The sequence below is a fragment of the Teleopsis dalmanni genome, chromosome X, assembly GCF_002237135.1.
Source record: "Teleopsis dalmanni isolate 2A chromosome X, ASM223713v2, whole genome shotgun sequence".
Taxonomy (NCBI): domain Eukaryota; kingdom Metazoa; phylum Arthropoda; class Insecta; order Diptera; family Diopsidae; genus Teleopsis; species Teleopsis dalmanni.
Window position 1 is genome coordinate 73751447 of NC_051848.1, and position 144179 is coordinate 73895625.

The 144179-nt window shown below is 29.0% G+C and overlaps 6 protein-coding genes across 9 annotated transcripts; 3 read left to right on the top strand and 3 right to left on the bottom strand.

The window, feature by feature from the left end:
* The first annotated feature begins 19556 nt into the window (after positions 1-19556).
* Positions 19557-44448, top strand: LOC119687178 (pregnancy zone protein). Its single transcript, XM_038101411.1, has 13 exons — positions 19557-19639; positions 19710-19805; positions 36366-36780; positions 36845-37098; positions 39182-39925; positions 40793-41057; positions 41118-41614; positions 41727-41905; positions 41967-42505; positions 42577-42939; positions 43004-43546; positions 43616-43906; positions 44070-44448. The coding sequence occupies exons 2-13, from the start codon at positions 19741-19743 to the stop codon at positions 44313-44315; spliced, it is 4401 nt and encodes a 1466-aa protein (XP_037957339.1). The 5' UTR covers positions 19557-19639; positions 19710-19740; the 3' UTR covers positions 44316-44448.
* A 14859-nt stretch (positions 44449-59307) lies between these two features.
* Positions 59308-60368, bottom strand: LOC119687004. The gene is made up of 4 exons (XM_038101143.1): positions 59949-60368; positions 59731-59885; positions 59468-59620; positions 59308-59401 (listed from the first exon to the last, which is right to left on the bottom strand). Exons 1-3 carry the CDS (start codon positions 60310-60312, stop codon positions 59483-59485), a joined length of 657 nt encoding a protein of 218 aa, XP_037957071.1. The 5' UTR covers positions 60313-60368; the 3' UTR covers positions 59308-59401; positions 59468-59482.
* Positions 60369-74082: 13714 nt separating this feature from the next.
* Positions 74083-75469, top strand: LOC119689443. Of its 4 annotated transcripts, XM_038104276.1 has the most exons (5): positions 74083-74582; positions 74637-74761; positions 74812-74924; positions 75093-75282; positions 75341-75469. In XM_038104276.1, the coding sequence occupies exons 1-2, from the start codon at positions 74176-74178 to the stop codon at positions 74647-74649; spliced, it is 420 nt and encodes a 139-aa protein (XP_037960204.1). In that variant the 5' UTR covers positions 74083-74175; the 3' UTR covers positions 74650-74761; positions 74812-74924; positions 75093-75282; positions 75341-75469. The 4 variants fall into 4 exon arrangements, with proteins under 4 accessions (XP_037960204.1, XP_037960203.1, XP_037960201.1 ...); XM_038104275.1 differs by having other exon boundaries at positions 74637-74924; positions 75123-75282; positions 75341-75468; XM_038104273.1 differs by having other exon boundaries at positions 74637-74924; positions 75341-75467.
* A 2700-nt stretch (positions 75470-78169) lies between these two features.
* LOC119661918 (deleted in azoospermia-like-A) lies at positions 78170-81005 on the bottom strand. Its single transcript, XM_038071432.1, has 2 exons — positions 80948-81005; positions 78170-79045 (listed from the first exon to the last, which is right to left on the bottom strand). The coding sequence occupies exon 2, from the start codon at positions 78991-78993 to the stop codon at positions 78229-78231; it is 765 nt and encodes a 254-aa protein (XP_037927360.1). The 5' UTR covers positions 78994-79045; positions 80948-81005; the 3' UTR covers positions 78170-78228.
* Positions 81006-110821: 29816 nt separating this feature from the next.
* Positions 110822-112605, top strand: LOC119688552. Its single transcript, XM_038103225.1, has 2 exons — positions 110822-110875; positions 111176-112605. The coding sequence occupies exons 1-2, from the start codon at positions 110822-110824 to the stop codon at positions 112364-112366; spliced, it is 1245 nt and encodes a 414-aa protein (XP_037959153.1). The 3' UTR covers positions 112367-112605.
* A 5294-nt stretch (positions 112606-117899) lies between these two features.
* LOC119661818 lies at positions 117900-118804 on the bottom strand. The gene is made up of 2 exons (XM_038071316.1): positions 118568-118804; positions 117900-118504 (listed from the first exon to the last, which is right to left on the bottom strand). The coding sequence occupies exons 1-2, from the start codon at positions 118772-118774 to the stop codon at positions 117941-117943; spliced, it is 771 nt and encodes a 256-aa protein (XP_037927244.1). The 5' UTR covers positions 118775-118804; the 3' UTR covers positions 117900-117940.
* Positions 118805-144179: the final 25375 nt, after the last annotated feature.

Below are 144179 nucleotides of genomic sequence, written 5' to 3' on the forward strand. Positions count from 1 at the left end.
ATTTGTCATAATAGATACTTCAGCATTCATACGAAACAATATAGTTTTATTTAAATTAAGCAATTTAAATTCTTAATAGATGTCTTTCTAAATATAAAATAACAATGTATATAAAAAATAACAATAAAATAATAATAACATCAAAGACAAATAAGACACAAGCTGTGTACCGTGAATAAGTATTCGATAGAGCAGATTTTGATATTCCATCAATATATTAGAATTCCAATTCCAGATTTAGGAATAATCAAAGTTTTGGCAATGGCTCAAGTTCATCGATTAATCAAGATAGTCGAAGAATGCCTTGTGTATAAGACGAACAGTTTACTGTCAGCTAATTTCTCTCAACTGTTTGAGTAATATTTGTTAGAAAAAATACTCAGATTAATACATAAAGAACACCATTTCAATAAATATACTATCAGAGTTAAAGAACTCCAAGAAAATATAGTAAGGCCTATTAGATTCGATTAGATTTTGAAAGGAGTGGGAGCTAAGTTACCACGTCACTGCATCATTTGAGGATTATTGTGAAAAACCCACTTTAGTTACATAGCAGCGTAGCAGCTAAAAGTACCATTATGTCCTTTAGAGAGATGTTGCCTAACTCCATAATAAGTGGATAGACAATTCATAAGTACCGAACTCTAAATTTGGCACAACTATCACAGTAACACAGAATGTGTTGTACTATTTTCTCTTCTTCGTGACAAAGTTCGTAGCTATCGCCTCTTGTAATACCTACGTTCGATACATGTTTGTTGATTCCGCAATGCCTAGTGAGAAACCCTGTGACAAGTCGGATGTCATTAGTAACTACCTAGTTCGGGCTTTTGATCGATTCGGCATTAATTCCTAAGCTTGTGTACAGACAATTACATTATTCCAATCAGTTTGAGCTGCTTTTTCCAGCTATTTATTAAGTTGCTTCGAAAAGGACCACAGAATGGTTTTTATTATTATTATGTTGAGGAAAGTTGAGTTAGTGCACCTGAGCACTTTTACTCTATATTAACTGCGAGGTTTCTTCAAAACCCCTCTTTGTGCCTTGACTGGATTATTATTTATCTCATCATCAGTCTAAGTAATAATTGATCTCAGATCTGCATACCTCCCCGAGGAGCCTGTAACTATTCTGAGATATAATATAATGTGAAGTCGTCCCTTTTCTGGCTAGTTCATTAGCTTTCTCGTTTCCCGTAAATTCACTGTGTCCTGTAATTCATATTAACTGAACCCTGTTCGGTATAACTCGATATAGAGTTACATATTCCAATCGGGTGGTGTAAGTTAGGTGAAGTGGAGAGAGGAACGGAACCTCCTCAATTAGCTAAAGAAACTGTTTTGATTCCACAATTTCTCGTAATAATAAGTTAAAATATGATTAAATTTATACTAGGCAGTAGCATTTATAAAAGCAAGAGTCTGGCCAATGCTAGTGCTTAAAATATCATGCACAAATATTTGCAAATGTTTTTGTGAATAAGAAATCTCACTCAATTTAAACTAGATAAGGTTAGGTCATGCCGGCGATCCAAAGAATTCACTTAGACCTATGGGCCTATTGTGTTATAAAAATTTTGAAATCAATTTAAACCTTTGGCAAAACTGCAAATAGTTTTAAGTTGGAAGTCTTAGAGTTGACCAAGATCCTTGCCTCCTAAAAAAGGAGACGTCTAGAATAGTCAATTGGCATTACTCGTCTGTTGGTAGTAACAAAGTAGATGTACTCATCATACTCTCCATAACTGACACAGAAATAATTAAAAGGAAGATTCTAGCAGGGTTTCCTAATCGGTTGTGAATCCCTAACAAACATACCGTATGACTTGTATATTTACGGGCCATTTCAATATGAGTTAAGTTTTTTTTTAAGACAACGCGGCCAACTTGTATACAAATGTCTTCATATCGTTGTTCTGATATATATTGGATATGAATGTTTTCGTAAAATCTCTTAATGAGGTTTCATAATTTCTTACTATCTGGTAATGACTCAATGTAAACTTCTATTTAAAACTTAGACAAAATAAGATATCAAACTATAACTTTTCTTCTTCATTCCATTGCGTTCCCAGGTGAACATTAGGTCATATATAATTAGGCGAAACAATGACTGGTACTGTTATCCTATTTTCTTAAAAGCGATCTGTAATCTGTCTTTCTTAGCACTTATAATACTAATCTTGTAAAAGTTCTGCTCTTAATAGGCTGCTGCAGCGGAAATAAAAGTTACTAACTAAATCGAGTTTACGTCTGAGATCATTCAACAAAGTTTAAGTGTTTTTTTAATTTTAAATGATTGAAGCTTTAATAAGAAAACTCTTATCTAAACACACTCATTTAATTTTCATTCTGCACTGCTCACTTACGTACTTACTGAGTTAGTGTTCATAAATGAAATGATATAAATGAAAAGTAGGAAATTTTGTTAAAGCACGCCTGGAAATATTGCTCTTGGCACTCCGAGACGAAACAAACGTTTCCATCTAATTTTACTCACATTTCGTGCGAATAATAGCAGAGCACTTGCATTCGACGTATTGAATTCATCCTAATCCACTGCTTTCGTCTCTGAAAGCAGCACGGCAACAAAGCAATTTTGTGATTTTAAATACGAGTTCTAAGGCATGCACACTTTCTTTTGAGTTTCATTGCAATGGAAGACCCAATATTAGGAGTGTTTCTTCCTTCATTACAGTTAAGCAAAGCACTTACATGCACACTCGTCCACACTCCTGTTCGGATCCTGTGAGCAAGTGTGTTTTGGTCCTTTTGCTTTTGGTCGTTTGCTAGTTTAATGTTACAAGTGGCAATATTGTTTGTGGCAAAACTTAAGCTCCTCAAGGCGAAAAGCCAACATTATTTTCGTACTATGCCATTTAGTACAAATTATAAAGTCAACAAATTGCCTGAACCCGAGCTGCAGTCGAGCAGTTTGGGGCGCACCACAACAATTCATTTGGCACTAACCCGGAATGTGTTGCCATAAATACGAGTATGCAAGACTAATTAAACTGATTTTTATGACAAGATAATTTGTCTGAATATTTCTACTGAAAATGGATTCACATTCTTGTTTATGAGATTATCTGCACATTAAGTCTGCATTTTGCTGGAATTTTCATTTTTACTTGGATAAATGGAAGCATACTTTCATCCGAAGGTTTTTATCATTTTTGAGTTTATAAGAAAATTTATTTCTTATGTTATGTTACAAAGGATATGCTAGTTATGGAGTAAATACCATTTTCTTATACAATAACTTAATATTAAAGTGCTTATCTTAATTTTATGTACAAAAATACATCAATAATATATATTGAAACATAAATTTTAAGTAACAAATATGAAGCCAGTTCGGCTTGCGGCAATGAGAAGAGAATTTGACAGCAGACAAAATATGGAAGAAAAATTAATTTTGACTATACAATAGTTTACAATGCAAAAAATTTAAAGTTTCTAGCACTTCTAGAGCCTAAGATAAGACCCTTTGCAAATTAGTCATCTAAAAACATTAGTCATTTAAGACATCCTAAGTAAAAATCTTATACATTTTAAACCGAGATATATAATAGGTATTTTTATTTTAAAAAAGCAGCACATGAAATGAAATTTCAAGGAAATCGAAGATGATGAAATCAATTTTTGTTAAAACTTATTCCGGATGGCACATACCTATGCGCGGGATCTAAATCTAGAAACTCAATACTCAAATGAAGAACTTTGCATATAGTAATAATAATAATAATAATAAGCCTGGGCATAGGCTGTCTATAAGTCACTTTCATTTTTCCCACCGCACCGCTAAGTCCTGTTGCTTATTCTTCTTCATCTTTGGTATTATTTAACGTTCTGCCTAAGGTTTCCATGCAGATTTTATTAATATCCGTTTTTATTTTGTTCCAGCACTGTTGAGCGTTTAGGTTGTCGATAGGAGTGCTAAGCTTTTCAGAGTTGGAACGTGAAAAATTTTGTTTTATATTTGGTGCTTTTAATTTAGAGACTATAATAAATTATAAAAAGACTATAATAAATTATAATTATAAAAAAATTAAAATATTAATCAAATAGGATGCGATTATAATATTAGATATAAGACATTTTTTTTACTTTGGATGCAATCTCCTAAAAGTATGCAACATTTTTGAACAATTCATTACAATTTTGTAGTCTCGAGTTGGTTTTGCCTGCTGTTTAGGGAATAACACGATTTCTTTGGGTTTCCAAGGATATATATCTTGTAATAAAATTAAGCTGATGACTTCTGTGATTTCGTTAATAATAATAATTGAACGATTTTAATATTGCAATTGTAGATTTAGTCGAATTCTGGTGCTTTTCGTTTAATAAGGTTTTTAATGACGAGCCTTACTTCTTCCGCATTTGTTGTGTGCATATTTCATCCATACTCCCCACGAACGAACTTGATAACGCTGCTAAAAAATTTAAGAAAAACATTTTTCTATATTATTTGTGTAGAAATAAATATTCCCTTAATATGAGTTATTTAGATTGAATAGAAAATTAAGGGGAAATGTTTATTACTTTTAAATTCCATTTTGAAACTAGATAAGCAGATCTCCATAAGATCTGGGATTATGTTATTAGGATAATGTAGGAGAATTGATTTTTAATACCCATTCATTTAAATTAAGGTGAGTTAATAGACATTTCGTTCTATCCGAAAGGTCCGACAAACGTGTCCGACTAACTGTAAAAAAAATATTTCCCTAAAACTAGTTTATTCTGGAAACTAAAAATGAGAGAAAATGCTTGAAGTGGAAGAATATCTGCTGTCCTATCATTGCAATCAACAAACTTATATTTTAAAAGAAATATTTTATATTTTTGTTTTTTAAAATAATAAAACTTATGTTTTTGGGTTGATTCAATTCAACTGTTATTTAAATACATATATCAAATAATTCATCATTATTTGAGAAAATGAAAAAATGAGTTATTTGACCCTTGTACTTAATTAAATATAGATGCTCAATTATATCTTTGCGATTGAATGAATAAATAACATAGCTTTATATATTGAAACCACAGCTACAGATATTCCTTGTTTACACCTATCATTTAAATTGCTGTCAATTGAACTGACATATAAAAATACTAGAAATACAATATCATAAATAAATTGAGATAAAATCTCACCAGCCACATATATACGGGTCAAGGCAGAGAAACTGCTGGCACTTCCTAAAGGATAAACTTCAATACAACAAAACACGTGTAATTTTTTCGACACCTGTCATGTGCGGTAAGTTGAAAAGAGGATGTTTTGCGGTATACGAGCATTTAGAGAAATATTTTGTTTTGAAATATCTTGATATTTTGGTATAAATATTAATTTCCGGTTGAGCGTTTCACGCGCCAGGAGCAGCAAATCGTAACTTCAACACTCAATGTACATTTAAGAATTTGTTTAGCATTTCTCGTCTTGCTACGGAAACCCTACACGGAAGACAACAAAAAACACAAATTCTGCTTTTAGTGCAGACTCTTTTCGGAGTTCAAAACAATAAATCTTAAAATTCCGAAATCTCACCAACCCAAATGATGCTGTCAACAAGTGTAATGAAGATGTCTTGCAACGCCTTCGCATCTGTGGCGTTTGTGGTCTCGCCTCTCCTGGCAGTTAAATTGTGTTGAATGCGTTCAAATTACAGCGTTTGTTGCTTTTCAGTTGCCATTGTTTTGCTTTAGCTGTGCTGCCACCCGCAATTATTTTGTGTCAAAGCACAAGCATTAGGCGCGACTCAGAAGAGATTGTTGAAGTAGAACTAATTTAATATTGAATTAAATTAATAACTTTTTATTGACTTCGAGACAATTTTTATTCAAATAAAATTTTATACTTTCATTTTCAATTCAATTAAAATGTAATGCTGAAAAGTGTTGCCAGACCAAAACCACTTAATGATATACATTGGATACAGAAATTTAACAATAACTCATAAAACTACTTAAATTGATTAATACTTTTAACGATTTTCATGCTAAAGTTCGAAGGGAAGAATTAAATTATTTATCTTAAAAAAGTCGATAACAAAATTATGTACATATTATAAATCAAGGCATAACAATCAATAAAATATATAATGGACCTATACAATTCTGTCAAGCTTCATGTCTGATTTCATTTGGTAATAGACGATCAATAATTGCTACATTATAGTCTATAAATAATTTTCATACCATAATTAAAGTTAAAAAATTAATATCATCGTATCATCTAAAGTTATGTAAAATAGATCTATTCTGTATTTTAATCTTCAACAATATTAGCATCAAATACACTATGAATCCTAGTTTTGAAAAAATTAAAAATATTAACAATGACTGCACTAAATTAAATAATGCTTAGACTTTCAGAATGGTGTGCGCCAAACAAACCATTGTCCCTTCCATGATCTTTAATTAAGCAAAATATCACTAAGTAAGAACGCATCAAAGTATCCAATCTAGCGTGAAGATCACCTACCCTCACTCATTTTTACCCAGCGGAAAATCTATCGATCACAAGGAATACAAATTTGATTCTTCATCAGCTAAAGCTAACGATCTATTAAATCAAGTTGGTAGAGTTGGAGTTTAGAGCCTCTCTGTTCATCCCACTTTACCCAGTGGAATATCGTACAATCACAAACAATACAAATTTCATTATTCATTACTTAAAGACGATAATTTATTTTTTTACCCCTATACCAATCTCTTTACCCACGGTAAAATCGTCCAATCAAAGCTATACGACCAAAATTAGCATGCTCTTTTAGTTATAGATGATTATTCTACTACATCATTGAGCCCAATCATATTGAGATAGCAGCGCACTCCAAAGTAGTCATACAAAAGAAGGGCTGATGTTGAAAAATATAGAGATACCAGAGCGTTGTTGGTGCTTGAGATATTACTGCATTACTAAGATATAAAGATGTTATAATCAATATAAAACTATAGTAGAAATCAATTGAAAAGTAATAAAAATAATAATAAGTTCAGACAAAGAAGTTATCAATATCATTTACTATATAGATATTATCACTAGTATGTTTACATTACCTAAAAATATGTTAAAATAATGAAGTGTTAATTAAAAAATAAAATAAAAATTATACCTGATTAATAGAAAATAGAACTCTTTGAATTATTTATCACAGATATGTTGCTTTCCTTACATTACTGAAAAATCACGCTTTCCTTTCCAATAAAATTTAATATTATTCACACATTAAATCTCATTCCTTATTGCTTCTTTTATAAATAAATTTTTATGATTTCGCAGCCCATTCTATAATACGATTAGCCATTATTGTTAAAATTACTTTAACATAATTAAATACTGGTCAGGCAAATAACCAAAGCAGTGGGTAATAGAGCATCAGAAAGCATTCTCCAAATAAATCGACTATATTCATAAGACAACAATTTTATTTAATCTCCCCAAATTGTCCGACTATCTTCTTTTAAAAAGTACTCTTGTTTAGTTTCATCCGTACGTAATCACTTAGTATATTAGGACTTTAATCGAAATTTCACTCCCCTTAACTATCCACTCTATGATCATTTTAACATAAAACGACATCATCTATCTTTATGCTCCTTTACTAGTACCTGTTAATTTTTAGGGATTGATTTATTTATTTGTATTATCCAATATAGTCAATGATATTAATAGTAATGAATCCATTGAAATTGTGCACGTTTTGACCAAAACCATGGTTATAGAGGTCACATATGAAAAGGAAGAATATATTCAAGATATGATAACAGAAACTAAAATAAACTCTGGAGAAAAAACACTAAAATAAATATGATCTGTGATATAGTTAGATGTGATTTCTTTTCTGCTAACTGATGCCACCACTTTTAAAATTATATTATTCTTACTTTAGGATTCATGGGAAATGACACGATTTTTCGGGGTTTCGAATTTTTTTCGGAAGCCATTAGCCTTACTACAAATAAGTTTAATTATAATCATTTTTACGTTGAAAGTAACAGTTCATAAAATTTTCGGAGAAAACTGATTGTGGATTTTGTTTAGAATTTTAAAATGAAGATTTTTAAAAAAATCTAGTGTTTCTTTAATGCTACATCACACTACAAGCCATTCATTCCCGAACTATGGTTCAGCAAACCATTTGAACGTACTATTTGCCGGGACAGTTATTAGACAAGCTTTTATGATTTTAGGAATACAGTATTTATAAAAAAACTTTTTTAACTTTGCTTTATATAAATTAAGCTATGTTCATGATATCGGGTTTTAATATTGAAAATTTTTATATGAAAACTACTATTGTCAATCGTTGTATGTGTAATTAATATAAAAATTACATATACTAGTAAATATATATTTTAGGTATATATTTTGTGAAAGTAGTTAAAAAGTGTGACTATATTATTATTTATTACTATTGAGTTTATTGTGCCCCTTTCTGGGCTCCAAGCACATCTCCTTGGATCTACTTAGAAATCTAAGTAGATCTTTAAGCCCTGTTGCGTCTATAAAAAGTAATATAAAACCCACTTCACAGAGTTTAATAGCCTCTTTCGCAAGGGTTCACATTCCTAAGAGTTTATTACGTATAAACATTAGCGCAAGACATTCTACCAGCACATATGTGACTGATGCCTTATTCTCTTTACAGAATCTATAACTTGCATCCGTATATATATATCCAGTCTCGTAAGGGGGTATTTTAGTTTACAGTGACCTGTTTGAATTTCTGTGATGATTCTAAGTTTTCTTTCGATAGATTCATACAATTCTGATGTATCATATAGTTATAGGTACCAGTAACAATTGCATTAATTTTGGTATATTATCCTTGCTATCCTTTGTCTTCTGTTTCTCCTTTATTTTTATGAAAGAAAGGAGGGTACTGTGTCCTAATCTGCAGAAAAGTTCTGGCTCCAGATTTAACTTATCAAAGTGTGAATACACTATATAATAAGTCTGACAATCCAATTACAATGATTTGATGTTTTTGCTTTTTGATTTGAAATCTGAGTTTAAAATTTTTGAGATCTAAAATTACAAACATAAATCTCACGCATGACCAGTATTAAATACGATACGCAGATGTGAAGTACTGCTCTATTTAGTGTACTTCTATGCCATATATACCTATATCATAGTGTTTGACTGCGATTTATGCACTTAAATAAATACTAATAACAATGAGATAATCAAATATCTGTTATAGCGTGTGTCTATATAAATAGCATAAGGCCTGCATGATTTTATTTCGTAGTATATTTTGTCGATTGTTTTGATGTGTAATGGCAAGCGACGACAAAAAAGTTTGACAAACAAATCTCATGTGTAATACGTGCTTAAAGCGCAGTGTAGACTATCATTTTTAAATGTCATTGAAAAGAGAAAATTCTTGATTGACACTCAAAAATGATAGTCTGTACGTTTGAATGACAAGCAGCCAATATATGAATGATAATCTGTCACCCAAAAACTTGCATTCGTCAATCAAGAGCATATTTTTGCGTTATTACACATATTATACTTACAGTGTGCGCAAACACTCTTGTTCTTCAAAAATGTTGCTTGAATGACAACTCTTCAATGCGAGCATGTTCAAGTTCGGTAGCTAGAATAAATTTTAACAAGAGAGAGTGCAACTTAATTGACATTCAAAAATGATAGTCTGCACCGCGCTTAAGTGGATCCCTTTTGGATCGCTGGTATAACCTAACCTAAAATAAAGTCTGTTATCAAATCGATTAGTTTGTAATTTTGTTGTCACTTTTATCTACTCGTAGTTAAAAGAAAGCAAATAATATTTCCTCGTCAACAAATTCATTTTTAAAACCTTTTTAAGCTTAATTGTATCCACTTATTTGTTAACATAATTGTTGTGCTAAGTAAAATTCTTGTAATGCAATGAAAATAGCAAATAAGATTTTGTTTTGAAATACTCACATTTACTACCAAGCAACTGATTTCATTCCCCCACATTTATTTGCTCAACAACGGAACAGACTTTGTATGAGACTCGTCCTGCGACGAGGACGCGAAGCTCCTCATTTATTTGTGATTTGTTGTAGTTCTCCTTTATGTCACCAATAACGACGTGCAGATTTGCACACATATTTTCATTTTGCGGTTAATTATTTATATCGCAGTTATTGTTGCCACTCTGTTCCTTCTTCCTCTTTCATAATATTAATTTATATATGTACATATATTTATTCATTTTTATTTTTATATATATGAACATTTTTACGTATATTAAGTACGTGTGGTGTGGTTGTATTTCTTGAGCGTTTTGTCGCATATTTCATATTAGTGAAATGTCATAATTTCTGAAACTGGGCTGACATTTAAGCGAACTGTGACTGTCAGCTGAAATTATGCCATAAATGCGTACATAAATAAACACAATAATTGTTAACATATTTTTCTATATGAAGTTAAGTGAATGTAAATACCAATAAAGCAGAAAAAGCGGTGGCGGATGCGGATGTGGAGGAAATTAAGTGCATGATGGACCATGACGTAAACGGAACGCAACATTCAATTTGGGCGTGTTGAACAGAGAAATACATAAATAAATAATTATATAAATCAACAAGCAAAAATATATCAGTGAGTGGAAAAATTAGCACTCCAAGTCACATACACAAGGATTAATTAATCTTAAATTGTGCATAAACACTGTTCTAGATTATTTTGACTTAAATTGATTTCAACTGAAGTGAAATTCAAGAGTTGGTACCGAAGAATAACACTATTGATAGGATGATGTCATATATTGAAAATAGTATACAAAATTCTTATCTAAAAATGGGAATGAGACTATAAAGTCGGGAAGGACAATGTGAATGTCCCTTTGTTATTTAATACGTGTATTAATACAACGCGTCAATTAACGCTCCATTGGAATTTCATTAGAAATTTCCACCGGTACCAATGAAGAAATGTGTGGAAGACATAACTTCCACATTGGTACGATTCGAGGCCTATCTTAACCTTCACTGATCTTTGGGTCTCCATACCCAGTAGCGAATACGCAACTCCACGCCGAATGAAAAACAAACCTGATCATTCTTCCCGCGTAAGTTTGGGTATTAACCTCAGCCGAGCTGCATATGACTTAAGTGACAACTATTTATTATTGGCAAGCTGTAAAAATTAGAGATGTGTACTTCTCTTGACAATATCGATAGAAACATAAACCGGTACTTGTAGGAGCACATCTCGAGAATCTCCAAACGTTGTCAAGTATCTTCCACTTATTATTGGCAAACTAAAATGATTAAAGATAAGTACTTCTCCTAACGATCTTTAGAGGAACATAATCCGGTGACTTTAAGGATACATCTGATGAAGCAGCAATTCCACTATTCCTATATCCAGGAACCCAGATAAGAGTAATGCCAGCTAAATGGCTTAGCTCGCCAATATCATAAGGTAACCTAAGTATGTCTAAAATTAACGGCAAAATTCCTGATTCTTCCCGCTGCAATTCGCGAATATTGATACATCGTAGTTAACTTTCTGCCTTTCCATTCATTTTTTGACTGAAATGTTGGCTGAAAATTGTATTCCAAACATTAGTATGAAGTCAGATAATCCGTTATTATCCTATACAGATAGTTTGGACCTGTGTCTTGAGTGTTGTGTTACTTAAGTAACTATTTAAGTAAGTAACTATTTTGTAGTTTAAAAAAAAACGTAGGATATTTTTTAATAGTAGAATCATTAAATCAATTTAAACATATTATCTTCAACTGCATAGCAACGTTAGTACACAAAGGGTTTAATCAAATATATTAACACCACATAAGCACTGTGTTCAGTTATAAGAACATTCACAAAGATCTTAAGACACCTTTATTGAAATGAAAATTTATATAAATTAAACCAAAAGACATGAAAACATATATGCCTATGTTAACTTTTTAGCCAGAAGAATTGCTTTTGTGACTTCACAACCACTTCATAAAAATCGGAACCTTGCAAGCCAGCCAAAGAATAAATCTTAAAATGAAAATTTGTTTTAATAAATTATATATTATATATTAGAACAACAGACATGCATAGAGATTTAAGGATCGACTCAGTGAAAAAAATATATCAAGGACAGAGCCCTAAAATTATTCACAAAAGTTGACACGTTGCCTAACCCCGCCCTAACAAACCTCAAGTCCACCTCAGGACGCACAGGAAGATATGCTGATCTATGGTCCGTCATCAGTTAAAAGGTAAGTAAGTAATAATAGTTCTAGTATAGTTAAAACTTAGTGTGGGGCAGGGATAAACCCCCCAGCCACAAAAGAGTAAAAGTTCGCACTCACTTAAATCACAACCACAACAACAACAACATAGTATATAATGTTTTTGTTAAATTTACAAAATAAACCAAGTAACTTTGTATCAAATTTCCTAAATACTTCCAAAATTAAATGAAAATTATTTTATACAATTTTTCATGTTTTCTGAAAATCAGTTTATTTTTTAATACAGACTTTTTAGAAATTGAAAATTTCATACCAGTAAAAACATAATTTTGAAAAATTAATAATTATTACGCAGAAATGCGTATAGAGATAATAGACGATGAATCCTTAGGCGAGGAGATTGAGCGGGTCTTCAGAGGTGATCCCGACACACCCAGAATAGAATATGATTTTGGCAATGATATCATATACATCGTTGGTTCCATATCTAATGAAAGTCGAATTGAATATGAAGAATATAGTGGATATAGTGAAAGTAATGGCAGCTATGAAGAAGATCAAGAAACACATTATATTGGCGCGCATATAAGCTTGAAAGGTATCCTTATCAGCAAAGTAGTGCAATTAGTCTGGAGAGTAAAGCATATTTTGAGGGTACTGAAAAAACGATCGTTACGTATCATTACAGGAATCGCGTTGAAATTCAAAGGTTTTTTTACTAATAGTACAACTTGTCAGAATTCGTCTAACGTGGCAGTACATCCATCTGGTGATAGCGATATTTCAAATCATTGACTAAATTTGTTTGTGGAAAACATTAGTATAACCTAATGGTTTTAATAGAATAATATATTTATTTAAAGTATAATAATAAAACTATTATAAGGTTCCTAAACAAAAGATCAGGTTAAAAAAAATGTATACCTACTAAAGAAAAATAAATATGAATATTATTCATTTTGGATAATGATATCTGGAAATATATTTTTTACTGTGAGTCATAATAAATGTGAAATGTACTTTGTTGAATTACGAAGATCGTGAAGGTCATCTAAAAGTTTTATTTATATATGACGTGAAGGATCATAGATCTATTAATCATAGATAGACATAATACTGAAACTATGCAGCAGTTAAGTATTATAAATTATGTAGTCTTCGGAAAGATGAGAAACCGCAACTGCTAAGAACAGATTAGTATCTAATACTGCAAAGGCTCTCTCTCACACATTTCTTTAAGTAATCTAATTTTTGAGCGGTTCTGATTTTGCATCCAATGAGTTTGATCTATTTTCGAAAAAAAAAAGGTCATATTACATGGAGAACGCTTTTTGCCGGTAGAGGACGATATTGATGTGTTCAAACTGTTTATTTTGAGGTATCTTAACCGGAATAGAAAAAGATTCATTGACAAATGCTGCGAAAGCTTGCAAAAATGTGTGGATGGTAAGATAAAATAAGTGTTGAAAATAAAAATAAATTGCAAATTTTTAGGAAAAATTCTTTTATTTCCTTATAGAATTTTTTCTTTAATATCTTCGAAAATATTATTAATAATTAATTAATCAAAGCAAAAAGAAAATGCACATTATGTTTGCTACACTAAATACACTTTGCTGCAATTTGGAGAAAAGAATTTTGTGTTAAACCAGGGCTTTCCAAATCAGAAGCGATCGCGGACCAATACAAATTTTCATAAAGATTGGAGGGCCGCAGAAACAAATACATACGTTCATAGTTGATATTATAAATACAATAGAACATTATACGGTTATAAAATTAAATATAGTTTTATTAATTTATTAATTAAAATTAATTTATTGTATATTATAAAATAAAATAGTGTGGTTTTATCAGTACACCAAAAAAAATTCGCGTAGGTACATGAAAAACATATCACGGGCCGCACAGACAATAATTGTGGGCCGTACTTTGGACAGCTCTGTATTAAACAATTGATATAGTTTAAAACAATCATATTACTCATCTTACATCTAAGGGGATTTTATATAGACAGACATATAACAATGAGTCACAGCAACTTCATGATCTTTTTGGTCATGACCCAACGGCGCTGTATACAGAGAGTCATATCACTATTGTCTATTTCCTACCTTTACTCTTTCTCTTCTTTTTAATTTGCATTGAAAAGAAGAACAATTTCGTATATAACGTGAAAGATGCCTTTTTCTCTCTGAACCTAAAAGTATTGATAACTTCAATTAGGATATCTCAAAAAAATTCATTCTATATAAGTAGCAGTTCTGATATTTTTATTATGCCATAAATTTATTTACTCTAATGCGTACTTATAATATATAATTTATTATATATTGCTTTTCTCAACTAAAATTGGGTTCATAGAAAGAATATCTGAACTTTAGGGACATTAAGCAATCCATATTATTATTAATCTATAACACATATTCTTTTCCCTCCATGATTTCACATGTTGTTATAAACAAGTAAAGTAAATGAGAATTATATTTTGTTATGCACGTTTGTTTTAAAACCATGAATCTGTTAAGTCCTTAATGTTGAAATAAGAACCACAACCTTATTGGTGAAATCTCTCAGGTGCTTTTAATATTTTCCTTTTTTTTTTGGGTTTAATTTCCCTTACTTAATATACTGTCATTATTTTTAAAGTAATTTTATCTCGAATTAATGAGTACCTTTGTTTTTGAACAACGACGTATGACTGCATGATGGATTCATTTGATGATGCCATAAGTGCTTTCAATTATAGAGGAAAAGTTTAATAAGCAATCAGTGAAATTTTTGAAGGAGCTAATAAGTAATGCAGCGTACGGCACCGGAAACTGCAGATACAAACAGAATTAATTTAAAATTATTACAATCAATACACAAAATAAATAATTGCAGAAAGCATAAAAGAGAAAATGACAAATGCAACAAAAATTACAAAAGCAACAACGCAAAAATTCTTATTTTACGTGCATTACAGCTTACAGCTTGTTAACTCACGCACATACATGCACTAGCATGCTCAAACATGCACAGATATGCAGAGACATGCACATGCATGTCTACAGCAGCGCATAGAGCCGAACTGCAGCAAAGGGCACAGCATAAACGGATTTATGCATTTCAATATGGCTGCCGATATCATTGCTTCAGATTTCGCTGCCATTAACGGATGCGGATGTGCTTATTTTACAATTTTGAAGGCACAACAGCACAAGACAAATAAATGTAGAAAAATTCGCTTTCATTTTGGGTTATTCGTTTTGCTTAATTTTCAACTTTTGCTGATTTTATTGGCAGTTTTTTTCTCAACTTAAATAATTTTTTTCATACTCCATATCCTTGTTTATATTTTTTATTTTAAACGTAAAAATGTTGCGACACAACGCAATTTGTTGGAAAGATAATTGTAAATTATGCTGCTGGCACATGTGAGCCTACCATCCAACCAGTCATCCAACCAACCATCCTTGCGCATTGCAATCCTTGCTCGACGGCACGACTGCATGGTGAGGAAGCCGGAATATTTGTATTGGCGCACATTTGCGGGCAAAAGGTTTAATGTCGAGCCGCGCCGAATGTCGATGCCGGGTGCATATGTGGAAGTATGAAAGGAATTAAGTGAACTTACTGAGTCAGTCAGTGGGTGAATGGAAGTCCTCACATTTTAGCTAAAATGGATTTCGCAGTGAATGTGTTGATGTCTGTTCCACTTATGCACTTGGCGTTTAACATTTGTCGGAAGTTGCTAATTTCACAGCAGCACTAATGAAAAATTCATGCGGTTGCAGATAAAAGTAATTAAAAGTAGTAAATGCTGCCATTTGCCAAAACTTGCCTTACATTTTATCTATTTTATATTGTACAACAAACAGCAGAAGCAAAACAAGTTCATTTCGTGCACTTTGTTGTAATTTAGGCAAATTAGATTTAATATTAATTATTTTAAGTGTATCCTTCTCTTCATCCTTATCCTTCTCCTCCACCTCATCCCTCTCCTTCTTGCTTTTATCATATAACTTTTTTTGGTTTGCCTTATAATGAAAGTTATTTTTTAATTAAACTTCAAATTTCATTCTCAAATATGAGATTCTCAAATATGAGAATAAATCTTTTTATTCTATGTCTGCAAAAGTAAGATACTGCTCACTTGGCTCGGGCCAAGTTATAAGCAAATATAATTAATATACTTTTAATGGTACGAAGAAAAATGAATTACTCATTAATATTAAAGACGCTCTTTTATAAAGATATGAAATGACTCATATGTGATCTCTTAAACTGAAGAAAAATTATTTAAATATATTCACATAAACGGCCTTTATTTTTTATATGTTTAAAATCGCATCTTCCTTACTAGGAATCTAGATTCGTATTCAAATCTTTAAATTATGCATACGGCAATAAAGAGGCGGAAAAAAAAATCAAAAATAAAAATATATAAAAGATATTTAAGAGAATTATGGATATACTCTCATATTCAACTGGTATTAGAGCGTTTTCTTATAATCTGGATCAGGAAGCCGGTGTTGCGCCGTTGAAGTGCGATGCTGGTATAACCTCGTTTTTCACTTTTAGCAGTATGTAGCTATAACATTAGTAACTTTTGGGTTTTCAAAAATGTACATTTTTAAAATGCCATGAAGCACCGGTTACTTGTCATTCAGTACTCTCTGTACTTTCTCAATATTAGAAAAGCGTGCCGTGCTCTATACTTTAATGCCATAAAATTAGATGGATTTTATAGTTGAATTTTCTACTAAAACCTTATTGTTCAAGCTTAATTTCAAATTCCTGTTAATAAGCCAGTGTAGTTGCTGGGACTTCAATTTTCTTTAAACTTTTTTCTGCTCAATAAGGTTAATTCATGTCAGCCTACTGTGAAGATGACAGTAGTCTCTATCCCATCACCATTCCTGCAAACCTTGTTCAAACCATACGCACCAACCCTCCCACTTACTCTCCAAAACCTCATTCTATACTTCGATGAGCGGGATTCGGTTGCGCCCATCGTGCAGCTCTACAAACTTGGCGCTCGTAACTGCTGTCACAGAGTATACCTTTAGTCAAGTCAAAGCAGTCGCGCTTTAACTCCACCGCATCCATCAGCTCTAAATCCCATACTTTCTAGCTTAGATAAACCTACCACTCCTGATTACTAGAATGACGTTACAATATTACTGTAGAAATCTTTTCTATTCATTCCTTAGTGACGGTTTTAGTAGGTTCAAGTCTCACATTGCGGCTTTTAATACTTTCCACATATCGCACAGAAAAACAAAAAAAATAGATGAATCCCAAGATATCAGCTTCAGCTGCTCTGATCAATTGTGGTTGGCAGTATTAATTTGGTATTTATTTACCATCATTCGACGTGAAGCTGCGTATTCATCACCGGATGCTGTGATTCAAAAATCAGCAGAAGTTTTAGATGGACCTAGCTCGTTACGAAGAAGGAAGTTATATCCTTGATACTTAACTTTATTGGAACTGACGAAATTCTTCGGAATTTCAACGGGACATTAATTGACGCAATATATTAACACGTGTGTTTTTGAACACAATGGTACGTATTGAGCCAACAAAACAGGTAATCACGTAAAAAATTCTAGTCAGTGTTATGATGTCAAGTAATTATTAATCCAGCTAGTTCTCTTGATCTGTCAAATTTTATTGCTCAACCCAATTTTTTTAGTAGTATTAGTAGACGTTTATATTTTTCATAAATACATATATACATATATCGAATCAAACCACACTTATTTTGTGAAGTCATATAAAACTACTGTTAATTTCAATTTAATCTTGCTACTCTGCCAAAATATCTATTAATCTCAAGTGTTATATATTTTTTTCGATTGGTAAAAAGTTACCCTAAATTTACCAATTAAAAACTACATAACATACAATAGTATAGCTCACCGGCTTCTGTCTATGTATTGAAAGCACCTGGTTACCCTAGTATAGCTCACCGGTTTCTGTCTAACAATTGAAAGCAGGGAAATACGTGCTGTTCCAGTACCGTTCACAATATTTTGTCTATCCGAATACATTTTGTTTTTGTTCGATTTTGTTTGTTGTTTGAGTTTTTTTTATCAAAGGAAATAAATAAACTAAAATGAAATTAAATTTTTTTTTTAACAAAAAAATCTATATGTCTGTATAAATCTGTGATTATCTATCAATGTGATTTTTTATTTTAATACCTAAAATTTAGCAAAATATTAATTCTTGTATTTTGCATATTGGAATAATTGTTATATTATTAATTTAAAATATATTAATAAAATTTAAAAAAAAAAAATAAATTAAAATAAAAAATAAAAACAATGCGTATGCATTTCAATTTATGATTTTAATGACTCTCGAATATTAAAGCTCACGCTTTCGCAATCCGCATTTAATACTTTTAATTTAATTAAATATACATTTTCAGCTGTTCTATGTACGTGCAGATGTGTGTGGTGTTCATTAAAAGTTTTAAATAAAAATAATAAATGATTAAAATATAGAAAAAAAAGTAAATCATTTACTGCATTGCATAAAAAATATTTTTAATATTAAATTTAATTTTTTTATAAGTGATTTGTTCTGTTCTTAATTTTTTTTTTTATTATTATTTTATTTCATAATTTTTTATAGCTTTTTTTTTGGTTTTTATATTTTGTTGTTTTTTGGTGTTATTCATTTATTACACTTTCCGAACATTTCAACCGAACTAATAAATAATTGACGTGATAACCTCAGATTTGGTTGCCTTTGACTAAATTATAATTAATTCATGAAAAAAACAACAACTCAACAAAAAAACCAAAAAACACAACAACACAACAGCACACATTGCAACAACAAACCAAAAACATATTAACAGAAAGCAATAGCAAAGCAAAAGCAAAAACAACAATAAATTTGGTAGCTGTTAAGAGATAAGCTTTTTTCATCTGAAATTAAGCTCTTTTCATATGTTTCAGGTTTTAAATGCGGTTTTGAGCAATGTTTTAATGATGATTCAAGCGTATGTGTGCGTATGCGTGTGCGTTGTGTGTTTGTGTATAACAAATCACTTCGTGCACTCTTCGTTCTGTGTGGAGTCTCTAAACTAATGATGGCCAGCAACAATATCCCAAGCTTTTGTGTATATATATTTGGTTGTAAGCATATATTGCGATCATTTGTTCATTAGTTTGTTTGTTTGTTTGTTTACAATAATAATAATAATAACTTAATATTGTTTATATTTATTTTTAATTGATTTTATTGTTGTTTCTGTTTTATTAGTGCTGCCGCTGCCGCTGTTGTTGTTGTGTTGTTGTGTTGTTGTGTCGCCGTATGTTTGTTTTTATTCATATTTTTTAGTTAAACTGTAAGGCGGCATAAGCACATATTTAGATTTTGGTCGTTGCTGCATTTAGTCGTGGCTCAGCTTTGACCGGCTAAGGTACGAATGTTTTTTTTAAGTGAGGCTTAACGGATTTATCACTTCTAATTGTTGTTATTATTAATTCAAGCGGGAGAAGTTAAAAGGTACGAAGTGCGAATATGCGATATTGGGCACTTCTAGCTATTTGCGTTTTGCAAATAACCCTGTTGGTGCAAGGTGAAGAGTAAGTAACTTGTTTTATATATATCTTTTATCACATACTGTATATTCTTATTTATTGAAAAAAAAATTATGTTTATTTTAGTTTATTAAATTTAGGAACGTTTTTTTTTTTGTTTAGTAATGACTAACTATCTATACTTTTCAATATAATCAATATACAATGATATTAAAAATTATATATAAAAAAAAAACAAAAAATCAGAACAAAAAATATCTCAACTAAAAAATTTAGGTTTTAGTTCGGCAGTCCAAGCATATTTGTTTCAGGTTGACTCTTCGTTAATTTTTACTAGTTGTGACCATTTAATTAACTAGTTAACTTTAGTAACGCGTAGAGTTATATTTTGTGTAATCAATATAAAACCAGTGATCGCTCGAAAGCGTCAACACTGGCTCAGGTTTATTTAAAAGCTTTCTTTTCATTTTAATGCTCCAAAAAAGCGAACAAAACTTCAAAACTTGAACCAAAATTTTGGTTAATTAAGTTTTGGGGAGAGTACAGTGGTTCATTACTTTAAAAGTCGATATATCAACCATCTAGCTATATTGACATTTAGCGAATTGTAAGAATTAGTCATAATTACGAACTTTACAAAAATCTATTATTAAATTTTGATTCTCTAGAAATCATAATCTGTTCTAAAACCACAAAATATATTTTTAGAATTTCCAAAAAGCTACGAATTTTCCAGTTATATATTATTTATAAAGATTTTTTTTTGTATGACTTGAGGTGATTCCCTATTTTTTTTAAATTATTTCTCTTACTAACAAAATAAGCGAAAGTTTCAGGGTGTGTCACATTTCACATTATTACTAAAGTAGGTCTAGGTCTGGAAATAAAAATTTTATTAACCTCTCAAAAGTGAATTTTAATCACCTTCGTCCATCGAATTGATGAGTTGTTTTTTCGAATATTTAAAAAAAAAAATATAATAATAAACAAGTTACGAAATTTGCTGAATTAATAATAAATTTTGCAATAATATGTCTCCTGTTGCTTATCGGTGTTTTTTTTTTTTTTTGCATTATATAAATAAAAACTTCTTATATAATATGAAATTTATTTAAATTTCAAAAATTTTACATAATTTCCTAACATTCTAACAAATGTTTAAGAATATGGGATGACAAAATGTTGATATGAACAAATGTTATATTAGTACATACTTTTTGGTATATATTATCACTACGTATATTATCAACAAGTACATTATTAATATACATCAAGTCATGTACCAAAAAAAGTTTTTAAATTCATAAATTAAATTATTGTGTTAAAAATGTTTAAATGATTAAAAATGTAGAATATGCAATTTAAGAAAAAAACATAACAAAAAAATCAATGTTAGATATAAGTCAAGCCTCTAGATTTACACAAACATCTATGTTATGAATATAGGAACAAGTCTCACTGAAAACGTTTTAAAAAAAATTTTTTTTGACTTTGTCTCATATATAGAACTTAAAGTCTATAACGATAATGTCTACTGCAAAGTCTACATAGAGCCTTAACTCTATATGGTATTCAATTGGTCTATGCTGGGTTTGCGATCAGTCAGAATAACTCAAATGTTTTACAGAATAATTAATAAAATTTTTGCACCTGTACTAAAAATTAAATTTAAAAAAAAAAATCAATTTCATAGATTCTGGAAATTATAAATTACAGCAGATATTTTGTACTGGCCCCAGAAGACACAGTCTCCTAATTTTATGCATATGATAATTTTGTATGCCTGAATTCACATCAAGTTGCTATCTTTGCTTTCATTTGATTAAATATTAAAAAAACGTATGAATGAAATGAAATTGTAATCAAGATGAAAAAGTATGAAAATCGTAGAATATATACATATATGTATAAAAAAGATTAAAAGATAAAAAAGGTGTTTAATTTTTTCTTCAAGAACAGTGCTTTTCGAGTATTACAATGGTGCAGCCCTTTAATGATACTCAAATTCGAATATTTCAAATGGTCTACAATGTTCAACCTACTCGAATAGCAACCCTGCTTTATGTTTCATTTCGTCAGTACATGCAATAACCAATGTTCGAACAATTCGATGTTCAATGTTCGAGCAATTTCGAGAGACAAGCCTAATCATAGCCTTCAATAATTCGAATAATATTTAATGTTTATCTCTGATTCTATTTCTAAACATACAAATTTTTAGTTGCAGTGAAAATGCGAAAATAATACGTATTTGAATTCGAACATAAAAACATTGCCTAATTCTAACCAGTGTAAACACCTTGATGCATTATCTAAAAGACATGTTTCATCAAATATATAGTTTATAAGAGAAGATGTACATTTCTGCCAGCTCTTTCAACCTTCTTGTTTTTTAAAACGTAACCACCTCACTATTTAGAAACTTGCTTAAGGGCTTGGGCTGAACTAATACAAAGGGTATGTTAGTTGTATTTTGGGTATACCATATTTAATCGAAAATGCTTTGAGCTAGTTTTATAAATCTACTCCTTATCTATTCTTTTGTAGTTTTCCTATTTTTGTCTTCAATTTACTTTTAGATTGTCCTCGATATGTATGTCTTTAATAAAGCATAATTAGAAAGTTCTAGAATTGTGTTGCTCTATATCGAAAATTCTTAGAGTTTTGAAATAATGAGTTTCTTTTTTATTGCATTGAACTTAAAAATTCTTGAATTTCTTTGATTTATCGTGTTCTTCTATTGTTAGAAACAATAGCTGCTAATTTTGACCATAAAGCATATTTAATGGTTAGGTTAGATAAATTCAGCTGTGACTGTAAGCCACGTAAATAACGGATCGTCGCCAATTGAATCTCTATATTGATTATGTAGAACACATTTTTGGAAACTTAAGGAGTGCTTTAAGTTCAATTTTTGAGACAGAGCTATTAAGATTAAAGATTTTGAAATCGTTTTTTCAAACCAAACCTATTATATACGTATGGTGTCAACAATGTGTGGACTAGTCAAATATATTCTAACAAAAAATATTCTAAGAATAAAGATTTTGAAATCATTTTTGTAAACCAAGCCTCGATGGGATTTGACTAGATGTGGATTAGTTAAATATATATTAACCCATGAAATCCTAACCCGAGTAGTAGGAAATTTTTTACTTAATATTCAAACGGAAGTTTAGAAATATACAACAACACTTCCAAATAATTGTTGATAATAGAAATACCAACATTGTAAAGTTGTCAAAGATTTGAAATATCTTAAGTAATTCAGGTTTGTTGAATAAATCAAGGTATATAATGTAATAAAGACACACATTTTTTTTAACTATATATAACCAAAGATACAATTTAACAAAAAGTGATAGCATGAGATTGTTAATATCTTGTGTTTACCGCTCAGCTTTTATTAATGGTCTTAATAGTCAGAACTGTTCAGTGAAAAAAACATTTATTGTTCATCTCAGTACGTTCAAAGATTTAATGATATTTCTGAATTCTGAATTTTTTTAATTAGCAAAACAATTACCTATCAAGTTGCTAGTCGCTAATCTTCACAAATTATTCAAAATGTATAATGTATATATATTTCAATGTACGGTCAGACAGAAAAATCTGTCGGTGTTATTATTAGTTGTGTTCTGTTAATGGCTCTTATCTTCAACTGTTGATAAAAGTTATAAAAAAATGTAAAAACAATTTTATTTATTTATTTTGTACCTGTTTATTTCTGGTTCTATTTCTAATCGAATGAGATATATTCATAATAATAATTTTTATGTTCATCATATAATTGAGTATCTTCTTAACAAAAATAGGAATTTACTAAAATTTTGTCATCTTTATATTTGTTTAAAATTAATAAAATTTGTACAGTAAAAAGTTTATTAAATTAGATGATTAACACATAATAAAAATAATATTTCAAAACAATTAGTTTTCGAATTTACTTGTATATATAGTATTTAAATTGAATATTATAGAAATGTAATTTTATAAATATAATATATAAATAAATATTTTATACATTAAATTAAATGTTCACCACAGTTATGTTATTATATTTCCTGTTATTTAACAGCTGCTGTTAATGTCATGTTAATTTAATGTTAAATTTGAACATTAACTGTTCAAATTTATACAAATATGGCATGCTAAGAGACATCAAAATTGATCCCATAAAAAAATACATAAAGAATAGAGCCCGGAAATTATTTACGAAAACGGACAGACTTACCAACACGGTAAACGGACAGACTTATCAAATCTGAAAATGGTTACAGGCTCCTCGGGGAGGTATGCAGATCTGAGGTTAATTATTGCTTAGTCTGATGAAGTGACATACAATAATCTAGTCAAGGTATAAAAAGGGGTTTTGAAAATACCTCGAGTTAAGAAAGAGTAAAAGTGCTTAAGTGCACTGGCTCAAAACAGCTTCAACATAATAATAGCTAACGATTGATTAATAGCGGAATTAGTTGCACAGTAAGAAATCAGCTGTCCCGACGTAACCTATGAAAGACAATGCATTCAATTATTCGTACAGAAGAAAATGTAAAGGGAAACATAGGCAAATTTTATATCAGCTGATATAAAAATTAAACAATCTCTCTTGGCATTCGTTTGGGTGTGTGAAGTATTTGGTGTTCGAATTAAACTTGTGTTGTTTGTGTTTTTATGCTAGAAGATTTCTGGTTTTGTGTGTGTTATTTATTAGTTTTTTCGTTACATTCTCTACTTGCATTATATTAACGATAACTAATTCAGCCTTTGTTCTTGATAATTGAACTATTCAGTGAATCCGTATAATCGTATATACAACGAATTACTTGAATAAATCAAAATATGTAAAATATATGCTCATTTTCGCATATCAGAATGTTTGAAAACTTCAAATTGTATATTAGAATATTCCTGACGAAAATAAAAAAGTAATTAATTTACTTATAATTTTTTAAAAGTATTAATTAAATTAAATGAATTATGTCAGTGAAAGGAATGCATAATTTAAGCCTCTTTCACATCTTAGCAAAGAGTTTATTTGCCCTAAATAAATACATTCTATATAAAATTTTTTTTTATTTAGCTGTCTCTTGCATATGTAAGTCATATTTTAAAGTTTTATCTATTTACCTTTACTAGATTGCTTTAAGCAGTTTCTAGTTACTAGATTGTTTAGTAGAACAATGTCTTATATTCATTTATCACTAAAGAATGTTCAATCCGATATAAGTATTACTTATATACTTTAGTTCCAGATTTTATATGTTATTCGCTTCAATAAAACACAAATGACGATAACGGACTCATCTGCAAACATTTGCAGGATACGAACAGATGTTATCTGTTATATTTCACCTACTTCACCTGTACAGAAAAAATCCAAAGATGTCAATTTAAAATAGTGGTAATTAACAGTGGACTCGCAAAATTAAGATTAAATGAAATCCAGTCAAATTTCCATTAAAAAAGTAAACCTTTTTGTTGCCAAAGCAAAGGTGTTCCAAATGTGAATTTTCAAATATATATTAATATATATTGAAGGTATTGACTCTGTATTGCAAACTCATCGCAAGGTGTTATTTAGTTAAATAAATTATTTTAATTATTCAGAAAAATTTCATTATATTACAAAAACACTAAGAAAGTTTTGATTTTTCGATGTCTGTCCGTCCAAATAAACATATCAATTACTTTTGCATTTAAATTGAACTAATAGTCATGCAATAACAAGCTTCAATTATTTTTTCATTACAGACCTTATAAAAATATTAATTCTACAACTATTTAAAAAAAACTAAAGAGGTTTACCTTTGACTCTAATATATATACATATATGCTTAGAGACTTTTAAAACCCCTGCTTTAAGTTAAATGACAATTGGATCATGCGGCTTCTTGTGATGAAGCCGTCGAGGTATGACGAGGCCTGTGATATTTAGGAAGACTTAATAATAAAAATAAAAATATTTTTGATAAAAAAATTATTTTTTCAAAGTAACATCTTCTTCTTATTCCAATTAAATTTATTTATAGATGCAACTGTGCACTATGAAACTAATATAATTTTGTTTTGATTTAGTAAAAATATTGAAGCTACAAAAAGAAAAGAAAATTTTGATCGGAATGAAGGTTAAGACCTTACATAATGTAATGTTATGCAAAGAACTATTTGATACAAAATATATACAATATGTATAGCCAGCAAAGGATAGTCTGATTATTTAAATAATAAAATTGCTATGGATAAAAAGACTTGTACTGTTCCATATCTTCTGTACATTTTATATATATTGTATTTTCTTATTAACACAATAGAAAAAAATTGGATCTTGTTTTATAGAAATGATACCCCTTTTTGAACTAATTTTGGTGCTGACAACAATTTTCAAGTGGCAACCGTGGCTATAACACTCCCAGCTAATAGAGCAAGCTTAATTTTAAAGCATTGTTTATAAGAATGAAAAAATATTTTTTTATATATTGTATTTTTATTAACAATTATAAATTATATTAAACTTATTGTTTGTACTTCTAAGAATAAATATTTTCAAATCTGGATATAATTTTCAGTGGAAACATATATAGTGTATTTTATTTATCAATACACAAATTAAGTTTTATATAAAATTCTGCATTATGATTCATTATTATTTGCATTCGGTATAAACTTATACACATGTTTTATTATAAACAAAATGAGAATTATAACAAAAAATTTCTATTCAATTAAGAATAAAGATTTTAATTATTCAAATATGTAAGAACTTAACCATCTGTAGTATGACTATGCGACCTATATACGATAGTGGTTAATATTACATATACGAGGCCGCCTAGTATTAAGTACTTTCCTATACAAAACCATTTCAATAACTAATAATAAATTTATCGACTAAAGACACCATTCAATCCTAAATTAAATAATCATGAAAATATGGTTGAATATAGTTGGGAATAGAGATTTTAGTCTATAGATAGTATTTTTAGGAAAGTGAAGTTGTAGAAGTGTGTGGTAGCTATAAGTTCTTTAAAGCATATTTAACCATCTATGAAAATAAATCCTGGTGTTGTCGGTTCTGCTCGACATAGTATTGACGATTAGAGTTTTATTTTTCAATTTTTAAACTAGTGTCGTTCAATCATGACCACGATCATCACCAAGCAATATATCTTTGAAACTATATCGGTAAATAATACGTTTTTTTTTAGGTGTTCGTCACTCTAAATGTTACGATATTTTTTATAATCAAATCTAGAGAAAGTAAGCGTCATGGCTTAGCAATCTGAAAACATTTTTTAAGAATATTTATCTTAGATATTTATAGTAGTTAGAGCACTAAAAACTCATTTTTGGACCTATCAATTATGGCAGAGCAATAAAGAATCAATTCCATAGATAACATTAGTTCCACAACCCTTTTGCATGCAATTCCGGATTTATGCACTGCGATTGCACTGGCGCTATAAAATTAGGACACTTTTATGATATACAACTTCATATTATTTTATATATCTACCCTCATTTATTCTGCAACAAATGTCTTATAATCCAGTGACCGTAGCGATCAGAGATAAGAATTTGTGGTTAAATTTCTTTATTTTCATAGTATCTTTTCGTTGATCCAATGGTCCTTTTACATTTAGATACTTGCGAATTTTTATTGCCCCATATAAGATCATTTTTGTCGTATTCATCAAGCAAAAATTTCCTTTTCACTAAAGTTGGTGTGATTAGACAAAGCAACACCATTCTTTTAACAAGTTTTCAACATTGTAATATGTTCAGTGGTTGTTAAACGATTCATATTATAATATGAACTACAATTCTGTTTGTCTCATTACAATAGCGTTTAAAATCAAGACAATGAAATAGATAACCCTTTGTAACGTTGTGAAAGAAGTGAAAATATTCAATTTTATTTTTGATAAAGAAATTATTTTTTCAAATATCATCTTCTTCTTATTTGACCTTACAAGGTCAAGGTTCACCTTGTTTAAAGAAGATTGCGAAACGTTTGTTTTTTCCGATGCTAGGCTGCTGACGTTGCGATCAACCCCCAATCTGGAGGATCAGATCCCCTAGGTGGTAAAATTGGTGTTTGGTAGCCAGAGAGTTTCCCCTCTGCTAAGTGTTTTCAGATTATATCGATTAAATTCATTAATTATCATATAAAAGTAGTAGTTTTTATGAAATCAAATAAAATTCTTACCAATTTCACAATAATTAAAAAAAACAATGATATAGTTTCGAGTTTTTATCTGAGTATTTGATCTGTGAATAGTTGCGACGAATACAGTAACGAAGTGAATTGTTGGAATTAGTAACTTACATTCTTAGTTTCATTTAAAATTTTTATTATTTTATCGTTTATTTTTTATATAAACACGGAAATAAATATATGTGCTCAAGTATATGTTTGTATGTAATTTAATATAAAATATTCATTAAATATTCATTTACATTTGATATTTTCATTTAATAGCTACTGTAGGGAAAGACCTATAATTTATTCTGAATTAAAATTTTTCTCATTCTACTATTAATTCACAAAATTATATTGAAATTTTTTGTATAAAAAATATTTTAACTATATATTTTTTTAATTAAAAATTTGATTGGTTAATATTATTTATTAAGATTTCGTAAAAAATAATTATAATCAAAACTAACTTCATATACAATCTTACAATCGATGGTGATATTATCCAGTGAAAAATATTTAAAAAATATTTCATTGTTATTATTATAAGTGATATATAACAACTTCTCGATTTTGTTGTTCTCGATTTTCATTCACATTTTATTTCACACTAATAATAATTCCAACAGTATGTCTGCATATATGATTGCTTGAGTCCTTGATACATATCACAAGCATTACCATATGACCCAAATTTTACAATCATATTACGAACATCATTATAGGTCCATTATATGAAACTTTAATGTATTAAAGATATACCTGACTTTTATAGTAAATGTCAATATTTTTTACTTACTGGATATGCATAGGCATAGGGCCTATGCTCTACTGAGAAATGAGGATGACAGAAATTTTTCAAACGATACTGAATTAATAATTCAATTTAATTGTGAATTTGACAAGAATTAACCGCTATGACTTTTTAAAAATGGATAGTACTAGATAATACTAGATGAATAGTAAAAGAGATAACCCTGTATTAATAAATATGTTTTACACTCAAGCCACAGTGACAATATGACTAATTGCAGAATTGATTTTTGAAAATTATTTAGTATGTTTTATTTATAAGTGATTTATTGAATATCAATAATCGTTTTCTACATTTACTAAATTTTTTAAGTAATCGAAAACCAGATGAGATCAGCTATGAAGGTTACTGCTCGTACTTAATTCTATTATTTTATACTCATTTACATAGTTTTTGGCGCTTGTGCACAGCAAACCGGCTTAAACCAATTATAATTTCAATTAAAAGGAAATTTTTTTTTACTTAGCACTTAGTTTATTTTGCTATAAGTTAAAATAAATAATTAAATTTAAAAATGATTTCTACAAAAATGTAAATATTTGTTTACAATCGCCAATTAAATTTGTTCTAAGCCGCAATGAGTAACTCGAACCTTAATTAACTCATCGAAAAGTCTTAAATTATATATAGAATGAATAAAGTGATTATAATTACATTCAAAATGAAGTAATATTAGTTTGCATATAATAGTTTATTATAATAAAAATGCAATAATTCTTAAAATTTTTTTTTTAATAATACAAAGTATTTAATTTACATCTGAATAGCATTTTTATTCGTAGCGAATCTACATTTGTTGTGTGAGTTATCGACATCATTGACATAATTATCATCACAGTTTTAATGAGTCTGGAGTATATTTAGCATAACTGGATCCAATCAGAGAGATTGTGAGCATGCTTTATACAATGTTCAGTTTCTAGTAGATAATTAAGCTATTTGAAATCACTTTAATTAATTGAGAATAGTGTTACGTTTAAAATATGATTTAAGTAAGATTTAGGGTCCTGAACTAATCTTTTGCAACTCCATAATGCTCCTTAACTCTAATAAATCAAAAAATTTGCACAGTTTTAAATCTTTAATCAACCCAGTTCTTATATACAGATGTTAGCCAAAATAATGGCTATTAAAATTGTGGTGTGGTCACCTGGATCTATAATAATACTCGTATCAATTTAGTCCATAAGCAGCTATTTAATAAAGAATACAACAAAAATAAAAAAAAAACAGTTTTAAGCATATGAGAGAGTGTTTTGCTACTGACAGATTGATCCATCGATCATACGAGTATAATAGATATAAAAAAGGTAATAAAAAAACTTGATATCATAGCAGATGGCATATAAAAAACTGCACTTAAAGAATGTGGCTAAACAAATTCTCACCGATTAATGGGTGTGATACAGGTAAGAGGAATTAAAAATGGATTAGTGATATTATAGGCGAACTTTACGAAATAGTTGTACATGATTAGAAAGCCATTACATTTAATCAAGAATAATGGAACACACTGATTAAGGACTATAAAGCTAGAGATGAAAAAAAAAAATACTGTACACCTTCTCATTGCTTGTTTAGAATTAAACCAAAATAGAGAATTGTAAAAACAATCCTAAGATATAGACTATTCAATAAATTATTAATGTTGGCAATTATGCGTAAACCACATCTTCAATATGAATAGTATTTTCTTGAAGGCCTTAAACGCAGCTTATTGAGTGTAACACAAAGTCTTTATGTTCAAGATTCATTCATGAGTATTATTATTCAAAAATTTATTGAAAACCCAATAATTAAACTTTTATTGGATAAAATTTTAAGTTAATTACATTTTTGAAAGTGGTTTGAAAACCACTATATTACCAGTATATAGACCTATATATCTATAAGTTTCAATAAATATATTTATGTCAAGTATTTTCTTATGCTTTTATCTATGTACTCTAAAAACTGTAACCTGTCACTTGGTTATATATAATTTGTTTATTAATTAATTTACTTATTTATTAGAAATATTTATTTATGTATGCTCAAATGTGATAATATGACTAGAAACATGTTTTGAGAAAAAACAAAAAAAATAAATTATTTCTATAGTAGGAAAAAATTTCATGTTCATTTCAGATACAAATCGCTGAATGAGAATTATTAAGTATCTATGCTCTTCATAGTAAACCATTAAATGTGCCTAGATCTAAATATTAGTGTGAGAATTAAAATTTTTATACCTGATTCTTTTGATAAGAAAATCTAAATTATTTATTTGTATGTGTGTTGGAAAATTTGTTTTTTTTTCATATTTAAAAAAAAATGCTTGGAAAAACCTTATTAAATATAAATTAATATATGGCTAAATTAAATTAATTAAAATTTGTAAAACATATTTCTTAATAGTATTATTTCGCTAAAATTAATTGATTTCAATTCGTGTTTAAAAGTAAAGGTTTCCTGATCTTATCTTAATGTATATCTAAATGTATATTCAAAATCTGTATACATATATATATCTATATACATGTATAAATAAAATTTACAAAGAATCGAAGATAGTTATGGAACATTTGCATAATAATACATAAGTTGTAGTTTAAAAATATTTAGTGAGATCTCACGTACATCATTTCAGTAGGAAAAAATTTAAAAAAAATAACTTTTGTTGATTTATAAATTAACAAATCATAAATAGAGCGTTCAAAAAGTATCGCGTTCAATATGAAAAAAATCACTTTTAAATTATAGTTATTAATATTTCAACACAACTCTATTTACTAAGGGGTAAATTGAGTTAAAGTCTTCAAAAAAACGTATTCACAGCTTATATCACCTATTTATTTCACCAGAATTTTTGTTCTTCGACTCAAATTTTCAGCTTTAGAAACAAATACAGTAAGGGAAAAATAACACTGTGGGGACTGACGAAGTATAACCGCCCAGCCTTAGTGAAAAGAATATCTTTTTTCCAAAAAATTTACATAAAACAGTCCAATTCAAAAATATATTGTTTTAATCATAAAAAAAATAGTTGCTAAAACCACAGTTACAACATGTGGTACTTTAGTACCAAAATTGATCCTTTCTTTCCGTCTGGTATTATGGTACTCGCTTTTAGGAAATGGTACTGTTTAAAACGCAAACTCTGTTTTATATATTATTATATTATCCAATTAAATTTATTTATAGATTCAACTGTGCACTATGAAACTAATATAATTTTATGTTTTGATTTAGAAAAAATATTGAAGCTACAAAAAGAAAATAAAATTTTAATCGGAATGGAGCTTAAGACCTTACATAATGTAATGTTATGCAAAGAACTATTTGATACAAAATATATACAAAAGAACTAATAAAAACAATTTTATTATTGAGATACAAATCTCATGTATTCAGGGAACTGACTATAAATGAATAAATAAAGATTTTAAGCCTGGATATCCCTCTCAAAATTCCCATTCCTTTCTGTTAAAAAAAATAAAGTTTCCAAATATTTCTTAAAACGGTCTTTTGTTTGGTGTAATAGATAATAAATAGGTAAAGATTTTAAGCTAAGATATCCCTCTCCAAGTTCCAATTCTTTTCTGTCAAAAAGTTTTCAAATATTTCTTAAAACGTTTTTTTGTATGGTATGCTGAGGTTGGTAGTGTAGAAAAACGTCATTATTTGTTTATGTGTTATTTTATAGAGAAAGTATCTGTCACAGAAATTTTATAATGTATTATAATCATAGAATATATTATATGATTCCTCAGCGGGAAACTGTTTTTAGAGGCTTAATAAAGAAATGAGAGTGACAACCCATTATTTTGTTCAACTGTTAGCATACCGTCGGCTAGTTTTTAGAAATTTGATTGCTTTGACTAATCTATATATAGTTTGGAGTAGGAATTTCACCATAATATAGCTCACTTAAGCATAAATATTGGCTAATTGTGTTACCACTGAGTCTACTAAGTAAGTATCTTATGTGTCCAGAAATGGGATTGATTCCCTGTTATTTTGATTATTATTATTACTATTCATCAACTAATTTATAGGAATTTGATTCGCTTATCTAGTAAATCTATGCATCTGCAAACTAATCTATATATAGTTTGGAGTAGGAATTTCACCATATCTTTACCCCCTTAAGCATATATAGTGGCTCATTGCGTTACCACTGAGTTTACTAAGTAAGTATCTCATTTGTGCAGAAACAGGATTGACATCCTGTTATTTTGTTTATTTATTAGCATTTATCAAATTGTTTGTAGGGAATTTGATTAGCTTATCTAATAAATTGATTCTTCTGCAAGCTAATCTATAAATAATTTAGAGTAGGAATTTCACAGTACTATAACCCACTTAAGCATATTGGCTCATTGTGTTACCGCTGAGTCTACTAAGTAAGTATCTCATGTATGCAGAAATAGGATTGATATCCTCTTATTTTATTATTTATTAGTATTCATCAACTATTTTGTAGGGGATGTATTCGATTTTCAAGTACATACATGCGTCTGCTATATATGTTGGGTTGGTATGGAGCCTTATACATCACAACTCACTTGAGCATTTATATTAACCCGCTGGCTGCAAATATTGAACAAAGACACTTTTTTTTAATCAAATTTAAATTAAAATGAAATTTGGTAGTAAATTTAAAATATTTAATTACTAAATAGACACGAATAAAAATACACTTTAAGCAATAAGCGATTGTTGTTTGTTAAATAAAAAATTTACATATATTTCAAATAAATCAAGTTAATTAATATTGCAATAACAAAAAAACAAAAACAAAAAAAAAATTAAATAAAATTCAATAAATAATAAATGGTATCAGAAATTTATTTGCAAATAAAAAACAAAACCAAATATAATATATGAACAATACTTTTTATATATGTTTTGGGCATTTTGCATTTAGTTTGGCGAAATAATATTAAGCAATTTTATTTGACATAACTTTATTAAAACTATAAATTAAAATTATTGTTTTAATAGGTTTTTTCGCAAAACCGGTAATTATTATTTTTATTATTTTTTAATTATCATACAATTGATTTTTATAACTCCATTAAGAGTGTTTTGAATAATTCATGAAGTGCATTTAAAACTAAATATACATTTGCTCTATTAAGCGGAATTAATTGGTTTGTGGGGGAATCTCGACTGATTTGGAACTGGCTAATTAAGCAAACAATCCACGTCGCACTCACGGTGTGTGCATAGCAAATATTTGGCGGTTTTTACCGTGGGTATTCGCCCCACACACAAACTTAAACAATATCTACTTCACACCGCAAAATGAAAAAAAAAAATAAAAAAAAAAACCAACAACAAATTATATAAATTATATAAATTTATGCTTATTTTTTACTCTTACTCAGCTCAACACCTTGGGATTCCCATGCTCATATCTTGATCATTATTCACGTCAATATAATTTAGCACAACGCGGTAATAAGTGCCTCGAACATACCCTTTCGTATCGGTTCAGTTAATGACTTTAATTATACTGAAAATATTTTTATATCCACAAAACTCAATAATAAATGCAATTAATATAACAATTGTAAATGTTATTTTTATCATTCGTTTTTTGTTGAATGCAATATTTTTATTTTTATCAGAAAATCGCAGAAAATTGAGTTAAATTGTCGATTTAATCGAATTAAGTGGAGGAATTAAGCTATTAGTCCGTCTCTCCTAAATACGAAATGGATATCTTCCTAGCATCAATTGCTGTAAATAGTGATATCTACTATATCTCTTAACGCAAAAATAGAAAACTATTATCGAAATAATCATATCTTTGAGTTGATAAATGACTGAAGTCACGACTCTATACTTTACCGGTAGACTCTGTTATTGAAAATTCATGAAAACTGCTCATTGTTATTTTTCCCATCGATGGTTAGGCTGTTCAGTACCCGTTTTAACTGTGAGATGAGTATGGTGGGGCAACCATTTGCGGGAGTCAGTTTATGCCCCCTCTAACTGACTCTTTTTAGACTCTTTTTAATGATTCAATCGAATTAATTGAAGGAATTAAACCATTAACCTGTCTCTCCTAAATACAAAATGGATATCTTCCTAGCATCAATTGCTGTAAATAGTGATATCTACTATATCTCTTAACACAAAAATAGAAAACTATTATCGAAATATTCATAACCTTAAGTTGATAAATGACTGAAGTCACGACTCTATACTTTACCGGTAGAATCTGTTATTCAAAATTCATGAAAACTTGTTTCAAATTAATGGAACATCTTTATAATTATCTCTAATATTTATGCAAAAATATTTAATTTATTTTTTTCTCTTAATTACTATTTGAGTTAATTACTTTAATTGTGTAAAATTCACTAATTGCGTTGTTGGGATGATTTCTACACTCATAGAACAACCATTGTAAAATCAATAATAATATCTCATTTTGCATCAACTAAATAGACACATCACGCCTATAACGTTTAGTATTAATCACTAGTGTAAGTGCTCAAAACTCCAAAGAGTTATATCTTATAGGAAAAAATATTTAAACATTTTTTGCAACATTTGGATAATTTTTTTAATTTAGTAACTCAAAAAAAAATTTTAAACAAATCCGAGGGTATATTATGTTAACCTGGGCTGGGCTTTAAAATATAAAATCATGTGAATAACTTACCAGAATTGAATGGAACTCTTATTACAGTGAATCATCTAAATGGTCACAGACCAACAGTTGTAGTGATTACTATAATCATTCCTAGCAACCTTCAGGCACATTATCGGAAAAAACGCTGGGAACAGAGATCGACAAACAACTCAACTGCAGATTTGACAACAACGATGGAACATCGATTTAAGAGGACGACGAACAGCAAAGCTAGTTCCGAATGTTTAAGTTATGGGCAGAAAGGAATTGCAGCGAGATTGACTATCGAAAATATCTATACAGAATGCAAAATATAGAGCAGCCCAACTGCAGATCAATCGAGGACAATGGTTACCATACTTTCTTCAACTGCGAAAGATGGTATGGAGAAAGATCACTACTTGCAGAATATGTAAGTCACTTCACAGTCGAGCATATCATTGAAAAAAATGACAGAATGAGCAGAAAATTGGAATAAAAACACATAATTCATCGGAAATGTGCGAAAAGAAAAAAAGAAAGACCTGGACGCAAACTAAACTAAAGACTTTCCAATTCAATTCTACTATAAGCTTACGACATGGATAGCAAACATATAAGGGATCCTTCCTGAAGTAATGCGAAAGCGGTCCCGAGAAAAGAAATCCCGAAGAAGAAAAGGGATATTTTAGTTCATATACTACACAGTAGAAGTCGTACACACCATTCCGGCAAAAAAAAATGATCATAGACCCTATTTATTAAAAATAGACATTAATCTTGAATAACTGTTCTCAACAATATTTTATATTTTCATTTTTTGGTTTCAATACAAAACCAGAACTTTAGATTTTTTTTCAAATCCAAAAAAATATTAATAAATAAACTAATAAAACCTTATGAAATCTAAAAGAAAACATTAACTGCTCATATTTTTTTTATTAATAATTGAAATATTTTTTTCTTTTTGCATTTTTACATTAGAAACGAAAGTAAATACACAGTAATTGGACCTGGTACGTTACACTCTAATCGTCACTACAATGTCGCAGTCAGTGGATACAAAGTAGGGTCGCCACTTAAAATTAAGGTTGGCATCACTGGACCTTCATACAATGAAACAAAAGAAGTTGATTTAGCTCAAGATGGAACGAAAGAAATTTCATTCGATGTTCCAAAGTTAGAGAGCGGCAAATACAATTTAACAGCTGAGGGTCTTTCAGGCATAATTTTCAAAAATACCACTCTACTCAATCAGGAGACCTTTAAGAATTACGTAAAAATACAAACTGATAAAGGTGTCTATAAACCAGGTGATACAGTAAATTTCCGCGTGATTTTCTTAGATGAAAATCTTAAACCCGGGCTACCATCAAAAGATGTTATTATATGGTTTGAGGTAAATTATACCAAATAATTAAATACCATTTAAAAAAAAATTTATTTAATATTTTTACATATAGGATAGTAAACGGAATCGCATAAAGGAAATTAAGGACTTGGAGGTTGTTAAAGGTGTCTACACGGGGAAATTTGAAATATCCGAATATGCAGTACTAGGCTATTGGCGTATTGTGGTACATAATGCTGATACCTATGATCAACAGGCTTCCTTCAAAATCGATAAGTACACTCTGCCCAAATACAAGGTCGATGTTACTGCAACAGAAAGCGTTTCGGTACTAGATGGCGATATGCAAGTCGTTGTTAGAGCAAAGTAAGTGCTTGTCACTAAAATATGTAACGTACAAGATTAACTGTTAATAATATATAACATATATGTTGAGGTAGTCATACATTTTTATGGCCATGTACATTATTTACAATCAGTTTATTTTATTTCATTTCATTTTTTATTTAGTTTTAAAAATACACTTATATATCTATGTTATTTTTTTGTTACTTAATTTTGTTTCATTTAATTTTAAATTCGTTCAAATCTTATTTTATTATTTTACTTTTAGTCTTTGCTTATTTAAACATATTTTATTTTATACATATTTAATATACAAATACATGTTTTTTCAAATATTTTATTTATAAGTATTTTATTTTGAGTTATTTAACTCTTACTTTATTTTATTTCGTATTAAAGTAATATAAATCTCTCGTTTTAATTTATTTTATTATTTTACTTCTGTTGAAACTTTATTCTATTATCACAAAAATTTTTTAATAATTTGCTTTTATATTTTGTTTCATTTAATTTTATACTTTTAACTTTTTTTGTGTCACTTCATTTGACATGCAATTTTAGGTTTTTATAATTTTTTTACTTTCCTCGAGTTATAGAGGAAAATAATAGATTTTATTTAATTTTGATTTTAGTTTATTTTAATTTTTTTAAATTTTATGTTTTATTCTATTCTGTTAAAAATATTCTCTTTTTTGAATTTATTCTCACGTTTCTAAACTTATAAAGAGTAGTATTTTATAAATGCATATATTATTATATATATTTATGCATATATGTGTATATATATATATATACATATATATATGTATAATAATATATAGTATATATATTATTATAATAATATATGTATGTATAAAGTACTACTCTTTATAAGTTTAGAAACGTATATATATGTATATATTACATATACATAAGAATAGAATATCAGAATCAGAATATATTATATATATATATTTATATATATATATATATATAAAATAAATAAAACTAAATAAATAAATAAATAAAACTATATAAATTTAGTAATACTCTTTATAAGTGTAAAAATATAAGAATAAATGCAAAAAAAATAGTTTTAACAAAATAAAATAAAAAATTTTAAAAAATTTAAATAATTTAGAAAAATATGTATGTAATATAATATATATATGTCAAACATTGACACTTGTCAAAATTGACTGCTGTAAAGGTTTTGGTATTCTGTGACATAAATAAAAAGCTCTTTCCCTTGTTAGTTATCAATACTACAAATGCTGTTGACAACTGTAAAAATATGCTCTTTTTAAGCATTTTTTATTTTTTGCATGCATGACAAATATTCTTAACTAAAATATACGCTCTTTACAAGCATATTTTTTATTGTTATTTAAATGCATGAAAAATGCATTTGACAACTTAAAATATATGCTCTTTACAAGCATTTTTTACGAACAGTTGCGAACAGTTACGAACAATTACGAACAGTTTTCTATACAAAACACTTTACACCATAGGGTGGTGAGAAGCACCAGGTACTTGAGATTTGAAATTTGTCAGGATGTGTCCAGAATACCAGAAAGCTTTCTGCTATATAAAAATCAAGAATTTTATTAAAGAATTTGACAAATGTGTCAAGTGCATAGAATAGGTCCAATAATATGCATATAGTATATTTATATAAATATATACGTATTAATGTACTTGTATGTATATGATTAAAATATACATGGGTATATATATAATTTATACCATTTTGATTTTTGATCATATATTACTTCTTCATTTTATTTTATTTGATTTAATTTAATTTTGTTAATTTACTTATTTTTTTTTTTTAATTTTTATATATATAATTTTTATATTCTTGTCTTTCATGTTTTTGTTAGTTGCGTTTTACTTTAGTTCCTTTTCTGTAATCAAATATTTTTTCTTATTGTTTCTTTATTAATATTTTATTCGATGTTAAAACTTTCGCTAATCTTATAAAATGATTAATATTTTATTAATTATTAATATACTTTTATTTTTTATTATTTATATTTATTTTTTTCTGTTAATAGAAAAAATGGTTTTATTTTTATTTTCTTATATTGCAATTAAAAAAAAAAGAAATTTCTATTAACAGCTACACTTACGGCAAACCCGTCGATGCCAAGGTTACCCTCGTCTGTGAATTGGATAATAATGTTTATGGTTCAGAGAAAGAAGTGGTTCCCGCACCAAAACTCATCAAAACAACTGATATGGTTAAAGGCAAAGCAAAATTCGATTTTAATGTGAAAGAGTATGGGGCCTATATGCCACAAAAATTGTCCTCATATTATTTTAAAATTTTCGCAACTGTTGAAGAGAACTTTACTGGTGTGAAAATTAATGGCACTGCTAACTCTTTCCTATATCCTTACCGATATTTCATGAATTGTGTTAATTACCCAAATTGTTCCACATTCTATCCTGATAAAGAAACTGAAATAATATTTCGATTGTCTTATGTTGACAATTCACCTTTGAAGGATACCAAATCTGAAGTGAAACTTACATATACAGAAAATGTGGAAAAAACCTATTGGAATGAAGATAAGGACAAACCAATTGAGCCAAATCCTGTTAATAATGAAAAGTCTTTCACATTTACAAGTCGTCTTAATGATACAAGCTTTGTTAATTTTGTTGTGGTATTACCATCATTAGCTGAGTATAATGGTTATTCTCATCACTTCAAAATGGAAATTGAATATGCGGGAGAAAAACGAAATGTTTTCACAGCTTATCAATACAGAGAGCCTAAAGAATTTACACCTACAGTACCGAATGAAGAACCTAAAGACTATTTTAGACTGCGTACTATATATGATGAGAAAAAATATAGGTAATTTATTTATTTAATATATATATAACATATATATATATACTTTTTATGTAATTATTATTATTAGTATAACACTATTTTTATATAGAAAAAATATATATAATATATAATATATAATATATAATATATATATATATATATATATATAGAATTCAAAAAACGTTTGCAATTTTTCAATATTTTTAGTTTCATAAAAAATTAATTTAACAAAAATATTGTATATATATTTTTGCTATATAAAAATAGTGTAATACTAATAATAATAATTACATAAAAAGTATGGTATATATATATGAAAAAGATAAAAATAATAATATAAAAACAAAAGATGCACAAAAAGATGGGGGGTAACTAAATTAAAAAAACAACCAAGGGAAATATAATAATGATAATAGTACTAATAATAGTAATAGTAATAATAATTATATTACTAATATATTTTATAATATATTATCTAAGCAAAAGATACACAAAGAAAAAGATGGGGTGTAGCTAAATTAAAAAACAACCAACAGAAATATGATAATGATGATAATAATTAAAGTAATAGTAATAAAAATAATAAGTATATTATATATATGCTAAATAACGTTTCTGAATTGAATTTATAATATTAAATAAATAACTATAATTTAATTTATTACGAAAAATTTTTTCGAACTCTAAATAATAATAAAATGTATTCGTATATATACGTATATGTTTTATAGATGAAATAAGCTTTCCATCTTCCCATATCTGTGATCTTATCGAACAACTTCACAACTGCACAACTAATGAAGTACATTACTTCTTTTGTTTAATCTAATCTATTAATCTATTCAAGTTTTTCAATGTAGTTATTTTGTAATAAACTCATTTAAATAGTTACGAGATCGGCGACAAAGCAACTGTAACTGTGAACTCAAGTGAACCTTTGTCATATATTGTCTACAACCTCATTGGACGTGGAAACATTTTGCACAGTGAACGCATAGAGTTACCCAATAAACCGAAAGAGTACAATATAACCTTCCCGACAACATTTTCTATGGCTCCCTGGGTTAAAATTTATGTCTACTATGTAGATGAGCATGGCAATTATCATCATGAGGAGACATCTTTTCGTACAGCAGTAAAACTACAAAATGAAGTATTTTTTCTGAATGCAAAATAAATAATGTTTAGTAATATATGTTCTTCAATATTTTAGATAACAATTACGGCAGTTGAACAAACAAAACCTGGTGATGATGTCGCTTTAAAGATAAAAACACCAGCAAATTCTTTTGTTGGTTTGTTAGCCATAGATCAGAGTGTTACTCTACTTGGTTCCAATAATGATATTACTGCAAGCGATTTCCAATGGCGTTTGAGTAATTACAATACTCACACACCTTGGCAAGGCGGTTATTCATACTATCCGGGACAATCTTCTGGTGTTGTGACATTAACGAATGCACATTACGAATACAATTGGACAGAACCAGATTATACCATTTCAACATTTAGAAGTGATATGGTGCAGCATGATATACCTATGTCTTTCTCTCATTCAACAAAAACATCAATGCGAAAAGGACCACCTGGACCATTAGCAGCTGCATCACCTGTTTTTATTGCTGGATTTGGAGCCCCTGAAAGTGGTGGAGGCAATATTCAAGTACGAAGTGACTTTTCTGAAACCTGGATATTCGACAATATTAATAGGTACGTATATGCTATAAGTACAAGAAAAATTAATTTTTTTTTTATAATATAAAACAAAAAAATAAGCATTTATAATCATAAAATACTCAATAATATTTTTTTCTTTCTCTAGTACTGATTCTGATGAATTCACGTACACAAAAAAAATACCCCACACTATTACTAAGTGGCTACTCTCAGGCTTTGCACTTAATGATGAGAAGGGACTCGCCGTTACCAAAGACCAAACAAAAATAACAACATTCCAGCCATTCTTCGTAGCGATAAGATTACCCTACTCAGTTAAACGAGGTTCGTAAAGATAACTGTTACACTTAAAAAAAAAACTAGATTTTAATTGTTTTGATTTTAGGTGAAGTGATTAATGTGCCAGCGTTAGTGTTTAATTATTTGGAAAAAGATCTCGATGTTACCATAACACTTGATAATGTTGATGACGAATTCGAATTTACTGAAGTTTCCAATGAAGTCATAAATGATAAGAAACGTACAGCTACAGTACGTGTAGATGGCAACTCTGCAGCCGGCGCTTCGTTTATGATACGCCCCAAAATAGTTGGTAACATATTGCTTAAATTTACTGCCATCTCACCCATTGCTGGAGATGCTGTGCATAAGTCTTTGAAAGTGGTGCCTGAAGGTATCACAGAATACAAGAATCGCGCATACCTTGTGGACTTGAAAAATGGAGATGAATTTAAGGAAACTTTAGAGCTAGATCTGCCAAAAGAAATTGTGCCATTATCGCAGCATACAGAATTTGCAGTTGTTGGTGATTTATTGGGTCCAGTCATGAATAATCTAGAGAATTTGGTACGCTTGCCACAAGGTTGTGGTGAACAAACAACATCAAAAATGGTACCTAACATATTAGTCTATCGTTACTTAAAGGTGCGTATGGAAAGTGATTTAATTAGTATTTTTTCACTAAGTAAAATATTTTTATAAATATTACTCCACAGAGCATAAACAAACTTACACCTGCTTTATCATACAAAATCCTTAATGGCTTGCAAAGTGGTTATCAGAATATACTCAAGTTCCAACATTCTGATGGCTCATTTAGTTCATTTGGCCCAAGGGAAAACAGCCAACATCCAGTCAACGGTTCAACTTGGCTCACTGCTTATGTGCTTCGATCGTTAAATAAAACAACGGACCTTATCAATGTTGATGAAAAACTATTTGAGAATGGATTTAAATATTTAGCGAGCAAACAAGCGGAAAATGGTACATTCCTTGAAGCCGGTGAACTTTTCTTCAATCATCAAAAACGACATGTATCACTGACTGCCAATGTATTGTTGGCTTTCTTCGCCAATGAAGTAAGTAAATGAAGTGATGAACTAATTTCTATATTCTTAAAATTTTATATACATTTTATTACAGAAAGCATCAGCCCAGTACAAGGCTGCTATTGACAAGGGACTAAAATATTTATTGGATAATTTTGATGCAGCCGAAGATTTACGTTCAAAAGTAATAATTGTGTATACCTTATTAATGGCTAAGCACCCAATGTCTAAGGAACATACAGCGAAACTAAAGGATAAAGCCAAAACAGAAGAAGGATTTACTCATTGGTCAGACGATAAAACTTCATTTGACCCAGTTTATTTATGGCGTTGGTCATTCAGCAGTGATGTGGAAAACACTGCATATATGCTCCTGAACTTATTGCAATCCGAAAACGAAACTAGCGAGAGCCTTCTACCAATACTTAGATGGCTTGTAGCGCAACGTAACAGCTATGGTGGCTTCTATTCTACCCAGGACACTGTTGTCGGTCTACAAGCCATGATAGAGTTTGCAATCAAATACAATTATTCACCTGCAGAGGCTGATGTCAGCATAAAAGCCAAAGGTGATAAGGAAAAACTGGAGTCCCTTAAAATAAACGAAGGCAACTCTGTACTCATGCAAATTGTTGAAGTAAGTTAAAGTGAATTGAAGTGCAAACTAAAAATTATAAATAATCTTTATTCTTGCTGTATTCTACAGTTGCCACCCAAAACCAATGCCATCGACTTTAAATTGAATGGCAAAGGTACCGCACTGGTGCAAGTCTCTTATCAATATAATATATTGGAGAAAGACAAGAAGCCAAGCTTTGTTATAAAAACCAATAAGCACCCGAATGCACCACCTTCCAAATTAGAAATGCAGGTGTGCGTTGAATACACTGGTGAAGGAGATGCTTCGAATATGGCTATATTGGAAGTTGAACTACCTTCTGGCTATATAGCTGAAAAGGAAACCTTTGAAGAGATTAATAAAGTGAAGAGAGTTCGTGTAAGTAGTATTTGATATATATATTAAAGAGAGGAGTTTCTCTTAAGAAATGTTTAGAATAAAGTATACTTAGAATATTGTTTATTGTCATCATTAAAGCTCTTATTCGCATATTTGTATGAAGTAGCTTTTAATTGAAACTATTTTCATCTTACCATTTCAGCAAATTGAAACCAAAAAGGACGATACAGTTATTGTGGTTTACTTCGAGAGTTTGCACAAATCCGAAGAGCAATGTGTGCCAGTTGAAGCTGTAAAAGCCTTCCCAGTTGCTTTACAGAAACCAGCGACTATTGTCTTATACGATTACTACGATACCAGCAAGAAAGCTACGGACTACTATGAGTCAAAGTCTAAATTATGCGATATTTGTGAAGATGATGAAAAATGCAAAGAAGCTTGTAAATAAGCAATATTAGATATTAAATTGGTTCCGCCCTGCTAGAAGGATATATTCGATATAAGATATAGTTTAATCAAGTTAATTTCTTATTTTTTATATATAAAAATCTATTAAGTTATAAAAGTTTTATTTTAATAAATACACATGTCTAAATTGAAAAACAATGAAATTTTTTAAAGTAATACAAATAAAATAGTATCGTGAAAATAATGGAAATAATAATTATTTAATAAAATAATTATAAAAAATGTGCGCATGAATATAATTTAAAAAATTTAATCGATTATTCATCTAAAAAATTAGAACTTAACTAATAAATATTAGTTATATCAGCGATTATCAAAGGAAATAGAATATGTAATAAATGAACTTTTATTTGAGGACACAGAACCGTCACTTCAACCTAACCTAACCTAACTATTATTTCCTGCTTGATGTTGATAATATATGGAAGATAATTCCAGAAGATATGGAAGAAGTATGAAGGAAGTGCTTTAAGAAAGAGTAAATAGGTATCAAGAATACATTATCAAAATGTTCATCAGTTCATAATATTATAAGAAATAAATAAGAAACAACCGTATGTAATATAGGTGATGATGTGATGATGTAGTAAATAAGAGGATCAATGATCACAAACGCACTTAGACAATTTATCCAAGAATTTATCTACTGTGTTTTGGATAAATTCATACGGAATAGTTTCTTACAGAAATGAAAAAGCAATCATCACATTATTTCAAAAGCAACATGGGCAAATCCACGATAATGATTTGGATAATTAAAATTGGGTGAAAAAGCAACAGATAATATTAATATATAATATAAAATATATAATAATAATAATATATATATAATAACAAACAATAATCCAGTCAAGGCGTAAGGAGAGGTTTTGAAGATACCTTGAGTAAATAAAGAGTAAAAGTACTCAAGTGCACTGGATCAAATAGCTTCAACATAATAATAATATTGTAATATATTTAAAAAAGTTAAAAAAAAAAAACAATCTTCAACTAATTATATTATCATAAAAAATTTCAGTTATTTTAAAACAATGAAATTAATGTATTTTATTCTATAATTCTATAATATTTTTTGAGCGGGCTAATTGGTTATTTTATTAAAAATTATAATTTATTTTTATTTATATTTAAACAAATATATAAAAATATAATTTGTTTAAATATAAATAATATATTATAGTTTTTAATCAAATGGTCAATGAAACTAATAAATCTAAAAAATGAATATTTTTAATTATAATAATTAAAATAATTTTAAAATAAATTTTTTATCAAATTATAAAATTTATTTAATTAACAATTATTTAAAAATTGTTTCGAAAATAAAATTTTAATTTATATCATCATCATCATATTTATAATTCAAAAAAAAAGAAATTTTTTTTAAGTCAAAATTAAAAATAAATTAATGTTTAAAGTACCTATAAGCATATACGATTAATAAAAAATTATGAACTCAAATTAAAATAAAACAATTGAAGTAACGCAATAAATGAGAAACACATTTTTACATTTTCACTTGACACATACTTATTCACACTTCCACTCAGAGCCTTTAACCCTTTACCGACACTTAGCCACACATTTGTGCCGGTACGCATATCTCCCTTTCACATGTGCTCCAGCGATTATGTGCACTTAACTTGAATAAACTCTCATCACTCAAGTGGAAACACTTAACCTGAGCCCCTCGTTACACACGGAATCAAAGCACATTAAAACACCTTCCTCAACGCATATATCAATTTTATGTGAATTTCCTTTTGCTATTCTTTTTGAAGTTCAAGTACACGACAACATATTCGAGAGCAGGGGTTGTGGGGTTGCACTTCGGAGTCCTAATGAGGTTACCTATTTTTTGAGGAATTCATTGAAATACATTGTGTTCACAAATTCGCCATTCCGTTGAGACTATTTTCTGGACGAATATTTTTATTGTTATCGTCAAATAAAATTGATGCAATTTAGTTCAAAGAATATCGTATTATTTGGGTCTTCAAGAATTTAAGCGATGATGTCGTGGATTTGCAAAATATGTTCTTCATAAAAAGAGAAGGAAAAAAGTATTTTATTATTACAGAAATTATTGGGAAAAATGGGTGTTGATAAATTGATTGTAATATTATGATTATTATTATTATAAACCATTCAATGGTAACAGTTTATTTTGATATGAAGAAGAAAAATAAATTATTAGATGTGGTCTGAAATAGTCATATAACATAAGAGAAATGGTAATAATAATACAGATGACCTTAGTGGCAAAATTAAATAGTACTCAATTAAATTTGGATATAAAGAACCTGTTGAAAGTAAAAAAAACTTTAAAACTCTGTACGCTATATCTTGCTTATTGAGTAGAATTTTTTTTTGTGTGTTGGTTGCACTGCCACTAAAGTATATGGCAGTATCTCTCAGGCAGTTGCGATAGTTAGTTTGATCAAAATCTAAATTAGTGCGTTTAATGATTATTTGTATGGAAATTTATCGGATCTGTGAGTTTTTGTTGAATATTTAATAAATAATTAAGTGCAGCCAAATATTCCAATGTTAAAAAAGATCTTTGGCGCCGATACGGTTAAACATTTTCAGAAAGGTAAAGAAAGTACAGCAGATGATACAAAGTCTGGACAGTCTAATGCAATATTCAATAGACTTAATAAAATTATATTATATTATTCCTTTGCCACCACGAATATAAAATGCTGAACTCGAAAAAAATGGAAGTCTTTTTAAAAATTTTTACTAATTCAAAGTTTAAAAATTGACTTCTAATAAAATTAATTTATTGACCATACAGCTGTTTCACACATTTAAAAAACATTTTTAGTAACTAAATTGAACAGTGGACCAGCGTTTTAACACACAATGCCAATGAAGACTTGATTTGTGTTATTCAAATTTTGAGTTTGAACGCCCATATAACACACTATATACCTATATATTAGAACCACACAGGGTTTCAAAATTCTTTTAATCCCGCTTTAAAAATTTTTTTTAAAAAAATGCTTAGTAGCTTTGTTAAGTATTCTTTAAATTCGATGAAAATTAAATGTTGATTTCAAAATCTACTTCGATGTTTTACTCAATTAGGTACCGCTGAGGATCAACAGATCCTTGAATGAATAACAATCAAACAAATAATGCCAATCTGAACTAAAATTCAAGTTTCTCAATTTTAATTATTCACTTTTACACAACAATAAAGCATAAACCACAGCTATATAAATTTAATTAACTATTATAAATTATTATTTATCATAAATATGCACGATTGTTATATTATGTAAACCAGTTTAAAGAGTTTTGTGTGTAATCGAATACTGTAGTCAAGGCAGGAAATAAAAAAAAACAATAATTTATATAATTAAGGAAATTTAAGTACGAGTAACTGTGGATTATACGAAAATAGCATGTGCATTGGCTTTGTGGTTAATATGAAAGACCACAGCTTCAAATTGGCAGATTTAATTTAATATATTTGCAGTCCATATACATATATGTTCCATTGAGCCAATAAATATTATTGTTATATTTGGTGGTATCCAGAACAGATATGTGGTGCTCTCTAAGAATTACAAAATATATGAACAGTTAAACTATTAGATATATCCTTTCAACACTGATGATATTTGTTTAGCGTTATCAGTTGTACATAAAAAAAAATTTGAATTAAAAACTCAATTTTTGTCCAAAAATTATGTAAGAAATTATGGTTTAAGAGGTATTTTGACTAATAATTTTGAATGGATGTCTGAAATAGTTATATCCCCAGCTCAGCAAATAACTTGATTCAATACAAAATTTTTTGAATTGAAATTTTCTCAATGTTACCTGCTTTCGTTATAAAATAGAATTCATGTCATAGATAAGTAAAATTCTAATTATAAAAAATAATTACAATTAAAAAAATTAAAATATTTTTAAAAACCAAAAGTTATTTAATTTAAATAACAATAGTCATTTTAAAATAAAACTTTTTCATAAAAACTTTTTCAAAAACGAAAGGCTTGATTATATTTACGACTATAGTTTCACAATTGCAATGGTTATTATAATTATTAATAAAAATAATTATCTATAATAAAAAATCCATAGGATCCAGTTTCTTCACACACAAACTCTTTTATTTCTGAGAATGCCTTATTACTGTGGATTGGCTATGCATGCAATAAGCTGAGAATGCCTTGTAGTGCACCCTGTTTTCGCTAATGGTGGCTCTGATGACCGAGTTCGTTCCAGTATAATGAAAATATCTGAACAACTTACTTTAAGAACAAATAATCTTACTAATAACAAAAAATTTGACAAATTTTGAGGTTATATTACCGCAACGTTACATGTTAGAAAGCCATTCCCTCATCAAGCTAGGGATCATAGAGCAAACACTTCTGGTTCCAGAAAATTCAAACTTTCATTTTCATTAATAAATTTTATAACATATTAAAATATGAAATGACTCATAACTTATGTCAATAATTATTATACTTATGAAATAATTAAGTAATAAATGAAACATATACATTATAACACCTCGTTACCCCTTCCCATAGTTTATTTGAGCGTTATTTTCACAGACAACAAAACTGCATAAAATTAAATTTTTAAAACTTCGAATATTTTGATATGCAATATTCTGATTTTTTAATAATAATTTTATTAACCATTTCCCTTGCCTTTTGTTTGCAGGGCAAAATCCATATCCCTTAATGTACACATGCATATAAATATTGACAATGACAGCAGTCGTACCTGATAAAAATCAGGAAATAATAGGAAATTGACAACAATTCCGAGAAAAAAATGGATTGCTTTACTGCGTTCTCACATGAGCGAAATATTTGCATATGCATTGCATAAAAATATTCGAAATGTCATGTGAAAAAAATCATATCCTATATTTATTGTATATACATAACAGCGTACATTATTTTGTCCTCTATTTGTTGGAATAACCAGAAAAATATTTTGAATGTGCGGAAAGCGAAAAATAGCGCAATCCCCCGACACGCAGACCCAAATATACTCCACATATTCACATTATTTTTCTTGCCGTTATGGAAAATTTTCGGAGAGTTCTGACTGAAATGCTTATTAGGTTAGTGCTACTGTTGCTGTTTATGACGTAGAAAGTACTTTCACCACATATAGCATGCACTTGTGAAGAGTGCTGGATTCTGGTGCTGGCTACACTGGGTGTTTTACTTTTGCATGCAAATGTCAAATGCATGGATGAGTGGAGGTATGAAGGCTCATCAGTAGTTCCACTGCTAACAATAAGATTCTCAATGTTGAAGTAAAGTTCAGTAAAAAAACCTCAAAAACAGACAAAGACAGGTGTGTTAAATATGTATATACTTACATAAAAATAATTGGTTGGATCTGATACGAATATAAAGAAAAATATAGAACAAAGTTTTTTAAGGAATTGTATTACTTAACTCTGGAAGTTATAATGTTCAGTGAAGGTTTGTTACTTTTTTCAATTCATATATCAATTAAGGGCACATATTCCGAGACATCACAGGGCATAACACAGGTAGACATCTGTAGTGGTTGTCATCACAGATCCGACATGCCAATCTTGTCTTGAGAATGTGTCCAACACAGAACATTATCTTTTTTATTAATCAGTATTTGAAGGTATAAGACATTATATGACTTTTATTTAATCTTGTCTGAGAATGTGTTCAACACAGAACATTTTCCTTATTATTAATCAGCATTTGAAGGTATAAGACATTATATGACTTTTATTTAATCTTGTCTGAGAATGTGTTCAACACAGAACATTTCCTTTATTATTAACCAGCATTTATAAAAACTAGCTTAAAAATATTGGATCACGATACCTGATAATAAACAAAGATCTTACTGTTGCTATGAACAATCATCTTTTATCAATTAAAAAACTAAAAAATCTAAAGGAATTCGTTATCATTGCACCTACTTAAATCGGTAACTAAATCTGAAGAGCAAATGATAAATCAAGCTAAGCTCAAAAAGTATTTTAAATTTTGTGAGCAAATCTTTCAAATTGCTGATTTTTTATGGAGAAACTAAAAAATTAATGGTTTTTACAATAAGATAGATTTACAGAACATAGACCAAAAGTTCCCAAACTCTCAAATCCCACATTAACGGGACAGCATACTTATATCAATGCAGCTCATAGACAATAACAAAAATTCTCAAATTTTCTTCTTCATTAGCAGAACATATTAACTTATTTTGTTATATGTTAAGTAAGTATTTTCTGCTTTATAAATTGCTTTTTATAAATTGCTTTATAAATTTAGCATCTTATCCTGTTTTTAATTTCTTCTATAACGTCTAATAACTTCCACTCTCGGACAGTTTAGACAGTTGATTGAAAACCCTGCTTCATTTCTTCTTCATTTAAAAAAGATGTATATTCTTACTCGTATATAATTAAGCTAAAATCAATGCATAGTAAATAGTTTACACACATATATATATTTATGTATATAGTGGAGGATTAAATTCTTATAAGCCTACCGAACGTGTACCGGAGTGTGTTAAAGAATAGTGTAATCATATGCTTAAGCAAGGATCTAGATAGCCCTGGACAGTGGGACAACATGTTTTCCAGGGTGAGGTTTGATTGTTTCTTGAAATCTGTCATTTATGATCACTACTGATCATAAATTAGTCCTTTTTCATTATTGGTAGGCACATGAACTGATAAGGAATATTCAGCTCATATCACTCCTTAAGGTTGATGTGGTTAAATTCCATCAATTACTATGGTTCTGTCTTAAAAAATGCTCATAAATCAGACTTTTTTATGAACAACTCTTATCTTTGATCGATAGGGAGTTGAACTGATAAGAGAGATTCTGGTCAGCAGCGTGTTCGTTGATATTTTTTCTACACTCATGAACTATGCAATTTAGACGATATGTAAAAGAGCGGAAAAGCTTTTATAGTCATCTGATAATCTGAGTTATTTTTAAGGCTCTTAAAATCGCATATATAGGTATATATTTGAAATATTAGGATGGAATCGCAAAGATGTTAGAAATAATATATACCTTGTAGTATAGAATAGACTCTGGTACCGAAACGACTTTCCATTTTGAAAACATCACTATAAAATGATTGCAGTCCTCATCCCTGCTTTCCCATCTCTTGTGAGTGTGTTAGTTGTAGACTTATAATAAAACTTAATTGTAATCCGATTTAGCACAAGTAATGCTGGAAAAACTTAATAGACGTTTAAGTCATTCAACTTCTGTGTGCAGAAAATGATCATTTGTCCTTATTGTTGTAATTATCATTGAGTCCTGATGTATAAATGAACTATTTAAGCCAAAAGAAAAGCTTAATTCATTTGAAATTAACATTATAAACACAAAACAAAAAAAATTAAAATACTGAAATAGTAATGTGAAATATCATATTTCATGTTTTTTTTAATACAATGTCTAATAGAATAAAAAATAAAAATAAAAATAAAAAATAAATTTATTCAACGGAAATAAGCATAATAAAATTCCAACTACGAGACGATTTTTTATGCGCTTTTTGCAGAGATGACAACTGTTACTGTAACTGACTTAAGTGTAAGTTCGTTTATATATACAAAAATAATTATATATATACATATATAAGTACATTGTGACCGAAAGGTTTCCGGAAATTTTAAATAAAACGCAAAATTCTTAATCTTCATCAATATTTATTTTATCTCCTTCAAAATATGCTCCATTAGAAGCGATACACAAATGGCCAACGTTTCTTCCAATCATCCAAAACATTTTTTATAGGCGCTTTCCGGTATGGCTTTGAGTTCCCTCTGCGAATTCTGTTTTACGTCTTCTATGGATTCAAAACGCGTTCCTCTGAGTGGTAATTTGAGGTTGGGAAACAGGAAAAAGTCACACGGTGCAAGATCAGGTGAATACGGTGGCTGTTCGATGGTATTTATTGAATGTTTGGCCTTAAAATCGTTGATAATGTTGAACAAATTGAGGTGAATCGGAACAAGCCGGGCGTTGACACGTCGCATACACAAATTGTCCACCAAAATCAAACGAGCCATCTCACGACCGATGCCTAGCTCTCGTGCTATCTCTCTAACACTCACATGAGGATTTTTGAACACGATTTCCTTTGCCTTTTCAATGTTTTCGTCGGTGGTAGAGGTCGAAGGTCGTCCAGAACGCGGCATGTCTTCGACGGTCGTACGACAGTCCTGAAAGGCTTTGTACCACTCATAAACTTGAGTTTTCGATAAAACTGATTCCCCATAAGCCTTTTGTAGCATTCGCAACGATTCTGCACACGAAATTTCGTTCGAAAAACAAAATTTGATGCAAACTCTTTGTTCAATATTTTTTTCCATTGTTTTTTTCGCAACGCACTACTGAGGTGAACTGGTTTCAACAGCTGCCGTAAACGAACTGTCCGACAGATCGCGCTCATTTTGGCATAGTAATTAAGGACAGTGCTGCCAAACTACATAAACTTAAAATATCGAAAAATATACAGCGCGCGAATTTTAAATGAGAATTTCCGAAAGCTTTTCGGTCACAATGTATGTATTATTAGTATGTATTTATGTATGTATGTGAATATTTATAGAGTATTATAAGCAAATTCCTGGCTGCCTTTTTTCTTTATATATTCTGTCCTTGTATTTTACAGAATCTTCGGTGTCAATGGTTGTCTCAGGGACACATTCCTTAATACAAGTCAGAAACTTGTTATAACAATGGAAGAGCACAAGAGTTTTTATCCTGACAATCTTATTGCATTGTTGCACTTCTGCCTTTCGCTGCTTGCCATTGTTCGATACTTTTTTATCTGAAGGATATTTCCATGGCATGCATATTGTTAAGTTATTGGCATTCAACCTGCGATGTCTTTGAGTCTCTTCAAATTTACTGTTGTTATTTTGCCAAACAAAAATCTTACAAGTTTTTGAAACATTCAAAAAGTTGAATCCAAATTCTCAAAGTTTACATACAGTTCATGTGCGAAATTTACTTTGTAATTATATTAATTAATTTAATTTGAAAGTCTCTAACAGGAGAGTAAAGTTAATATTAGGTAGTAGTAAAATTTTTAAAAATTTGTGTAAAAATGTAATATATATGTCATCTTTTTGAAAGTTGGATTAATCTCTTGAAGAACCAAACTATATTCATATAGATATAGATACCTTCTGCTCAAAAAGTATCCGGATTTTGTTGTTTGTTAACTACTCCTTAAGTAATATACCTTTTTTAAAAACTTTTTTTGTTATGTTGGTGCACCCTTTCTTGACATATGGTACAAATTTGAGCGCCATCTGTTAATTTATTTACAGCAGCTGTTTATGTGAAATCACCTCACGTGCATTTAGCAATTTTTACTATGGAAAATTCTTCTTGTACGCAATTTTATGATCAAACACAGCACCACTGGATCCGTGCGACTTTTTCCTGTTCTCGAAACTCAAATTACCCCTTCGTGGTAAGCGTATTGAGTCGATTGAATCGGTAAAAGAGAATTTGCTGAAGGAACTAAAAGCCACACTTTCACGGGCCTACGAAAAATGTATGGAAGATTGGGTTAAGCGTTGGCATATAAATATCGCTTCAGAAGGAGCATATTTTGAAGGAGATAAAATAAATTTGGAATGAAATATAAAATGGTGTGTTTTATTTACAAAATCCGAGTACTTTTTCAGCAGAAGGTATATAGAATATTCTTATAAGTCTACAAGTTAGAAATGTTAAAAATTATCATTTTGTGACGTTGTGACGAAATGAATTTGTTTTTCTATAATTCAATTTAATATTCTATGAAATATAGTGTAATTTTATATCTATTCACATTAAAAATTTTAATTTATTCATTTCCCATGATTTCATCCAATTACCGAAATAATTATAAAAAGGATTTATTTACTTCAATAAAAATACAAAAAATTATTATAATAATACTCATAATTTTAACGCCCTGTAGTTATGTGTAATGAAATGGTGTTTTTAATTAAACTAATTTAATTTATATTGAAAATTAAAATGTTTCTGATTAACGTGAAATAACAGCATTTAATTAAGGCATAAATTCTTCATTTGATTTCATATTTCCCCCTTCGCTAAGCTTACCTTACTACCTACGAATTGAACTGCACTCATGCACTTACCTGAAAGAAAAATAAATAATAATTAATTAAATTATGTGAAATAAAATATATAATAAATATTTATTTAAAATTTTATTAAATGTGCAGAAATTGTAGCACATTTTTTCCACATTTAAATAATATATTGAATCGTCTCTCTTAGAATCGAACCATGAGCATCAAAAGCCTAAAATTACTTACACAAGTAATATTCTAGATGGTTTAAAACCCTGAGTTTCCCTTAAGTATCGCCGGTATAACTTAACCTAACCTACACATGTATTCATATAAATATATACACCATGTGAATATATATTATTATAAAGTCAAACCTCTCTATAGCGAACCTTACTATAACGAATTGCTGTCTATAATGAATTCCTCTATATATCACGAAGTTTTTTGCATGGACCAACTCTAGAACCAGTTGTTTAAAATTTCCTGGTCGTTTCGCTATATATGGCTTGGGCAACATTTTTATAAGCCTGGACTTTACATTTATTTCTTCAAGTACAGAGACATTGGAATACTTAACACTCTTCCATAAACCTACATTTCGAAAGCTTCAATCTTCTGTCTATCCAATTTTTTCATGGTACATATTTCGGCTGCATAAGTAGAAACAACAAGGCGTTTAGAAAACGAAGCTTCGTAGATTTCGTTATAGTCTTTGTTATATATCTTTCCATATTTTTATAAGTTTTGTTATTGCAGATCTTACCATTGGTATAAGATGTTTAATTTCTTCAGAGCTGCCGTCAGTTTTAGTTGTAAGGGATTCTAAGTAGTTAAGTTTATCTACTACCAAGAAGCCTAGAATCGTTGTTAAAACTTTTGTTTTGGAAATGTTGATCCTAAATCCATGGCGCCGACTAATGGATGCCAATTTCTCTATCAGTAGGTTCAGCTCCTTCATTGGATTCCTTCACATCTTTAGTTAATTTCAGAGCTAATTATTTCGTTCAAGTAACACTAAACGGAAATTTATTTTCATTTTTTATTATTTCAAATTATTTTATTTTAATTGTTTGTAGACTGAGTTATGTCTTAGCCTCCCCCTTACTTCCTCCTGCCTCCTAAAACGAACGGCGAGAAAGTAATTTTATTTTTCTTCTATTATTAATGATATAAACACGGATTGCAGTTGCTTGTGACATTTCGGTATAAAGAGTTATAGATATATATTAAATCTTAGCTCCATTTTTGTCAAAATTTTCAATTGAAATGTTGTGGCGTTTAATAAAAAACTAAAGTTTGTTACTTTATATGTACCGACTCTTTTAATGTTGATTGAAAAATATACATATGAACACATTAAAAATTCCAGTTTCAGAACTCTGAAAGCAGAGCATTAACTCTAGGCAACTGCGAACCTTAAAAGTGGGATACAACTTTTTTTGCAAAAAAAAAAAGTGAAATAAATACGATATTCATATAATGTCCGCTACACTGCCCTACTTTATGTCACTTTCACTTCTGGCCCTAATGAACTCATTAGAGTAAGTAAAATCGATGGCTACTACGCACTCTTTTGTTACACTTACTTGTATAAATACAATTAATTAAAAATTTAAACAAATGCAATTTAAGCCGGCATGATGCAGTAATTAATTTTATGCATTTTTCGCAAGGCTCCTTGCCAGCGTGTATCCTTTGAAAGTACATACGACGCCTTTGTTGACGACGAACACATGATGCCATATTAAGGACGAAAACAAAGCCGGCTTATGCAAATTACTCGGTTAACTTCTGGTTTGCTGCCATTCCTGATAGAAGCCAAATTATTCAAAATGTTTATTATTTATTGTATTTAAAACATTTTTTCTTACAGTTCAGATGTTCTGCACTCCTGCACTCCTGCGAAGCGTGAACGCCGTAATTATTTCATTAAAACTGAAGCAAATCTTCGCTTATTTGCATTGCGTTTCGAGCTTTTTTCTTCCTCGAATATCACAAGGATGCACTTATCCGCGTTATTCTTTATTGCTTTTGTTTTCATTTCATTTTATTTTGTTTTTATTTACTTTGCAATTTCTTTACTTTTGTCTTGAGCAATTATTTTGGTACATTTTATGGGCGGTAAAACATGAACAAATTGAAACGTTCACACTCACATGCAACCGCGCCACAATGCAAATTTCTGAACAAGAGGACCGCCTTTGTCCTGACATTCAACAGCTCCGTGTTCACTTCGTTAAAATGAAGTTACTTAGGAAAGTGTTTGCGCGACTGCTTTTAACGCTTTAGGAGCACAACGCAATTTTTAAACTTTTATTTCAATCGCGCTCTACTACGCCATTCTCACCGGTCTACTTAGTCTCATAGAAATGCACTTTAATCATACATAAAAATATATAAATACAAAATCAAACAAGTAAAGATGCTATCTCTGACTTTGCCGAAGCATAGATACCGTCAATACATAATTTAAAACTGAGGTCTTAAATATATGATAATATATATGTATATATATCATAACTTATAATAACATATATGTAACATACTACACAATAATACTAATAAGAACTCCTATAAATTTTTTATTCACGGTTATATATTTTTCAACTATTGAAGTTGGAAGAGCTTTTGGTGTGGATGGCAGTCAGAGCTGTGCAAAATCAATTAAATTACAAATTAAATTACAATTACAGAGTAATTATAATTGATAATTGAATTTCCAGATTATATGTGTATCAATATGCACATTATCGCTTAAAAAAACAAATGTAGGCATAAAGATAAACTTGTACTTATATTTGCATACACGTTGTACACACATATACTGCTTACAAAAACAACGATCTTGCCAAATTTGCTAAAAAAAATGCACACGCTTCGCATAAGCAAATGTAGAATCGTCAAACCAAAAAAGAAACAACAAAATGTTTACACATTCGCTTAAAACAAAAAACAAAAAAATAAAATTGCGCAAAACCACCCTTAAATGCATGCTCATTACTCAGCTTTCCATGATAATTTTTTTCTCAAATATTTATAACAAATAAATTCAAACTAAATTGAAATTCAAATTTTTAAAGTATATTTGGTCTTGTTATCACATTGCTACAAAATATTGAAATATATAATTTTAAAAATTTTATATATACATGCATATTATCACTAGACGATATTAATAAAAATTAGTTATTAAAATTATTGATTATATTCAGAAATATAAAAATACACATATACGTATATAACAGGGAAAAATTAAACATTGTACGCAATTAACCATTTAATAAATATTCAATAAAAAATTATTGCACATACAAAACCAAATATACATCCAGCATAAGACTTTGTCCAAAAATTTTATTCTTAAACTAGATATTACCATATTACTACTCATTGTTGTTATTATAATTTTTAAATCGTATTGAGCAATAAAAATAATTCTTAAAACATAAATGTAGGCATAATCTCATTACATATAAAATTATATTATTTGCATACACATTATACACACATACATATACTGCTTACAAATTTGCATATATTTATTTGATGCACAAAAACAACGATCTTTTCAAATTTGCTTTAAAAAATTTACGCGCAACTCATAGTCAAATGTTCAATCAATTAAACAAAAAAAAAACAACAAAATGTATACACATTCTGACACACATGCATATCAGCGCTTAAAACAAAAGAAATAATAAAAACATGCGAAATAGACACCTTCCTAAATTTCATAAAAAAAAACTACAATCCAAAACAAAAAAACATACAAGCAAAACAAACAAATATCATAGAGCAAAAGCATAGAAAAGTACACACGCAACCGAACAAATGAAACAAGTATACACATTTCTAAATACATACTTTCGATCACTGCACAAGACAGAAATACAAAAAAAAAACAGCAATATTAAATTCACAACTTCATGAAAAAAAAGCAACAATGCAACATATTCAGATTTCGATTTGCGTACAAAAGAAAAAATTTTTCTGCCTCTTGATCTGCTTTGAAGTTCTAATGGAACACTTCTACACACCAAATGTAAAAAACAAAAACAAGCAACCCAACAAAATACTACCCAGTAGGGACCGTCATGCTGCTATCTTCCCTTACATCATGCTTACTTTTCGCCGGTCATCATGACGAGTTCCTTTCCGAATTCCCATGACTTTAATTAGTAGTTGGCCGCCGAAATCATGCATGACTTGGTAAAGTGCAAAAGGTATGCGGCACGAAATACGGAATTGACATTCGTAAAACTTCGTTTACGAATCCAAATGCACTTTACGATGGAAGCATGTTGTAAGCATGACAAAGTAAACTAAATCGTCATGGGCGATGCTTGTGCACGCAAAATATGAGGTGATCATTTTCAGCCTTACGACCTGCTTCCAAAGAAGGTGGTCACCTTCTTTTGTAGCTTACGAAGTCAGTAGGTTGTAAGGATGTTAAATGCATGCTCTTGCATTTTATATATATTTATTCTAAAATAAATTTTTATAAAAAAAAATTAAAAAACAATATATTTTTTTGTTTTAATTTATTAGAAAAATAAATAAACATTACAAAAACAATAGATTATAAATTTTTTTGGTTTAAATTTTTTTTTAAATATAAGTATTATTAATTTTTTTTGTTTTAATTTTTTCTTTAATATAAATAAATAAAAATTACAATATTATAAATTATAATTTTTTTTGTTTTAATTTTTTTTTTATATAAATATAAATTTTTTTTTAATATAAATAAATAAAAATTACAAAAGCAATATTTATTGATATTATAATTATAGATTTTAATTTTTTTTTTGTTTTTTTTATTTGTTTTTTTATTATTATAAATATTATATAAATAAATAAAAATTATTTGCTGCTTTCTTCCATTCTGTGCTTTCCTTTAACATTCTTTATGGCTATTCGTATATCCGAAATATACTCCTTTTCTGTATAGCCATCTTTTTGCAAGGCTTCTGTAAAGAAAAATAAGTTTTTAGTTTTATTTATTTATTTATATATATACATCAATTTTTTTATACCGAATATTGAAGCATTTAAGAATTTAAATTCCTTAAATGCTTTTTTGGTGCCATTCCATCATAATTTAACTCCAGAACTAACGTTCGATCGATGATTCGATGTAAGTTTTTTTTTATTCCCTCCGGTTGAATAATGGATTTTATTAATTTAGCCTAAATGGTTTCAAAAAGAAAAAAATTTATAAATCGAACGAAGTAATTCAATTAAAATTTAATCAAAAATTTTGTATATTTAGTTTTTGATTGTATGAAATTAAACTTACATATTGAGCACTTTTAGTTGCACAAAGTGCGTCCATATTCCCCAATTCTTCAAACGTCTTGATGGGAAAGCAGTTATCAGAAACTGCTGTATCGCTTCTCTTTTCCATCATGTTCATGAGTGTGTGGAATTTTACTATAACGTCAATGTTACTTTCTGTAAAAAAAAAGGGATTCTCATAAATAATTTTATTTTATTTAGTAATGTTAGTAATGTTACCTTTTACTAATTTCAACTCCTTGAGTATCGCGTCCTGATTTTGAGAAATTTTTCCCACAGATTCTTTAATTCTGGTTAATCGTTCTTCCAATGTTAATTTATTTATATTAAATTCACTTTCAATATTATATTCAGCCATTTTTGTATGTTTGGGTTCAAATCCTACATTGATGTCAGATATTGTATTATTAGTATTCCCTGTATCATCGCAATATTCTAAATTCTCCTGAATTGCATCTTGCGTTAAGCTACTACTATTACTAACACTGGGATCAATGTTTTCTGATACATTGCGTAATGCTAACAGTTCTCTTTTCTTTTTTGCACATAACCGTCTAACATTTCTTTTTGAAAAACCTTCCATTTAAATAATTAGGAAACCACCAAATATATAAACTACTGTTGAAAAAAAACACGAAAACGGAATGAAAAATAATAACTAACAACTTAAATTAAAATATAAACAAATAATTAAATAATAACAATTATTATACAACAACTATTAGTCCTAGTGAACGGACGTATTTTTAAGCCGGTCTTGGTGAATTTTAAATTGCAGTTTAAAACAAGTAGATAACACGTATTTTTTTGGGAATTGTTTTGCTATTGACACAAAAACACAATTATTATTTAATAATAAAACAAACTAAAAAGTAACTACATAAAACATTAAATTGAAAATAGTGCGCGTTATTTCAATTTTCGTTGATTTTCTCTTTGCAAAACTTTATAAAAATACTCAAACAGCTGACAGGGACAACAGATTAATTTCTAAAGTTCAATATAAAAACGCGGTTAATTCTGTGTGTTGTTTTTTTCACACATGTAAACAGCTGATAGAGACAGCATTAAATTCTTAAGTGCGTATAGTGTTGTAAAACAATTAATCTGTCACACATTTTTTTAAAAATTTCATATTGTGTAATTGTGTAATACTGTTAATTGTGTAATAGTCTAATACTGTTAATATGAAAGAGTGTCACAAGTGTCGTGGAGGTATCCGCGGTGAAACTGGGTTAATATGTTCAGGTGTGTGCGGCAAGGCATATCACACAGCTACCAAATGTTCTGGTGTAGAGCAATTTAATATTAATTGCTTAAATAATCCTATGATTCATTTCAAGTGCGAAGACTGTGTGCAATATGTTCACAATGTTGATTTTGCACTTAGGGAAATAAATGAAAATGTGGGAAAAAATAATAATTATCTTAAAGAATATAAAAATGAATTTAAAGACGCATTGAAAGTTAATGAAAATGAACTTAAGTGTTTATTAAAATCTATCGAGGCTAAATACTCTGATAGAATCAATGCTCTGAAGAAAGTTCAAGAAGCATACGTAAATAAATTTACGGCACTTGAAGAAAAAATGTTAAATTTGTCGAATAATTTAAAAAAAGATAATAAATTATTGTGTTCTGAATTATTAAAAAAATTTAATAAAAGTGAAGATAAGAAAGAATCTTATGCAGAAAAACTTAAATCGAGTAATACATCTACTGTACCTATTACAGTGAAACCTATAAGGAAACAGTTAGGTGATGACACTAAAAAAGACTTAAAAATGAAAATTAATCCGTCTGAACTTAACATGAAGGTTAATGGTTTTCGAGCTAAAAATGATGGCAGGGTTACTATTAAATGTGTTACTTCAAAGGAACGTGAAATTCTTGCAAATGACATTAAAAAAAATTAAGTGACCAATATATAATCGAAACACCTGCGCTTCGATACCCCAAATTATTCATCTCGGGTATTAGTGAAAAGCTAGAAAATGAGGACCTAGTACTTGCCATAAAAAATCAGAATAATATTATAGTTCAACATATTAAAGTGTTAAAAGTTTATGAGTCTTATAAAAATAAAAAAACATTTAATGCGATTGTTGAAATAGATGGCAAAGCTTTTAAGCAATTTATGAAAGAACGTCGAATCAACATCAAATGGGATAGATACATAATATATGAAAGTTTAAACGTAATGAGGTGCTATAAGTGCTGGGGCTTTAACCATAAGGCGAGTGTATGCAAAGAAAATGACCATGTTTGTGCTAAATGCAGTGAAGTGGGGCATTCACATAAGGAGTGCAAAAGCGATATTGTCAAATGCATTAATTGTGTTAAAGCTAAAAAGTTGCTGAATCTCCATGATCTTTCCACTGATCACGACTCTAGGAATGTGATATGTAAGATCTTACAACGCAGAACTAGACAGGAAGCTGAAAATATTAACTACTAAATATGCAGGATCACAAAACACTTATCAATATTTTTTCGAGTCAACGGTGTGGTGTTAATATGGTTCATTTTAATGCAAGAAGCCTCTCTGGCCTTAAATTAGATTATGTTAGAAGTGTTTTTGAAGGCTCCAAAGTTGATGTCATTTGTGTTTCCGAGACTTGGTTTGATCATAACATAAGCAGCGTTTTTTTTTTCCTTGAACGGTTTTGATTTATTTAGACATGACAGGAAACATAGATTAGGTGGCGGAGTGGCTATTTTCTGTAAGTCACATTTAAAAGGTCAATTAGTGTCTGTCTCAATGGAAACTGAAATTGAACACATTAGCGTGCGTGTACTTGCTGGCAACTACAAAATTTTAGTTACTTGTGCCTAACAAAATATTTTTCTGCGATCCTCTCTTTGATTCTCTTCTACCTATTGCCGTTAAGTTTGATTTTCTTGCAGTATTCGGCGATTTCAATATTGATTTCCTATTAAATTCTGCTAAAGCAGCTAAATTAAATGACCTTATGACTATGACGGGTTTAAGTGTTGTAAATAACTCCATGCCTACTAGGTTTAGCAACAATGTACGACCTAGTCTTCTTGATTTAGTTGCTGTCTCTGACTTGAGTAAAGTTTTGTTTTTCGAGCAGATTTCGTTTGTGTCTGACCATGACTTATTATTTGTGACTTTTGATTATAATGCGACTAAAACATTTACTCCTACACAATTCTCTTTTTGGGACTTCAAGTCTATTGATACTCGGAGATTGTTCAGTGAACTGAATTCTGTTGACTGGAGTAGTTGTTGGTTTAGTGCATCAGTAGATGAAAAATTGGGAGTCTTTAATAACATATTGTCAGATTTTTTACATCGTTTTGTGCCGTATCGTACAGTATGTGCAAAAAATTCGTCTTGTCCTTGGTTTAAGCCTTATATTAAACGAAAAATTAACTATAGAAATAAAAAATATGCTGTTTGGAAGAAATATCCCACGGCACTCAATTGGATGCGATTTAAAGTGGCTAGGAATTTAGCTTCTGCGGCTATTTATAAAGCCAAATTAATGTTCTTTAAATCCAAACTTGGAGGTCGTCAGCAAACAAAATCTCTCTGGGATAATATTAAATCTTTAGGAATTATAAAAAACTCCACAGCTGTGTGCTCCTTAGATCCCAATAACCTAAATGATTATTTTGTTTCGTCTGTTGGTAGTAGATTGAGCGTCAATCCTGCTTTCCCTTGTCTTGAACATGCCGGCTCTGAGAGTATATTTAGTTTCGAGTGTGTTAGTGAAGAAGTACTTTTCAATAGTGTAATGAAAATTAAATCAAATGCAATTGGTATTGATAAAATTCCTTTGAAGTTCTTAAAACTCACTCTTCAGTCAATTATTTCTCCTCTGACACATATAATAAATCACTATTTTGCTTCTTCAACATTTCCTAATACATGGAAGCTTGCAAAAATTATTCCAATTGAAAAAAAGTCAAATGCATCCCTATGCTCTGACTTTCGCCCAATTAGCATTCTTTCCTCGCTCTCGAAGGTGTGTGAAAATATCATGGCTAACGCTATTCGTTGTCACCTAGATCGTTTTCAGCTTCTTTCCCCTTTGCAATCTGGGTTTAGAAAAGGTCATAGCTGCACGACTGCTATGTTGAAAGTACTTGAGGATGTTCGAATCAGCTATGATCAAAACTTGATTACATATCTATGTCTACTTGATTTCTCCAAGGCTTTTGACCGCGTTGATCATTCTTTGCTTTGCAAGAAACTTGTCAACTCCTTCTTATTTTCTAAGTCGGCGGCAAAATTTATCTTTAGCTATTTAAGTGGAAGGTCGCAGTCTGTTGTGGTATCGAATGAGTTCTCGACTTTTAAAAATCTTCACACTGGAGTTCCTCAAGGGTCAATCCTGGGTCCCCTTTTGTTTTCAATTTATATAAATGATGTCTTTTCAATTTGTAAGTATACTAAATTGCATGGGTATGCTGATGACATCCAAATGTACATTTCTTGTGATTTCACCACTATTGGTAATCTAATTCAAAAGATAAATGTTGATTTAAATAATATTAACACTTGGGCCGTTGAAAATAACATGCTACTTAATGCCAAAAAAACAACTATTTTGCCAATAAGTAGGTTAAAACTGGATGTAAATAGTTTGCCTCAAGCGTCTATTGGGCAATCCTTTATTGAATACAATACTTCTGTAAAGTGTTTAGGTTTCCATCTAAATACTAACTTACATGCTTGTGACCACATCAATCAAGTTGTTAGGAAAGTATACACTTGCCTCAGATGTCTTAATCTATCAGCGAGATTTACCCCTGTTGCTACTCGCTGCTTGTTGGTAAAACAGTTAATAATTCCTATTATTATGTTTTCCTCGTTAGTTTATTCCAAATTAGACGCGGTGTCTCTTACTAAGTTAAGAAGTCTAACCAATTCCATGACACGATATGTTTACGGTCTCAGAAGATTTGATCACCTGGGTAATTACAGGAATGCAATCTTAGGTTGTGACATTGAACAGTTTATTAAGATTCGTGTCTGTCTGTTTTTGTTTAAATTGGTTAATGCTAAATCACCTGAATACCTTTTCAATTGTCTGAAACGAACACGATCTAATAGATCTCTTCTATTTATTATTCCAAGGTTTAACTTTATTTCCACAACAAGTTTTTTCTTTATCCACTCTGTCAGAGTATGGAATTCGCTCTCATGTGAAACCAGAAACACAACAAGAGTAGGAGCTTTTAAAAAACTGCTAATTAATGAATTATATTGACACCACCCGTTCTGTCAATTATTTCTATTTTTTAATTGATAATTTTCTTTAATTGTCATTTTTTAACTTTCTGCTTGTAATGTTTATTTTTCTATTCTAAATTTTTAAATTTTTAATCTTAAATTTAAAAAATTTTTTTTTTGTATTCTTTAATATAATTTAATTTTTAATTTAATATTTTTTTTTAATTCAATCTCTTGCCTTTGCTTTATCATCTAATAATTTGTAAATTGTTATATATTAAGTAAATAATATCTCTTTTTTATCTCTTTTTTGTTAGTTTTTAAGTTAGTTATAAGATGATGCAATGAAAGGGTTTTTTGACCCTTAAAGCATTTAAAATAAATATTCCAGTAAATAAACTGGAAACAGCAACAGAACTGTAGACTGAAACAGAAATAATAAATATAGTTTTTAAAAAACACGCCAGGTATATAAAGCGCAATCAAAAAAAATGTTTTCAATTTAAATTTCAACTTACACTGGAATTCCGAAGGAAAAACAATAATTAATATTGTTAAACACAAATTCACAATATATTATAAATTTCTTTTGTTAAATAATATTCGTTTATTAATTTATTAAATTTAATAAATTTAGCAATACACCAAAAATTCACAAAATCGATCCGCACCGAAAAATTAAACGCACCGCACTTAAATGCACACGAATACTGAGCATGCTCGAATAATTGTACAGGAAGGAATACAACAACAACAAATATGACAAAAAATATCTGTCGTTCGGTTAATTTCACGAAGAGTAAGGGTTTTTTTTTCGCTAGCCGCATGACATGATACATTACCAGTACATTCTTTTAGTATGATGACTTCTCACATTCTTTTGTAAACATGATGTCATGCATACCTTTTTCATGTGCTTACCAAACGGACTACTGGGTATGAATGAAGGCGCAAACAAAATGCGGGCCACTTACAACCCAAAATAAAACCATAGTTTCAATTCGTTTATCATCTCTCAGAAGTTTCAATGCTTCTTCTTCTCTAGATTATTTTTGCAAATTACATGTAATTTGAAATTTGGTTTTTCAATTTCAATTATGACTGTAATTCAGAAACTAAATTACAAATTAAGATTATACTGTAATTCGTAATTGAGGTTTTCAATTAAATTACACATATAATCTGGAAATTCAATTATCAATTAAATTACTCAGTAATTTATAATTGAGTGTAATCTAATTACAAATGTAATCATTATTGCACAGCTCTGATGGCAGTACACTTAATACAGAAGGAATAAATCTTAAATATTAATTTGGATCAATACCACATCCAAATCTAAAATGATATGAAAGAAATTTGGTATATTATTTCATATAAATATAAGTACATGGTGTACCGAATTTTTCAAATATATTTATTGAAAGCAGAGGGAACTCAAATCCGATTGTTCAGTTTATATAGCAAATAAAGGGCATTGCAGTCCGATTTCCGCTTATCTGACTTATGATCAAGATCCATGCCCGAAAAGTATTATATATGTGCAAAGTTTTATTTTAATAGCTCAAAAACTAATAGGTAGCTTGAACTGCAACAGACAAACGGACGGACAGACAGTATTAAGAGAAAAAAATTCATACATATATTTTATGCGGTGTACGACCTTTTCCTTACTGCATTACAGACGTTTTGACCAATTTAGTAAACATTTTATACATTTTTTATAAAAGGTATACAACAAAATATAATAAAATAATATAAACATAAATGACAAAAATCGTAGACTCAATGTGATAGAACAATTGTTGGAATAAATCACCTTTTTGAAAAATATTTATTTTCAACTAAAACAGTACTTTGTGATTCTAAAAAAAAATTTAATATCTTAAATTCTTAAAATTGCAATAATGGATCGACACTGGTAGTACGGAAACCCTAAAATGGTTAAACAGTCTCTAGTGAGTATCAGACAGAGCAGGATGATTTCCTCTACCTCGTATTCATTAATCAGTTTTTTCGTCTTTGTACAGTATTATAGATGATGAAACGAACGAGTTTTGCCGTATTTTCTAAGCTTCATCATAAAAGAGATAACAAATTTTTCGGCATAAGTGATCAATGAGCCACTTCGTTCTTAAGTCTGCCCAGTGAGATTTTCACGATCGAAAAACTGTAGCTCTTTCGAAGTAGAGTCCAAGTTATGTTAGTAAGGAACTGTTTACAAAAACTAAATCAGTTGGACAAGGATATTATGTATAATAATAATCTCGGCGGAACAATAGTCTTATAAGTAATAAAAAGGATTTGAATCCTATGAAAATATATGCAAAGGATTATCGAAAGAAATTCACCGGCATCAAAAAACATATGTATAAATGGAAGAAACTTTCTTAAGCCATTTAGATTCTAGTAAATTTAAATTGTTTAAACATAACTACAATAATACATATCTTAAATTTTGAATTGAGTTATGTGAAAACAGATTGCGGGCAGTAATTAGACATCATTGCTATTGCATTAAATACCTTGAAAAAATTTTATAATAAGGATTGAGTTCACAGTCGTGACTTATGTCCCAAAAATAATTTCACTATGAACAAAGTCAGCAAAGTTAATGATTTTATTCATAGTTAAATCGGTGTTGTGACTTAAGTAACTACTATGATATTGGCCATAAGCTGCCAGCGCATACATTACGGAAAAGGGAGCTACTAATACTGGATAGACAAAAATATATTCTATTATACTTAATACCAAAAAAAGAAGACAATTAAAAATTTTTGAAAGTATGATAGGCTGTTGGATATATAATCGATGGATTTGAAGCAGCAACAACGTGTAAGTTTTTATGGATGTAATGGGTTTCGTTGATCATTCTGTAACTTATGACTGATGTTGCTTATTTTCGAATGCATCTAGCTTTAGGTTATGTTTAGTGTGTTATGAGTTATTAAAATTGCGCGTTCCGTGTGTTATCAGATATATAAATAATAAAGGACTTATTATTATTTGATGGAATTTATTTACACAAAAGCTTAAAGAGAGATATTTGATAAGTCTTTATGTCTTATTATTATGAATAAGATGATTCGATGTTAATAAAATATTAATAATATATTATATTATGTGTATAGTATTAAGTTATATTCTAATATGTTATATAAATTGAGGCTGACCTTAAATACTGACTGTAGCGCAACATTTGTTTAGCATTTATTTATGCATTATGCCGTTGTCTCTTTTATTTATGCTTACACTTTGCATTTGTGCTGCATTCTTTCTCTAATCACGTAAAGTAAAGAGGAAAGCTCATAATTTTCTTTTTCCACATTCTTTACTCCATTATTATGTGTGCTCGAGTAAGTTGTGTGTTATGTGCAACTTCACACAGCGACATTGTGTAGGGCGCCACTTAAAAAACAAGCATACTTTCTGGCGAACCGCAAAATTTAGTAGTGCGATTATTTATGGTCTGGTGTGAATGGCAGTGTTTTCGCATGCGACTATTTTGAGACTTAACCCTTTGCTGCTAGTTTACTGTAGTAACTTGTTTTTGCATGAGTAAGTAGACATTTAAGTGTTTTCAACGAAAAATTCAAAAAAGCAAAAAAAACGATAAGCAAAGCAAAGTACAAATTGTATTGCTTTTGATAAATTCTAATTTTTGAAAATAATTGAATGGCAGAGAGAAGAAATTAAAGGAATAATCGAGAAAAATCTAATCGCCAAATATTTTTATATTTATGAATTTTAGCTAATTGTTAAGTCAAATGAAAAGAATATTTAATTAAAAAATTAATAGTTTTAATTTTTTATTAATTTAACAAATTTTTTAGTTTAACAAAAGCAGTAATATGTACGTACTTCAATAGAATTGGGCTTACTTTCATGAAATTATTGACAGAAAAATAAATTTAAACGAAGTCAAAGCAAAAATATTGTTCAAATATATATTTTAGGACTTAGTTTTCTGAACCTTTGGCAACGCTGGAAAAAGAGATCCTGAGCACTAAAAGTAAATCCACTTTGATACGTAGTGTATAAGAAGAATAAATAGAAGAATGTACCGACGATCATAACCACTCACTTACGCCTATTGGGTCATTGTGTTACCGCGTTAGAACTCAATGATTTGAAAACTAAGTTGAACCTTTGGCAAAGCTGGAAAAAGAGGTCCTGAAATGCTTTTTAAAAGGAGGTCGTGAAATGAGTAATGAGTATTAATGTATTAATAGTATAAAAATATTAAGTGTTTTAGTATTCTTATAGCATTTTTAGTAGTATTAAAATAATCATATCTTTTTATAATGCAAAGTGACCAGATTCCCACCAAAATTGATACTTCTATCCAATATTGTTTTGCCAGCCGCTATTAAAAACAACACAGAGTTGCTTGTGAAAATCAGTAAAATTTATAAGAAAAGTATTCAATCTATTCGAGCAACGTTTAGTGCTTTCATGAATTGTCAACAAGAAAAATCGTCAATAGTAGACGACGTTCTCAAGAGCTTACGCTGTCTCATGGAGACAGATAAAATATTTTTATAAAAGCCTTGTTCATTCATTATGTAGAAATTTTACAGATTAGGTTTTAGAGAAAAGTGTGGATTGAAAATATCTTATATATATTTTATATCTGGATTTTATTTTGAGATAACTTAAAATGGATTTATTATTTCACGGATTAATCATGCAACTTTGAATCATGAAATTTTTTGGTTAAAGGATCTCGTAAATGACTAACACAGCTAAAATCAACAGGTTAACGCGGTTTGATTTATGACGCGAATGTATAATTAGATAGTATATCTTTTAAAATAGAAATTGGATTGTTCAATACACATGGAAACATGAAGTGTAGTAGCTTCATCCCATGAAGGAGTCAGACTTCTATTTCATCATACTGAATAAAGAATTCGCTGAAACATATATATGTGTTACCGAAAACTCACTTTATCTGAAAGGAAACCAACACTATTTACAATCGAAAAAAAATGTTTAGTGTTAATTAATGGACTGACATTACCAATTTTCTCTAAAAAATTATAGACTTCTATATAAAGCCATTACAAAATCCCTATGTAAGCGTTCAGTATTCAACTGTGGAGTTGAGCTGAATCAAAAACAGGCAATATTCAACGTATTTCCTTGTGTAATATAACCAACGAACCCTGTTATGTCACTAATGACACCCCCAAATGTGATCTCAATGCTAGTTTTTAAATGAAGAAAGATGAAAATATATTACAAGTTATTAGATTTGTCTTAAAAGATAACTCAACACTTTAGTAAAATAGTTACTCTAATCAATTTATCGAAAAAATCAAGCTCAGATATATACTTTGAATCTATGAGAACACAATCCAATATATGTGGTCACAATAATTCGCTTGACCGTAGAATTTAATCACTCAACTAAACCAATAATATTACTACATATGTGATAATAATTGTGTTTATATTATCTGTTAAAATTAGTAGAAATAAATATGCATATAATAATTTACCACGAAATGGCAGGGACCTGTTGTCCCAGGTTTAGCGAGGCTGATATTATATGAAACACTAGTCATAAGTACTGCTTACTTTCCTTGGATTAGTTTCTAAATAAGAAAACAAACATATGCAATACTAAAATATTTTTATTGAATAATTTTCCACTGTTAGTGTTTTTAGCTGTAAAAATAAATTTTTTAAAAAACAAAATTTTTTGAAAAAAATTTTTAAATTTAAAATTAAAGTCTACATTCTTTGAATTCAAATCGTTGGAACATCCTTCGCAAAGGAATTCACATATTTGTCTTTACTTAAAATTCACGTGCAGTAATGCAAACACTTGCCCCAGGCCTGTTCGCAACAAATGTCAAAACAGAAGCTAATATGACACCGGAAAAAAGAAAGTGCACAGAATTTCATCACAGCGCCATGGGGTGAAAAATTAGACAACGACATGAGAAGATGTTGTCAATTAGGCGTTCAACAATGCCGCAATCATTTCACGTCTCTTCAAAGTGAAAACCGGAAGGACTTAAAAACAACTCACATCTGAACATCTGAAAGCAAATCGAAGCGCGCACAAAGCATGGAAATGCTTCCATGATTTTCCAAGGAAAATTTGAAAACATAGCAAAAATAATGAACACACAAAGATAGAGAAATAGACAAATGAATGCTGTCTGTCAACGTCAGTGAGATTTAAAAAAACAAAATACAAACAAAAAAATTATAGTGCAGTTTATGCAACGAGAACTTGATTCAATATTTTTTAAAAAAAAATTTAATAAGAATTCTAAACATCACTACATACAAAGTCCTTTCTAATAATACTTTCGTAGTTCACGTTAAGCGACTCTAGCGTTTACACTATCTCAATTAACGTCTTTGCGCAATTAATATGTTAAAGGCTCAGTTAGTCCGTACGTAACGTAAGAACTTAAGCGAACTTAAACCAAAGCGAAATGCACAACCAACTTCACCTGTGTGTTTGATAGGAATGAAATAAATAAAAGCAGTAAACTTTGTGCCTATTTCTCTCATATAAAAATAAGCACAATCAAAGCTCGACTTTCACAGAAAACAAACTTTATTTAACACATTATCTGGAATACAGTGCTGCAAATAATAAAAATAAATGATTAGAAAACAATGCTAGAATAATGAAACTTCCTTTTAATAATTTCTTTACGATCATGGAGAGTACGATAAAAGTGCGTCACATATGCGTGGTTATTGCCCAGCGCTTACTCTGTTACTATTTTCGAAGCCTCCTTTCTTGAGAATGTTGGCCAACTCCAGGAACTCCAACTGCAGATTATGTGTATACAAATATATATTGAATATTGGTAGAAACTTGGGAAAACTTTTTATTTATAAATAATAATAATATGAGAGAAAGAGAGAAATTTCAATTTGCATTCGGTAAAGAGACTTTTTGCGCCTCTCAATAATTGTCAGAATTGGCGCCTATTAAGATTTGCATTTTCTTTATGTGAATATGTACGCATATATCGGACAAGATAAATCGTCACAAAAACAATGCCATATACATAACGTTGTGATGTCTAATGTTTTGAACGCATCCAATTTTTATATGTTTATCCCTTTCTAACTCTGTTCGTCACTGCAATTTCTTTTGAACGCTTGAGTGGCCAAAACAAAGAATGCATTGTTTCAATATATCTTTCTCACCGAATTCCAAGCATTAGCCACGGATTTTTATTATAAACTACAGACTAAAACCATAAACCACAGACTTCCACCACTGTTGGAGCAATATTTATTCTGCTGACAGTCACGTCCCGTCACATTCAAAGCTTTGCGGTGCAAAAAAGCAAGTGGACGACGGCCATAAACATTAGAGAAACAAAAATTGCTTGGATGTTCCTATTGGAAAAGTCAATACATCAGTTTCATAAAGATAATTTTAAATTTACCAGTCAAAAATAATGTGTCATAGAAAAACACAACACAAAAATATTTTTACAAATTCTAAAAAGTTATCGATACGAATGAAAAATAATCGAAGTATGTCAAAATTTGAAAAAACGAATATTAAAGTAAATCGTAAATATATTTAACATTTTTCAGTTATAAAATATATTCTGAGAAGTAAGTTTCGAGAAGTGTTCTCTTCAATTTTATTTTTGAATCAAAAAATTTTAAAATTACTTAGTGAAAATGGATCCGGAAGAGCTGTCTCGTTTAGAAACTATCCAAATTTATCTCGAAGAAACAGAGGAGTTATTAGCGTTTTTAAATGAACACAGTACTGAGCAAATTCAGGCCGTACGTCCTCAGCCTCCTGGAGCTGGTGATGCAGCTGCAACAGATCCAGATGCTGGTGCCTCAAATGAAAGTTCTAATGATCCTGGTATTGATATAACAGATACATCAAGTGAAAGCGAATTACGCAACAAGCTTTATCATTTTGTTCGTTGGGGTGAAATTAACTACCCGGAACGCCTTCCGCTGGAAAAAAGTGGTGATCTAGTGTTGCCAGAAACTAAGGCTGGTATCCAGGATAGTGAAGGTGTGAATGATGATTCAAATGATGTAGCTGCCTCATCGACTGAACCGACTACCATGACTCACGTTAACGTTGAAGAAGCTGAACCAATAATCACTGGTAATGGATGCTGTGAGAAATGTGTTGGTACTTGTGATGGTGTGACTAGTGTTGGATGTGATCCAATGATTAGTCAACTGGTTGAGCGCGTATCCGTGCACTGTCAATGCCGCGTCGAAACATGTGAAAAGGGCAATCAGACTATGGCCTCTTTGGTTTACCCTGATAACGGTCAAGATGAAGACAAATAGTTGTCAAATTTCATAGAGAGGTTGAGGATGATGTTTATGTAGTTCATGTTAAATTCTCCTTCTGTACAAAGTCCAGAGCTTACAAATTACAAGTATAATTACTATTCAGTCAACAAACTCAAACAAGGAAATAAAATTATATCTGTTAAGAGTCAAATAAAGTAAAAGTTTTTTTTTTTTGTTTATTTTGAGCTTATTTAGTTTGCAAATTTTTCTTGCTAAATTTTTATATATAATTTAAGAAAATTTAAAAATTTTTAATTAGTTTATTTTCACAACAACAGTTAGAGATGGGAAGTAACAATGAAGTGTGATTTGGTTTATTAAGCCTTCCACTTTTTCTCTCTCAATACAATCAAATTAATTTTGATGACTTATGGATCGATACCAGACTGTTCCAGTAGAAAATTCGACAGAGATTCTGAAATGTACCATCTACCTTTCTGCAGTCTAAGCCATTATTAATACGTAGCACTTATATACAAAACTTAGATGAGTTAGAACTGAAATATGAACTCGCAAGTTATATTTCAACTTTCGTGGACCTGACATTCTACGAAGTTCGCAAATATATATAATGTCAAGTTTTTGTAAAATCGTTAATAAAAAGTAATAAATTGTGTTATTCTTATGTGAATATGCTGGTTTGGGTATAAGGATCGCTGTAGTGCCATTTTTAACGACTTTTTACAGTTGCAAAATAAGTTAGTTTAACTTTTTTTAAAAAAAAAAATTTCTGTCAGAAAAAAACATGACTACTTTCTGAATGTATTAAATTTAGTTGTCAAAATATAAACATTTTCTTGTTAAAAAAAATAATATTTTGTTAGATAAAAAAAATATATACAAAAAGTTAAATTCTAAATTTTTTGCTCGTTATTTCGGCACCTTTTCGCAGTTTTCATTAACTTTCTCTTTGTCATCATGCCTTACAATCAGTTCGTAGAAATGCCAGAACGTATTAAATTACCGAGAATGGAGGATAGTGACAATGAAGCAGACGAAGGCGAAGATGATAATATAATAGCCGTCGAGCTAAATGCTGATGAAGGACGCGATGAGCAAAGTATTCGAGCCAATATTATACATCTTGGTGAATTTATACAAAGCTCCCTTAATAATTTTCAAAGACGTGAAGCCTTACGTATTGCAGCACTGAACACCGTAGGTATCAACACAACTCATCCATCGAATGCACAAAGTAACACTGTAGCCCAACCAACCACTGCTCATGGAAATGATGTACATATAGTTGCTGGAACCAGTCGTGTAAGAAATACTGATGGTGAAGAAACTGAACGAATTCTAACAAATTCCAACAACACAAATCGGTAGGTAACATTTTTATAAATTTAACATTCAATAATACTCTCATCACCACAAAGGCCCACCGTTTGAGTGTGGTTGCTGACTTCAGGAATGGAGAGATTACTTATACGACTACTAACAATAACATCGGTGTGAATATAAAATTACTCACTTTCTCTATGTAGTCCCAACACATCGAAAGGTAAGGTTTCTATAAATTCAACATTCAATAATATTGTCAACACCATGAAGGCCCACGGTTTGAATGTAGTCGGTGACTTCTGGAATGGAGAGAATACTTGTGCGACTACTAACAATAATATCGGTGTGAAAACACAAATATTGAGTTCCTGCTCGAAGTTATGGTTTGTATAATAAAGCTCGATAATGATTAATATATATAAGCATATAATCATTTATTTGTTAAAATATGTTCATAATTTTATTGAGCTAAACATTACTTAGTAGCTGCTTATGTATGTATATGCATATGTATATATTCTTCATGAAAATATTAATTAAGTTTTTTAAAGTTACTAAACTATTAGATATTCTTACCAAAGTTGCTGTGAACACATTTTATATTGAAAAGAAGGTTAATAAACTTTTGATAAGCCACTTAACAATGCTCCATTCCGAGTAGTAGTTCACAATTCGAGGTCATGGAAAATCTGTGGGAATAGTTTAAACTTCGGAACAAAAATAATAGAGACTACAATATAAGTAAATGTATTAAAAATTGACGTATTAAACAATTAAAAATAAAATTCTTATTCTACAGGTGTTACTCTTCAAGATTGTATTATCGACAAATGCTCGTCTATTTTGTTATGGTAGTTTTTTACGGTACATAAAATTATAATTTTGGATTTTTACTAAATAAGTCTATAAAGTTTTTAATAAATGTATGCGTATAAAATTTGGCAATAAAACAATAAATGAATTATCAATTCGCATCAATTATTATTTAGCTAATTATTACTTATACTACTAATATGATACGATAATTCAACACTGTTAAATATTACATATATTCAATATTTTCCATAGAAATTTCTCTGGTCTCACCCATATATATAAAATTATTAAAGAATCAAATAAATCCTGTGGCTTAGCACGCCTTTCACGAGGTGTTAATTTAAGCTACGGTATAATTGGGTGTAGAAAAAAGTCACATATGAAGTTTTTTTGTCAAAAACATAGAGCCGAACGATGGCTCTATGCCAACGCAAAACACTCACAACTATAATTGCACATCAGTGACAGATTGCACTTAAGACTCGCATGGCAAACCCGTGCAGTACTACAAACTTACAGGAGAAAAAAATGGTAAAGATATTTTTTACGGGTTTTTCATATTAATAGTTCCGTATACTTTTTTTAAAGAATAAAGTATATATATGAATGTTTAATTTTCACATATCGATCTTTCAATTGTAAATAAAATAATATGTATACAAAAGAAAAACCAGCATCTACCCCTCAAGCACCTCGGTGTCATTTGAGTCCAACTTTCAACTTAAAAATTACGGATATTTTATATACACTGAATATGCATTAACTTTTCTACACGTTAAGAATACTCAGGGAGTAGAGTATAAAATATAAACGAAATTTTGTTGTAATTAAAAAATTTCTTAAAAAACTAAAATTACTAAAAAAAATATTGGTCATTAAAACAATAAATTATTAAAAAGAACCATATATACCTATACTGTAAAACAAAGTACCTCTGAAGATTAATGTTATTTAAGACCACCTTTTAAATTTATTATAAAATTCAATATACTTTATGTACACTGAATACTATATTTAGGTACTAGTTTGGACATAACATATCTCTTCAGGCGCTTCTGCGCCTTCTTCAGTTTCGTACATCAAGTTCGGTCACTGCTCCCTTGACTTAAACACTGCACCAGAAACACGGTCGACATCTACGTCTTCTTCCTCCAACTACTACTGCAAATACGTTTTTCGCTGGACCGTCTTCATTCATTCCCATTAGCATGATAAAGACAGTGAAACCCGTGGATGCTAATTCGATGAATTATGTCAATGTCGTGCATGCGGTAGTCTTCGCCAACTTGTAGAGAGCCAAAGATCTTACAAAGAACTTTTCTCTCGAATATTTCTTCTCTTATATTAATATTAACTATTACTTTATTATTATATATTATTATTTTTTTTATTTATAATTATTTATTATATTAATTAATAATTATTAAAATATGTTAATATTAATATATTAAGTTTTCTGTGAATTTAAATATTTCTTTAGAAGAGAACTAAAACTTCGTTAAATTAAGATATAATGTTAAGTGGTTGAATCATGTGACATAATAATTTCCAAACTTCCATAAAACTATAAGTCAATAAAGTATAATAATAATAATAATTAATTTGCCAATAAATTGAAGTATAATTATCAAAAAGCGAAATCTGAATTTATGTGAAAATTGTGTTCCTAATCGAGGATAACTCACTTAATTAACTCAGTAATAAGCGAACCAAGTAATAAGAAGACGAAGTCAAGATGAAAAAAAAACTGAATAGAAAGGACAGCCAAAAACTTGGTCGCTGTAAAACTCACTCCCAGTGCAATAATTTTTATTATGTCCTTTAACCGCCTGCAATTAAGTAAGAAAGTCAAAAGATAAATTTGCAACATTGAAAGCGTAAAATCCCAATTGAGTTAAGGCCAATTAAAAAAAACTCGACAAATAAGCAACTAAGCACAAAAATCCGAGTGCTCCGAGCAATAAACCATAAAAAAGGGAAGGGAAGAACTGAAAAAGGCTTATCGAATGCCTGTGTCATGCGGAGAGTGACTGCATTCTGGGGAGCGCGGGACGTAGCGCGGCAGACTGCTACATAGCTCGTGCCGATAGTGAAACGACATTGGAAACTATTTATTCCGCACCAGAACATAGTTCATGGTACAAGCAAAAAATAAAAAAAACACTAACACTCACTCTTTAAATTATTCCATAGTTTTGCTCTTTCAAAATTATCCAACCTTACACTTACAAATGTTTCCACTTGAAGCCCAGAGTAAAGAGTTAAGAGTTTTAAACCTTAAAGCTTTCATTATTTTCTAGTATAAATAAATTTTATTTATTTTCCTTTTCTACTTAAAGTAATTCACTTTTTTTTTCAAATAATTATTATAAGTCCTGAGAGCGGTACTTAAATTGTTAGATTTCAAGACGGTGAAACCAACAAAACCATTTTATCCTTGCAGCCGCAACGTTGTTGAACAAACTTGACATTTGGTGGCAACAGAAGGAAAATCAGGACTTTTTTGACAAATAAATCATTTTTTTTTGCAGTAAATAATTTATGTTGAATAAAATAAAAGGGATTAAAAAAAAAAAAAAAATATTTAATTTCTAAATCAAAAAAAAAAAGAATATTTAATAAATAAAATATATGAGCAATAAAAATTTGCTGTTAAAACTCGTTTAAAATTGATTATAATGAATTCTATTTATTTATTTATTTTGCCTTCAATGCTATTTAAACATAATAATATTTATATATTATAAGTATATGTATATAATAAATTATAATAAGATATACTTTATTATATATATAAAATATTAACCTTACATCTTCAGGCGAACTCAAATTACATCGTATACGTATTTAAAAAAATGTTAGTTAGTCAAGTTATACAGCCTGTAGAACTATGTAGTGACTTTCATGTCCATATCCACGAATGACGCCTGTCATTACATAGCGATTCGATAGCACAGGTGGTTCGACTTGTACCACGGCTGACATATTTTCTACAGGATTTTGAGAGTATCGCAAATTTATTGGATAAAGTCTTGTTGCAGCCGATGTTGGAAACATTGGATCTGATGCACTTGTTGGTAGGTCAAACATTCCAAACTCGCCAGCAGTTGGTAACGCTGATGGATATGCGTCTGAATCTAATTGACCAGCATTACCACCTTTTCCGGTATATGACACAAATGGAATATTATACAAGTCAATGGAGTTTACTGTTGAGCGAGTCTGAGCAACAGATTGTGCTCCTGAACGTGCATGTTCTACTGCCGAGGTTGACTGAGAAATATGACTTTGACAATATTGACACTTTCGAAAAGCACTAGCAATAGTAAGTGTTCTATTACCAATTAACACAATTTTCTTAAACGCTTGAACTTTTTTTGCATCATCTGCATTTTCAAAAGTTACAAAACCATAGCCTTTGCTAAATCCCTCTGCGTTAGTTACAAGATTGACCGTTTTAATACGTCCATGAGCGGAAAAAATTTGTATTAGCTCGCTACATCCAATATCATCTTTTAAGTCGCCCACATAGATTCGGTTTGGCACAATTACAGAATAGTGATGCTGTCCTCGATGTTGACGAAAACCGCAAGGCATTGGCGTATACAGTCTTGTAGTATATAGAGGATTCATCATGAAAATTAAAAACTTTCTACAATTTATGCTTTAGTGCTTCAATTGAAATTGCCTAAAAGATAAAAATGTTGTTAATTTATAGTTGAAATTCGAAGAGAGATAAACACTTTTTCATTTTCATGGATCTTTTTAATAGTAACATCGTAAAAATTCTATTTCAGAAAAGTTTGCAAATAATACACTTACTGAAGTGTAATAAATAAGCTGTTCTTCAACATGTACTGATGTTAAGTGTATTATCCCTTACTTACTTTAAAAAAAAAACTTTCCAATTCTTTAAATATTATTCCATAACTCTAAGTGTGTACAATAATCCCAAGGCTATACCATATTGGTGTTTGGGGGTTTCGGGTTAAACTAAGGCCCCTGTGCACTGCGACCAATTTGATCCATATGATCCATAATTATATACTTAAATTGTAATTTTTTATATTATACATGTAATCAGGAAAATTAATACTATGAGAGCGATTTGTTTTAGTACATACCATTTCAGTATTATCACCTCTACAAAATGCATAATGAGAGACCTTTTAACTATTTTAAAATAAAACTGCAAAATGAAATTTATTATCTCTTATATGTTAACAACTGTAGAATCAACACATAAACCACTTTCAGGAAATTTTTACTTTATTATATTTTTAACTAAGATGAATACTCGTCAAACGCATAGAATAGAATGAAGAAGACCATCTACATATAAACACCACTTCGGGTCAGAAAACACTGCAAAAATGATATCATATATAAAAGTTCAAAACTATATCCTCTACTAGTTATTCTATCTACAAATTCTAAATCCTAGATTTAAGCAATAGGAATTCGTAAAACCAAAACAATAAAATTTGGATTTTTCTGACATGAATTAAAAAGTCCGTAAAAATACACAAACCTATCTTAAGGTCATCATAAAAAACAAATAATGTAAGATGGTCAGGCCATATACGAAGAGACATGTTGTGACAATGTACACGAAGCTGGATAGCACTACTATAAAGCATTTATCAGTTTGGCAACCATGGCATAATCATTAAGAAAATATTAAAGATAAAAGTTAGATCTCGTAAATTTTTATATACTATTTATTATTAAATAAATATTATTATATATTATTATTATATACTATTTTATATATAATTATTTATATAAAAAAAATCACGAACTTTCACTGTAAATAAAATATTTATCAGACCAACAATATAAAATTTATCAATTTACATTGAACATGTGAAGAAAATAATTATACACAAAAATAATTTTCTCAGCAAACTAAAAAAGTATTAAAGGGTCTAAACCCTATGAGATAGGCGACCATACAATGGCTGAGCACAAAATGAAACAAAAAAATTATTTTGAATGTTCCAGTAAAATGACAAAATAGATCAAAGCCAATTGCAAATTTTCACCCATTTTTAGTTTAATGCACTTCTAATTCAAGACACAATAAATACAAAACTGTTTAGTTTTTTTTCTCAATACTGTATATATATATATATATATATTATATAATATATATATATATATATATATATATATATATATTAAATTAAAAAAACACCTACAAAACCTGTAAGTAATGCGCCTTATCGATGTTCCGTGTGAAGCACAGGTCGCGAGTACAGTCAGCCATATTAATTCACACACACTACAACTAACATAGTGTATAATAAATAATATTACGAGTATAAATTATATGCGTTCACTAAGAAAATAGACCAAGCAAATTTCTAAAGTAGCAGTGGGGTCTCGAGATACTACTCCATAACAACAATGCAAAAACAAAGTAACTTCTGACAAATGCTAAATATATTAAATAAAATAGAAGTCTTATTTCACAATTTCAATACTTGTAAACTGTATCTGAATACAGACGTGCACTATATTTCTGTTTGACTTTTTATTTAAAATGATCCACGTTTTAATTTGTTATATTAAAATAAAAATTACTAACCAATTTCACTTTCACCAACCCGAACGTTTCAGCGAATGTTTAAAGAACCGACGCCGTTGTGCGCAAAGAACAAACTCAGATAAAATAGAAGCTAAATTTGTACTAGAATGGAGTAGGAGCGACATCTGCCACCAACTATTTACGCCTTATGTGATATGTTCAATAAGAAACTATTCTTTATATTTATAATCGCAACATTATGGAATAATTTCACAAAGAAAAATTACTAAAAAATCTGTTTTAAGTACATTCCACTTCAGAACTTAGTGATTTTATCGATATTATTAAAGGTTTATTCACATTTTATGCATTTATTAGATAACTTAGTATGACAATATGTAGAGTAAAAACATATGATTAAACCGTATATATATTCTTATTATCACAATAAATTTGTAAATAAGATTTAGGATAACGTTAGAGTGTCTATATTAATTCATACTAATCAACTCAATGGATCGTATACAAATTACATCAAATTCCCGTAGATATTCAATGAACGGCATTAATGATTGATAATAATTTCCTCATTAATACCATTAACAACCATTAATACCAACGATATTGTACTACATTAATGATTTATTGAAAAAGTTATTGTAAAGCAGTTGATATAAGAAGTACTTAACTACCTATAAACCATTTTAGAATTATAAATAATAACCACATATTACTATATATATTAGCTTAAATCTCTAATTAAATCTAATACTTAAACTTAAAATATTAATGTGCATTCAATTTAGTTGCTCTGATACTACCGGTTTTAATATATAATATTTGAAAATATATTTAAGATTGTATGGAAAGTGAACAATTGATTCCTTTACTATTTATGGAGAGGATTTAGAATTAAGTCTTTGTAAGAGCATAAGAAAAGAATTTATAAAAATGATATATATAATGGTTGTGTTCTATTTTTTCCCCCTATAGCTATATGTGTTTAACATTATTTCTAAAAAGAAAAATTTATTTCAAATCCATATCACAAGGATTATACTTCGCTGTGTAAATGAATGCGATGAAGTGAAAGAAGGAGAAATATAAGAACACGGAATTTGTAGTAGAATGGAATTTGTAGCGTGAGCAATTCTATATGGCATGTAGTCTCAATTCTATATTCATTAACATCCATACAAAAACTGAACATCTTTTTCTACATGCGTCTGTCTTACAACAGCTGAATTAATGCCGAATTAGTTGTCGTGAACGAAGTCAATATAAAAAATGTGAACAGCAGGACGCAGAAAAAATTATCGAAGTGCACACAAACAACACAATTACAATCCGATCACCAACTAGTTAGCATATAAAGAAATGCTAAGCAATTGTTTGCGGTTTATAACAGCTGACATCAAATTTCGGTGATATTAACATATAAAAACCGAAACTCATTTGGACTTTAAGCTTCCAAATATTTTTATCGGCATTGAATACATTTTTTTCATAAAGTTAAATTTCTTTGGTTATGTTTACGATAAGATGAATTGTTTTAAAATCCAACATTTGATTTTTAGAAAGGTTGCATTGCTTCATTATCCTTGTATAATTAATAATATTTATATATGATATATAAAGTCATGGTCTGTTATTGTTTTATTCCATCATCCATCGAATGAAGAATGCTCCAAAGTTAAACTGTATTTAAAGTTTTTAAAAAATTGGTAACATAATCTCTTTTAAGAATTTTAATTAATTTAAGTTTTTTGATAATTTCTAATGGATCCATGGAAAAATTTTTTATGTATAAAAAAAAATTTTTCTTTTATTATTTTATTTTTTTTACAATTAAAAAATGTATTGTATTTCATGTTTTTCCATAAATTTTATATATTTTTTCAATAAAATAATAGTTTCACAAAAAAATTTTTTTATTACATAAAAGCTTTTTTATTTTCCCAATGGCGTAAGTCACAATGTTGCATCGACCTTCTATTTCAAATTATAAATACATTAGTAACATTTTTTAGACTCAATTTATTCATAAAATATGCAATTATATCAACATTTTTAATATATATATATAAACAATTGCTATTGCTCCTTAAAAATGCTTTTTATTTCATAGATTTATTGAATATCCAAATATTTTGAACAAAAATAAATTAAATGGAATTGCTGGAAGTTTGTATAAACTGACATAAAATTTTTACCTCATATTTTTACTTAAAGAACCAAAATTCAATTGGTTCTTACCTTTCCGCATGTTTTTACTACGAAGCAAATAACCGAATGCATTGTTTTTCATTTTAGCCGTATTTTTTTCTTTCAGAGTAGCAATAAAATACTCGTAACTTACAAAAGAAAACATGTGAAGCAACAACTATGCTCTTAAAATCTTCAGAGTTAAGTTTTACTTGTAAAAATTTTTATGTCTTAAGTTTTAGTGCAGTCAAATTCAAAAGTCAGTCTATTGTGAATGTTCACTGGAAATATTTCGTAAAATTTCTGTCTTCCGTTAAAATCATACGAGCTACTAATAAATAATACCAATAAATTCAAAAACATAAATTAATTAATTAATTTAGATATATAACATATATAATATATAACATATAACGTATTTTAAAAGTGCTGCAAATTTGTTTCAACCAAACTTTTTTTTTTTACAACTCTGAAAGAAAAAATTAAGGCTATTGCACAATAAATCAGCTGGTTTCTTAGAGCATAACTAAATATGTTTCCACTGCTTACTTAGTAAATACAACTTACTAATAGCACATTTACACTGTCTTATTTAAGCGATTTTATTCATTATACTCACTAATGAAAATGATTTACCATATAAAGTGCTTTCAAATAAATGAACTCATTATCAGTATATGTATTCTTTTGACATGAATGCTTCAATAGAACAACTATTGATGCATAAGAATAACTTGGCATCACTGCCTAAATCAATAAATATATAACAAACGGATGGTATTCACAACTATAATATTTTGCTATCTAAAAAATTTTTAACAATTTCACTTCTTTTATTCCAGCACACATTTCGTATATATCCCAAAGTATAGCCTAGGGACAATAATTCAATAATTCGAATCGGCTAGTAGGTGACCGTACTGTCTTGATTTTAATTTCTAAGGTCATAAAAGCTATAAGAATTTATTTTTAATTCATTGCTAAAATACTTTTTATGTAAATATATAAATTTTTTATAATTTTTATGATGTAATCGAACAAAAGTTCATATATCATATATATATATATATGTATATATATATATAACTGAGCCCCAACTTCAATGCGACGGATTGTTATAGATATCTGCCATATATATATATATATATCTGTATCTGTTATATATCTGATATCTCCTCTGATATCTGATGGCAGATATCTATAACAATCCGTCGCAATGAAGTTGGGGCACAGTTAGGCCCCGAAAAAGCCAATATACTATCCAAGCTTGGACAGGACGTATAATTTTTTTGGGTATTTTGTTTGAAACTGTATCAATGGACTATTAATATTCATTAAATCTTTCTTCATTATAATTTTAATTATATATTTTATAATAATGCCTAGTTTATAAACTTCATGTTGACATTGTCATCAGTGAAAAAACAGACTTAGTTAATTAAGACGAATTAATAGATATAACATATAATCACGAAGTAAAACAGATTGTTATTAAGTGATTCAAAGTCAGTTTAATTTGAGATGTTAATAACACATTTAATGCAATAGCAATGGCAATTAATGCAACTTTACGATTAATTCTGACTCAAAGTCCGTAATATTACATATGCAAATGTGTTATTCATCTTTTAATATTAAACATTTTTAGATTATTACGAGTAATTCTGATATGAAATAAACTCAATTCTCATATAGAAATGATACCGAGTAGCAAATAATTCAAATGTTGTTTGGAGGAGCCATTGGGATAGTCAGTCAGGCATCATTTGGATCAATAACTTTAAGAACAGTGAAAGTTTGGTTTGCTGTTAAATAGCAGCTTGAAGTTTTTTACATCTCATTTTTCAATTTGCGTCACTGATTTTCTCTTAATATAATTTCATTTTTCCTCGTGTTATTTTTACAAATTACTTTAATAAAAAAAAAATTTCTATTTAGAAAGTTGTTGCAGAGGTAAAAATTCGACACTTTCGAAACGATTTTTCGAAGATTTCTGATTGCTGAAAAATTTGTGTAACATACCGAATTGCTTATCTAACAATTAGATACCCTTTGCACTGTTCTCAAAATTGAAAGAAGCACTCAGCAATAGATGAGATAGGCGAAAATCCAGAGCTAGGTAAGGAACATAGTTAAAACGGAATTTCTATAATGTTTCACAAATTGGGAACCATGACACTTCAAAGAGAAAGTTTCTAAGGGATTAGAATTAATATTGAAATTTTAATATTTATAAAAATATAGAGTACTTGTTGTGTTCCAATCTCGTCTCATTTGATAAGATTTTGTAATGTATAAAGAATTTGATAAAGAAAAAATTTATTTGTCATCGTTCTTTACTATTTTTATTTTTATCAAATAAAAAATAAAATTTTGTTAATTTCACGACTTTTAGTAACTGGAGATTTTTAAAGACTTTCATCTTCTCTAGTGCCATGAACAATGATACCTTCAGTGAACGCTGGAGGTGTGAAAGTACGACGATGACCATGTTGCCTAGCTCTTTGTACTATACGCGGCCACGGTATAGCAATACGCACCTGATGTGACTGCCTTGAATTATCCAACTGATTGCGATACTTTATTTGCAATATGGCATGTCTTCTCCTCCCATTTCTACGGAGTTCGGCTGAAGGATTACGTCTGCGACGTACTTGTGAGCCACTACGTCCTTGTCCTCGGCGCGGATATATGATTTGTATCTCATGTCTTAACATACGCGCATACGCGGGAGTTCGCTGAGTACCATATCGTCTAAGAGGCAGTGACATCCGATGTGTTCCCCTTGGTCGCAGACGTAATCGGAAATTACGTAAAGGTCCAGTATTCATGAGTATCACTGAAGTCACGAATGTTCCATGGCCTAAAAAAATTCTAATACAGTCAACGTCCATAATCCACAATGAATTTTATCATTTGAAACCGAAAATTATAAAGATATATATAAATTATATATATGTGTTTTTACCAAAAAATATAGTATTTATGAAAAATTTTAATTACAAACTACTTTCGTAAACGCATGAAATATAATTTTGACATAAAGCTCGAAGATGTTTCTTATAATTGAATTATTATATATGTATATAGAATTCTTTCAATAGAAATTTTTTTATTTTTTAAAAGCATAATTTTATTATTTTTTTTTTTAATTAAAATGTTAGAACTATATATTGTATTTAATGTGTTTTCAACCTTTTTAAAAATTTTTGTCAATTTGGATTGAAAGAGAGAGAGAGAGAGAGAAAGAGAGAGAGAGAGAGAGAAAGAGAGAGAGAGAGAAAGAGAGAGAGAGAGAGAGAGAGAGAGAGAGGGAGAGAGGGAGCCTGACTTGATCTTAAATAACGTATGTGAAGTTGTTGCCATTATTTGTCATATAAGTGGAATTTAATCCAGATTGTTTAAAGTCTAAATTAAGAATAATAACTTAAGTAAACATAAATTATTTGTGTTAAATTTTGTCTGATTCGTTGAGTAGAAAAAATAATATTAAATCCCATGTAATACTATAACAATGTGAATATGTATTGAGTATATAAAGTGTGCATCAGGAACAAATTCGCTGATCACACCGCGGTTCTAGTGATAGACTCTTGTTAGGCTTAATTCTCAGAGCGGCATTAGTGAGAATATATGAACAAAAGAGAATATATATATATATTCATAATAGAATATAGAATAAAATATATTAATTAGTTATATAATAGTATTAATTGGAGTATTTTCTGTTATTTAAATCGGAAATTGTAATTTTTATCTGTTAATTGTAACATTTTTAAAAATCCTGTTATGACAAATTATAACCAAAGACTATTTATAAGACAGTGTGAATGTATTATAACTCAAATTTATATTTGTTCACAATTTTTGTTTTTTTTTTATTTTGACATATTTATGGTTTTTAACACCATATATATCGCCGGATAAGTTTAGCGAAGAGATTGTGTTAGCCGAATCGCATGATGGCTTGTTTAAGAAATTTAGCGAAGAGGATGGAGTTTTAACTATAGCGATTAGCAGATTCGGCTTGTTGATCACTCATACCATATAAGCATTTCATTTTCACAATTTAGTTTTTTCTTTTTGAAGACAGATTGATCCAAATATAGTACATCCAAATTATTTTAATGCGATTTACTTGAATATTTAGCAAATTAAGTTGCCCTGTGGCATGTATCAAATTTTAACATCTCACACAAAATATTTAGCACAAAATTGACACTTTGCACAGTGGAATACCTATGATACTGCATTCACACGAGAGTTTCAAGTGCGATTTTAGCTACCATTTCAAATTATTCCAGATTTCGACAGCCAAACAAGTTTAATACTGTGTACAGACACATCTAAATTTCGCAAAAATATTAATTTCGTCTTCGTTTCAGAGAAATTAAGTTGTTTTTTCCACACAAAATTTAGTTTAAAGATTAGAACGAAATTAAGGAAAATGGGCTTAATTTCGTTCAAACGAAGGATGAATTTAAGAGACATTTTAAATCCAACTATGCTTAAGATAAATTTTAAACGAAAGATAAAGATGAGATGACAAAAAAGTAACATGTTTATAAATTAATGTCAATGACAATTGACTTTAATAAAACCGGCAAATATTTTGAAAGTAATGTAAATTTTTTAATTTAAAAATAGAGAAGAACTATTATTAATTTAAAAAAGAGTGAAAAATAATAATTCATATACCTGAAATCTGCTTAAACTAATAAGATTAGTGAATGTCATCGTTTATAGTTATAATAATCAACTTTCAAAATTTCCCATATATTTGTAAACAAAAACCATATGATTTACTTAATTTGGGGCAGTATGAACACTTTTCAAATTAACTTAATTTCATTTTCATGAAATTAACGAAATTTAGCTGTCGGAACATATAAATCAGAAGGATTTGTATGAGAATTTTAACAGCTGAAAATAATATTGAATGATAATTTCTAAAAAATTACGTTAATTTTAACTCAGACAGTTCACCATAGTACAGTACTGTGCAGTTTAACACTGATTGCTATTGTAAATAGCTTCAAGGAACGAATGGAATTCTCATATAAAATGAAACAAAACTGTTATTTATAATTTGTATGTATCATATGTGCAAATTATTTATCATATTTATATATCATATGTGCAAAGTAAATAGTTTGTGAAAGTAGTTAAAAAGTGTAGTTAAAAAGTAGTTAAATCTGACAATCAAATTTTAAAGATAATTCGTGTGAATCGATATTTTGATCATTTAATTTCAGATGTCAGTTTTAAATTTTTGACAGCGAAAATTATAATTAAAACTCTCATTTGAATTTAGTATAACGTGGCCTAATTATAATCAACTGTTTAATGTTTACAAAACAAGAGTGAATCAATCAATTTACTTCTATATTTGGAAATTGACGATGAAGCTTTATCCTTTGCCAGTGTGAAACACTGCCACTGGCACAGTGATATTAATCGTGTCAGCAGTTCGCTCGCTGACCGCTCCGAAAATCGTGACAGTCGTCCAAAATCATTTGTTGTGCCAGAAAACATTGATGCTGTACAAAAACTGATATGAGTAATGCAAGATCATCATGCGACATAGTATCAGATTTACAGAACACTAGGCATTAGCTTCACCAGCATATATAATATACAAGTATTGCACGATCATTTAGCCGTGAGAAAGATCATTTGACAAAATCTGAAAAATATGCACGGGTCGCTCAGCGAATACAAATGCTCAAGAAGTACAATGGCGATGCTTCAAAAGACGTAAGATTGTAACAGGTGACGAATCAGGAAACAGGAGCCAAATCCAACAAAAATTGTTCAAGCTCAAAGTACTTCGAAACAAATGGTTGCTTGTTTTTTTGAGTAAACTCTTAAATTCGAATGGTATACAATCATTTGTTTACCGAAAGTCTTCAGTAAAATACGAAAAACTAATAAGCGCCGTCGGATCATTCTCCATTTTCATCAAGACAAAGCAAGTGCTCACACATCTAACAATCGACTACAATCGACTATTTGAACATTCAAAAATAACACATCGAATTAATGGATGATCTGGCTGATTTGGTACAGTCCTGATTTCTTCTTGTTTCCGATCATCAAGAATAAATTACGTGGACAACGATTTTTGTTGATGAATGAAGCCGTTGTTGCATTTAAAAACGCATGCAAAAGTATATTAATCATTAAGGAGTATACTTTGAGAAACAATGGAGCAATCTTCAGAACAGAATACAAGTTAGTGTTTTTTCATTATTGGGCTCAAAATATAAATAGTAACCTTCGTAATATTGAGCGATTATTCAATTACTTAAAAATTAATTAATATAATTAGTTATTAAATTTTGGTAGTACCAGGATATAATCTCGTTAAAAATTTGTGAAAATAATTTTACTAAATTATTACGTCAATGTTTGCAATGACAACTATTAAGGATTAAAGCTTTATAGTAAATTCAATGAATGTTCTCTTTATTCTTGATTTATTTAATAAAATAAAATCAATATAAATCAATTTTGGCTTTTAAATTATTAACTTGACATATTCTTTAAATCGGTATAAATCAGCAAGTTTATGTTAACGATTCCAAAAACCACAAAAGTCAGCACAGAGACAAGGAAAAAAATATGCTGAAGTAGACAAATTCACACTCCGCTGTAAATAAAGCACTTGTCATGGTCCTTACAAGGCACATAAAATCCTGACAAATCGCTAAAACAATAAAAACTCACAAACAAACCTCATAACTCATTCTGATATTCATACTACGATTTCCTTGAAAGGAAATCGAGAACATAAAATTTGAGCGCTAAATTTGCAAACCCACAAAAGTTGATGATAAGTCGTTTTATGAATGAATGCCTGGGTTCGTTTCGCTCACTTGCCAGTCAAGGAATTCATCTTCCCAAACAATACTCTATACAAAACATACAAAACATTTGAATTCCTATTTATAATTTACACGAAAAATAGTTTTTCTTCAAGATTTAAGGATTAATTGCAAACAAACTGTTAAGGAAAATAAAAAGGATGATTGATAGTAAGGACATAGCTCTATAGGGTTATAAAATAAACATGTTTTTGTTAATAACTAATAAAAAAAATTGAAATATAGTTTTATAAGTGATTGTGTATATATTATTATAAAAATAAGTTTTTACTGACTTTGTTTTTTAAGACAACACCAATAAAATACAGAAATGGGACCTTATTAATCTGCTCTTCATATGCATTGCTGTTACAAAGAAGTTTCTTTTGGATATCTCATTTTTAAAGCGTAATAAAAGATATTGAAATCATGACAATAACCATAAAAGTAATTGTATTTAAAAGATAAATGCATGCCAATTATTTCTGAATATGATTTCGGATATATGTGCATCGCGACTAAGTTGACAAAAATCCAATATTCGAGTAACTGTAGCCATATCAGCTTCCAAATGGTCATATCAGCCATATCAGCTTCAGCTGCCAAATGGTGTAATGAGAAGACCAGTGACTTTATATATTATAATAGAAATTAATATAGGGGACATCACTGTATATGTGAGTCAATATATTCAGTAGAATGTAGAGGAGAATATAATTAGACATACATCCAAAACTGGCCTATCAAAAGAGTTTTATATAAATGTTTGCATAAATCCCTATAAAAAATAATTTTGTTAGATGAAATCATACAATCATAGAATCTAATTCTTAGGACTACAATATGAAATTCTAAGTTTATAAACTATTTTCTATAATAATCTGATAAAATTGCGTGCTATGCAGCATGTTCTACCATCTTGTTAAACCGAAATTTTTAGGGACATGTCATGATTGCAGTCACGTCACGGGAATCGTTCTTGGTTTCAATACCACATGAAGTTAACTGTCAGTGTCAAATTTTCTTTTTGCATCGAAAGCAACAACAATTCCCGTGACCATCAATGAAGTCGGAAAGTCATATTTAACGTGACTAGAGATATCATCCCCCATCGAGTTAATGACAACATTCTATTACATCGAACAGACATACTGAGGTAATTGTGCAATTCTTCAGTTAACCCGCACAAAATCTCAGTTTTTATTTAACAAAAAAGGGCGCTCTTTGTTTCTCTATTATCAAAAATATGGGTTTGGGCTTGTGATGATATGGATTGGTCCCAACAGGGCAGCCGTTGCAGTTAGCTAAATTCACGCAATTCCTAGATTCATGTTCCCATTATGCAGCCTGGGCAATGTGAGCAATCTCTAAGCGAGACAAGGTAAACAATTCATGTGGAGCTCTACGATACGGCAAATGAGAGAGGGAACCTTTGTGGGACCACTTCGGCATATTCGATTTAAAGGTCCGCTGAGATTTGGCAACTCATCAACTCGTTATATAAATATGTTTACTTGGAGTTCTTGAATCGGCTTACAAAATCTTGATAATTAAACATGGAAGAATACAACAACAACGATATTTCTCCAAGTGGTAATCATAGTATGATAAGTCCTCCTGCTTCAGCAGCAAGGCACAAGGGTTGTATAGGCGTCAAATTCATGTATAAGAATTATAATGAATGAAACTAACACCATCACGAGGCCTTATTCTCCAATGAGAGAAGAAATTAAGAGAAGAAGATATAAAGACATGTAAATGACTTAGTTGTGAAACATTAATTCCAGTGTAAGGATCCGGTCTACAAAGTTATATGGTCAAACTAGTTCTTAACAAAATATTTATTGATTTATTGCCATCGATTTCGTATAGCCAGACAGCATTTTGTTCTGGCCACTGAATTACTACAGCATATCGTAAGAGTTTTGAAGAAGTCCTAAGTAAAATTGTCTTTCAAATTAATATATTTTAATTTATTCAAAAACATCTATTTTTTTAACCTTTTTCTTTTTGGATTAAAAAAATTTTTGTTTTTAAGGCACCAGATAACCCAGATAATGCTTAAAAAAGTTAGATACACTAATGAACTACACCGTTTTTTGGCGCCATTCTGCTGCTTCGTAGCGCTCATTTCTATGAATTTGCATTAAAACTACAGATTTAAAGTAAAACGCTTACTTCCAATGACATTACAATATAATATATAAAGATGCGGTTTTTAAAATTGGGTCTTCCGCTGCACATTCTAAGTAATGTGTATATAAAGTACTGATTTAAAGTGCATTTAATGCGCTTCAAGATAGCAAGAGCGAAAGACTTACTTTTAATGACATGGGAATCTGAATTGGTATTGAGTTTGTCTATTAGAATATAGATTGTGCTATTTATAGAGTATCTATGCACTGCACTTTTTCATATTAACAATACTATTAAAGGAATTGGGTGAATGCTTATCCTGAATACCACCGGTGCTTGTCAAAACTTTGTCTGTAAATGACTGGACAGAATGTTAGAAATAACTGACAACACCGCACAAGTTCAAATGACCATCGACACCATACATAGCACTAACTTAGTACCTATATAGATTCTATTCTATATAGCTACCTATATAGAATGCAAGACCATTGCTATGAAACCTCTATTCCCTCAAGTTAGGTAGACCTTAAGTAGACCTTATATTATTTAATTTAATAATTTGATAAATATAATATTTAATATGTACGATGTATATTATGTAAAATTTACTATATAACATTTTAAAATATCTTTTGGATTAAATAAATAAATGTCTAATCTTTCAACGCTTTGAGTACACAATCACACACATCGTTTCATGTGGATGTGTATGGGTATATAAACATTCTAAAATAAACAGATTTCGTTTCAGGGCACATAATTTATGGATTATAACTTTTAAGTAAATTGTTTCTTCACGCTCCAGACACAAGTCTAAGTGACTTACAGGAAACCTTTTTGCCCATTTAATACTTAATTTCACACATATTTATGACACTATTAAAGGGAGCTCAAAACAAACAAATTCCCACGCAAGTCAACTGAAAAATCAAAGACGTCTCAACGGAAAAAAAAACAAGAACAGAAACAAAAACAAAAAGGAAAGGGATGTACGTTGAACGATGAAGGATGAATAATGAAAACAACTTCTAGCAAAAATACAAAGCAAATAAAAAATGTTTACAGTAAATTTTTCCGTAAGCCAAATAAAAATTTTTATATGCAAAAGGCAAGACAAAATTGAATAAAATATTTAACAGCATAAAATTAAAAATCAAAGCATGCTTACAGGCGTGCGGCACTGTGATATCTTTTCGTTTAAACGATTTTACTGTCTGAATGTAAACAGTGGGTACAAAGAACAACAATAACAACAGCAACAAAAGAAACCACAAAAACAACAAAAACAATAAATTTGGGTGTCTGCAAATCCTGGAAAAGGGAAATATTATTGCACTCATCAATGCTAAAAACAGATTCGCGTTTAGTGTACAAAGGAAACAATAGTCCCCAACGGAGTGGGGAGTGATTGCTTTGCCCATAGCGCAATCAGACGCACATCAAAAGAATCTCTGGCAAACAATCAGGTGAATACGCACTCGTACGCAAATTGGACAGAAGCGGTAAACCAAGTAACACGAAACATGCAAATCCAAAATGCTTCGGATGCTTTCTTATTTGTTCCAAAGTGTTTGCTTTCGGGGAATGCCTGCAATTCGAAAAGTGTTCGAGTAGTTGGAAGTTTAATTTACCAAAAAATGAGTGAAGTACGGCAAAAGGGCGGCAAAAGGAAAAATTAGAAAATGCCATGCTCTGGCTTTTTTCAAATCCAATGTTCTTTGCATCTTAAATTGGTTTTCTAATTCCCCCTTACACTGTGTTTATCCAAATCCAATACGGAAATTTACTTGTCTGCCTGACCAACTGCAACTTGTTTTCAATGCTTCCGCATTTTTTATAGACGCTTATGGTCGCTTGCCTGATTTGTTTTTCGTTCCGTGTCGAAATAGAGGAAACGAAGCTTGAATTATGGCTTTGTTTACCCTAGAAAATCTTTGCAAGCTAAAAAGTTAAAAAAAAGAAGAAAAAAAACAAACAACAATAATAACACAGAAGAGAAGAAGAAAAATACCACTGAAAACTTTATCTGTTGGTGCACATGTAGAACAAGAAAAGGAGGACACCAGGCTGTCGAAAAAGCGAATCTGGAGCAGCACACAAGGAACCGCAGCAATACCGAAATGGCGCTGATTTCACTTGAGGCACGTTATGGCGTCATATCAATAAATTTTATTGTTATGGTTATTGATATTGTTATTATTTTGACAAGGTTTATGTGTGATTTGCTGAAGTCTTGTAAATACTCGTACATCAGCTTTTTTGTCAAATTTGGCCGGCTTCCTATGTTTACATTCGACAAAGACTGATTTATGTGCTTTATTCGAAACCGTTTTTTAGTTTTATCTGATTAACAGACCTCTAATCCTTTCCTTGTATAAAAACATAATGGTAATTATGTGGCATATAAAAACAACTGATTTCTCTTATAAGACATACTATAAATATAATTATAAAAATTTTCAATCGATTGGACTACATTTTAGTTTATATTGGCGTTAGATAGAGACAGAGTTATTTGCCGTGATTATGTGCCGTGTCAGTAGCGCACTACACGTAGAACGATATATGCAGAGAAGCACCTAACAGAGTGCGGTTTAAGAGAATCGTTGGGGCCCTATGCCCCACTAGCAGAGCGGACAGTAAGAAGAAGACCTGCAGTGAATGCTCAATACCACGGTGGACGCAACACAAGTATCGGTAATGATACGCCGATAACCGCTCCATTAGAACGGTACCATTGGAATGTTATCGGTACCAATTGAAACTATGCGTTTGGATATAATTTCCCTCTTGTTGAGCCTATATTGTAGGTAGTGATTATGTTCAGAAGTAAGGTTAATTGAACCAATTGATTTTCTTGTTTGATAGAGCTGACTTCGAGAAGAAAGTCGATATCTTTTGTAAACAAATTAAAAAGTCCGAAATAGTTCCAAAAAAAAATCGATATCGGGTATTATTAAATCCATAAATATAATTAATATATAATTAAAATAATAAATTCTTTAAGATGCTTAAAAGTGAAATAAGAATGAAAACGAATTTTTGTCAATATTTGAATTTAATCCTATTGGACTATTTGAACATGTTTAATGAAAAAATAAAAGACGAATTATTATTAGTGGTAAGTAAGGCAATTTAGTCAAAATTAATTATTCAGAAAACTATTCTAATTTATTAACTTATCATACATATTTGTCAAAATCACAAATGTTTTCTTAATATGAAATAAATTATACAGGGTTACGCATTTTGTGATTAAGATTTAACAGCATTATTTAAGTCAACTATCATCCCAGACATCATACCTTTGGTTTAAGGTTTGACATCTTGCAATATAGATCCTTTAACAATTGCTTAAAGTGGTAGAATTAATACGATTCTTAACATCGAATTTTCTTCAATGATGAGATTTATTTTACGCTTAGTGGATATGCCAAGAAACAAAATTGTTGTATCTGGGATAGTAAAAATCCATCAATTACTGTCAAAAGTGTGACATTTATTCTAAAGGTGTGATAAACAAAAATTTTGGAGATAACACACATATGACAGCAACCTTCAAATCTGATCTATGTACCCACTTAATAAATATTTTTCAAAAATTTTGGAGTTAACACACATATGACAGCAACCTTCAAATCTGATCTATGTACCCACTTAATAAATATTTTTCTAATTCATTGATATGGAATTGTAAATATGGATAAATATAGTAAATATAGGTTTTAGCATTATATCTTCTAGTTATAGTTATAAAGCAAGTCCTTTTTTGGTTTTATTGAGAAAGAATTTTCCAGACGTGTGATTTCACAATTCGGTAATTTAATTGCTCTTCCAAGATCATGTGAATTATTATCATTGAATTTTTTTTGGAAGGTCGGACAGACAATTCTTAAAATCTCAATATTTTGTAAGTATACAAAGAATTATTCGTCAACGTTAAATTAATAACATAATATAGTAATATATGTTATTACCGACAAGTCATAGAAAATTACCTAAGAAAACCAATTGCTATATGTTAAGGTGTCTTATGGAGAATATTTTGCGATTTTGTATTTCACATTTAACAGTTAATACTTTTTTTTTTGTCGAAAGTGACGCATCTTATGACGAAAGGAAACTATTTAAAAGATAGAAGGGTTCAAATAGAAATGAAAAGACAACAACAAAAATTCTAATTAATTTATTGAAATTTGGCTGACCATACAACGCTGTTTCGGGTATTGTTAAGTGCTCATCATCAGTGGTCTTAAGAAATATTTGAATTTTTTAATTAGTATATACAGGTTAGTATATAGTATATAGTCCGTATATAATTTGTTTGGTCTGCAAGTGCCAGGCTGGAAAGTCTTTTATTTTAATAACAAATTTATGAATATATATATATATATATATATATTTATTTAATAACAAATTTAGAGACTTCATACGAAATGACAAATTTTACTTGACACATTAGATACATGCATTTAATTGCATTGGATGAGGTTGAAAATAATAACAGTAAAAAATAATATTTAAATATTTATTTAAATATGAATTTCATATTAAATTGTTTTGTAGTTAACAAAAAATACTCGATTTCGGATTTTTCAAATTTAATTAAATTAACAAGTCAAGCGTCAAAGTGTTCAAACTTTTTTCAAGCAAACCAAAACTTATTAAAAATACGTCAAAAACACTTTTGCATTAAGAAAAAATGCATAAATAAATAAATAAAATAATAAAAAAAATTTATTAAACTTTTGCCTATAAAATGTCGAAAATATCAAATGGGGGCCAAGAAAATATAAAATAATAATAAAAAATTTACCAAACAAACTTTTACTTAGTGAACTTAAAAATCAATAAGCAAACGAAATAAAAAAGTGAAAAATAAATGAAATTACGAAAATAAATCTTCAGAAAATAACTTAGCATAAATCCCAAGTAAAGCCACATCGACATTTGGTTGAAAACTTAAAGGAGCGAACCGAAGGAAACTGTGAGCATTGGCAAAGTATTGGGATAAAATCTGTCTCAGCAACAAGTTAATAATAATAAACAAACTTAACATTATTAAAATTAGAATTTATGCCAATTTATCCAACAATTTCTTGGCCGCAGAAATATAAAGATTTATCAAATACTTCACATTCCGAAGTCAGCACAATTTTCCATGAATACGGACGGCCAGTGTGTATTTCATTGATATAATTACCATAAAAAAAGGAAAATTTCAGAAAAATTTATTCAGTAGGGAATATAAACAGATGATTTTGTTATATACTTATTTTGAAGAGTATTTATGAATATTGGATCTCATTCATTTCATGGCTCTGTGCGTATAACGTAAAAAACCGTACATGTGATCAAGATTTCCTTCTAATTTTTAGGTGTGACATAGAACACTATTTAAATGTTATCTCCGGAACATCTAACAGTAATTCTCAATAGTTTACTGGCAATAGCACCGCCATAACACGATATAGACGAATATTTATTTTTCAACTTTCCATAATTTGAGGTTGGTTCTTTGCGTAACCTTACCAAAAAAAATTTAGTGCTGTCAAATTGCACAATCTTGATGGCCAATTTACATTTTCAAAATATGGAATCACACTTTAAGGAAATTTCTCGCGCAATAAAGTCAAAACAGGACATGTCGTGTGGCTTGTGGATTGTAACATCATCTGTTAACAACACCTATCTATAAAAAAATTGTCAACCAAGTAACTGTAGCGATCAGAACTAAAGCTTTTGGTCACTTAATCACAATTTTCAAAAAAGAAAAAGTGATGTCACACATCCGAGTATATACCACACAATAGCTGGAAACGACTTTTTGTGAAAATAATGATCTCTCGACAGTTACTTATGGACAAATCAAAACCATTAAATGGATAGCAGGAAAAGATCTATACGAACTAATTTTGATAATGATCTTAATATATTAGAAAACTGATAAATATAGCAATTGAAGGTGCAGAGCATGTTTGAAATATTGCTTGCTGCACTTTAATACTTAGGAAAATCTCAGATAGATATAATTAGATTTTTAAAGAATTGGGCACTTGTCACGACGTCACTGTATCCTTTAAAGATTATTGTGATTACCTGTCTATTTAGATAGATACTGAAACACAATATTAAGTACAAGACTATTTTATCAACGAGGAATAAAATAAAAAAGAAATAATGAAATTATGTAGCATGGATCGAAAGAAAATATGGTGACACACTGATTGGTAACTTATATAATTCCTTTCAAGTCATGGTAAAAAACCGCATGCGCTGATAAACAAATAAATAGAAGCCGACAAGTATCTGATCCGTACTGGCAACGCTGAACTAGTGCAATAAAAACTTTGTGTAAAATACAACACTGATATAACGTTGCCAAATCAAGGCGACTAAATATAGATAAAATCAATTCAACAAAAAATTAATTTTTTTTATGTTTGAGAATTTCATGTGACTTTCGGTATCGATTTCAAATAGTTATTTGTGGTTCTCAAATAAGGATTTTCAAAAAATTTCAATACGGTTCTATTAAGACTCTGCATTTGTACAATAATGTAGAGCTTGATAATTCTTCTTCTAAAAATACAATGAAACTGAAATGAAACTCAGACGTTGAAGTTGGATCCGTTTTCTGATAGTTAGAAGTTACTAGGAGAGAATATAAGCACGGTTGCCACTTATGGTACTTTAGTACCAAAATTGGTACTTTTTTTTTTTTTTCGTTTGGTACTCATTTCAAAAAATGGTACATTTTTGACGACCCAACTTTATTGTGGATATTTCCAATTAATTTTTTTTATAAATGCAACTTTGCACTATTTTATATTTTGTTCATTTATAACACTATGAAAAACACAGAACGAGAAAACAAAAAAAATTTTGGACCTTTTTTTACAGAAATGGTACCTTTTTAAACCAATTTTGGTACAGAAAAAAATTTTCAAGTGGCAACCGTGAATATAAGTTCCTTTGAGAGACACTTATTAAATGCAATGTCTGATTTTGAGCTCACCATTTGACTTTCTGGAACAATACTCTAAATTTACTGTAAACAATACTCTTTTCATCAAAAATCGCTATCTTGATTAAGAATCTTCTTTTCTTTAATTTTTCTGGTGCCTTTCATACCGCATTCTATTTCAACTCATATTAGAAAAGTCACATTTCACTACCAAATATAATAGCTGACTTCCTTATGGGATTCCTTCGGGATATATTTTTAGAAAACTAATCCCTTGAGTCCTTTTTTTCGTATGTCGTAGTCTGTGCGCATAAACGTTCAGTTTTCCTAAATCTTCGGTCAAAAATTATCTAAGTATCCCAATCTTCTTCCTCGATGACTTTCGCAGACACCAAACAAGCCGTTCAAATATTTTTTTTTTTTGACTCTGTCAATGTTTAGTTCAAAGCTAGGGGTTTTTTGACGGCGGTACTAAATCTGTTTTAATAGAACGTTCAGCGGGGTCTTACTGTATAAAATCCTATGAAATTCTTTTATTTTTTTAATACAAACATGCTAGAACCAAAAAAAGTTAGACCACTAGTGAAGTCATTAGAAAAATAATTAATTACTTTGTAAAAATGCATGAAGAATATATAGATCAATAACTCATTGGGAAACAGATTGAGTAAAGGGATCGAAGCTTCGAAAAAAATCAACAAAGAAATCAAATATGCGATCAGTCAATCGAACCAAGCAGCTACTGCAGTTTAAGACGATCATGTCAATTAGCTTAAAATCTAAGATGATTTGGCCGCTTGACAGTTCCAATGAAGGAATAAATATGTACAGACATTAGAAAAGTTTAAGAAAAATCATACCCTTAAACGAAAAATAGTAATTATTAATAGCACTTTCATGAATTTCTAGCTCAATCTGACAATTACTTTGACATTTTGAATGTACATAAAACATGCTTTTATATAACACATATGTATAATTTAATACAAAAAAATTATATTTTTCGATAAAGCTTGGAAAACAAAGAACAATGAAAACCAGATATTTTAAAAAATGTATATTAAAATCAATTCAGTATACACAAAAATTCGACCCCGACTCGACATATACTTAAATGAGCGTAAAGTAAATGTGAATTGTAATTCTCTATGAATGCATTTAAAGCTTGAACTTAAATGATCCACTTTTAAGGTAATTTAATCTAATACACGGTTTAAAATAAGCGACGAAATTTACTGAAATATTCAAGAAATGAGATGAATAAATTTGATATATTTCGTATTTCGGAGTATTTTTATATATAGCCATATATTTTATTATTATTTATTGTGTTGCACAAAAATAGCACAACTACATTACTTTAATTAAAAGAACTGCTGACCTGCTCGACCTCGGTGTTTATTATATTTTGAGATAGATATAAACCATCCAAAACAAAGCTCTTATATTAAGAAAAATACTAATGATTTTTACTTTGTTGAACATCCTGCGCTAGAAGCTCTGGACATGTACTTATAAACTGTTTGAAGATATTTTGTTATGAAATCATACGACTACAAGTCGAATACTACGAAGTATCATAGTATTTGATACTACAAGAAATCAATACTAACACAGATAACAACTCAAAGTTTTGAATTGAAATCTTATTCCTCAATTAAAACTGTACAAGAGATAAAAACGAACGGGAAAGGTTTTAGGAAATGAATATTAAAAACGAACAACAATATTTAAATCAATATTTATCATATAGCTATAAACAAGTGAAGTGAATGAAAACTATAATTCTATATGAATATAAAATATATTAATTTGTACAATACACAAATAAAACCCTTGAACCGGTCTCAATTAAAACTGTACGAGAGATAAAACGAATACAAAAGGTTATAGAGAAATAATATTAACAATGAACAACAATAGTTAAATCAATATTTATCATATAGCTCTAAACAAGTGAAGTGAATGAGAATTATAATTCTATATAAATATAAAATATATTAATTTGTATAATATACAAATAAAATCTTTGAACCGATTTCAAACCAATACGCTCTTAAGCCGAAATCTCCGACTTTTAATATAATTGATGTAATTAAACCAATACACGGTTTACAGGAAGAAATAAAGCAATATCGATGATATAAAAATTAGTTCTTAACTTTGTAATTTAAATTTAGTTCATTAAAATATTTGAGTTTTGTGATGTTGATTTTGCAATCAGTAGTTTAAATCGCTTTACTTTTTGGATCAATGTGCTGGACAGTTTGGCAAGTTTGGTACTTTTGAAACGGCATAGTTTACGAATCAATCACATTAACTTACATACTATTCCAATTATAGATCCTTAAACTATCAAATAATCATTACGCCTTCCAACTATTGATTTACCCAACTGTACGCTGAAAAATATTGCTCCTATGTGCTTGAAGATTTTAATAATATTCTTTTAAGTTCAATATCATATATTGGAAACAATACTCTTGATAATACGTCAAAAATGTTAATGCAAAGTCGTCATATGACATACTGTGTCAGAGAAGTAGCCTTGGATGTTAAGTCCATTGCATTATACCATAATCTGAATCCCATATAATTTCATTAAAGTTGTTTTTGTCATTTATTATTATTATTATTATTATTATTATTAACATGTTCGGAAATATAAATTCAAGAACTTAGACTAATCACAAAAGATTTTCAATTATTTCTAACACGCACTAGAACTCTTCGTTCACTCAAGGATTTGGTTGACTTTTGTATTTATTGTCCTTCCGCATGTAGTCTTTTGCTCGGATCTGATTTCTTCTTTCTTGCGAATACCATTCTAGAGCGGCATGTGCGATTTCGCTGAACGGTTTCCGTAGAGTGTGACCCAACCACCCATACTTTCTTTTTACGATTTGTTTATCAATTGGCTTTTGTGCTGTGTTTTCTTTTTATGTCATGTGGCTTAAGGAACCTATCAAGTAATTTTATTATAGTAGGTGATGTGAAACGAGACTTAAATTTTTCTCAAATAGGTAAAAAAGTAGTTCTGTTGCCACATTCCTCTTAATAGTGGATAGAAAGTTTGCATTGCATTGATAAATGCAAGTATCTGACCATTATCGATTCCGGAAATATTATCGAGTGTATTATAGAATAGTGCTTTTAAAAATCTAAGCTAAGTGCTGGACAAACCTAAACATAAACATAACTTGTGTTCGAGTGTCTTTTTCTTTATTGCAGGTGCTAAAAGAGATTGGACAGCATATTTCAGTCATTTCAGTATCTCTTTAGGACCGATATTATCTTCAATGGTATCGATTCGTTACTACGTATTAAGTTAAAGGCTTAATGTTTGGAGTATAAGAGCCATGTAACTCTTGAATTGGTTTCTGAAGAAATATGAGTGCAATTACTATCGAATTTGTTTATCGAAAAAAATAATCATATATTAACTAATTATACTTACAGCATACTTAATATCAGATCGCATAAAATTTTTTCTGTTTTAGAAATAGTTTTTTCGAACAGTGGTGAACTACAACAACAAAAATTCATTTTATATTATTTTTAATTAAAATTTAAGTATTGCCAAATATCCAACATCAGTGATCTTGGAAATAATTCTTATATTTAATTATTCGTAAATAATTATTTTTGAGACTGCAAGTACCAGGAATCGAACTCGGGTCCTTTTTTAATAAATCCAATCCTTTCTTCGTTTTCTCTTTGAATTCTACTTATTCTTCGGCTTTCTCTTTGCCTCAATATATACTTTATTTATTTATTTATGAGTTAAAGCTATAATTAATTTTGAGATTAGCTAAAAATAAGGAACTGAACTACTAGGTTCTTCGCCCTAATATATACTTTCTCATTAAAGTATTTTGGAAACTTTAAATTTTTTTTAGTTTTTTTTTCCTTCTCCTCCTATCACTTCTGGTAGAAGTTGTCAGCTTTAAACTTATATATCACATTGATAACATCAAACACATTTTTTTTTTGTTTTTTAAAGCAAAATTTTGCAATGAAAGAAATTTCTAAAAAAAAATCTCTGCACTCGGGAAAGGAACAATTTGTATCAAATTTTTTTTCATTTTATTTTTTCCTATAATTTTTTTTTTTCAACCCTGTTTCAACACTTCCCTTCCAGGGTTGCTATCTTGCTGTTTTAGTGCTTTAAATGCCTTCGCAGACGATTTGCTCCTATTTCAACTAATGTGCCTTATTACATTCTTTTCATTTTTCTTGTTTTTGTAAAATGTCACATTATATAATGACACTCAACACTTAACACTTGGCACTTGACAGTTGTTGCTATTGGAGTTGTAATTGCTGTTGTTGTTGTAGTTGTTGTTGGTGTTGGTGTTGGTGTTGTTGTTGTAAGTGTGTTTCTTACTCTGTTTGTGTGTTATTTCTATAAGATTTATTTTTTTTCTTAAGTTGTTTTTCATTGTTGTCATACCAAATAGAATAACTACTACAAAATACAACAAAAAAACAAATGAAAAAAAAAAATTAAAAAAAAAAGAAAAGAAACAATAAAAACAATAAAAACACAACAACGGTAATAAGAACAAAAACGATAAACACAAATGCCAAATTAAGTGTAATTTTTATTGTGTTTACAGCTCAGCGCTTGACAAATTTGATTTTTTTTCTTTATTTTATTTTTTTTGTTTTTTTCTACAATGAATAAGCCTGGCCACCCCAGAGGAATACCAAATTCAAACCAATTCAAAGCGATACCCCAGCTAGGCAAGTCAAAGCTGTGGTGTCTCGCCGTACTTACATGTGCATATATGCATCCATCCACACACACACACACACACACACGCTAGCTCACCTATTTACACTGGGTCTCTGTGTATGGCTGGATCTGTGTGTCTGTATCTGTGCTATTGTATCTATGGCTGTGCTGATGGCAGAGGTTGAGATACATTGAAATATGCATGCTTGTAATTTAATATATCGTTTCGTTGTTTAAGTAAATTATGTGCATAATTGCTGTTGTTTCGTTGCCATAATTGTTACGGAAAGGCGGAAAATCAAGAAGAAAAATATGATGAGAAAATTATTTGGCGGAAAGTGTTGATTTTATCTCAGTTATTTTACAAGTTTGTGTTGATTTCAATTAATGCAAAAATTAATTATGATTTCATTAAAATGTTGTGTTTCAATTAATTATATATGCACACACAAGAATGAGTAATTGAAGTGACATTATCGTTAGTGTCAGTGTGTGCTTGCATGTGTGTGTGTGCGTGTGTATTAAGCAATTTCCTTTGACTTATGGGAAATTTAATATGCAGGAAGAATGGAACAGTTTATGTAGCAGTAGCAGGTATGGTGGAGCACTAATGAGGCCTGAATAGGAAACTTTGTGGAAATTACACATATGAGGAAGCTATATATTTTCACGTTGAGATAGAAGTGCAGTTCCGAAGTTAATTAGGAGTCTAGGATTAATTATATCAGGTTATAAATTTGTGGAATTGAAAGAAATCCATATAACTCTGTATTTTTTTTTTAATTTTTTGTTATTTAAATAACACAGATAAGTACAGATAGGTAAAACTATTAGTATATAATAAAATTATAATTACCAATTAAATCTAAAGCCGATATGGCCTTATGGTCCATATATGTAGGACTATGCTATCCAATGCAACACAAATATAATTCAGTTGCTTTCAAATAAAATTTTTATAGGTTATATATTTGTGGAATTGAAAGAAGTCCATATAACTCTGTATTTTTTTTTTAAATTTTTTGTTATTTAAATGACACAGATAAGTACAGATAGGTAAAACTATTAGTATATAATAAAATTATAATTACCAATTAAATCTAAAACCGATATGGCCTTATGGTCCACATATGTAGCACTATGCTATCCAATGCAACACCAACATAATTCAGTGGCTTTAAAATAAAATTTTTATAGGTTATAAATTTGTGGAATTGAAAGAAGTCCATATAATTCTGTATTTTTTTTTTAAATTTTTTGTTATTTAAATGACACAGATAAGTACAGATAGGTAAAACTATTAGTATATAATAAAATTATAATTACCAATTAAATCTAAAACCGATATGGCCTTATGGTCCACATATGTAGCACTATGCTATCCAATGCAACACCAACATAATTCAGTGGCTTTAAAATAAAATTTTTATAGGTTATAAATTTGTGGAATTGAAAGAAGTCCATATAATTCTGTATTTTTTTTTTAAATTTTTTGTTATTTAAATGACACAGATAAGTACAGATAGGTAAAACTATTAGTATATAATAAAATTATAATTACCAATTAAATCTAAAACCGATAAGGCCTTATGGTCCACATATGTAGCACTATGCTATCCAATGCAACAACAACATAATTCAGTGGCTTTAAAATAAAATTTTTATAGGTTATAAATTTGTGGAATTGAAAGAAGTCCATATAACTCTGTATTATTTTTTAAATTTTTTGTTATCTAAATGACATAGATAAGTACAGATAGGTAAAACTATTAGTATATAATAAAATTATAATTACCAATTAAATCTAAAGCCGATATGGCCTTATGGTCCATATATGTAGGGCTATGCTATCCAATGCAACACCAACATAATTCAGTGGTTTTAAAATAAAATTTTCCGTAATATGGGTAACGTCGCATGGAATGTTCATATCCACAATGTAGATATTCATTAAAACCTTAACATCTTAATAATTGCTGCAGAAATTGAAAAAGCAGTGTAAGCTCATTCTAATTGGCTGCAGAGGCATGTAAGTGAAGACACTAGTCGGTTTTTCAATACCACAGGCCCACTTCGGCTCCAATTTCATCGAAAGAATCCATATGAATTAATTGTCATTTAACTTGAATTAGAGGTTGTCAAATTTTTCTGAGTAAAACTATGTATGTGATATCATAGAAGATAAACTATTCGTGCACTCTCTTGCAAATAGTTATAGTGCTAATATATATTTATAATGTAGTCATAAAAGAAATTTTCGTATGAAAGATTTAATTTATATTTAAAGTCCATTGAACTTGATTTGTACAGTCCTTAGCACCACTGCCATACCAGTTTGGAATGATTATTTTTATATAACTATATATATTACTACATTCTTCAAAATATTTATTTCTGTGCTTTGAAGATACGAACCGGTCAATTATTTCATTAAAGTCAATATCAATCATCGTATTACTTCCAACTTTTCAGATTTTAGAGAATAATAGAAGTTAAAAGCTTAAGTCAGTTTGTCGCTTTTCGATACGTTAATTTTAGAACGGATTTTTGTGGAGTCGATTTTTTTGGCTTGTATGTTTTTATATGCAAGTCTCAAACATTGACTCTCTGTGGTTTCTACCTTTGAAATTATGGAGATCTTTTAAAAATAACAAACTCATGATAAAACAATAATTTTCTATGTAAACACAATCACATTTTTTCTACTTTCCTTTGCAATTCAAAAAATTAAATTTATTTCTTCTCAAAGATTAGATGAAAATAAAGCCAAAAAATATTTTGTGTCTTAATATAAACTTTCTTTTAAAAAAACTTACATTTCTCTTGAATTTTACAATTAAATGGTTTACACACAAAATTTAGTCATTTTAAATAAAATTAAGTATTTTTCCCAACATTTTTGTTTGAATCCTTAAAAATTACGCCGAGACTGGTTTATGTTCTATTTTCAATTTTCCGACCGACTTCAATCTGTCAAATTTGAGATAAGTTCGCTGCTATGGTTTTCACGGTAAAATCTCCGATGCTTGTTAAGTTTTATTAGAGCCAAGGATTTGAAAATCAAAAGAATTTTGTATCCGGAAAAAATAAAGCCTCAATATGAATTAAGCATACCGAAAGTAAAATATTTATTCTATTTATTTACATATAGGGTTTATCTTGAATCGCCTTCAGTGCAGAATAATTGCGATGCATCGGCATTATTGTGAACCGGTGTAAGTTCAACTGGACTAAATCACATACTGCCTGTATTAATTGTAGTTCAAAAATTTTCAATTCCCGCGAGAGACATTAACATTGCGCTTCCATGTCCACATACGGAACTACACCTGTACCGTCTAATATACTTCAATTAAATGGTTAGGACATTTGTGTTATAAATTTTGGAATTTTATTTAAAAAGAATTAAAATTACCTTGAACAATAATTGAAATAACAATTAAATAACTTAAAATAATTAATATAAAGAACTTAAGCTTAATCTATTTCATTTAACAAATATTTGAAATATTTAAGTAGTGGGAACAAAAAGACGTACTAGAGACTGGTAGTGATCGTCCATGTTACCTCATTAATAGAAAATTTTTTCTTTCTTTCTTTTTAACCATCAGATTTGATTCTAGTTGGATCCCCGGATATGCGTAGATACACTATACATTCATGACGTTTTGTTTAAACCGTTGTAACAAAATCTTAGAAATGTTCAAGAGAATGTAATTTATGTCCAAGATCAGAAATCACTGCACTGACTGCGCGGAGATCCTTTTTATGCCTACATTGCGTCATGTGTTATTTTCCAAAATGTGATCAGCCGAAGCGCTGATAACCTATATATTCTCACTAGTTTTTGTGTACAACTTCAATAATTTTCACAATTTTTTCTCAATGGAAACTGAAAAAAACTGGGCCCCCAAAGTGGATTAATAAATCCATAAAACCATAAGTAATAAAATGGGTGCGACCATAATTAAAGTCAGCTAGCCAAACTTTCAGATGAAGCTCTACCCGCGAAATCAAAGAATGATAATGCAAATAATACAAATATATAATACTTAATACAAATTATATATATATTATATTATATATATTAATTGATTGTTAGTCTGGATTTAAGTGCGATAAGGTCCATGTGACCTAGAAACTTGACTTTTGAATTGATATAATAAAACATTAATTGGTAATGTCTCTAATATTAATAAAAAGTTACCATATATATGACTGCTTTTGTGGTATGCTACCTACCTTTAAGAGAAGTTCTTCTTCTTTAATACCTTAAAGAACTTTAAAAAAGGTTAATTATGTTATTTAGCACTATCGTGCGACTAAACTATATTTTACTCTCTAGACATTTCACTCTTAAATGATGAAAGAAACATACCTCAAAGATAAATCTTTAAAATGAAATAATTCCCAAATATTCAAGTTACGTTTACAAGAATAAATTTTTTGTTAAATAAAATATATATATAAATAAGATTTATATATAATATAGTCATATACCTCCAGCTCAAAAAGTACCCGAATAAAACACACAAATTTAAATTTTATTCCAAATTTATTTTATCTTCTTCACATATGCTCCTTCTGAAACGATACACATATGCCAACGCTTAACCCAATCTTCCATACAAAAAAATTTTTGAAAAAGGTCTATTACTTAAGGAGTAGTTAACAAACAACAAAATCCGGATACTTTTTGAGCAGAAGCGTTAAATTAGACATATAAGTTATATGTATATATATAAATACATTATATATACATTTTATGTATTTATTTTAAAACGAAAAGAATAATTTTCAAAGTTCAATTTATAATAGTGATTTTTTATTAATATTAGAGACATTACCAATTAATATTTAATTATAAAAATTTCAAAATCAAGTTTCTAGGTCACATAGACCTTATCGCACTTAAAGCCAGACCAACAATCAATTAATTATATTATAAAAAAAAATGATATAAATATTATTTAAGCTTGCGGCAACCATTATCTCACATGTACATATTTTGGACTAATTTTACAGATATTTCGGATAATATTTACATACCGGGTGTTCCGTTAAGAATTGCATTAACTTCATGAAATAATTTGTCATTCAGGAATGTTAATTTATGAGTATTAAACAAGATATGAGGCATCAAAAAAGTAGACATCATTCAGTCAATTTTCGTTTAATATCTTATTCTTTGAAATATAAAGTAAAAAATAAATCTTAATATAAAAAATGAAAGTTATAGAAACAGTGTTCATCTTCAATTAATAAATGTTTAAGAAACATTTTGAGAATATGGCAACTCAGAACTATAAGTAAGACAGAGCTGTGATGAATAGCATACTAAACACATGTTAACGCATACATTACATTAATCAAATACTACTGCAGAGGCTAGAGATATCGGAAAAGATAGAATTTTCAGAACACTAACCGTTGCAGCCGACAGTAGACATCTACAGGTAGCAGAAGTAACTCTGAAACATATGCAGAAACCCCACATCTTTGGTGAGTGTGGAGTTTAAATACATAGGTATTCTTTAGAATCGGCTGTAAAAATAATGAAATAGAATATTACAGAAATTTCTACATTAATAGCATTAATATTTTAAATGTTAATAAATAAAAAAAATTGTATATTATATTAATTCATATATTTATTTATATTTAAAAAGTGAACAATTATTAAATGCATTGTACAGTTTGTTAATATATATATACCACATTTTCATATTCTTTCTTCATCACATGTGATTTTTATTTATAGTTGGACCCGCTTATCTTGTGCTTTATTGAACTTTATTACATTTGTGGTGATAATTAATTTAATGAGCATTGAGTGAGTATATGTGGTACAGGCCTAGTCAAAATAAATGGTACACTACCTAAACACGTAAAAAAATATACAATTATATATATGTAGATAGATCAATTGACAGATTGAGTGATAGATGCACAGACGCAGTACATAACGAGTTCCTTGACCTTAGAGAACAGTGGTAGATCATGCAATCTGTATTGTTGCTGAAAGCTCCCAGTGGGCATACATATAAACAAGTTAATACACCCTTATGAGAGGCAAGATGTGACATCTACGACAATGGCACACATCTGCCGAACGTTTATATTTACTAAGAGAAGGGCAGGAAAGTTGGGGACCATGTATTTAGCCCACATTAAAGAATGTGTGATAAGAACACATAGTGAATTCGACTACTATTTGAACCAAATTAGTATATACTGATGAGTATATACTGATGAGTATATACTGATACTTTTAAGAATATCTTCACCTCACCGATTTTGGCTAGCAAAAAGTCTCTACTGTACAAACTGTCAAAACGTTGCTGAAAGCGCAGTATAAGTGGTCTTTCGTTATAAACACTTTATCGGTGATCTATAATAATGTTGCATGTTCTCTGGTTCCTTGAGATAGCCGAGCGAACTCGGTCTAATTTTTTTACTCAAATATTAAAATAAAAAAGTAATATATATAATATATTCTGAACATATAAGTTAGATTAGGTTATACCGGCGATCCAAAAGGGATCCACTTAGGCCTATTGGCCCTTTGTGTTGCCGTATAGTGGAAAAACTGAACTCAAAATGTATAAATATATATATTAAAGTAATTACATATGTAAAAATATGAACTCACATGCTGTTTTGTATTGGCCATTGTGATAACATCAAAGTTACTAGGAAGAGGTGAGCTATATAAACCATTGCTTCCAATATAACTTTTGGTGTTATCTGAATTAAGCCTTTGCTTGTAGCTAAAGAGTACCGATAAGTCAGCTTTTTTATAGATTTTATATGATTTCAATATATAAGCTTACTATAGCTCTTTTGAATTTTAAAAAATCAACAGACTAGTATTCACTGGTGTAGGGTGAACCACAGCTACTTAATAGAACCATTTAAATTATCAGTTCAGTTTCGCGTACGCAAACCTTCAGTCAAAAATATTTATAAGATTAATCAAAACAAATATTTATTTATATTTTAAATAATTAAAAGCTGAAATGTTGAACTTAAGATATTCAAATTTAATTATTTTGTATTTTATATACACAACGGTAAGATAAATGAAATGTATTAATCAATATTTAAGATATAAATGTATATAAAAATATATGCACACACTATAAGCTATGTACAGATAGTATGTATATATGTTATATATTTTGAACTTTTGCACATGTAGATGCAGAAGGTATGCACATACAGAAATATAACAATAAAACTACACATATGCACTCAAAGTATGTGTATATAAACATTTATTGTTTTATTTATTTAAATGTATATATTTTTTTATCATGAAGTATCTCAAGTATCTCAAAGTATCTCATTTACTTTTTGTTTCCTTTTTATAGCTCTGCCAAGTTTCCATACACGGCGCGGAACTAAATCAAGAGATTAGCAATTCCAAATTTCAATTAAATTTTTTAGAAAAATTAATTGATTTCTCAAATAAGTCATCACTGGAATACTTAAATACATATTTACATTCACTTAATCCGCAACTTGTTTCATCTTTGAATAAAAATCTTCTAATTGAGTTTCAAGAAGCAAAAGATACAGACAATTTGGATCAAAAAATAGCCTTTATTAGGAAATATGTGGATGTCTCTAATGATGGAAAAGGGGAAGCCCACTTGGAGCAAGTGTACATTCTGCGGAATATGCATTTTTTACAAAATACTCAAACAAAGTTGAAAGAAATGCTGGAGGAGAGTAAAAACGAGTCACAATTAGTGCATCAGTATCACGTTTGTAGACAGTTTTTAATAAACAGTACTGCCACAGAACCTACAATTCAAATAGAAGATAGACCCGAAAGTAACACCCCACAAAGTTTCTTTACTGCTGACCTGGAAACGTTTGGCAAGAAATTATATGATTTAATTAATGTTAAAGGCGCCGGAATAATTGATGAATTCCTTATTAAGTTACGCAGTCATTTAGAATATATAATGGACAAGAATGCAGTTAACACAGCTAATATGGCTGCTTCAGATAATACGGATAATATGGATAACACAGATAATGCAGATAATAAGGATAATAAAGTGCTTAAAGAAATTGTCGAGATGATTAATGATATAGTCAATTTACACGATTTGCATGCTAAACGACAACAACTTTATAATGCAGTTTCCATACTCTCCCAAGAATATAAGCTCCAACACATTATAGGAGAATTTGCAAAGTATAAGAAATATATTGGATTCGATTGTATATTTGAGTATCTCTTAGTTAATTTCGAATTTTTGGAAAACTTATACGAGCAATGGGAAAAATTATTGCCAAAGACACCATTAGGACATATGGATGAAAACGGACAACTGCTTCATAACATTTTGATGACATACAATAAATTTAAATTAACCAGAGACTCCGAAGTATACCAGATGTATGAAGAGAACATTGAAAAACTACAAAATAAAACTATTCATCTTAAACATGAAGTACCATTATATTATATGTTGTATAATTCTACAAATAGTTTTGGTCCCATCTCTTTGCATGCGATTATGACGAACTGCAGGGAAACATATTTATGAAGAGATCCAATAACTTCATGGAATGGAATTAGTAATTATTTATTTGGTAGACAATATTATTTAAATCACTATAAGATAATTCTATGTGGCCATCTATATAGCTTGTAGTTATAAATTTGATACAATTGCAGATGTCTACAGTACTGTCTTATATACAGAGCAATATCGTCATTAAGAAATAAAGAACTCTTTAAACTTTGTCACACGATCTTTGTTATATATCATTTATCCTAACACAAAATAATTATAATCGATTTTAATATATAAATTAATTGTAATAAATAATTATTATTTAATTATAAATAATAATGAAATAAAATTAAATTTAAAAAAAAAATCAATTGTTACAAATATATATGTATATATAGTAATTAATCAATATTTTATATTTTTCTTATAAAATTTGTAGTAAATTTAAAATAGAAATGTTACTTTTAAAATTAATTAAATAAATAAATACAATGGAAAGGCTTTGAATAATATTAATTAATTCAGTTCTTGGTTGACCAATATGGCAGTTTCAAATATAACCAAATACCCATTAAGAGTAGTCTTTGGAACCATAACTCAAATATAATTATATTATTTGTAAATAATTTTTTATACTCCAAATTCTAAGCGTTTAAGATAAGTCACTGACCGTTAAACGTAATTGATATACAGTCAATGGTACTCAAGGCACAATTCTGCAGAGAAAAGGTTCGACTTATGGAGACTTCAAGTTAGAGAACTTTTTTATTTATTTTTTTTTTTTTTGTTATAACTAGAATTATATTTTAAGGTATTTATTTATTTAAAAATCAAATACAGCACAAAAGTTATAGTGAATTGAAATATTCAGAAATTAGGGTTTAGGATTTTAATTTTTTTTTTCTTATTTTCAGTACAAACAGATATCAATTTATTCCAAGCCTTATAGTGATCATCATTTGTAGTATCATACATATGCAAAAAAAATTCAGAATGAAAATTCAAAATGAGTCTTTTACTTCATTCTTGGAAGGCTGTTGAACAATTTCATCCACCGAACCCTCATCATCATTTTCCGTTGCACTTACAATCGGATCTATTAATTGAGAACTCTAATGCTAAATAATATTGTCATCTGCAGGAAAGCTTGATGTACAAATTTCATAATTGTTAAGAGTAGCATTGGAAATTATTTTATTTACTTTAAACCACGCTTCGTAATTCTGTTTCATCAATTCATGATCTTCATCAATGTTATTCAAGAAAATGAAAGCAATGTCGTCCTGTTCGTCCCATGTAGAAAATTGGTCAAATTCAGTTTTTTTAGAGAATGTCGTCCTGTTCGTCCCATTTAGAAAATTAGCCAAATTCAGATTTTTTAGTGAAGTGCGTTATCGTTTGATTACTAACATCATCTTAATATCTTAAGATTTGTTATATGATTGATGTAATCCATACTTCTAAACGCTTAAGTGGTTTTTTTACGATTTTGTTGCGATAATTTAAAGAAAAAAATTTAACATTTGGTTTGGAAAAATGGACTTCCTCTAACACCAAAATGGATTCATACCTAAAACGAAAACTCGACTTATAGAATGCACTTTCGCACGTGACAATATTTTTATTCAAGTTATAGAGCAATTCGAATTATAAAAGTTTGAGTTATGGAAGTTGGACTGTATATTGTTCTAATTTGAAATTTTGTTTACCCATAAAATAATCAAATTAATAAATTATTAATTTTTTAATTTGTTTAAACTTAATTTAATTTTATAATATTTATCTATATCTCTGGCTGTTTATACCCAACTTTCTCTACATACACAATTATTCCTCAATTAGTGAATTGTGGAGTATTATTGAACTTGAAAAGAAAAGTTTATGTTCGACAATAAAAGCACTTTATAATCTGTTATTATTGCTTAAGTACATACGAAACCAATAATAATTACTTTAGCATAGCTAAATATAAAACTTTAACAAACTACCCTAACTGAATTCCCATGTGGCTATTAGGGCATTTAAATACTTAATTAATTTTAGTAATTTAGTTCCAATTCAGTATTTAAGTACAGACATCAAATTTAATTTTATCTTTAATTAAAAATTCAACATTAATTCTTTTTATTACAAAATTATCACAATTTTTTATTGAACTGAAGCACTTATGGGAAGAAGAGGACTTATGAGAATAAAAGATAAATAGGAAAAAAACAAACAAAAAGCCATTTATTTATTATTAAAAAAAATCGAAACTTAATTTAAAAATTAAATTTTTCAAATTTTTTTTTAAAATCTTATATATAAAAATAGATCGGAAAATGTGTTGGTAAGCGCATAACCCAACAACGCCTATACCAATTTGGTCAATTCTTTGTTTTAAATCGAATTAATGCTAATTCCAAATAGGTCCAGGCGTTGATGAGTTTTATGTGCTTACCATTACATTTTTCGATTCGTTTTTACACATAAGAAGACAAGAACATAACTAGAATAGATGAGTTTGTGTGTTGTAAAAAGTTGTTGATTATTATAGGTATGTTTATTAAATCCCCATGACTTGCTTTGTAAATAATTATCTCCACTATCCAAGCGAGCCACCCACTTTTTAAATATTTGTCACCTTTAGGTTTCCACTGTCCCTTTAAATTATTTTCCATCAGGTTTGAACCCTAAGTTCGCCTCTTAGTTTGAAACTCTCTGGCAGACATCCCAATCGGGACTTTTTAGTGGATCCCAGAAGGGTGACCAAAGTTCTTGGACCCCATACACCAGGGTGACTGTTCTGTTCAAGAGATTTTTTTGCCCTGACTATAAATTAGGTAGGAACAAAAAACTGCCACATTCCAAATCTTTTTGACAGAACGATGTCTGTCGGGTCCGCTAGTTTTAAAATCAAAATAATAATTTATTTCAGTAATAGAACCCCTTGATCATGACCAAAAAGAGTGTAGAATTATCACGAACATTCGTCTTAAAAATAAAATATTTTTTAACATCATTTGAAATGTTTTAAAAAAATTATTTTCTTCAAATGCACCCCACAAAAAATGTGACCCACGTAATTGCGGGTGCTAAAACGCTCAGAAATTTAGTTTATTAACAGAAAATACTTTATTTAGTCCTCGCAAAGCCCATTTGTTTCGCTTGTTTTTCTGAGTTGGAATAACAAGTGGTTTCTCAGGCCAACGATATCAATATTATCGACATATGTAAGCAGCATCCCGCTTTCATGAAATATTATACCATTACCGTACATTGTACCAAACATTAAATGTTTTAAACAAACTGCAACGTCAAACAAAGTTATATGGAATGTTTGACTGGTTCGGAATAGAATTGTCTATTACGAGCTGATCCACACTGGTGCAACGGTTAATTGAGTCCTCTACCGGTAATAACTCAGTGATCGAGTTATTAGCGGTCAAAGAAAAAAGAGGCGACAGAAAAGGACTTGTGTTTCAATGACAAGCCAAACAGTTCTTTGATGACTGGAAAAAATTGAGGAAACTTCGTCAAGAAGTTTGAATTATCCACTTCGGTTTCTGCCACACTCTCTTCATTATAAAAAATTGGTCGATCGAAAAGTCACTGAATATCACTTGGCTGATTATCAGTTTTTGACTGATGAACAATAAAAGTTTAAAACCATTAGAATTATAAACCTATCCGGAAATTGGCAAAAGGTTATGAATAATTAAAATTATTATTCAAAAATGAAAATTATTATTAACAAATATACCAAAAAATGATCAATGATCGAAAAAATGATCAAATGATCGAAAACTGTTATTTAAATCATTCTGCGATAAAAGCTGGTGCACCTCAGGGTACATAGTGGAGTGTACTCAGTCCACTACTATACCTGCTTTACACAATGGACTTGCCAATAACACTTGAAAGTAAAATTGCAACATTTGCAGATGATACTGCTATTCTGGCGATTGCTGACTCCGTTGAAGAATCAATAGCCAAATTACAAACAGCTACAGATTTGTTATACAATTGGACAAAAAGATGGCGTATCAAACTGAATTATGCTAAATCGGTTCATGTGGATTTTACAAATAAAAAAATACAGTACTTTCCTATTTCGATTCAAGATACTCAGATACCATATGCCAACACTGCAAAATATCTTAGCATAACGTTGGACGCAAAATTTCGATGGAAGAAACACATAAAAAAGAAACGAGACGAGCTTGATATGAAGTTGTGAAAAATGAAATGGCTGATTGACCGCAAATCCACACTATCTATGCAAATTAAAATTCTGCTATACAATCACATTTTAAAGCCTGTATGGTCTGAGTATGGCGCTGAGCTATGCAATCGTGACGTTTCCAGAACAAGGTTCTAGGGAACATTTTAAAAGCGCCTTGGTACATTAGAAACAGCGATATACACCGCGATCTATAATTGTACACAGTCGCTGAAAAAGTAAAAAAGAAAGAAACAAGTCACAAACTGAGGTTGCAGCAACATGTTGACATAGAAGCTGTTAACATCATAACCTCGTATGGACCACCAAAACGACTAAAACGGCGAAATGTCGCTGACATGGCATTGAATCAGAATGTAAAATAATTTGTGAAGAAAATTGGTTATTTATTTATGTAAAGTATTGATCAGGTTCAAGCTACTTATTGTTTATAATGTAAATAGTTGTAGCAATAAAAAAAAACAAAAAAAACAATTAACAATGTAAGAAACATTAGAATATTACTAACAGGACCGTGAAGGTTAATCAACAGCTAACAAAAGTGATACCATACTTTAGTACAACTTGTAAACTTTATAAGAAAATAGATCCAACCTCAAATCATGTGTTGAGAATCTGTCGCTTACTAAACAAAAGAAATGCCTTATATACTCATACACTCGTCCAATACTATAATATATCGAGAAAATCGGACTTATAGAGGTACTGTAAAATTATGAATCACAATATGTTACATCTCTAGTTTGCAATGTTAAGTAAACCAATATATTAATAATTAAAATATTGATAATATAATGTTGAGAAGCCTTTAAAAATTAGTTCCTGGAAACTAATTGCTTTTTGTGAATGACTTATACAGTGTTGGTTTAAGAGCCAGAAGCTTCGTTAATATTTAATAGTAATAAATACATTAAGTGCACTCCAGAGAACAATTTTTTGGACGATCTATACTCCCGCATGAGTTGGTAACGGGTACTAAACTAGATGACATGGTTATCTATATTAGGTATACTGCAACGTTGACATGAATAAGCGCATTTTAACTCAGCGGGTTCGCTGGTTAAGTCAAGACGTTTGATTAAGTGTATGCTGGTGGAAAAAGCAGTATTTTCTCGGTGAATAGATCTAATGATTAATGAGTTGAAAGCATATGTTTCTAATAGGTAGTGGTGGCAGGCTGCCGATTGTGCTGGTTGGCGAAAGATACTACATATGGCAAGACACTGCACACATCTGTAAATATCATCTAAGTAAGTGAGCAATTCTAGCTGTCTTACTCTCAGAAAACAACACAAAACTATGTTCCCAAATTTTAATCTTAATTAATTATTTATTTCATTTTTTTTAATGTAAAAATACATCAATCTTTTGTATACTGTCTATTACTCTGTCTCCTTTTTGTCTTCTTTACATGCTATGTTCAAAAAAAGATTGTTTTCACATAAATCTCTCTCTGTCTCCATGGCGACCACTTCGTACTCAACGTTCAATCCAGAATTGATTTCAGATAAATATGTTTCTGTCTCCATAGCAACCATTTCGTACTCAACGTTCAATCCAGAATTGATTTCAGATAAATCTGCTTCTGTATCCAAAGCAACCACTTCGTACTCAACATTCAATCCAGAATTGTTTTCAGTTAGGTCTGCCTCTGTTTTCTTAACAACCACTTCGTACTCAACGTTCAATCCAGAATTATTTTCAGTTAGATCTGCCTCTGTCTTCTTAACGACCACTTCGTACTCAACGTTCAATCCAGAATTGTTTTCAGTTAGATCTGCCTCTGTCTTCTTAACGATCACCTCGTACTCAATATTCAACCCAGAATTGTTTTCAGTTAGGTCTGGCTCTGTCTTCTTGATGGCCTCTTTGTACTCTACTTTCAATTCCGGATTGGTTTCAGTTATCTCACAATAAATGCAATCGTATAGATTCTTTCTCCTCCTCTAAAAAGAAATTTATGTAATTCAATTTTAATTTGAAAACAACAATTAAAGCAAAGATTTCACTGTATAGTCATCTTGTGCCGCTTGTATATCGGATTCATAAATTTCTTCTATCCCCTGTCCCCCTCCCGCCAGTTTATCATTTGCGAATGCGATCCTCTCATGAAACTCATCATACAAGATTTTAAGGGAGTTTAAGTAAAAATTTAAATTGGAGTCATTTTGAGCACTACTGCTAACATCCACTTGTCCATTTTTCTTATTAGCCATTTTAAAATCCTTTCTTTGTTAATAGGTAAGTTAAAGCTAATAACAAATTCAGAATTCATTGTTTTTTTTTAAATCAAATTGTATATTTATTTATAACATTTACAAAGCTTGCTTTTTTGATTCATAAATATTTTATAGTGTGCATGTCGTGTTATCTCTTTCTTTTCCAAGAAAAAATTAGTCCTTTTTCATTTAATAATAAACTTTCTATATATTTTTATTAATGGTTATCAACAGACATTCCTGAAGGATTCTGTATAAAGTGATGAACAGGGCACTATTATATACTACGGGTAATGGACTTTACAGTCGGAATTTTCCTATGAAAGGTTTAATTTATATTTAAAGTCCATTGGACTTGATTTGTACAGTCCTTGGCACCAGTGAAAGGTTTAATTTATATTTAAAGTCCATTGAACTTGATTTGTGCCAAGGAACCAGTGCTATACCATACTTTTCTCTTCTTTTCTCTTTTCTTCTCTTTTCTTCTCTTTTCTTCTCTTTTCTTCTCTTTTCTTCTCTTTTCTTTTCTTTTCTTTTCTTTTCTTCTCTTCTCTTCTCTCCTCTTTTCTTCTCTTTTCTCCTCTTTTCTTTTCTTCTCTCATTTTCTCTCTTTCCTTCTCTTCTCTTTGTCGATATCATTTTTTAGCAGAGCACTGAATGTGAACATATTAATAGCATATAAAAAAATGACTTTGGAGACTTAATTAAAATATTGAATATGTTCTCATATAGCATGATATATTTTGAATTCAATAAAGTTTAAGTTTAATTACTGAGAAAAATGTGGTGCTTAGTGTACATAACATAAATTGGATGTATGTTAGGCACCAGGCTCTTATTACCTTATCCATTACAACCATTTTATTAACTTAAAAAAATTTTTATATGTTCTTAAAATGTTGAATACAATTTTCATATTCGTGCCTTACTAATATCACTTTTTAAAAAATAAAAAAATGTTTGTCATCTGCACAAAACTCGACTAAAAATAATACTCGGTGAGTTGTCAATGTTAATGTTATTTGTTAAGAAGTCTTAACGTAGATTTGGGTTCTCTTTCATTTCAATTTAAAAAATGTTAACAAAGCCAATCCAATGTTAAAATATTCCAATGATATGTGTTGCCTACTCTGGGCCAAATAGATTGGCGGCATCGGAAAGCGTACTGTTATTAACGAAATAAGCGTTTGGTAATAATTTTAATAACATATTTTGCTCTTCTTCGTAAAACGCGATAATTTCTGCTCTGCCCTTATCTGTGTAACAACCCTGGTATCGATAGGAAAATGAGCAAATAAATTTTCTAGCTTATGAGAAACACGCAAATTCATAGCTTTTCTTATTGTTTTTTAGACTAAAAAATTTTATTTGTCTTTTAGACAGAAAAAAAAGAATAAAATCTATGAAAAATGTCTAAAGATTGGAATGGAATGTTTTACAAGTACAAAATATTTAATAAACTAAATGTAAACAGTCAAATACCAGTAAGACAAGCAAGCAAGCTTACTATTCGCATTAGACATACAGACAGACAGACAGACAGGCAGACAGGCAGACGGACAGACGGAGCAGTGCAGACAAGTGAATGCCGAACATCTTTGCTGTCAATTCAACGCAGTGTGAAATATTCGATATTGACTCTATAAAAAATTCTAAATATTTAAAAAAAAGAAATTGAATAGCTTACGTTTGTGTGCGTGTACATATTATTTTTTTTTTTGTGACTTTTTCTATTTTACTTATGTTGTTGTTTACACTGTTGCTGTTGTAAGAGGATATTACTCAAATACTTAAAAAATTGGTAGAATTTATTTATTTGTGTGTCTTGGCCAGTAGCATACAGTCTCATTCAAACCGAAACCAACGAATACAAGCCACAAAACAAAAGAAAACAACAAAACAATCATATGACACACGAACTCATACACACAACAAACACAAGCACACCGACCATGTGGATGGAGCGCTTATTTGCATTGGCGCATATGCTTAAGTAGTGCCTGTATCAATGCCATCATTAAATTAACACAAAAGCTACAAATTCAATTCAACCATAAGCGTTACAACCACAAAGCAATTGAGAGTAAAATAACAACAGCAACAACACAGCAACAATAGTAACAATAACAACAATGTGGTAGTAGCTAACCACAACCAATCACAATAACCGCACGAAATGTAAAATGGATCGACCGACCGACCCACCGACTATGAAAGCAGGAAATAAAAGCAGAAAAAAAAACTGACAAATGACATGACAAAATTTTTATTTTTGATTTTATAAACTGTGATTTGATGTTTTATTTTTGTATTTACGTTTCCCAACATTTTTTTTTTTGTTTTTTGTATTTCTTTTTTTTTTTTGTTATTTGCTGTGATTTATTTAAGAACTTAAATAATAAAAATATTACGAATGGTAACAATGTTTTCTGTTTTTTTATTGAAACGACTATTGTTGCTTTCTGGTACCGAAGTTGTCACCATGACATTTATTTTTTTTACTTATAAAATTTTTTTATATACAAATTTCTTTATTTATAAATTTTTATAAATGCCCACAATAAATATCTTATTTGTTAGAAAAAGCGAATAAATATCAATATAATTAAGAAAAATATTTGAAGTAAAAGCTCTCTTAAGCGGATATCGATGAGACCATCAATCATATCCGGTTCATATAATATAATTTACTTTATACAAATATCGGAAACTGAAGACTAGGAATATTACACGTTTAACAGAGATGTCCATTTATTAGAAAGCCTGTTTAACACTACCTTCACTGCAGTTATCTTATAATTAACGCTATCCGTGGACCCCCGGAGATCTCTGTTACAGTTGTAAGCCTATACACTGCACAATTTTCAACAATATGGGTAAGTCGAATTCTACCATAGAACATTGAGGCCCAATGCTCCACTGTGAGATTAGGATAAGAAAGTGAGAGAGTTAAAAAACTATTCTTCGTTTCATGGAATTGTTTCCACATTCCACGTAATTGTGGCTAAAAAGTTCGGCATATTAATAGCAGCCGGTTGTAATGATAAATAAAAATATTTGGCCAATATCGATGTTGAAAATATCGCCGAGTGTGTTAAACAATGGGGTGCCTATTAGCTTAAGCCTAGCTCTACCCAAGTTTGCAGATAGATACAACAACTGCACCGCTGTCTATTCTTCTTGTGCCGTGCCAGTGGGCATATTCTACAGAAGATTCAACAGTGCAGGCCAAGCCTAGTTCCATGCGGCACTATAATCCAATGTCACGTTTTGATGAATATAAAACTAAGTATTTTTGTTTCACTTTTTTATATCAGGTCAATGATTCTACATTTGAAAAATATGGAAATATTGAAAATATCAAACAATGCAATTACAAAGTAAGTTTCTTGAAATATATTAAAAAAAATAACAAAAATATTTTTATAACAATAATATAAAATTCAATGTCGAATTTTCATCTAGATATTTAGGGATGTCACTTGGTTCCTCTTTATGTGGGGGTTTAACCATTTTTACTGGCACATCCAAAACAAGTTATGGTATAGGCAATAAAGCTTTCTCAGCAAAGATAAATAACTGATAATTGCTCGAAGAAATTTCAAATCTTGTTGTAAGTAACTCAGAAGTTTTTTTAACATTTTGGATTGAAAATAATTTGTATCGGAAACTAAATTAATGTTTCTTCGAAAAGATAAATGATGGCATGAATAAAATTTACAAAAAATTCAATAAAGAATCAGAAGGTAATTTTATTGATTCAAAACTTATTGCTATCTTAGATTCTTTTCGTTACAGAATAATTACTTGGCTCACTATTATCACAGTTTAATCACTATTATCACAGTAGTAGAAAGGATAACAAAAGTTCCTCTTATCTTTTTTAATGCTCAGTGAATTTGCGGCGTCGCTATAATACTTCAAGAACTTAATAAAAAGTTCAAGGTGCGTTTAAAATCTCAAAGTCTCTTAAATTGTAACACAAGAGGCCAAAGTGAATCCTCAGTATTTATAATGAATCAATTTATTATGAAGCTTATAAATTTAATTTTCATTACTTGTTGTTTTTATTGAAATAAATTATCTAATATTGAACATTTTCTAGAACCTGAAATGACTGCAGTTCTTTTATTACTTATATGATCACTTCAGGTTTTCTAATTTCAACTAATTTTTCGTAAATTTTATACAAATCAAAATATCAAAACTAACACAAATTTTTCTAATTTTTCTAATCTAATTTTTAGTATATCCTAGTATTAATAGTATTAATATTTATATCCTTATTAAACTTTTGTAGCAGCATTGTATTGATTTTGTACCACATTGCGTATGAGTAAAAATAAAATATTAATTAAAATTCTTTACTTAGCAGTACTTAACGATTAATAATACAGATATATATATATATATATATATATATATATATACATAAATTATATATATATATACATAAATTATATATATATATGCAAATAAAAGAAGCTTATCATTACCAATTAATATTAGAAGATAAAAGAATGGCCATAATTTTAGATTATATTTCAAAACAATACTTTGAAACAAAAAAAAAATTTTCAATGACACTCAAATTGGAAAAGATAGACATATAAAGATATATGACAGGTACTAAATACTCTCATCACCGTTAATTATAAATATTTTAGTCAAGCATATTTGGCACTCCAAAACAAAATATCTAAGGTTTCGATAAAGAAAAATGGAATAAATAGAGTGACATCAATCCAAATCATATGAGCAGATTTCGTTGTAAGATTAGGGATAATCCATATACGAGTAAGATCATCTCAAGATATAATAAGGCAATAGGAGGCGTTTAACTAATATATCAAATAAAAATATTTTATTCATACATATTAAAACTCAAAAATAAATTTTCTTTAAAGTAAATTAAATTAAAAATAATAGAGAAAAGACTTTTGGACTAGTATAAATTTTAAATAATACAATCGATATATGTTTAAATAATTTTATTAGGCTGGATTCCTTCCGATATAAAAGGGAGATAGTGTTTACCGTCTGCTTTTGGGTTCTATATGGAAGTTTATATGCAGACATCACAAATATTTTTTTCGACAGTGAAATAATAATTTTATTGTTAAAAAAAATAATATATTATAATAATAATATAATATATAAATGATTTAAAAAAACTTCGTATGATTACAGGACATTCAAAATAATTACACTCATTCCGGTACTCGAAGAGACTACAAACTTTTATCTTATTATGAATTGCAGAATTTTAACTTTGCCTCCATTATAGATCAACAAATTGACTCCAATGGTAAAGAGATTGAATCTAATAACTAAAAAGAAAAAACCTCGAGATATTCCAATATTCTGATGAATTTAATTTTACTTACCAAATTTTTAATTCATTCAATTAAACCATTTATACACATCAATTTCATTTAGTAAAGTTTAATTATTATTTATTGAAATGTGTAGAATACTGCAATAAAAGTGTGTACCATTTGGTGTACACATCCAAATGCGAATTATAATTCGCAGTTACTTCACTTTCATAGTACAATATTAGAAATCGTAAAAGTAGTGAACTGTTGATTGATTTTAATGTAAATTATTTCGTTTTTCTCAAATTATTTTTGAAATGCCATACGTATAAAACAATAATTATATTAAATTTATGTTTAACTTATAAATGGACTACCAATATGATAATGGATTTCTGTAGCGTTGACTACATCGTTAAGTTTTTATATAAAAAATAACGCGACATTGAATTCCAATATGTCGTCGGCTTAAGAATCTAAATCCACTTTTTCAAATTTTTTTAAGAAGAGTCGAAGAAATTTATAAATTGTTTGTTTTTTTAATATTTTTTGTAATTTTAAATACAATTTTGGTTATACAAGTTTTACTTTGAAATAAAATTCATAACTTTTCATATTTCACTTATTTTGCATTTGTGAATTGAATTTATCACCTTTTTACTCTAAGCCTACTAAGTGTAGACAAGTTGATAGTAGCTACATTCCTTAATTAGCCAAAAAGTCTACTTAATTCCAGATTATTTAATATATTGAAGGGTGGTTCGAGTATTTGATAGCTAGTCGTGTGCATTGAAAAGTGCAAATACGCACCTGATTTCTCTGTTGGAGATATTAGGGACGAAATTAAAGCATAGCTTAAATATATATTTAAGTTTTGATTTGGATTACTTTAGAGAGTGACACAACAGCGAACAGAGTCTACAAAATTTGTTAGAGAAATGGTTTCAGCATAGCTTCGTGACATCTAATATGCAAGACAATGTGCAAATTAATCACGTTAAGCATATTTGTATTTAACGATGACAATATTAGACTCAGAAAAAAATAATTTTATAGATACTATGGACAAAGTTAAAACATAGCTTAAATATATCTTCAAATATAACTTAGATATATCTTGATCTGAAAAACTCTAGGGAGTGATACGACAGAGAACAGAGTCAACAAAACTTGCTAAGGCAAGGTTCCAGTAGAGCTTCGTGATATCTAATATTCGAGTCTATATGTTTATATGTCTATATGTATCAATTATATATATTAAGCATATTTATATTTAACAATCTGTTACAATGAGTTTTTTGAGATATTCATCCAAACGATAAATTAAACTTAATTGAATGATTTTCATTTATGTATACTCTTTCTTTCACACTCTTTCATAGCTACTATATAACAACTTTTGTTGTACCTATCTTAACACAATTATTCATTTTTTGATGATGTATATTCCTTTTCTAATAATGTAAGATTATGTCTTCCTACATTAATTACAAGACAAACATATCAAATTTTTTTTTTTATTATAATAAGATATTCGGCATAAATTATTTTATATATAAAAAAAAAACAACGAACAATTAATTTCATATAAAATAATTGGCAATTATGTAGTAGGATTTCAAACATTGTCTTATCTCCCCACTAAGTTCGTGTATTTCATTTATCTATAAAACAGCCAAGAGGCTAAGATAACCCCTTCGGTGGGCTCGTGTGATTAATGATGAGTATAAAGTTCTGCTGGGTTTTTGAATACGTGCAATATACACCAATCAAAAAGTGTCTTTCTCATATTACTACAACGTTCTTCCCATAAATCAAGAAATTTATCTAGATGTGGTAGAAATAAATTTGCATTTTGTACAATATTTGTTTTAATCAAAAACTTTTCATTGCAATGAAATAATATTCCTTTAAAAGTGCGGGCAGATGTAAATCATTTAATAGAACAAATTTTAAATAATTTAAATGTATGATTTGCATACTACAAAAAATAAATATTCTTTAAACTGAATCTTTTGGAAAACTCAATTACGAGTATTTTTAAACTTCAAACAAACCAATTACTCAAAAATAAACTTAAAATGATTAATAGCCTTAAAGCCCACACCTTTGGCAAACAATTAAATGTGACAGCTCTTCTTTCTGCATTGGTAATATGAGTCCGTCTTTCACTTCAAAACATATTAGATATATTTTATTTTGACATAATGCTGAGATATTTAATTTAAAATAAGTTTTCTTTGCCGATTTGAGTGTTTATATTAAAATAGTTTAAATTAATTAGTTTTAAATCATTTCTACTCATATTGCCTACTTCAAATAATTATAATTGATTTGATTTGTGATTATGTATTAATGACAATAGCTACTTCAAAATAACAATCTAAACGGTTAACAGGTTTTAATATTATAATACATAACATAACTGTACGAAATTAATTTACTTTAATTACTTGACTCACAAACTTAATTAAAATATAGTATATGCATATAACACTTTCAAAATGCAATACTAATATTATCAATACTACTACTATTATTACTATATTATTACTATAGGATAGTAAAACATTTCTTATGAAAATTATACTAACAATAAAACTAAATAATATTTTTAGTATAGGATTTTAAAATATTGTTCATAAAACTGAGTACAATATTTTTCTCAGAAACATTTAAAATCGACCGATGAAAAATATTATTAAGAATAATATTTATCAGTTAAATCAACTAATATTATTACTATAGGATTATAAAACATATTTCATAAAATTGAAAAATATTTTTACCATGGATATTTGAAATTAGCCGATAAAAAATAACTTTAAAAATGGTTTTATCACTAAAACTAACTACTGAAAACTACTAACTACTAACTGAACAATCAACTGATACTTTCAGTATGGGATTTTTTAATAAAGTAAAAAACATTTAAATCGACCGATGAAAAATATTATTAAGAATAATTTTAGCTGTTAAATCAACTAATATTATCAACATGAAATTTTAAAATATTATTTAGAAAATGAAAAACATGCTTCCCTCAGAAATGTTTGAAAAATAATATTAAATTATTTTGGCAGCAAAACCAACTGACAGTTTTAGTATCAGGTTCTAAATCAATGTTCTATTTATTATTGTTAAGGGTTATGGCATAGCGACCGTCGTGTCCATTGTGCCCTCTTCTGGACTTAGAATAGATCTCTAAACCCTGTTGCATAAATAAAAAATAGTATAGAACCTACTTTATACAGTTTTATTATCACTTCTTTAAGAATATACATTCCTTGCAATTTACAACGTTTGTGCATTAACGCAGGACATTCTTTAAAACGGAATAACATTTTTTTCGTCAGAAATATGTAAAATTAACCAATGAAAAATCTATTAAAAATTATTTTGAATTGTAATTAAGAAATAATTTTAATGTGAGACAGTAAAGTTGAATTTTTTATAAAATAGAAAAAAAAATTTCGTGGAAAAATACTTGAGAACGGCTGCTAAAAACATTGAAATAATTAAAAAATTATTAAAAATAAATCTAACTGTAAAACCAATTGTTATTTTCATTATGGAACTCTAAAGTTGAATTGTTTATAGAATGGAAAAAGTATTTTCAGTCAAAAATTTTTAAAGTCGACCGATAAAATATATTATTAAAATTAATTTTGTCAACAATATTAAGTGATATTTTCAATATAATATTCTAGAACATTGTTCATAAAACAGAAAAAGTATTTTCTTTGTGAGTTATTCAATTCAAGGTATGTCAGAAAACTTTTCGAATCCTCTAAACACAATAGTATCACATAATTTTTAATAATATATGCTTGTTTTACATCTGCTAGAATCTGCTAGTTCTTACTGTGTCTTATGCAGTTTTAAGAGATTATTATAAAAATCTTTTCTCTACACTTTATAATTATTTTCGTGTTAACGGGAGTGGGTGTTTCTGTAATTTTTGGAAAGGAGCTTCCCACTTAGGCGAAAATGTATTTTTTCCTACACTTTTTCCCCTACTTTTAAACATTTTCTTTTTTGTGCCTTTATCATAATACTCTTTTGCTTTTGCTTTAGCTATATTATGATTTTTTCTGAGTAATTCCTCTGACCGCTGTATTATAAACTGGGGTTGACTTTCTTTTTGAGCTTATTGGTATTTCGAATTCAAAACCAAATAGCGTTTTAGTAGGTGTTTATTTAGTAGTTGTGTGCATTGTATTAATATGTACATGCCTTGCATAATGTGACCACTCAACCCAATTTGTCCCATCTTCTTTTACAAAATTCCTTTAGAAGCTCTGCTAAAGGTCTGTGACTACGTTTTAGAGTTCTGTTTACTTGTGGATGTTGCGGTCTTTAGAAAGTTCTGACGTAAAATTCGTTTCATTGGCTGTTATTAGAACTCTAGTTAAATTAAAATTTGCAATAATTTCATTATAAAACTAGCATCTGCGATTCATTTAAAATAATTTATTATTTTTAATAGCATTTTTTTCACAATTATTTAAAAAAGAAACTATTAATTAAGTAATATTATTTTGCTTGCATTTTACAAATAGGGACAATATTTCTATATAAATATGAAATAAGCTGAGTTTGCTATTTTTTTTTACATTGTCAGATTGTGATTTCCTCCACTTTAATGTTAAAATTAATATGCAAATAAAATAATGACCAATTGACGTTGCTAATTACAATAAAATCCAGTGGACTGCAGTCAAGTGAAAATATAGCAACAATTAAATTGCCACTTAAAACTTCATTAAAATACGCCTCATTAATAAAATTATTATTATAATATCTTAACGCAGAACGAGCATTTAAGTCGGGACAAACAAAACTTTTTAATTGCGGCTAATTAAAAAATATAAAATTGAAAACATTTTCATTTGGCATGAAAGCACATAACCTCCAACAGGAACGGCAGGAACGGCAGTAATGAACACGGAAATAATGCGCAATAAAAGCATCGGAACATTGGAACATTGAAAACAATTAAAATCCTTAACCTAAGTGGTAACATTTCTGTTAAATGTTAAATGTAAAATGTTAAATGTTAAATGAAAAATGAAAATGTTAACAAGCAGCCAAAGCCAGCCAAAGCCTGCGAAAGCCAGCGAAAGCAACACAAAGCGCAGTGGGACAATAATGTTAACAATTATTACGACGTAAATATAAAATAATGCCAAAATAATAGGTGATGGCAAATGGCAGAGGTGGTGGCGGTGGTGGTGCTGCTGGTGCTGGTGCTGGTAGCGGTGGCACGACGCAATACGATTTGGCATTGGGAGACATGTTGTTACAATCATTACAACCGCCACTTAACATAATCATTAAAATAATTAACAACAACAACGACGACGACGACGAGGACGACGACGTGCGGCCGCACCTTTGCGGTGCTGTAACAAATGGAAAATCATTCAGACAGAGGAAGACAATTATGACATTTAAATCTTTTGAATCTAAAAAGTATAAAACGCTTAATGGGATTAATTTAATTAATAGAAATTCGCATCACAGATGCAGATACTTTTGTGTGTTCACTTATGTTGTATTTGACTAGTGGTTATGAGTTAAATGCATTGAAATTTATTTGTGGTGTACTTTAAGCGGTTTTAAGTTCATACAAATGACATTTTGACACAAAAAAAAAACTGTTGAAAAAAAAAACAAAACTCAAATATTAAAATTTGAGATAAAAATAAATTGTTAATTATATACTAACAAATTTAAATCTAAATAATAAGCAATGTTCATCTGCATTAAATAGACACATTAATAAAAAATAAATAGCATTGAAGAGGTAGACATCTTTTCTAGATAAGAATACAAGAACCTTGCTGAAGTTAGTCATACTTACTTACTTATTTACTTACTTGAATCGTCATGGACCGCATTCAGTAGCCTCCACCTGACCAGTTGTACATACCGAGTACAATTGATAAGTTAATCATATTAAAAGTTAAATAGACAAAACTACTATATAAACGTGGTTTCGATAATATGAAGCATTTTTATATAGTGTGATATCTATATATAACATCAGGAAGATATAGAAGCACAATTGCACTATTATCATTCCTGACTCTAATAATATACAAGATACTTTTTGAGCTAAGTATGCCAATGAATAGTTTAAGAAGATTAACGACAATAAATAAGAAAGAATAAAATGAGAATAATAATAACGACAATACAGGCAAGACCAATTGGGGTTTAACTGTTCAGAGAGCATTAATTTTTATTTTAAAATTTTTTAAATTTATTTTTCGACCTGTTTATTAAAATGGTTCTTTATATATTTTTATTTTGGCTTATTCTAGCTTGATTGAACTATACAGTACATACAGTGCAATATTCAGTACAATATAGACGATAGGACAAAGAGCAGGAAGTTTATGCAGTTTTAATAATATTAACTTATAATCATAATCCTGATGATAACTCTCAAGGAGAGTCAAAATATAGATTTAAATAAAAAATATTTAAGTTTTATTATTTAAAAAAAAACTATTTATTTTCATTTTAATTGAAATTAAATTTCATTGAATTAACAAAAAAAATTTTTTTTAATAAATATTTATTATTGATTTTCTTTTATAATTTCAAAGTTACTCACCTTTAGCGTGAACTATGGTTCTAAATTAGTTGAAATTCGATAAACCTTTAAAATCATTATCTATTGACAAAGAATTATGATCTTACCTTTGAAGACACTCCACACCGAGAAATCGTGTAGCTTTTTATCAGATAACCAATATTGCTTAACATGTGTTTTATGTAACGCTGAAAGATTGTATTAAATGATATGACATCGACCATTTGACATCATACTCGTAGAACCGCCCATATCATTAAACGCTCAAAAGGCATTACTTCTTTTTATGGACATTTAAATTTAAAATTTTTGTAAAAATTTTAATTTCAGTCTACTTTGCAACAAAAATAAAGTATTTTTTTCTTAAAAGAATTCAATATATTATTTAAAAATGCTATACATTTTTCTACTTTTTAATTCTTGAATAATTTTAGGTTAATTTAAAGCTGCTGAACTTAAAACTGGAAACCCATGTTATCTAAATATCTCGGTTTTTGGCAATAACAGGTTAAAATTCAAAAGTAAATGCTTTTAAAGGGTTCACAAAAAAAAAAATTTATTTTAAATGAAAAGAATCTCAGGTTTTAGCAAATTAATTACAAATAAATAGACAAATACATTTACCATAGATATTTTTAAACAAGTTTCTTTACATTTTCAAAAATTTTTTTATAAAATATCTATCTTTATATTCGAAAAGATTGATTTTTCTTAAATCTTTTTTAATTAAAGAAATTAGAAATGCTTTCAAACTTTTTAAAAATTCTTTCTTAATTATTTAATTTTTTCGAGTATTGCCAAATACTTATCATCAGTGGCCTTGGAATTATTTCTTATTTTTAATTTTTCGTATATAATTTTTTGAGACTGCAAATACCAGAGATTGAACTCATACCCTGCCAAATTTGAAGCTCAGAGTCAACGTCCATCAACCAATTGACCCAAAGCCGGACTTGACTTAAATGTTGAAGTTTTTCGTTAATTTGCTGTGAAAATTTAATAACAAATTCATTTGCTGTGTTATATTAGAACGAAATTATAAACCAGCTATTGAATAATTGAATTATTTAAACATATTTTTAATTTTTAAATTTCATCACTATTCTTCAATGCTATTTGCAAACATATTATTTATTGTATTATTTTGTTACTTTTTCTTGAATAAAGAAGCTAATCTAGGAACGTAATACGAAAAAATCACGATTCGCTCAGGTGAAATTGGAAAGTTTATGAACACTGACTAATGAACACTGACTCTGAGCTTCAAATGTGGCAGAGTACGACTTCAACCCTTGGTACTTGCAGTCTAAAAAAATTTTTTGGAATAATTAAATATAAGAAATAATTCCAAGACCACTGAAAAAGCTATATGGTTAGCTAAGACTAGAGTTATTTTAAAATAATGAAATAAAAAAATTGTTGTTGTTGCAATTTCACTACTATTTAGTAAAGACTCTTTAATAAAAATAATAATTTGTATTAAGAATTCAGTAAAAATGATTTTAAAAACTATTTCTAAAATCCTTCGTTTAAAACGTCTACATATAATTCAATTTAAACGTCAATATGACTATAGTGTCTATTCTACTTTATAGGAACTGTTGTATATATTAGAGAGGTTTCGAAAAGTTGTAAACTATTTTCGTAGTTATTATAGTTCATAGCTTTTCGGAACCTCTCTTAAAATGTGTACTTAATTATTCATTGTAATTTTGCTGAAGATATCAAATGAGTCACTTATCCACTCTGTATAATACGATATAATCCTCTCTGGAATAGGATTTATTTTAATTGAAGTCAAATTTCATTATTAAAATTGTCATTAAATGTTTTTCTTAATAATATATTAGACTAAACCTTTCTTCAATTTTTTTATTTCTTTTATTTAAATATTATAAGAAACATAAATCCAAACAAATGTGAATGATTATTTTGCAATAGAAAAACTACACGTAATCGAAGTATCAAGCCAGAAAACATATGAAGCTAACCTCGTAATTTTGTTATATTTTTAATTAAAATATTTGTAGTATATACATAAACAGCTTTTGTTTATTATAATACGTATAGTAGTATATATTTAAATAAAGATATATATATATATCTATATGTGTGAATTAATGTGAATTAAAATGTATTGTAATTGTAATACATTGATCCTATCAATAGTTTTATGTGCAATTATGGATTCCGTTTTAAAGCGATACTGTTCTGTAATTAATCTCATTAATAGTGACATCATTAAATATTTATTGCAATAATATGATTTAATAATTTAACTGATTATGTATAGAGCCAATTGCTACAAATAATGAAGAGTCAACATAAATCAGTATTTTGTATACTTTATTTATTATTTATATTATTTGTATATATTTATATATATATTATATATATATATATATATATGTATGCATTGTGATAAATGCATTCAACGCCACAATTACAAATATGAAACAGATTTAACATTTCAACAGAGCATATATTATTGGTAAATTATGGCCAATAAACCGAATATTATATATAAGAAGAAAATTAACGTTTGACTTACCATTATTAGCCCCGCTGGAAATCGGGCTGCCACTACTGCTCGTCGATACCGCATCGGGCAGAAATGCCACAATTAATATGTAACTCAACAGGGACGCAGCAAATGTCCAGTGGAATGAGTGTCCCATTATACAAATAATTGCATTTGTCATTTTTCACTAAAACTTTTCACTTTTTAGTTTTTTTATTGCAAAAACAAAATTTAATAAATAGTATTTATTTTAATTTTAATTTTAATTTAAATATATTTGTAGTCTTTCTTTATAAGCTGTACTCTATTAAATATTTATCTAAAATTTTATTTTTCGTTTGTCGATTTTTAATATCAAATTTTTTAGTCTATGCCGAATTTTTCAGATTTTAATTTATTTTATTCATTAAAATTTTTTTTTGTTTTTTTTGTTAATTTATTTATAAAATTCATAAAATCGACATATGTATAATGTTAATATTAAAATTTTTGCAAATTAAAACTATCATAAACTCGCTTTGATTATGGCAATAGCATTTTCTTTATTTTAATTAAAACTTTGAGAATCGTGTCATGTTTGTGAGTTTAATGCGAGAGTTTAATATTTATTTATTTAATATTTTGTTGCGATATTTAATTAAATTTTTTAGAATTTATGTATTTAAAAATTTAAAGTGTCAATCCGTTTCGGGGCCTTCACACGCCTATTCCCATATACGTGCATATGTTGACGAGAATGCGATTTCCACTGCAATGCCGTCGTCAATTAATTAATTTATATTTGGTCGCTGTTTATTCAATCAATCAATTGATTTTAGCTTTTCGATAAATTCCTGCAAATATTCAATCATAAAAATAAATCATTTTTTTTTTGTGCGTTTTTAAGCAAAATATTTAATAATTATTTTATATTATAAACTAAAGCACTGACAAAAATATTATTTTGACATTTTTTTATACTGAACTCTCATTAAACGTGAACAAGATTAAAATGAACTTATTTAAATACATATCAATTTATTTATATACATAAAATATTTTTTTTATTTTATATTTAAAAAATAATTTTTCGAAAAGTAGTGAATTACAACAACAAAAATTCTTTTTATATTATTTTAATTAAATGAATTTTTGGCTGACCATACAGCTGTTTCGAGTATTGCCAAATATCCATCATCACTGGTCTTGGAATTAACTCTTGTATTTAACATTTGTAAATAATTCTTTTTTTTTTTTTGAAAGACTGCAATTACCAAGAATCGAACTTGTGTCCTGCCAAATATGAAGCTCAGAGTCAGTGTTAACTGACTCAAAACCGTACTTGAATTTTATGTTCGAACATTTTGCTACTTTTTGTATATTTATTTAATATACAGTCAAACTTCTATAACTCAAACTTCTTTAACTCGAATTTTCTATAACTCGACCAAAAAACAGTGCACCAAGGTTTTAGAGAGCAAATTACATACAATTCTGCTTCCGTAACTCGAACTTCTATAACTCGAGTTTCTCTATAACTGGAACAAAAATTTTGTTCTGTGCTAATAGGAATATGGGAAAGTGCATTGTATAAGCTGAATTTTTGTTTTAAGTATAAATGCATTTTGCTGTTAGGGAAACTCCCTTTTTCCAAACCAAATGTTTAATTTTTTCTTTCTTATGGTGCTTCTTTGTGCAAATGCCAGTCGCTGGCAGCGTAGTTTAAAGAAAATAAAATAATTTCCAATGCTACTCTTAACGATTATATTAATCTTGACAATGAAATGTATAAATTATAGCCTTCAAACAGCCAATGAAGCTATAAATATTTAATATTTAAAATACAGGGGCACCCAACAACATGATACACCTTCTTCAATAGGGAAGTTACTCAAAAATCAAAATTTACTCAGAAATAATGTTAAATGTTTTCTAAAGAAACACTTTATGATTGTTGTTTAATAAGCTTACAGAGTGCCATCTATTTGTCAATACTAGAAGCATACCTTTGGTGCTATTTTATTACTATATATTTTATTTTAATATTTATATTTATATTTTCTTTTTGTACACTGAAGATGGTCTACGACATGTCTGTAATTTGATTTTTTATAAAAATTAAAATATAATTAAATAATTAACACAGATTTAAAAGTCATATATCTTGTTCAAAGAATATTTTTATAAATTTATGTATTAAATAAATAAACAAAAAACTTATTATAAATAGGTCTTAATAACAATTTATTAAAAAAAAAGAATAAAATGAAATAAAATAAAACAAAAAAAAATAAAATAAAATAATATAAAAAAAACAAAATTGAATAAAATAATATATAGAATAATAAACAAAATGAAATAAAATAAAATAAAATAAAATAAAATAAAATGAAATAAATAAAAAAATAAAATAATATAAAATAAAACAAAATAGAAAAATTAAAATTAAACAAATTAATATATGAAATAAATTAAATAATACAATGTAAATAAATTTATATTAAAATAAAGTATAATAAAATAAAATCATGTAGAATAAAATAATATTATGAAAACTAAAAAATAATAAACTAAATTAAAATCGAATAAATTAAAATAGAATAAAACAAAATCGAATAATGTGATCAAGATATACACTTAGTATCAAATAGTCTCATAGTAAAAATGTCAACTTCAACGTTCAGGTCGTGATCCTTGAATTCTGTGTTATAAACCGAGTTGTAACGACTGCAATCATTTTGGAATGCCATTGCTTATTATCACTACAGTTCACTTCTTATCTATTCCCATAGAATATTAAGTCTAACTTATGATAACCATTTAAGACTGATTTGAGTTGAATGGACTTCGTTCGATATTAGGTGCTGTCATTGAGTAGAACGATTATAATATCATACTAACTGTTATGATAATGATACTGATAAAATACTGAATAAAATCTGATTTACATCAGTTATGTCAGATTTATTATCTTATATCAAACACAGAAATCTACATAAAAAGATGTACTGAACACATAAAAGACACAACACGAATACAAGACCAACCATGGGTCGAAGACGAATGAGATAAGGTGCCAGCGACAAAAACTAAGTTAATCGTAGAACCACCAGATAAGATCATGGTAGAGACTGTATGAAATTATTTGATATGCGTTACCATGTATAAGAATTAAATGAAATAAGAAAGATATAAGAATTTAAATAGATCCCCATTGCTACAATTTCAATTGTTATATTTGTGTCTGTATAAAATAAATCAAGTTTTAGGAATATTCCATATATCATTAAATATATTGTTTATATATCATATAATATTTCCCTTAATTTCAACTGTGACGTAATGATGAAACAATTCAGATATCTTCCAACGATAAATGCATGTTTTATATTAAATTAAATCACTCGTTTATTGACTATGCTTAGAATTATTTATACTTTGATATAAACATACTAAAAGAGAATTATAAATTTCATTTAAAAAGATAAATAATTCTATTATTATAATTATGATATATTTAAAATTTACATAGACTGCGTCACAAACTTAGTCTATTTACATAATTGTTTTCACATATTCTTTCCATTCATTCTTGTTTCTCGCTATGTATCTGAGCTGTTTCATCGTTTTGTTCATTTTGCTCGGAACCGTTCTCTTCCACGTTAATTTCGGATAACCTCACCTACGTTGACTCTCTGGATTGTATTCGAGTACAGCATGAGGGATATTATAAGATCATTGTGGATATGTATATTTTTGAGGTACCAAGGAGCGCCGGTTATTTGTCTAAGTAAATTGTTTTGAAATCTCCGTATTTTTCCGATATTAGGAGCGCATGCTGTACTCCCGAATTTTATGCCATAGGACCAGTTACGTTTTAAGATTGAATTATATACCAGGACTTTATTTTCTAGACTTAGCTTGGAATTTTTATTAATAAGCCAATGAAGCTACTGTGATTTCAATTTTACTTAAGTTTTTTTGCTGTCAATGTGTTTAATCCACGTCAACCTCCTGTCAAGATGAATGCCAAGATATTTTACATCACATGACTGTAGTATAATAATATTATTCAATTTAACATTGAATAATAATAATAATAACAATTTAGTTGTTTCTCAAAGATATTGGATAACTGGGGCAAAAGACTTATTAGTCTATATGATGAAGCCAAAGTTGGGCCTTTTCCTGGTTTTAGAATCATTTCAATTTTTAAAACTTTCCTTTCCATCGGATAGTAGTCAAAAGCGAGGATAACACCGTTAAATAACATCGTATCCAGGTGCCTTCTTTGAATTTGCAAAGGTTTCAAAAGTCTTCTTGACATCATCCAAGCGCAACCTAAGGGGAGTTTCAACAATAGAAGGAGATTCAATATTAAGTTGGAAATCTGTTATTTGTGAGTTTGGCTGAAAGACGCCCTTTAAATGTTCTGCTAAAATACAACCTATCTCTTCGTCATTGCTAGCCGACGTACCATCCGGTTTTCTAAGCGGTTTCTCATTTATTCTAATTTATTACTCCTCCTTCTTTTTTTTCTTTGTTTTATTTTTTGTTATATTTTTATTTTATTTCTATTATATTCTTTATATTTCTTCTTATTCCATTCGTCATTCTCATTTTTCGCACCAATTTTCTCCACATTTTCTTAATTTTATCACTTTTTTTATTCTTTATTCTGCTGTTCATAAAAATGTTTTTCTTTTTTTGTTATCACATTTATTCTTTCTATTTATTATCGTGTCCTTTATTCTGTTTCTTATTCAATTCTTTATGCCATTCTTTTTTCTAGTTTTTTTTTATTCTTATTTCATTTCTTTTTTCAATGTTAATTTTGTTTGTATTCAATTTTTGTTCAATTTTTATTTTATATTTTATTTTTCTCTTCTTTCTATTCTTTATTATATTTTTATATTATTTTTATTCTGTTTTTCTTCTATTTTTACTCTATTTTTCTTCTGCATTTCTTCTATTTTTCTTCTTTTCTTATTCTATTTTGTTCTATTTAATTCTATTTTTACAGTATTCTTTATTCTAATCTTTATTCTATCCTTTATTATATTTTTATTCTATTTATTTTATATTTTTATTCTTTTTTTATTTTATTTTTATTATATATTTATTATATTTTTATTATATTCTGTATAATATTTTTATTCTATTTATTTCATATTTTAATTCTATTTTGCTCTATTTTATTATATTTTATTTTGTTCTTTATTTTACTCCACTCTTTATTCTTTATAATATTTTTATTCTATTTTTACTTTATTTTCATTTTGTTTTTATTCCTTTTTATTTTATTTTTATTCTATATTTATTTTGTTTTAATTCCATTCTTTATTCTATTATCATTTCATTTTCATTCAATTTTTAGTACGTTTTTATTCTATTTTCATTTTATTTTTATTCTATTTTATTCTATTTTTATTCTATTTTTATTTAATTTTTATATTTTTATTCTATTTTCATTTTCTTTTTAATATATGTTTATTCTATTTTTATTCAATTTTGTTCTATTTTATTCTATTTTTATTGTATTCTTAATTGTACTATTTATTCCATTTTTTATTATATTTTTATTCTATTTTTATTTTATTTTTAATCTATTTGTGTTTTATTTTTTTCTATTTTTATTCAATTTTATTTTATTTTTATTTCATAATTATTATATTCTTTATTTTTCATTCTTTCGTTAACTATTAAAAATTAAAACGTGAGAAATGATATATTTAATGGAGTATATATATATATATATATATATATATATATATATATATATATATATATATATATATATATATACATATATATTTAATATATATGATTTTAAATTTTTTGGGTGCGAATCTGGTATATCAAATTGTGAAGTATTATAAAGATTTTCAATGTCATAGAGTATTTGCCATTAAAACGTTGCCTATAATTTTCTTTAAATCTTAAGCCCTTTAAAATTGTTCAGTCACTTAAAATACCAACTGGCAGAATATAATTGATGGAGCCCGAACCGTTTAGCCCTCAACCATTTAACTCTGTGAGTGCTCGTATGGGTGCTCCGCTCCGTACATCGCTGGTGTATTCGAGGAAATTTTATTAAAATCAAAATTTTGCTTCAACCCAAACAAAAAATTTGTTGTTTAAAAATAATTTTTATCTGTTCACAAATTGCAAAATCAAAACAATTTAAGCCTTCACACAGCACTACACACCGCACTCTGCTCCCATGTTTCCATGCTCGACTCCTTCCTTACTCTTTACTCCTTACCACGAACAAATCTCACACATAAGCCGAAATAATTAAAATTTTTTCCTTTTTGCCAATTTATTTTGCGCCACGTAAGCGGATTAAAAGGTTATGAAAAAAATCGCATGCAGTCAGAGGGAATACAAGAATAACAGTGAAATTTTTTAAGTGCAATTTTGCAGAACATTTAAGAAGAGTTCCATGTACGTGAAATAACATAAACGCACACACACACATGCATGTATATAAACATCTAGTGCATATACAGTGTATAAGGGACTGTACAGCTATGAGTACAACGCCTACAAAGCTACAAATAAGCGTCATAATATGCAAACATTAAACTTTAATTTCATATTTTTTTACTCATAAGTATTTATAATAAAAAATTAATTTTCATTAAAAAAGTTTGCAGTTGTTAGTATATTAATTTTTTTTTTTTGTTTTTTTGTATGTTACAAAAATTTTTTATTTATTAATAATTGTTATTTGTTAAATAAAAAATTGCTTTTTTTGCTCTGTTAACATACAAAAAATGTGTTCAAGTATCGAAATGTTAAACAACAGCGCTGTACGGCGAGCAGCAAAGTTTAAAGTGGCCAATAAATAACTGCCTAAAAAACTCGCACTTCCAACACCTGATAAAGTGCTTTCGTGCTTTTCGGGAAAATGTTGTGCGGGGTGTGTGAGTGGTCGGAGTGTTTTGCATTGTAAGTGGTATCGTCCTATCGGAATTGATTGCAGTTTTTGTTTGCTTACATGTGAATTATTTGCCACCGCCACCGCCACCAAATTGCTATCCTTTGGCAAATTTTAATATATCAAATATGTTTTTAAAACTCACGACAACAAAATAAAAATTATATTTATTCAATACAAAAATCCGCAAACAAAACTCACCAAGCAGCAGGGGGAGTATTGCATAAAAATTTGATAAATACCAGTTATTAAACATGAACGCGAACATATATTGAAAATAAATACTTCAACTATTTTATTAATATACATTTATATATCAAAGCACTCGTATATTAGTATAGGAAATTGCATTATTTATAAGTTCAAAATTAAATTTATATCAAGTTAAAACAAATAACTAAATAGCGAAAAAAAGTGTTCCGGAAAGGTGTTTGATTTGCTACTCGATGGTGAAATAACGCGGTAGAGCAGGTCTGAATCTTCAGTGGAAGGACTATGTAACTACCGATATAAAGGTACTCGATAATACCAACCGCTATTCACTAATCAGGTTAGAGGCTCGATCACATCTATAATAGAGCCAAAAACAGATCAAATGTATAATGCCCAACTAAGTAAGTAAATAAAGGGTATTTTACTCAATAAACAAGAAAAAAAATTAGACAAGAACAAAGGAAGAAAAAGACAAGAAAAAAAGAAAATAGAAAAAGCAAAAATAATACATTGACCAAATTTTATATTTTTAAAAAAAGGATCAAATCTTTTAACCGACTTTCATAGTTAGTTACAGACAGATAATGCTGTAGATTTTATGTTAACAACTTATATTCCTAATGAAAATAAATTTATAATTATAAATGTATATTTTGCATGGACGACAAATCAAAAAGCAAAATTTTTACCGACGACTCGAAGCAGGAAACGAGGATAGTAGCGCAGAAAATTAGTAGATGGAATAAATAATAACCTAACACAATAGCCATTGTCAACAAAAAAAAAAAAATGGATGAAGAATCTACTATAACACTTATTTAATTATTTAAGTTACCATAACAACCCGTTACCGGGTTGCGACCTGTTACAGCACTCCTTTTCAGGCGTCTCTACTGCATACACTTCTCTACGAGTCTCGTACATCAAATACAGTAAGTATTTACTTATTTTAATCACTCCACCAGTGGCATGGTGTTCCTTTACGTATTCTTCTGCAACTAACGTTTTGAATACCTTTTTCTTTGGAGCATCCTTATCCATTTTCACGACATACCAAACAAACTAAAATGCTGGATGTTAATTTACTGAATTATGTATATCAATGTTTCGATAAATCTTATATATCTCGTGGTTCATTTGGATACGAAAGTAGTCACCAACTACAAATCCTTTTTCTCAAAAAAGATATCCATACTTCAGCGCTACATCGAAACACAGATAATATGAGCGATCTATACTGCATAAGTTTTGTCTGCCGAGACCTTTACATACCAATTGTCTACTAAATCTATAGTTGCCTTTATTGACAAAATTGATTCTTCATCTGGTTCCCAGGATGACATCAGTATTGTTTGTTAAGGCGAGGTTAAGATATATAAAATTCTTGACAGTTTCGTAAATATAGTCGCGAGCTACCAGCTCGACTTCCAACCAACACACACATCTCCCTGTTGCTAACATATAAGCTCATTTTTACAGATTCCTTCGCGCTACGCCCTATGATGTCGATTTTGTCAGCGTAAGAAAGACGTTCAGACATCATAGTCTAGAATGTGAAACCATTATGGTAAGAACAATCTCTCAATCTCAAGTCTTTTAAGATCAGTTTTTTATTTATATAAAAACTTTTCCAAACCATATAAAGGTTAGTTTACTTTTAAAATGTTTAAATTTCATTGTTTGTATGTTTGAGAGTTTCACCGTGCTAAAGATGCTTTGATAATTTACCGATAGTTAAGATAAATGACAAAAATATACATGTATAAACCAATATCAAATTTTTTAACAAAACTTTAATTACTTATTTAAATAAGAATATTTAAAAAAATTCAATTCATAAAACGTTATCAATAATATTCAAATTTGTGGGGCAAATGCCAGAGAACTAATAATGTGAAAGTATCTTAAAGTTTTAATATCAAAACAGTGAATAAATTTATCAACTTCAATTATAAACTACGAAAAATAATTTGGTACAAATTTTACCCTCATTTCTGAATTTCTGACACGTGAAAGTCCCCAAGTGCAAATCTTGCCACTTTAATCTTTCACTAGCCACCGACGAGGTTCATAATGTGAAAAATACATATAGTTACTGGTCCACTAGAGAATTCAGCATTGTCATTACAAGCAATCACACCAAAAGATAGCTAATAAATGCCACAAAGGCAATTATGTCCGGATTAGTGGCATATGGCACGGTCACGGACTTCCATTCCTGCTACACAAAAGGGAAAAGGGAAAATGAAAATCCAAAACTGAAAACCAAAAACAAAAAACCCGTAACGAAAACGAAAAACGAATAACGATTGCAGGATAGGATACAGGAGTATCCTGTGAATGATTCTGTTAGCTTTAATGAACAAAATTTAATAGCCTTCTTTTTCAATATAAATTCCAATATATGGAGCATTGAAATGAAGCACTAATAAATTTTAAAATATTTTGGTAAAATGCTGGAATTTTATTAATTTTTCGCAATACTCTATATTTAAAGTAAGTTATCCTTTTTTTATTTATTGAAAATTACTTTAATTGAAATTCATATGCATTGTTTTATCTTAATTAGAAGAGGATGTCAATAACAAAGTTCCCGAAACCTTTTATCAATAGATGGCGGATGTATTGAAATATTACCATTTCGTTGTCTACAAATAAATAGAAACAATCCACTGCGATTAAGACTCTCATCATGTATAAAATAAAATCAAAGTTTATGTCCATTTCATACTCTACTACCACCAGAAGGACAAGTGTTTAGATATTTTGTTGAATTCATAAAATCACAGGAAGTCTTCAGTACGTGATAAATTCTGGATTGTAATCTCATTCAGATTGTTGTTGCGTTCATGTTATTCTCATAGTCCACGGCTACTCGGACTATTAGTAGTCCTGCTGCATGACATGAATTTGCATAACGCAAACTGCAATAATAAATTAAGGCTTATTATGAACGTCCTGCAGGACTTAACAAGTCTACGTTATGTTTGATAAAATCACAAGTAAAAATGGTAATAGGATTTTTTCATACTTAAGCCTTTAAATTATCGGATTAACGAATTTAAACTAATAATCGTAATTATGGCTAAACTTAGTATTTAGCAAATAAACGAGTAGTATCTGTTAGATATTAATGTATTTATATTTTTACTTATAAAATAATTTCACACTAGCAATGACACATAATTACTAATTTCTTCATAGAAGTATAATATAAATCCGGACATATGACTAAATTTGTTAAAATTATAGAAATGCATTACTAATTTAAAATACCAAATACAAATCAGATTTTAGGAAATATACTTCGAGACAATGTTAAAAAATATGGAAGAGCTGCTACATCTCTGCCAAATTTCAGAACGATTTACACAGGATAGGTGCTTTATTCTTCCAAACAGCAGGACAGTAAGAAAAAATAGCAAAATACTCTCATTTTCTCTCCATCATCACAGTTGTGATAGTAAATATTATAAGAGCCGCCTGTTCTCCAATACGCCAATAACCAGTAATTAATTAATTAGTAATAATTATTATTTTAGCGATTTTGTGAAGCAACAGTAAGAAATGTGAACATCAATACTGCAAGGCTTACTTGCAATACAGACAAGAATCATTTTAATCTTAAACCACCCAATCTTAATTAAGCAGTAGCTGTTAAGTCGTCTACTATATATATATAAGGTAACACTTGTTAGAATACCTGCTCTGGTAACCATAATCTAAAAGCATATCGAAAACAATTAACAGAATACTCAAGTGTATAATCCTATAAAAAATATTACGAAAAATATGGATCGATAGTGTAAAAAATGGCATAATGC

What these genes read in the sequence shown, in the direction of transcription:
- LOC119687178 (XM_038101411.1), top strand. Translation starts at nt 19,741, where the DNA reads ATGCGATATTGGGCACTTCTAGCTATTTGCGTTTTGCAAATAACCCTG. An exon ending in TATGATGAGAAAAAATATAG is followed by an intron (nt 39,926 to 40,792) that starts GTAATTTATTTA and finishes TCATTTAAATAG; the next exon opens with TTACGAGATCGGCGACAAAG. An exon ending in TAGTCTATCGTTACTTAAAG is followed by an intron (nt 42,506 to 42,576) that starts GTGCGTATGGAA and finishes ATTACTCCACAG; the next exon opens with AGCATAAACAAACTTACACC.
- LOC119687004 (XM_038101143.1), bottom strand. Translation starts at nt 60,312, where the DNA reads ATGGAAGGTTTTTCAAAAAGAAATGTTAGACGGTTATGTGCAAAAAAG. An exon ending in GGAGTTGAAATTAGTAAAAG is followed by an intron (nt 59,886 to 59,948) that starts GTAACATTACTA and finishes TTTTTTTTACAG; the next exon opens with AAAGTAACATTGACGTTATA. An exon ending in CAACTAAAAGTGCTCAATAT is followed by an intron (nt 59,621 to 59,730) that starts GTAAGTTTAATT and finishes GAAACCATTTAG; the next exon opens with GCTAAATTAATAAAATCCAT.
- LOC119689443 (XM_038104276.1), top strand. Translation starts at nt 74,176, where the DNA reads ATGCCTTACAATCAGTTCGTAGAAATGCCAGAACGTATTAAATTACCG.
- LOC119661918 (XM_038071432.1), bottom strand. Translation starts at nt 78,993, where the DNA reads ATGATGAATCCTCTATATACTACAAGACTGTATACGCCAATGCCTTGC.
- LOC119688552 (XM_038103225.1), top strand. Translation starts at nt 110,822, where the DNA reads ATGTTGAACTTAAGATATTCAAATTTAATTATTTTGTATTTTATATAC. An exon ending in TGTATTTTATATACACAACG is followed by an intron (nt 110,876 to 111,175) that starts GTAAGATAAATG and finishes TCCTTTTTATAG; the next exon opens with CTCTGCCAAGTTTCCATACA.
- LOC119661818 (XM_038071316.1), bottom strand. Translation starts at nt 118,774, where the DNA reads ATGGCTAATAAGAAAAATGGACAAGTGGATGTTAGCAGTAGTGCTCAA. An exon ending in CGGCACAAGATGACTATACA is followed by an intron (nt 118,505 to 118,567) that starts GTGAAATCTTTG and finishes ATTTCTTTTTAG; the next exon opens with AGGAGGAGAAAGAATCTATA.